Consider the following 121,896-nt stretch of genomic DNA (forward strand, 5'->3'; position numbering starts at 1 on the left):
TGGGACCTCACAGGCTTCTCAGCCAGCCACCCTGAAACCTGGTCCCATCCACCAGTGGGCCGGCATCAGCCCCAAGACACTGGATTATACAGTCAGCTGCGCTGGAACCTGGTCTTGCCCACTAGCGGGCCAGCAGCCACCACACAAGGCAGGGCCTGGCAGCCAACTGGGCCAGTGGCCAGTCCTGTCTACCAGCACACTCACAGTAGGTAGAGCCACCATAACAGAAGGGCCTATGCAGCCCCCATAGGGGTCACCCCTAGAGCGTATAGCTCTGGTGACTAGAGGGAAGAGTGCCCTTGGGCCCTATAAGATGTCTCCTACTAAGACCACTTCTCCAAGATCAGGAAATGTAACTGACCTACCTAATTCATAGAAGTAAACATAGAGAACCAGGCAAAATGAGGCAACAGAGGAATATTTTAGAAATGAAGGAAAAAGACAAAACCCTGGAAGAAGAACTAAGTGAAGTGGAGATAAAAAATCTACCCAGCAAAGAGTTCAAGGTAGTGATCATAAAAATATTCAATGAACTAAGAGACAAATGAACATAGTGAGAAGTTAAGCAAAGATTTAGAAAATATAAAGAAGAACTAAACAGCAATAAAGAATACAGTAACTGAGGTAAAAATACACTAGAAGTATCAACAGTAGACTAGGTGATACTGAGGAACAGATGAGCAAACTGGAAGACAGAGTAGTGGAAACCACCCAAGCTGAACAGAAAAGAAAAAAAAAAAGAATTTAAAAAAATGAAGGTAATTTAAGAGACCTCTGAGACAACATAAAGCATACTAGCATTCACATGGGGGTCCCAGAAGGAGAAAAAAGAAAGAAAGGGGCAGAGAACTTATTTGAAGAAATAATAGCTGAAAACTTCCTACCAGGGAAAGTAAACAGACATCTATGTCCAGGAAGAACAGAGAGTCCCAAACGAGATGAACCCAAAGAGGTCCACACCAAGACACATTAAAATTAAAATGGCAAAAATTAAAGATAAAGAATCTTTAAAACAGGAGAGAAAAGCAACTAACTATGTACAAGGGAACTCCCAAACACTATCCGTTGACTTTTCTGTAGAAACTTTGCAGGCCAGAAGGGAGTGGTATGATATACTCAAAGTGATGAAAGGAGAAAGCCTAAAACAGAATACTCTACCCAGCAAGGCTATCATTCAGATTTGAAGGGAAGATAAATAGTTTAACAGACAAGAAAAAGCTAAAAGTGTTCAGCACCACTAAATTGGCTTTACAAGAAATGTTAAAGGGACTTCTCTAAGAAGAAAAGACCCAACTAGAAGTATGAAAATTAAGAAAGGAAAAATCTCATTGGTAAAGACAAATATACAGTGAAGGTAGTAGATCTATCACTTATAAAGGTAGTAAAAATATTAAACAATAAAATAAGTACAATTATCTATACCTACAATAAGTTGTTAGGGATACACAAAACAATTAGATGTAAAATGTGATCTCAAAAACATTAAAAGTTTGAGTCAGGAGAAGTACAAATGCAGGGTTGTTAGGATGCATTCAGACTTAAGAGATCAACTTAAAATAATCATATATATTATAAAATTATAATTATATATGTATATTGCTATTTATAAATATCATAGTAACCAAAACCCAAAAATCTATAATAATCACACACAAAAAGGGAAAGGAATCCAAACATAACACTAAAGATAGTCATCAAATCAGAGGAAGAGAGCAAAAGAAGACAAAAAGAACAAAAAAGAACTACAAAAACAATCCCCAAACAATTAACAAAATGGCAATAAAAACATACATATCAATAATTACTTTAAATGTAAATGGACTAAATGCTGCAATAAAAAGACATAGAGTGGCTGAATGGATTAAAAAAAACAAGACCCTTATATATGCAGTCTACAAGAGACTCACTTTAAAGACACATACAGACTGAAGGTGAAGGGGATGGAAAAAGGTATTACATGCAAATGAAAATGAAAAGAAAGCTGGGGGGGAGTGTGGGTGTCAATACTTATATCAGGCAAATAAACAAGAGACAAAGAAGGACATTTCATAGTGATATAGGGTTCAATTAAAGAAGAAGATATAACAATTGTAAATATATATGCACCCAACATAGGAGCACCTAAAATACATAAAGCAAATATTAACAAACATAAAGGGAGATATTGACAACAACACAATAATACTAGGAGACTTTAACACCTCACTTAGACCAACAGACAGAAAATCATAAGGAAACACTGGCCTTAAATGACACATTAGATCGGATGGACTTTATACACATATAGAACATTCTATCCAAAAGCAGCAGAATACATATTCTTTTCAAATGCACATGGAACATTCTCCAGTATAGATCACTTGCTATCTCACGAAACAAGACTTGGTAAATTTAAGAAAATTGAAATCGTATCAAGTATATTTTCTGACTACAAAGCTATGAGACTAGAAATCAACTACAGGAAAAAAAAAAACTGCAAAAAACAGAAACAGGGGCTTCCCTGGTGGCGCAGTGGATAAGAATCTGCCTGCCAATGCAGGGAACACAGGTTCGATCCCTGGTCCAGGAAGATCCCACATGCCACGGAGCAACTAAGCCCGTGTGCCACAACTACTGAAGCCCGGGTGCCTAGAGCCCATGCTCCACGACAAGAGAAGCCACCGCAATGAGAAGCCTGTGCACCACAACAAAGAGTAGCCCCCACTCACTGCAACTAGAGAAAGCCCGTGCGCAGCAATGAAGACCCAATGCAGCCAAAAATAAATAAATAAAAAAAAATAAAAATAAAAAAAAACAGAAACAGGTTGAGGTTAGCCAATATGCTACTGAACGACCAATGGATCACTGAAGAAATAAAAGAGGAAATAAAAAGTATCTGGAGACAAATGAAAATGAAAATACAACAACCCAAAATCTATAGGATGCAGAAAAAGCATTTCTAAGAGGGAAGTTTATAGTGACACAGGCTTATCTCAGGAAACAAGAAAAATCTCAAATAAGCAGCCTAAAGAGCCTAAATAAAAATAAAAATAAAAAATATCAAGGAAAACTAAGAGCTAGTTCCTGAAAAGATAAACCAAATTGATAAACCTTTAGCAACACTCATCAAGAAAATTCAATAAAGTCAGAAATGAAAAATGAGAAGTTACAACTGACACAGAAATACAAAGTATCATAAGAAACTACTATGAACAATTATATCCCAATAAAATGGAAAACCTGGAAGAAAGGGATAAGTTCCTAGAAACATACATTCTCCCAAAACTGAATCAGAAGAAATCGAAAATATGAACAAACCAATTACCAATAATGAAGTCAAATCAGTAGTAAGAAAACTCCCAACAAACAAAATTCTAGGACCAGATAACTTCACTGGTGAATTCTACCAAGTATTTAAAGAGTTAATAACTATACTCTCAAACTCTTCTGAAAAATAGAAGAGGAAGGAGCACTTCAAAACTCATTTTTTGAGACCACCATCACCTTAATACCAAAACCGTACACCTCAAAAAAAAAAAAAAAGAAAATTACAGGCCAATATCTCTGAACATAGATGCAAAAATCCTCAACAAAATATTAGCAAATGAATTCAACAATACATTAAAAGGATCATACACCATGATCAAGTGGGATTTATCCCAGGGGTGCAAGGATGGTTCTACAAATCAATCAATGTGACACACCACATTAACAAATTAAAGAATAAAAATCATATGATCATCTCAACAGATACAGAAAATATTTTGACAAAATTCTACATCCATTTATGATGAAAACTTTCAACAGAGCCGGTGTAGAGGGCACATACCTCAAAATAATAAATGCCATATATACAACAAAACCACAGCTGACATCATATTTGATGATGAAAAGCTGAAAACATTTTCTCTAAGATCAGGAAGAGCACAAGAATGCCCTCTCATCCCTTTTATTCAACATAGTATTGAAAATCCTAGACACAGTAGTCAGACAAGAAAGAGAAATAAAAAGCATCTAATTTGGAAATGAAGAAGTAAAACTGTTACTGTTTGCAAATGACATGATAATATATATAGAAAATCATAAAGACACCATCAAAAAAGCTATTAGAACTAAAGGAATTCAATAAAGTTGCAGGATACAAAATTAGTATAAAGAAATCTGTTGTGTTTCTGTACACTAACAATGAACTATCAGAAAGAGAAATTAAGAAAATAATCCCATTTATAATCACATCAAAAAGAATAAAATACCTAGGAATAAATCTAGCCAAGTAGGTAAAAGACCTATACTTGGAAAGCTATACATGATAAAAGAATTGAAGATGACACAAACAAATGGAAAGATATACTGTGTTCATGGATTGGATTAATTAATATTGTTGAAATGACCATACTCTTCAAGGGAATCTACAGATTAAATGCAAGCCCTATGAAAATACCAATGGCTTTTTTTTCACAGAACTAGAACATATAATTGTAAAATTTGTATAGAAACACAAAAGACCCTGAATAGCCAAAACACTGAGGTGCATATATCTTTTCAAATTAGTGGGGTTTTTCTGGATATAGACGCAAGATTGGAATTGCTGGGTCATATAGTAGTTCTATTTTTAGTTTTTTGAGGAACCTGCATACTATTTTCCATAATGGCTGCACCAACTTACATTCCCACCAACAGTGAAACAGGGTTCCCTTTTCTCCACATCCTCACCAACATTTGTTATTTGTAGACTTTTTGATGATAGCCATTCTGACAGGTGTGAAGTGATACCTCATGGTGGTTTCAATTTGCATTTCTTTAATAATTAGTGATGTTGAGCATCTCTTCACGTGCCTGTTAGCCATCTGTATGTCTTCTTTGGAAAAATGTCTATTCAGGTCTTCTGCCCATTTTTTGACTGGGTTTTTGTTTGTTTGTTTTGATATTGAGTTGTATGAGCTGTTTACATATTTTGGATATTAACCCCTTGTCAGCCATATCATTTGCAAACGTTTTCTCCCATTCAGTAGGCTGTCTTTTCATTTTGTCAGTGGTTTCCTTTGCTGTGAAAAAGACTTTAAGTTTAATTAGGACCCATTTGTTTATTTTTGCTTCTGTTTCCTTTGCCTTAGGAGACAGATCCAAAAAAATATTGCTATGATTTATGTCAAAGAGTGTTCTGCCCATGTTTTCTTCTAGGAGTTTTATGGTTTATGGTCTTACATTATGTCTTCAATCCATTTTGAGTTTATTTGTGTATATGGTGTTAGAAAATGTTCTAATTTAATTCTTTTCCATCTGTCTGTCAAGTTTTCCCAGCACCACTTATTGAAGAGACTGGTGTATTCTTGCCTCCTTAGCTGTAGATTAATTGACCATAAGAGTGTGGATTTATTTCTGGGCTCTCTATTCTGGTCCTTTGATCTATGTGTCTGTTTTTGTGCCAGTAGTATGCTGTTTTGATTACAGTAGCTTTGTATTGTAGTCTGAAGTCAGGGAGTATGATGCCACCAGCTCTGTTTTTCTTTCTCAAGATTGTTTTGGCTATTCAAAGTCTTTTGTGTTTCCATACAAATTTTAAAATTATTTTTTCTAGTTTTGTGAAAAATACCATTGGTATTTTGATAGGGATTGTATTGAATCTGTAGATTGCCTTGGGTAGTGTGGTCATTTTGACAATATTAATTATTCCAATTCATGAACACAGTCTATCTTTCCATCTGTTTGTGGCATCTTCAGTTTCTTTCATCAGTGTCTTAATATTTTCCAAGTACAGGTTTTTACCTCCTTAGGTAGGTTTATTCCTAGGTATTTTATTCTTTTTGATATGATTGTAAGTGGGATTGTTTTCTTAAGTTCTCTTTCTGATAGTTTGTTGTAGTGTATAGAAATGCAGCAGATTTCTGTATATTAATTTTGTATTCTGCAACTTTACTGGCTTCATTGATGATCACTAGTAGTTTTTGGTGGCATCTTTAGGATTTTCTGTGTATAGTATCATATCATCTGCAAATAGTGACAATTTTACTTCTTCCTTTCCAATTTGTATGCTTTCTATTTCTTTTTCTTTTCTGATTGCTATGGCTAGGGCTTCCAATACTTTGTTGAATAAAAGTGGTGAGAGTGGGCATCCTTGCCTTACTCTTTTTTTTTTTTTTTTTTTGCGGTACGCAGGCCTCTCACTGTTGTGGCCTCTCCCGTTGCGGAGCACAGGCTCCGGACGCGCAGGCTCAGTGGCCATGGCTCATGGGCCCAGCCACTCCGCGGCATGTGGGATTTTCCCGGACCGGGGCATGAACCCATGTACCCTGCATTGGCAGGCGGACTCTCAACCACTGTGCCACCAGGGAAGCCCCCTTGTCTTATTCTTGATCTTCGAGGAAAAACTTTCAGCTTCTCACCATTGAGTTTGATGTTAGCTGTAGGTTTGTCTTACACGGCCTTTATCATGTGGCAGTACCTTTTCTCTATACCCACTTATTCAGAGTTTTTATCATAAATGGATGTTGAATTTTGTCAAAAGCTTTTTCTGCATCTATTAAGATGATTGTATAATTTTTATCCTACATTTTCACAATATGGTGTATCATATTGATTGATTTGCAAATGTTAAACCATCCTTGCATCTCATGAATAAATCCCACGTGATCTTAAGTGTATGATTCTTTTTTTTTTTGCGGTACGCGGGCCTCTCACTGTTGTGGCCTCTCCTGTTGCAGAGCACAGGCTCCAGACACGCAGGCTCGGTGGCCATGGCTCACGGGCCCAGCCGCTCCACGGCATGTGGGATCTTCCCGGACCAGGGCACGAACCTGTGTTCCCTGCATCGGCAGGTGGACTCTCAACCACTGCGCCACCAGGGAAGCCCTGTATGATCCTTTTAATGTACTGTTGAATTCGGTTTGATAATATTTTGCAGAGGATTTTTGGATCTATGTTCATGAGGGATATTGGCCTTTAATTTCTTTTTTCCTTGTGAGTACTGCTTTAGGTATCAGAGTGATGCTGGCCTTGTGAAATGAGTTTGGAAGTGTTCCCTCCTCTTCTATTTTTTGGAAGAGTTTGCGAAGGATTAGTATTAATTTTTCTTTGAGTGTTTAGTAGAATTCACCAGTGAAGCTATCTGATCCTGGTATTTTGTTTGTTGGATTATCTTACTTTTAAAATATTAACTCTACTTTGGGTTTCAGAATATAGTATGATGAACTGATGTGAACCTCCCTCTTGCTTTAAACAGTAGAGTAAAATGTTTTTTGAAAAGTTCAAATTCAATGACAAGCTCAAAATAAACAGATTTCCCCATGTGCCAGCAATGAAGAGGACTTCACACCACATTTGTGCCCAAGAAAGTCAGTGCCATGGTGGGCCAGGGACAGCAGACCTTGATACTGACCCCAACAGTTTATTGGCCACAGTGGGATAGGACACATGGCCTTCAGCCACGAGTGGTGGGGAGCTGGAATTGACACCTGCATAAACCTGGGTTCTGGAATGGCTGCGCCTCTGTGATTAGGTGCACACCGACCCTAGCATGGGAGTTTATCTCATCAGGACTCTGCGTGGAAAAAAAAAGACCTTCTTGAGAAGTTGAAACCCCAAACCTATTCCATGCAAGGATGTGGAACGCAAATTTACTCTTCCTGTTTGTTGCAGCAGTCGAGAGCCAATAAATTAAGAGGAAAACTAATCACAGGTGAAATACTTGGTTATTCGGCAGAGGGGAACTCAGACCTGCTCTGTGGGGACATTTCCACATTCCAGAGTTCACAGAACACATGTGTGAGGGCATACACACACACACACACACACGTATGTGCCCCCAGGAAAAATGAGCTCATGCAAAATTCATAGACCATTAGAGAATATCAGCAGACACAGCCACAAAAAAATTAGAGCCCCTGAGAATTTGAGATAGTTAAGCAACATGAGAAATGACCCTACAGAAAAAGAATAGTCAGACTTGGGCCTTCCCTGGTGGCGCAGTGGTTGAGAGTCCGCCTGCCGATGCAGGGGACACGGGTTCGTGCCCCGGTCTGGGAAGATCCCACATGCCACAGAGCGGCTGGGCCCGTGAGCCATGGCCGCTGAGCCTGCGCGTCCGGAGCCTGTGCTCCGCAACGGGAGAGGCCACAACAGTGAGAGGCCTGCGTACCGCAAAAAAAAAAAAAAAAGAATAGTCAGACTTGATGAAGTACATGAATCTCAGATTGAAGAAGCACCCCTAATGCTGAGTGAAACACATGTGCCCTTGAGGTATTTGTCAATTCAGGTTTTCATAATTTGAGTGTTCTTAAAGTGGAGCCCATCATGCACAAAGAGTGCCCTTTGGGAATGGTTTTGGGCAGCCCTGACCACAAAGACTCAGGCCACTGAAACTCCTTTTACCCTGAAGGATCCCTCATTGTACCCCCAGAGCCCCAAGCCTCGGTGGCCCTCTGGATGTCTTTTCTCCCTGGTCTGCGTAGGACATGGGATTAAAAGGTTGTAGGTTGATATAGGAAAGATTAGAATAGCTGAAAATGAGTGCTGGACAGAGGGACACAGTCAAGCTGACAAGACAGCAGCCTGAGTAGTACTGCACCGACCATGGGCCGATTGTGCTGATGGACCCCCATTAGGAGGAGCGGAAGGAGGTGTTCCCTGTCACCACAGCCGCGGATGTGCTGCCCGAGCCAGTCCACTGGGTTAGCAAAGGAAATCATGGAAACTGAGAAATGGAAAGTTGAGCATGTGCGCCAGCAGAAATCTCCTGCCAGTAACACTTTCTTTAAGAGGAGAGGATGTTTGCAAGGAGAGAGGACTCAGCACCGCACCGGCTCTGCAGCAGGTAATGAAGTGATTATGCAGCAGTTAGCTGGTTATTGGGTCTCTGAGACAATGTGATCTGCTAGTTGTTCTCCTATTCATCCTTCAAGACATGGCTGCAAAGTCCCCTCTTGGTGAAACCTCTCTACCTGTCTCCATCCCAGGCTCAGTTGTGCCCCTTCCTCAGTGTGCCTTTGGTTTATGTCCATATAGTGTCTGTCTAGGGACCCTAATGAAAGGGTCACAGTGGCTAAATCCTGGGGCTGTCACCTGGCATGTCTTTGGTCCCCAAGTCCAAGTGATGAGATGTCCAGACAAGCAAGGCCACCACACTCCACACAGTATTCGTCTCTGCCATACATGCAGGGACTGAGTTAACTGCCCTAACAGAAGTGAATTGCACGTATAGTCTTGATGCCAGTCAGGCAAATTGAATCAGTTTAGTAAGAAGAAACACAGTTCAGTGGGGAAAGATTAAACACATTTCCTGACATGGTGTAGACAAGAGTTAACTGACTAAGTTTTGCTCTTCATTAAAAAGTTTTGTCATCATTTATACTGTCATAATCATTTCTCTGCCTTTCCCAGCATTTCTTAAAAAAATTCTTTGTGGAAAAAAAAAAAATTCTTTGTGGGGCATTTTTAATACATTTTCTGGCCAACTCTGAAGGAAAGCCAATAATTTATGTTTTAATGTTTAAGTTTAGCTACATTATTATTTTTTGCACAGAAAATTTAAACATTTATTTTAGCCATTAAGTTAGCTATTGCTCCCTGAGGCTTTCTGTTGATGGTAGTGGAACAAGAGGGTTATAGTGTTTGAATAGAGAGAAATACAGTCTGCATGAAATAAGCCATTCTTTAGATAAATTCCCTGACTTATTAAAAGTGGTTGCTATTGTAAGCCTAATTTTTGAATTGGGAAAGGCATTAGAAGCATAATCTAGCATGATCCAGTGCCGAAATCAGAGGCAGGACAAGAAGTTCATAAAAAATCCATTTATAAGCTCAGCAAATCTCCTTTTCATAAGCAGCAACTTCTCTCCTGAATTAGTTCAGACTCTCAGCTCTGACTGCAGAGATGGTTCTGCTCTAGAAAGCTCCTACATGATTCCAGTTTATTAATGCCTTGGAGGGCATAGAACTGTATCTTTAAAGCAGCTCTTGGTCTAATTTTCCTGCCAGAAAGGAGGCTATAGAACTCCAGGAACTAAAATTGGAGGATGACAAGGCGGACATCTTTTCCTATCAAGCCACGTGTGCTGGGCTGAGGCATGTATTATGTGTCTTTCTATGCAGGATGAAATGATAGATACTCAATTTCTGTTTCTAGGAGGTTACACTACAAGAAAGGGCAGAGGACCAGAGGGGTCTACAGTGCACATAGTCACAGAATAAATGCTGTCTTGGGACAGAGATTTGGTCAATAAATAAAGGACTTTATATGTTTAGATGTTAAAAGGCTTGATTTGAAATAAGACAGGCATGATGTAAAATAGACTGGTTAACTAATTGTTTAAAGCAAGTGGTGAAATTGGGCCCGGCTCACAAATTGAGCCTCATGGGGCCATTTTGTTTGGATTTGGGGAAATACAGTGGCTCCCTATAAATGGTTCTCAAACCTAGATGATCTTCAGAGTCACTTTTAAAATACAAATTCTCAGGCCTGCCCTCGGATTTACTGAATTAGCAGTGGGAGGATGGGGCCTAGGAATCTTGAGTTTGGGAAATGCTGAACCTTGGAGAAAGAGTTCAGGCTTAGGGCCAGGCAAATCTGGTTTTGAATCTTCCCTGTGTGACCTTTAGCAATTTCCAGACTCTTCTGAACCTTAGAACCCCTAAGAAGAGTAACTTTGGGATGAATCAATGAGGAGTCTCAAAAGGTTGCCACAGAGACTGGACATTATTGGGCATTTGGTAATCTGTCCATTCGGGCTGCTATAACAAAAATACCAGAAACTAGCTGGCTTAAACAATAAACATTTATTTCCACAGTTCTGGAGCCTGGGAAGTTCAAGATTAAAGTATTGGCAGATTTGGTGTCTGGTGAGGGTTTGCTTCCTGGTTCATGGACAGCAGTCCTCTCAGTATAACCACACATGGCCATAGGGGCAAGGGAGCTCTCTGGGGTGCTTTTTATGAGGGCAGCAGTCTTATTCACGAGGGCTCCATCCTCATGACTTAATCACCTCCCAAATACCATCACATTGGGAATTAGGATCTTAACATGTGAATTTTGTGGGGACACAGATATTCAGTCTACCATAGGAATCGTGGGCTGCCCTCTCCTCCCTAACTCCAGCACCTCATGCCTTCTGGGATTCCTGTGAACATGATGATACCCACTTAAACCATAATCAGATGGCCACATAGCAGGTCAAGAAGCTGGCTGAATCAGAGAGGAAGTGTTTGACATCTGGTTAATTCTGATAACCTCAGGTTGAATTTGACTGAATGTGTGGCTGCCCAATCAAAGGCCAACATCAGCTAGAAGGAACCAGTTAAGCAGGCTGGCAGAGCCTCAGGGCTTCTGATTCACTGAGCCACATTGCTCCTCTTGGGTCCCCCAAGCATACAATAATCATGCTTCATGCCTGTAGGCCCTCGATATCTTTAAGGTTCATTTGATTCTCACCATAACAAGTGGAGGGTAGACAGCAACTGGCTGGCTTAGGATCTTCTTGAGGTACAGGCACCGAGGGAACTCAGAAAAAACATGGCCAGGCTTCCTGGATTGTCAATTTTATTCAAATCCTGGAGGAAGCAGTGTTGTTTTTTTTTAAATAAATTTATTTATTTATTTTTGGTTGCGTTGGGTCTTTGTTGCTGTGCACAGGCTTTCTCTAGTTGTAGTGAGCGAGGGCTGCTCTTTGTTGCTGTGCTCGGGCTTCTCATTGCAGTGGCTTCTCTTGTTGCGGAGCACGGGCTTTAGGTGTGCAGGCTCAGTAGTTGTGGCACGTGGGCTCTAGAGCGCAGACTCAGTAGTTGTGGCACACTGGCTTCGTTGCTTTGTGGCATGTGGGATCTTCCCGGACCAGGCATTGAACCCGTGTCCCCTGCATTGGCAGGCGGATTCTTAACCACTGGGCCACCAGGGAAGCCCAGCAGTGTTATATTTACAGTATCAATAGCTGGTGTTCTTTGAGTGTTTGCTTTGTGCCAGGCACTTTTATCCTAATAACAATTCTATGAGAAAACACTGTGTAGTAGGTACTAGTATCATCTTTGTTTTACAGATGAGGAAAAACTGAGAAACAGAGAGATTAAGTTGGGAGGGAGTAAGAGTATGAGAGAAGGCATTCCTGGCAGAGGGCACAACATGTGCAGCAGCCCTGAGGCCAAAAGGAGCACAGTGCATCTAAGGAAAAGAAAGGCCATTATAGCTAATGTACAGACAGCAAAAAAACAAGGGCCGCCAGCTCCTGCAGGTCTCATGGGCCACCGTGATTTTGTCTGTTCTCATAATAGCTTTGGGAAGTGATTGAGACTTTGTTTTTAATTTAGCTTTTATTATAGAATTTAAAAATATATGCAGAAGTAGAAAGAAAAAGATCACAGATCCCTACATACCATCACTCAGCTTCAGTAATTAACCCTTGAAATGTTTCAAGCAGGAAAGTGACATGATTATATTCAAACCAACCAACCTTCTGGCTACTGTGGAGAAGGAATTGAAGGGAACAAAGTGGACATGCAAATAATAGCTGGGAGGCCATCGCAGTGGTCCAGGAGAGAGAGTGTCATGGCGAGGTGAGGATAAACCAAAGGCGGTGGACAGATTCTGGAGAAATGGATATGTTGGGGTCACGGGTCAGCTTCCCCCAGAAGCAGACCCTGAGACGAGGATTTGAGTTCAAGTAGTTTATTTGAGGTCAGGAAATAACAGCAGGCAAGTGGGGAAGAGAGACAGGGAAGGAAGGAGGGAAGGCAGCCAGTGTCTTCTCAAACCAGCTACCCCTTGGGCAGGACCAGCTGCGCAATTTGCAGGGTTGGTACAAAATGAAAATGAAAATCCTTGTGCTTATAAATTATTGAGAAATTCAGAACGACAACAGCAGAGTATTCAGCCAAGCACAGGGCCCTTTAAGCAATGGGGCCCCACGCATCTGTACACATCGCAAGCCCATGTAGCCCATCCTGCCTTGGGCAAATGGAGCTTAATCCTGCAGGAAACTTGGTGAAATGAGATAAAACACGCATCTCAGCGGAATGAGGGAGCCATCAGTCACTGGTCAAAGGCTGCTCCTGGAGAATTCTAGCTTCCTGGCATTTCCAGACTGCCTTGCCTAGAATGGCTTCCCCTGACTTCTTTATGCAGCTCCTGGAGGTTGGAAGTATGCCAGTGCCACTGACGGACATGGGTCAGACAAGGATAATTCCAAGGGGACACAGGTGCCTTCTAGTTTTCTGGCTTATGTATTGGAAGGTCAGAGTGCCCTTCCTGGAGACAGGGAGCACTGGAATGGGAGTAGGTAGGGGAAGCACTGGAGTTTGGTTTGAATGTGTTGAGCTTGACTCATCCACGTGGAGATGTCAAGAAGGCAGTAGGAGTTTTGGCTCTTAGGCTCAGAGGAAATGTCTGGCTGCGGGTGGGGATGGAAGTACCAGGGAGGGAGAGCAGAGGGCTCTAGAACGCCAGGCACCCACTGCACAGCTGGGGCCAGGGCACAGGCCAGCACAGAGGGTGCTTAGTGACTAAAGCAGAAAGGTGCTCCCTCAGCGCTTGCTCCTCAGAACCCAGCCTCTAGACCAGGGCACTCAGGTGGACACCTGCCTCCAGGTTTATGTCATCTCTCTGGAGGGAAGCTGGAATCATCACCCTCCCCAGGCTACTGTAAATGGCTTCCTGTCCCAGCCTTAGCAGAAGCAGAGAGCAGATGGCCTAAAACCATCAGTGTCTGATGGTCCCGTGCGCATTCCCCCAGCCAGGGCAGAGGCACAAAGAGAGGGAGAGGGAAGTTCTAAAGTCACCTGCACAAACACTGAAGTAGTTTTCCCATCCTTATCTTCAGTTTCTGTTTCATGGGTTTTCTCTGTGCAAATAAAACCCTAAGTTTACCAGTGGATATTAAAACAATGAATTCCGCCCCCCCCAGCCCCCCCACCCCAACCCCCAACCCCCCCCTGCGCCCCCACCCCCCCAGCCTCCACCCCCCATGCCCCACCACCCCCGCCACCAGATGGAGACAGAAATGGCTGGAGTTTTACAGAATCCAATTACCAAGAGCAGTTGAAATGTACAAATTTTGGTCAGTGGGCATTCAGATGACATTGGTGTTCTTGCATATTTCAATGTCTATTTAAAGAAAGGGTTCCCAGGATCCATTAGTGTCGAGAGAGCCCCCGAAAGCCGCTTTATTTCTCATCATTAAAGTCAATCCAAGTTTCCCAACAAAGAGGAGGATAAATGAATCAGACCTGCCAGGCCCAGGCAGCCCTGGGCTCCTCAGCCTAGTAATTGCTCCCTTATTGTTCTTCCTCATTAAAACGATGGTCAGACAAGTCACATGGCACCTGCTGTTCTTGCTTTTAGAGAGAGACATCTTCCCAGGGGGCCCTGGAAACAGTGAGGGAGTCAGGACAGCAGCAGTGGCTGTGGGTCAGTCTTGCACTTTCATGGCCTTATTTCAGTTCTTCCTGGGCAGACTCTACTTTTCCCATGCTTATAAAAATGTACATATATGAAACCATCTCCTAGGTGTTGGTGTGGGCAGGTTACAGTGATCTGAAAAAAAGCCAGAGTATATATCTACATGAAAACATTTAGGTGGAATGTGTTCTATTTGTCATTGTGGAAAATTAAACATCTGGCCTGTTGATGAATTTTCTACTTTTTAATCCAGCTATTTTGGCATGACACAGTCACAGCTTGAGAGATTCTTATTTATTATAATTCCATGGCTGTTCTACTCAGGAGTGATACTCAAACCCTGAACATCAGGTCTGGCATGAATGCTGGCCCCAAACAGCCGGCACTGGTGTGTGCTGGCCTAAGCAGTCCTAGCTAGCCTTTTCATTCTGTGAGTGAAGCAAAGAGGAGGGCATGCTGAGGCAACACACTAGACGGTGTTTCCATTTGTCCTAGGATCTTGCTGCAAGCAGGAGGTGGAATGATGCTGGTGAAAAAACTGAGTGTTAGGTGACCCAGCGTCCCCTGGGAATTCAATTCCTAGGGCTGGTGCCAGCCTGGCTGCCCACTCCCAGGGCAGGCCTGCTGCCGCTGGCTGTCCTCCTGATACCAGAGCAGGAGAACACACATCCTAAGGACTTGGAATCTGAAGATGGATAATCTGTGATAGCAAAAATGACACTCTAAATTTGTTCCAAACACAAGGATGCTTCGTGATGGTGCTGGCACTGATTGTCTCACGCAGCTTCACGCTTCAAATGTTTTTCAGCCAAATAAAGAGGCCTAATAGCCATCAAACTCCTGTCCAGTGTAATTACCATAAATCATTATAAATGGGTGCTAATATTGCTAGAAACATAGATGCACAGCTATGGTCACGGGGAAATGAGGCCAAGAGATAGTTTCTCTGAGGGAATATGACATCACATCCCACTCTCGACACCCACCTGAACCCTTTTTCAGAAAGCAAAGGAAATCTCCCCAAAATGTCTTGTGATTGTCAAGGGCGCCATCACATGTGGGAAAGAACTGGAATGCAATACCATTCCAGGAGAAAAATCAGTGGAGACACCTCCCAGGAAGCAGTGTTTCAGCAGTTGTCACAAGGGAAAGCGCTGACATTTACAGAGCCCTGACACTGTTGCTAGGCCTCATTCTAGGGACTTTACACCAATTAACTACCTTATAAGTTAGGCTTGGAGGCAGCCGCTCCCAAGTTAGACTTTTCCTCTTTATTTATTTATTTTTAAAGTTTTTTTTTTTTTGATGTGGACCATCAAAAAGTCTGGGAAGTCCCAGACTTTTCCTCTTTAAATCCATTCGTTTCACAGCAATTATTGATACCTTCTAGGTGCCTTGGGGGAAACATGGAGGAGGCCAAGTTCCGTCCTTAATGGTGTGGTATATGCTGGTATGTCCTGCAGACTCAAGTTTGAAGACATTGGAGGGAGGGCCACTGGTAGGAGGGGACAGGAAGGAGGGGAAACACTTCTGGAAGAGAGTGGAATGGCCAAAGTGGTGGAGGAATGGTACCATGGCTTTCAACTGTGGTGTGTGACTTTACAGGCATTGTATAACTTTTTTTTAGGCCTCAGGTTCCACATCTGTAAAATGTATTCGTATTTAGCCTTGTAACAATGCTGCTAATGGATGTATGGTTGCAGCCCTAGGGAAGGCGGGTGGAGTAGTTGGGTGGGGTGGGATCAGCATTTGAGCAGAGACTTGAGGACAGGCAAGGATCTCCTTGTTTTCACCCTCACCTCACCACCATGATGTGGATGTAAATTCCAGGTAAAAATGCTTTGAATTTTGCATTACTGTTCTCTTCTCTGTGGCCCCAAGCTGGATTTAGACCCAGACCCCCTGCCCTTCCCCAGCCTCTCTGGGGACCTGCCTGCCCAGCCTCCTTCCGGCCCACCCCCACCTTGTCCAGATGGGCTCCTATGGCCATTACTCCACTCAGTAAGGTTGCCAGATTTAGCAAATAAAATACAGGACATCAGTTAAATTCAAATTTCAGAGAAACAACAAAAACATTTTTTAGCTTAAGTATGTATGCACCCTGCCGTATTTGGGACATACTTATACCAAAAAAACAAAATGTGTTTTTTCATTTATTGTATATCTGAAATTAAAATTTAACTGGAACATCCTGTGTTTCATCTGACAAACTAAGTAATAACGCAGCCCCTGGGAGACCTCCCTCAGCACCCGCAGGCCCTCGGCCCAGGCCCTCCCCGTGACGCCTGATTCCGGGTTTATCTGGAATTCATTGATCCAGGCTTCAGAAATGGCCTGAGCGCCCCCCGTGAAGACAGCCCTGTGCCAGACTCTCCGGGGGTGAGGTGACCTGGCAAGGTGTGCCCCGGAGAACCCCCGGTCCCGGTTCCATAGCAGAGCAACACTGTTACAAGGAAGGTTCCAGAAGCAGGGGGTCTCGGAGGGGGACTCAGAGGGAGGGCTGCACCAGGTGGCCGGGAGAGCGAGGGGGGAGCGAGGGCCCAGCGACGCCGCGGGGGTCCCAGCCTCCCGAGCTCGTCGGGGTAACGCAAACACGGCCGGTCCCCGACGCTGGCCACCAGAGGGCGGACTGGCTTGTGAAATGATTTTCCTCCACCACCAGGAGGAAGACAACCCGCGTTTCCCGCAGGTTGGAGGTTCTCTTTCTTTGCTCTGAAACTAAATCAAAGAGGAGAGAAAACCGTGGGCACATCCCCTCCTCTGTGACAGCGAGGGTCTTTCTGAAAGCCCCGTGAGAGCTAGGAGGTCAAAGGTGTGTCTCGAGCACCGAGCACCGAGTGGGAGGCCTGCTCAGACGGTGGGCAGGGAGTATGGGGGGAGGGGGGAGGGAGGAAAGATGAAGGCGGGGTGGAGGAGAGGGGGAGCGCCATCCTTGCTGGCCCGGGACCTGCAGGACCCACATGGTGACCTCAGTGCGTCCAGCCCAGAGCTTGCCACACAAAAGACCCGACGAAATACTGGTTGAGAGAATGAATGGCCCCCAGGAAGGGAAGCACTGAGAGACTTTTCCTTCCAGACATTCAGGGTACTGATGGTTGGTCTAAAGGGAAATCTGGGAAGGAGAAGGGGTAGGAGGGCACAGGAAGGAAGGGAAACACTTCAGGAAGAGAGGGGGTTGGTGCAAGCGGTGGAGGAATACCACAGCTTTCACACTTAGAGAGATCGTGTAACCTCCTTTTTAGGAACTTCCTACCTTGTAACAGTGTTGCTCTGCTACGGAACCGGAACTGGGGGGTTCTCCTGCCAAGTCATCTCACCCCGAGAGAGTCTGGCACAGGACTCTCTTCACGGGGCTGGTGGGGGAGGGGGGCAGGGGGCGGGGGACGGACGCTCAGGCCATTTCTGAAGCCTGGATCAATGAATTCCAGATAAACCAGGAACCAGGAGTCCCTGGGAGGGCCTGGGCCGTGGGCCTGCGGGTGCTGAGGGAGGTCTCCCAGGGGCTGCGTATTAGGTTGCCAGACGAAATACAGGACAGCCTAGTTAAATTTGAATTTCAGTGATCAAAAGAGAAAACAGATGTGATCATGTGACAGTGCTTTGTAAACTGTCAGGTGTGTGCAAAAATGAGGAGCTGCCAAAGAAGATGTACAGATTGCCAACAAACACAGGAAAGAATTCTCAACATCATTAATCACTAGAGAAATGCAAATCAAAACTACAATGAGATATCATCTCACACCGGTCAGAATGGCCATCATCAAAAAATCTAGAAACAATAAATGCTGGAGAGGGTGTGGAGAAAAGGGAAGCCTCTTGCACTGTTGGTGGGAATGTAAATTGATACAGCCACTATGGAGAACAGTATGGAGGTTCCTCAAAAAACTAAAAATAGAATTACCATATGACCCAGCAATCCCACTACTGGGCATATACCCTGAGAAAACCATGATTCAAAAAGTCATGCAGGGGCTTCCCTGGTGGCACAGTGGTTGAGAGGGAAAAGATATGGTAACATATGTATATGTACAACTGATTCACTTTGTTATAAAGCAGAAACTAACACACCATTGTAAAGCAATTATACTCCAATAAAGATGTTAAAAAAAAGAAAGAAATGAGGAGCTGTTGTCAGTGTCATTGTTACTCTCTCCTCCCCCTAAAAAGTCAGGAGAGAGAATTTGTATTGAATCAAAGGAAAAGGAAGGGAGGGAAGGAGGGAGAGGAGAGAAGACAGGAGACACACTCTGGGTGTGGTCAGCATTTCCTCTTCCCTCCTGTCCCCTTGCTAAACATTCTAGGGACCCAGGGCTTTAATTTTCTTATTTCAGGTGAAAAGATTCATTCATTATACAGCAAGCATTTACTGAGCCCATGTTTCCGCCCTCAAAGGAGGGAAACTTCTAGTGGGGCACCACCTGTACCCCACACAATTCCCTCGAGGGTCTGCATCACCTTGGTTTACAAAGCACTTTTACAGGAAGTTTCTCGTTTGTCCTCTAGGCAGCCGAGGGATGGGATTGATTTTTCTCCATTTTAGAGACAGGAGGCAAGGTCCAGAGACCCCAAGCATTGCTCCAGGTGACCACAGAGAGTGGTCAGACTAACAGCCTCTTTTCAGACTAAAACTGTATAAATGTAGTGATTTGATAAACATATCAGGAGAAAGTGGTCTTGTCTGTGGAATAAATGAGAGAACTGTGGAAAACTGAAGAGGCTCTGTGCCTCCGGCCCACGGGAGGCTGAGCTACTGCTCCCCTTGCTTGTCTGTTTTTGAGGTAATCATGGTGGCTTCCACAACTGTGGGCCCTTTGTGCTCTGCCACTCTGCCAAGCCTCCCACACAGATGATCACTTAATCCCCACAGCAGCAGCACAGGCAAGTGCTCAGGGAGGTTGAGACACCTCCCCAGGGCCACACAGCTGGGGGGGTGAGGGCTCTGAGTGCAGGTCTCTCTGACTCTTGCTCAGCCTGTGAACAGTGCTCAGTGCCTGTGGGTGTTCACGGTGTTTGTGGAAAGGCCGACGGGTTCTTACCCTGCCGGGTCCTGACTGGTTCTCTCTGGGCAGCCCTCCCAAGTGCGAGGCAGCTCAGTGTGTACTGACCTGGCAGAATGCCCACGAGGCCTTGAGTGAGTGCAAAAGGAAGTCGTGGAACTCTGCAGACCAGTGCACTAAGAACAAAATGTGTGGGCTCATATTTTTGTTTATATGAGGGATAACTCTGAGAGGATACTAGCCACCATCTCCAGTGGTCACCTGCAGGGAGTGGAATTGGAGTAGGGGAGGTTAGGGAGAACGTCTGACATTACTCTTTGATATTGGCTGCTGTGTGAGTTTCTTGTAACAAGCCTTATCCTTTAAAAACCTTGGAAATGTAATGTTCGTAACAGTAAAAATGTAGAAACAACACAAATGCCCCCCACCAACCCTGTAGGTCTTCCCAGTCCACCTAGTCAGGCTGCCCTCCCAGCCCAGCCTGGGATGGGGTTGGAGGCTGAGGCACATCCAAGAATGAGAATCAGTCCAGAGTTGAGTCAAAGGAAAGAGAGTTGTGCGTCCGTGTCAGGGCCCCCCGTGGCTGCTGTGTGAGTGCATGCACACATGTACCAGCCATGTTACCTTCCTGCCCGACACACACAGCCTCCAATCTGGCCACTGCTCAGGGCTGGGGGTGCCCAGGTAGTCTCTGCCCCAGGCCCCGTCCCCAAGGACCCTCACTGCCAAGGCCTGACTTGCCTGACTTGCCCCTCTGCCTCACCCTGCTGACAGGAATGGGCTAGGAAGGGGACTCAGGATCGTTTGCGTCCTGGAAGTTCAAGGCCCTGGGCAGCCAGCAGTGGTCCTGGGCTTCTTCTCATTCCTTTTCTCAAGGGAAGAAAGTCTTCCTCCAGGCCCCCTTCACAGGCCTCCCTGTCTCTGGAGTAGCTGGGAAGTGTGAGCTTTGTAGGATCCCACTCTGGTGGGAAGCGTGCTGATATGTGTGGACACGTGTGCGTATAAAACTCTGGGGATGTTGTTCACGGTGGTTATCTCTGGGTGGGGGATTGTGGGTGGGCCTCACTTGCTTGTTTCCTCACATTTGTGGTTCGTATTTGTTTAATTTGTTTTTTTTAAAGTTTGTCCACAGCCCCTGAGATAAAATCATCAAGAGAGGAAGCAAGAGAAGGAAAGTAGGAGAGATACACGAAAGGCAAGAAGGAGGAAAGGAGAAGAAGCAAAGAAGAGAGGATAAAGTACAGGGAGATAGAGAGGGTCCAGGGGAGCAGAGGTGAAGGAGGAAGAGGCAAAGGGCAGAGAGATGGAGGTGAGCCCTGCGGGGCCTGGACTGAGGCCTTTGTGTGACCGCCAGGGTGGTAGCAGCTGGTGTCCTCAGAGCCCGCAGCGAGGCGGGCCCAGATTGGCCTCGCCACTGCTCACAGGCTGCCACCAGATGGCACCGCAGTCCCCCCCTCCAGGCCAGCCTCCCAGACCCTCTTCAGCCCCAGCACCTCTGCTGGTGATGGAGGTGAGAGATGCCACAGGTGGCCAGAGCCCAGTCTCCAGGCCGAGCAGCTGGGTGTTAGGAGACGATCCTCTAGGGTCTCTCGCACTTTTGCACCTTTTGTGAACAGAGGCACTGACTGCCTTTATTCCAGATGACCATTTCTAGGATGTTTGAATAGCAAACAACCTTAGAAGTGAGTGATAGTGCGGGTTTCCCTGGTGGCGAAGTGGTTGAGAGTCCACCTGCCAATGCAGGGGACACGGGTTCGTGCCCTGGTCCGGGAGGATCCCACATGCCGCCGCGGAGCGGCTGAGCCCGTGAGCCATGGCCGCTGAGCCTGCGCGTCCGGAGCCTGTGCTCTGCAACGGGAGAGGCCACAACAGTGAAAGGCCCACGTACGGCAAGTGAGTGATAGCGTTTCCTTCTGGAGTAAAGATGTGCCCATTGCACATTATAGAATGTTCTGTTCCCCTAAGTTCCAGGTTCCTCTTTTGGAGGTTTACATTGCAAAATACACACAACTTTCTATTGTATACTAGAGTCTTTGTTCTCAGAAACACAGGAAAGCTGTGTTGCCTAGTGGTGAGGAGGTCAGACTCTGAGCATAAGCTCAAATCCCAGCACTGCTGTGTAGCGTGTTCCATAGGCATGTGACCTGCAGAATGTGACCTGAGAGTAGTAGACACTCAGAGGAGACAGTGGGAAGAAAAATATTTGGCAATTTCTATTTTCAATGAACACAAGAATACCTTATGAACCAGCAGTTTTACTCCGAGGTAGATACCCAACAGGAATACATCCATATGTGTGCTGAAAACATCTACTAGGATGTCCAAAGAAGTGGAAACTACCCAAATGTTCATCAACAGTAGGGCAAGATGCCAGGAGGCTGATTTCTCTTTTTCTGTTTGTTTGTGATTGGCAGTGCAACCCCCCTCTTCCCCCGCCCCATTTTCAGTAAAGACTCTTCCACATAAATGTCTCCCGGGAGCCTCTAGGGAGGGCTGCGTTGCATGCTGAGATCAGCACTGAGTAGACACCACAGCAGCCACGGGGGTGAGACACAGGTGACCTGGAGACACCAGCAGGGGCTGGAGGTGGCCCTGAGCACAGCCATCCCCAGGGAGTCACAGAAATCTGGGGGAAAAACGTTGGATTTCCTGTTCACAAGGGATGGAGGTCCCAGCCAATTTAATTTAAATTTCAAAGAAGAGCATGACTGCAGCTGGCATCTGGGCTACACACACAGCAACTGTGAGAGATGGGGAGGAAGGCTCTGCACGCCCCATTTCACAGAATAAATTAGCCCCGGAGAGATTCAGAAACTTGTCCACGATCACACAGTGGGTTGGTACTGAGAGATTTCAACCACCTTGGCTAAGAACACCTGGAGAGGATTTGTGCCCTAAAAATACAGTTCCTGTCACCTGGCACCCCAGGCTGCCCCAGCTCTTGCCCTTTCCAAGGCTGGAAAAGTTCACTCAAGTCTTCCTCTTCATCTGTGAGCTGCCTACATGCTTCTGGTAAACTACCTTCTTTGGCCTAAATCCCTTAGCTTGCCGTGACTTACCCAATTAACAGATGGATATGAGGCCGGCCCTGTGCCCAGCTTCAGCCTGGCCCTGGGCATGCAGACCCAACCGCTGTCCTGGAGGAGCTCCTTGTCAGGAGGGAAGCCTCAGCTGAGATGCCCGAATGACCATCACCCTCAGGGAGCTGGTATGGAAGCAGTAGGGGCTGGGGGAGGAGGAAAAGTTCCCTCATTTTCAGTGACGGGACTCAGATCTATAAATAGTCATCAGAAATAGAGCAGAGAAAGAGAAGTCATTCGTGGGCTTACATCTAATTCAGAGGTGTCCTTTTTCTTCCTTCTGAGATAAGCTATTTGATTCTTTTCAAACTGAAAAAATCAAAAACCATCTTGAATTAAGATTAATCAAAAACCAAAGAATCTATTCAGCCCCCTCAAGGCCTCTTGGGACAGAGAGCCACATCTTCGGAGGCCCTCATCTGGGGGCGTGCACAGGCGGATGGCTGCTGGGTATGGAAGAGGGCCAGTGAGTACCGGGCCCCTTCCCCGCTTCTCCCTCCAATAACGCACCCCAAACTAATCAGCACCAGCAGCCAGAGGGGAGAGATTCATTAGCAGATCTGGTTTTGCATAATTTAGTAGTTGGCATTAGCACATTAAGTCTGCTTGGCTTCCCTCATTGTAATGGCCATTAGAGGAAACGTGAGGAAAACACAGGCTCATAGTCCCAGCAGTTTTCTGGAGATGATAATTAATAACAACAGCAATAAAGTGCTAATAAGACTTTGCAGTTCTCTTTTCTCACTTTTTCTTGCATGTTCCTCCCAACTGTAGCAAAGAATTATCGTCCATTTGAAACCGAGATGGGGGTGGGGTGGGGTGCAGCTAGGGAGGGAGCCCTTCCTCTCTGCTGCCTTGGCATGTTCATGGGCCAGTGAGTGACCTTAGGAGGACCAGGGCTCAGGCAGGACCAATAGCTGAGGCCCTGCTCCATCCACAGCCTTCTCAGTGGGAACGTCAGTCCTCACTTGGCTAAAGCAAATCCTATTAACAATAGCAACGATAATAAAGCTAATATTTGTGGATTACTTCCAGGCACCAAACGATTTACTTATGCACTCTCTCATCAATAACTCACAGCCACCCATGGAGTGGTAACCAACAACAGCATCAATTCACTGGTGAGGAAATTGTCTGACAGATGTGCAACAGACACCAACTGGATTGGCTTCCAGGCCCTCAGTGAGTCTCCTTCTCTGGGAATGATCTGGACACACAGTTGGTCAATGGCTCTGACTTTGTCATGTTGCCCTGCCCCTTTGGCAAACCTGACTGGGCTAGGAATGGGCTACTGACACAAGCTTGGCCAATCAAAGCCCCTCTCTGGGACTTGACAGGCTGGAAGTAAGGCAAGGGAGCAGTCCCCCTCTGGTGATGGCTGGAGCCATGGCAGCCCTATTCTTCCCATGTGGAGGGAGTCAAGAAGGCAGATGACAGGTAGTGACAGGGCAGGGAGGGGTGAGCAGCACCCTGTGGTATTTGAGTCCTTTATTCTAGTTGTCCCTGAGGAACATGGGTGGTGAGAAGGCCCAGTATCCTCCTGATAACCCCCCTTTTCTGGAGCTGGTTGGATTCAGGTTTCTCTCTCTTGAAACCACAAGTCCTAAGCTTGCCCAGGGTCCCCCAGGAAGCATGTGTGTGGCAGGGAATGAAGTCACGTTCCCTCTGCACCAGAGTGTCCAGTGCGTCCTGGGCCTCTCCTCTCAGGACATGTCTAGGGGGATGGGGACAGCCCAGGCAGGCCACTAGTTCTTGGTGTCCCCTGGCAGTGGGGCCTGTGGGTCCCTTGCCTGTAGAGGAGCCCCAGGGAAGGGCTAGTGAGCTGAGGCTGAGTCCTCGGCTGAAACCCCAAATCACTGCACGAGGGTGGCACAGGGCTCATTCACACCACCCCCATGCTTGGGCAGCTGGTAGAGCTAGCCTTTTGGGGCTTTGAGATTTTCAGAGAGAGGAAGCCACGGCCATCTTGGAATGAGGGGTGCGGGAGGTGAAGTTGTCCATGAAGCAGCCTCTGTCTGGTCCTTGCTCTGGGCCCAGCCTGTGTTGCCTCTGAAAGCCCCTGGGGGCTCTCACTCCACCAATCAGCCTGGAGTGTCCTCTGCCTTCCCCTGCGCACTCCTGGGCCTCCCTGAATGAATCCAGCAGGTGCTTTTCAGGCTCTCTCCTCCCCATCCCCCAAGCCCCTTGTGAAAAGAAGGCCCTGGGCTCCTGCTGGGCTGAAGGATCCCCTTTCTGGCCTCCTGAGTGGGCAGCCCAGGGGTGTGGGAGTTGCACTTAGACTGCTCAAACCTTGGCTCTAACACCTGCTGGTCTTGTGCCCTGTAGGGCTGTCCTTTGACCTCTCCATGCCTCAGGTGTCTTAATTTGCAACAAAAAAAGGGCAATGACAAAGTAAGTACCTGCCTTAAGGAATGAGTGTTAGGACTCAAAAACAGTACAAATAAAGTGCATTTACAAGTAAAGCCAGTGAATTCAATCAATGCTGATTAGTAAAGATGGGGAAACTGAGGTAAAGAGAGGGAAAGCAATTTGCCCAAGGTCGCACTGCAGCCAGGACAGGCTGGGACCAGAAGCCAGGCGCCTCTGACCAGCAGTTACCTCCTGGAAAGACCCAGAGACAGTGCACTCACCTCCCACACCCGGAGCCCTGCCATGCCCCTGAGAAATGGAATATTGCCTGCCATATCAGTAAACAAAGGATGTCACAGTCATCAGCGATAGTAGCCGCCACAATCACAATGGTGAGCTGGTGAACCCTGAGGAAACTCAGGGTGTGAAAACACAGGATACCAGCCCCAGATAGCCGAGGTGCATATCAAAGGAATGATTTCAGTGAGCCCAGACTTGCATCTTCCCAGACACAGAAAAGCGCTAAATTCCTTAACTTGAGATGTCTGGTTTTCTTTAATTAACAGTAATCCTTTGTTCCTACTACCTGCCCTTTGCTGCAAAACTTCTATGAATCCTAGCTGCCCACCTCGCCTCCTGGGAGGAGTTCTCTCATGATCACTTGAGATGCTGCCTCCCGGGCTTGAAGTCCTCAGTATGTCCCCCGAATAAAACATAACTCTCAACTTTTAGGTTGTGCATATATTTTTTTAGTCAACACCCCCAACCGAGGTGTTATATTTGTCAACTGCCATGGGAAGATAATGACACTGGGAAGGGGGTGATGTGCTTCTGAGGGTTAGAGTTTATAAAGTGATTGAATCTATCCTGGTGAGTCAGACAGAGATTGGTGATTTATTGGCATTTCAGAAAAAGCTGTCAGCGCACCCCAGTCAGCAGCTCCCTCACAGGCACAGCACCAGGAGGCTCCCACCTACATCCCCCGGTGGTGGGCCGTGAGCAGCAGCCTCAGGCGCCCAGCAAATGCCGGTCACCTTGCTGCCCAGAGGCGACCGAGGGCTCCCCGAATTCCATGCTGAGGGCGTTGTGGTATGCACTCCACCCCTCCCTTCCCCACCAACATCCGCTGAGTGTGCGTGTGCAAGCCGACTTCGGTGAGTGGGGCAGGATGGGGGTTTGGAGCAGAGGACGATTTATTGCAAGGGCCCTGCAAGGAGGCAGCTGGCTCATGCCCTAAAAAGCCCCGAGCTCCCTGAAGGGTTGTGGCAAAGTATTTTTAAAAGCCAGGTGTGGGAGGGGTGTTGCAGGGTATGTGATCAGCTCATGCACAAGTCTGTGATTGGCTGTTGGTTAGGGAACAGGGTAGTGTCATCGGGGTTAACATTATCAGTCCTTAAGCTCCAGGAGGCCTGGGGCTATGTGCTCATGGTCATCAAATAGTTAACATCTTCCATTTGGTGAGGGGGTTTCACACCTGTAAAACAACTCAGGAAATATGCATCAAATACTACTATCTAGTTACTTCAGAGAGGAGCTAAAGCAGAGGACATGGGGGAAGGCCTGTCCCGGGGAAGGCCTGTCCCGGGGAAGGCCCCACACGGTCCTGCTCTGTTACACTGGCACACTAGGAGGCCAGGGCAGGGCCACGGGGGACACTTGGAGGAGGGCCAACATCTTCATGGTTCACAAAGCACTATTAGGTCCCATGTGTCACTGACCCACACCTGCCAAGTGGGCAGAACAAGTATCACTACTCCCCCCAATTTACAGGTATGAAAACCAAGGCCTGGAGGAGATGCGATGACTTTCCTAAGCTCACACAGCTGAGTAATGGCAGGGCCTTGACTGGGGCCCCTACAAGCCCATATGGCACTGAAGCTGAAGCCAGCCTCTGTACCCTGACACCAAATTAATTCTCAGAGACGGAGTTTTGGGTGAAGCATAAAAGAATAACTTAATTGCTTTGCCAGGCAAAGGGGGCCACAGCACAGTAATGCTCTTAAAACTGTGTGTCTCAGACTTCCCTGGTGGTCCAGTGGTTAAAACTCCACACTCCCAAGGCCAGTGGGCTGGGTTCGATCCCTGATCAGGGAACTAGATTCCGCACGCCACAACGAAGATCCCACATGCCACAACTAGGACCCAGCGCAGCCAAATAAATAAATAATTAATTAAAAATAAAACAAAACCTGACAAAACTGTGTGTCCCTACTTGGAGGGTGTAGTGAGAGGTTTCATAGTAATGGTTCAAAGAGGGCGTGATCAGCTCGTGGACATTCTTCTGACTCGGTGGTGGTGAGTGGGAGTCCACATCATCAACCTTCTTATTCCAGCCGGTCTGGGGTCAACGTGCGTGTGGGCAGCATACCCTTAACTTCTCCCACCTGGTACAGGTTTCAGTATCTTCAAAACAGCTCAAAGATATTGTTAAGTGTATTCCTTGAGGTGGAACCAGGACCCTGCCCCAAAGATGCACTACTGTTTCGTTTGACTGTCCCTCCCTTGTCTCGGCAGCCCCTCCCTTCCCTGATTAGCAACTGTTTGAACCTGCTCATAGGAGCCCAGGGAAGGTCCTGGAGGCTGAATGAAGCCTATTTCCTGCAATCAAGAAATGGGAGACACAGAAAGGCTTTTGTGCCCAGGAGCCCCACAGGGCCCTGCTCTGTATCAACACCTCTGGGTGAACTCAGTCCTGTAGGCACACAGCTGGCAGCAGAACTCCATCTACCAGTTATCTTGGTGTACAAGTCATACAACTGTACTCACAGCCCTGGCTGGACTGGAACCATGGTCTCTGAACTCCAAAACCCCAGTTCCTTCCACCCCTAGAGCAGCCCAGGAACAATGAAGGGGCAGTAGGGAGGGTCAGAACATCACGATAAGCATGAAGGTGAATGTGGTTTGAGAAGTTTGATCCTCTGCCCTCTGGTCCTGGGGGTGCCTGGTTAGCTCTGGAGGAGGTGCTGTCAGGTACACACTGAGCACTGCCCTGAGGAGGAAACACTTCTCAGCTGTTTGCCCACCCTGACTGCCCAGCCAATGTCCAGAGCTTGGTGGAGACCTTTTTATGCTGTTTACTAAAACAAACAAACTCTAAAACACTCCCATCTCCTGTGTCACAAGCCACAGATGGCCCCAGAAGATGGCTGTCCATGGAATGTGGTAATGTCTTGAGGAACGGGTCCTGCATCCCACCCCCTCCTACTTTCTAGAGCTGGCAGGGGTGAGGAAGTGTCCCCCAGTGAGGAGGACAGGACCCCCTCCTCCACTGCATGAAGCTCACTGGCCCCATCCCTGCGGCTTGACTCCTTTGTTGCAAAACTTCTATAAATGTTAGCGGGAGCTTGGGCCAGGCATGGCTGGGAGAGGAAAGAATGAATATACAGCCAAAGAGATGTCCATCATGGTGAGCAAGGCTCAGCTCTCAAGGCCAGTAAATTAGGGTTAATCTTGCAGTAACTCTTCCGTTACCTGTGTGTCAATCTGTCCCTCTGTAACAGAGAAGAACAAAATCTGACTCCATGTCGGATCTGTTTCTTTTACTTTAACCTTAGCTCTCCATTACTTTTTGTTACTATAATCACTAAAAGGATGTTGTCTATAGCTATTGGCATATATAATGGCCTCCCTTGGGGAACCCTGCCTCTCTGCCTAAATGTTAAAGTGCCTTTGTTCAGCTCACAGGGAAGCATTCTGAACCTGCCCAACTGTGAACGGCTGCAAGAGGAAAAGAAATTAACACATCCCCTCCCCAAGGTTGGCCAAACCAGGAGATGTTTTGCAGGACTTATGGCCTTTTTACTTTACTTCCTCACCTCCTCACCCTCTCTGCTCTATAAAAGAAACTAGTATCAAGACCCCGATAAGATGGTACTCTAGGACATCTTCTCAGACACTTGGCTTTACGAATGAAGTTGCTATTTCTTGCCTCAACACCTCATCTCCCGATTTACTGGCCTGTTGAGTGGCGAGCAGAGGGAGTGAGCTTGGACTCAGTCACACCTCATCTATCTAAAACCAAATACCCACTTTGGGTAGAGAAAGTGCATGCAGATACTGGGGGAGAGGCTGAATCCGTAAGGCAGTTCTTAGTCTGCACTTGGTCAGTATCTTCAAGCCCACGGGACTCAGGGAAGCCAACCCACACCTCCAAAGACATGGAAGACTGAGGCAGAATCATACATCCATTGATGAATTGCCAGTGAGAATTCTAACTGCTGGGCAGAGGTTTGTGTGGCCTGACCAGTGCCTTCCCTCCTGCTGGCCAGTCATGTGGCAGGCCTGGTTATCAGAAGGGGTCTTGGTGTAACCAAGCAGGACCCTATGGTGCCTTCCTGGGACAGGCCTTCCCCCATATCCTCTGCTTTAGCTCCTCTCTGAAGTACCTAGATAATAGTATTTGATGTGCATTTCCTGAGCTGTTTTGCAGATGTGAAAACACCCCACCAAATGCAAGGTATTAACTACTTGATAACCATGAGCACATAATCCCAGGCCTCCTGGAGCCTAAGGACCGAAAATGTTAATTGCTGTGACACCGGCTTGTTACCTCACCATCAGCCAATCAGAGAACTGTGCATGAGCTGATCACATGCCCTGCGACCGCCCCCCCACCCCACCTTCACCTGGCTTTTTAAAATGCTTTGCCGAAATGCTTCGAGGAGCTCAGGGCATTTTAGGGCATGAGCCACCTCGTCTCCTTGCACGGCCTTGCAATAAACCTTTCTCTGCTCTAAACTCTGACATTTTGGTTTGTTTGGCCTCACTGTGCGTCAGGCACAAGAACTTGCGTTTACAATGGTGGGCGCACAGCGATGATTTGTGCATTGGGAAATGGTGGTCTGAGGCAACTTCCATTCCTAATGTGGCCCTGTTTTCCTCCAAAAGGCATTTCTTTCTTTGATCAACTGAAATGGGGCCACCATTTCCCTTGGGCACTGCTCAGGAGGGCCTGGTCTGTCTGTTGGTGATTCCCCTTTCCTATGCTTTCAGAGCTGGCCAAGCCCTGTGATAGAGACAGTCTGTCTTTAGACGGGTTATTAGTACTTGTAACCAGGCTATGGTTGGTCTTGTGGACTGAGGGTCCATCTATCTCTCTAGGGTGACAATGCATAGTTCTGCTTTGCTCTGAGCTAATTTCATAGTTTTAAGTCTCAGAAAGTGACCTTCCTCCTTGCTTTCAGGTCTTTAGGGGCACCCTACTTCACCCACCGTGCACCCCCCTGCCCCACTTGGCGTAGAAATGAATAGCACGCAGTCCCTGCCTTCCTGTAGTTGGAAGGGAATGGGGAGCACACTTGTGACGGATGGGGTCTCTCCCTACTCCCTCCCTGTGCACAGCAGGCATATTGCTTGCTTGCAGGGATGTGGGCAGCCAGCTGAAGCCGTGACTGGGCCTGGTGGGGGAGACTCGGGCCATGCTGCTGGGAGAGAGGTGAGGCCACAGCTATGGCATCCTGGGGTGTGGGGGCCTTTGGCTGGCCTTCCCTTTGGGAGCCCCACACCCCTCCTTGATGTCCCTGTCTCAGGCTGCCCTCCTTAGGCAACATGAAGTCCTGGGATCAGGTGGTGTCGAAACAGGAGGGAAGGGGGCAGGGCACAACTTTTGAAAGAATGACGTAGCCCGAGGACATGGCATAAACTAATTAGAACCAAATGGGTCCAATATGCCGGATAACTTCTACTAGACCTTGAGCCTCAGTATATGCTCACATCAGAAGGCTAAATGACACACCCACAGGTGCCATGACAGTTCCCAGGCCCACCATAAGGATCAAAAAGTGGGTGGTGGCCCAATTCCTGGGAATCCCCGCCCCTTCCCAAAATAGCTGGAATACTCCTCCCACTCATTAGCCTGTGAAATTACCCACCCCTATAAAAATTGACAACGCCATACCCTGGTGCCTTCTCACCTTCTGAGATAGCCCACACTCTGTCTGTGGAGTGTGTTTCTCTCTAAATAAATCCACTTCTTACCTATCACTTTGTCTCTCACTGAATTCTTTCTGCGATGAGACATCAAGAACCTGAGCTTCATTAAGTCCTGAAACCAGGTGTGTGATCTCGGTTAAAAGACCGTGGGTTCAAGTCCCGATCTGAGTTGCACGGTTTCATCTCTGCCTCTGTCTGTCTGTCTGTCTTTAACTCCCCCCCTCCGTAACCCCGGCCATGGGAGCACAGCTCTCCCTTCCTTCCAGAAAGTAAGAGCCTGCAAAGGGCTCTGGGAATATCACTGTTTATGCCACACTGGGTTTGGCTTGAGCTCAGAGAAGGCTCCACTTTATTCTTTTAATTAACTGACATCTCTGCCTCCTGATGAGTTCTTATCAAGAAAATTGCTCTCAATCATTTATAGCTGTTTTCCTTTTCAAGGAGTGCCTGATTCCCAGAATGCTGCCCTAATTGTATTGCAGCTGCTGAGAAGTGATGATGGCAGGGGCTGGTGTGTATACCTGCATGCGTGTGTGTGCATGTGTGTGCGTGCGTGTGTGCTTGCATGAGTGCATACATGCATGTGTGTGTGTGTGCGTCTTTGCTGACTGGGGTCCCAGGACTGGGAGTAGGGAGCTCTTGGTGACTCCTTCTGGGCCAGGCACAAGGCAGAGGTGGGCCCTTCCTGTACCCTCACTCCACCTCAGCCTCGGTGCTGGGTCTGAAGTGGTGCCTGAGAGACCTGGCTGCCCTCCTGAGCCACATCAGCTGAGTCTTTGAGCTCAGGCCTGCCTGTCACTGAACGGAGGGCGAGTTGGGCAGGGGTGGCAGAAGCAGACTGGTTGTGTGAACTTCTCTGAGAGTTGCCTTAATCTGGGCAGGGCAAGGAATGTTGTATTTGTGTGTTCGGTAAGAGGAGAGGTCAAGGGGCATTACCTGAAGTCACACAGAAAGGTGAGAACACAGTCAGGGTGGGAACACAGGCTCTGCCCCCCGTGCTGGCCTTGCTGCCCTCCTCCCTCATTCCCGCTCTGATGCGCCCTGCTGGGAGCACAGGTGTGACAGAGCACATCCACTTCTATAAGTACCTGAAGAAGGACAGGGAGCTGTGAAAACAGGAGAGGGGAGAGTGAGCATTGGCGACTCGGTGAGAGACCCATGTCTCAAGACTGAGTGCCTATTTTTTTTTTTTTTTCTTCTGTACGCGGGCCTCTCGCTGTTGTGGTCTCTCCCGTTGCGGAGCACAGGCTCCGGACGCGCAGGCTCAGCGGCCATGGCTCACGGGCCCAGCCGCTCCGCGGCATGTGGGATCTTCCCGGACCGGGGCACAAACCCGTGTCCCCTGCATTGGCAGGTGGACTCTCAACCACTGCGCCACCAGGGAAGCCCCGGAGTGCCTATTGATCAGCTAATATGCGTTCCACAAAGTATAGATACCCACCTACGATGAATTATAGCCCAACATGATTACCTGGAAGTCATCAAGTAGAGCACCCACACGAAAGCGTTCAGAGAGCTCAGAGCCCAGGGTCTGCAAGACAGGTGGTCTGGTCCCTCCACCAGACATCACCTCCACACGACAAGGATACTGTGTTAGATGGAAAGGGACCTAAGGAACGTAACTACCAGATGCAATTTGTGATCCAGGATTGGACACTGATTGGATGAAGTGGCTGATCAGTTGGGAAATCTTGATGTTTGGGTATTACACAACATGAAATTTATTAAAATGGAAGGGAGACTATTGGCTGAACAAAGGAGGCTGGGAAACTCTGTATCAGACAAATCCAAATTGAAGGACATTCCACAAAACAACTGACTGGGCCAGTCAAAGTGTTAATATCCTAAAGGACAAAAGAAAAGCAGGGGAAATGTTACCATTTGAAGGACACTTAAGAGACACGACAGCTTAGTGTAACAAGTGACCCTTGATTAGATCCAGGATTTGAAGGGCACTACAAGTCCATCTCCGGAAGATCAGGAGGCGTGCCTCGCAGACCCCCTAAGCCTAAGACTAACCCTAACCCCTCATGCTGCCCAGCCATAGAGAGTGGCCAGCAGCCAGTGCCTTCAGATCTGCTCCACTGAGAGAGCTGCCTCACCCCAGGTCAGGCCCTTCCCAGGGCAGCCCCGTGCAGTGACTGACCCAGGAGGGGCTGTGGAGCCGTGTTGGCTTCATACAGGATACTCTGATGGGCAATTCTCCTTCCAGAGCTTCCCCACTCGGTAGACCAAGACTTTGCCAGGCCTGTGTGGTTCCACTTCTTCCTCTGCCCAATCCTGCTTCCACCTGCTCCCTTTTACAGGCGTAGATGCCTGATAAGCATCTTGCACCCCAAACTCCATGTCGATATGTGTTGGCTTCCAAAGAACACAACCTGCGACAATAACTATAAAGGTCAGTATTGGGCGATTAGGGAACTATGGTCTGTATATTAGTTAATAGCATTGTATCAGCGTTAAATTTTTTGAGTGTGGTGGTTGTATGGTGGTGGTATAGGTTACTGTCCTTGTTCTTAGGAGAAACGCTGAGGAATTTGGGGGAAAGGGCCATTCTATGTGCAGCATACCCCACATGCTTAACATGTATTTATAAATCTATATTGCTATATTATCTATATAGATATCTGGATAGAGATATATACATATCTATATCTAGATAGAGATATATAGAAATTTATATATTGGGGACAGAGGGAGACAGAGACAAAACAAATGTGGCAAAATGGTACCAACTTACGATTCTAGGGAAAATGTTTACGGATGCTCATTATACTAGTGCTTCAAGTTACTGTAGGTTTAAAAATTTTCAAAATAAACGTTGAGAGAAGAAAACCCAATGTGCAATATGACTTCATTTTGGTAACAACAATACATGTACAGATTTGTACATGGAAAAAATCTGGAAGGCTATATACTAAGGAGCTAGAGTGGTATTCTCTGAGTGGTTGGAAATGTGTTCTTTTCATTTTTGCTTGTCAGGATTTTTTCATTTTCTAAAACTCACATGTTTTGCTTCTGTAATAAAAGATTATTAAAACAATGCATAAAGGCCTATGGTAGAGGTAAAGGTGGGCCTCCCCCTGGTCCAGGAGGGCAGTGGTCTGGAGAAGGGGGCTAACTCCTCCACACGCCACCCCCAGCAAGTGAGATTAAAATCTCAATAGTGTCCCTTCCTCCATTGGCTGTTTCAGCCTCAGGCTGAAATGATATTGGCTTGAGAAATGAGATCATTTGTTGGGAGATGACCACTGGGTACCAGATGGGGCTGGCCTACTTGTGGATGTGCTGGCCTGGTTGCAGGTTCAGGGCAGCCAGAGTCTGTCTCTGGCCACTAGCCACATGCTATTTTCATTTTCCAGCGCTGTGTTGGCATGGGGGAAACTTATGAGTATTACTCTGAGTTACATCTCAGATTGAAATTTCCATTCCTCTTGAGTGTCATTGTGCAAATATCAGTTCTGATATTTTTGTAACCTTTTAAAAAAAAACACTTGGGCTTCCCTGGTGGCGCGGTGGTTGGGAGTTCGCCTGCTGATGCACGGGACACGGGTTCGTGCCCCGGTCTGGGAAGATCCCACATGCCGCGGAGCGTCTGGACCCGTGAGCCATGGTCGCTGAGCCTGCGCGTCCGGAGCCTGTGTTCCGCAACGGGAGAGGCCACAATGGTGAGAGGCCCACGTACTGCAAAAAAAAAAAAAAAAAAAAAGCTTTTTCCCTGTCGTCACATTGCTTTTGGTCTGAACAAGTTTTCTCAGCAATACAAGTTTACAGGGAAGATTACATTTAAATGCTTCCCGTGGAAGACTTAACACTTCCTCAGAACCCCCCTCCTTGTGGCCCAAGGCTCTCCTGGAGGGCTCAGGTGAGCATGGAGGTAGCACCACACTTAAGGGAAGGACTCGGGGAGAGCCTAGGGCTGGGTCTCTCTTCTAGGGAGCCAGGAGGATGCAGGATCAACATCCTCATAAAGAGAAAAGACTGGGCCCTGAGGGGAGAGGGGCGGAAAGAAACAGGAGACAAATTGGCTAATGGAAGTTAAAACCAGGCCAGGGGAAGAGAGGGAGGTGGATGAACGTCTAAGCAGAGTTCACGTGCCAGGGTGGCCCCTCGAGTTCCACCTTCTCAGTCTGGGCATCTCACCCCTTTCTTTGACCCAGTGCTCCTTGAGGGCTGGCCGGCTCGGGTGAAGCCTGGCATAGTCAAGATACTGTCTATTTTGGTGGCCCAGCTCTGGGAACAATCATCTATCAACAAACGTTTACCACCCCCTTCTTGTTTGCTAGGTGCTGGATGAAGCTTTCTTTGACAGCTCATCTGACCCTTCTCTAACACCTTGAGGCACCACCAAGCAAAGCGCGAGACTATCATCCCCCAGGAAGCTTCTCTTGTTCCGCAGGGGTCATACTCACCTCTCCAGCTGGCTTGGGACATCCTGGATGATAGGCCTGAATGTGTCTGTTTCACATTCAAGTGAATGTAATGAGGACAGCCCCTGGGGCTGGGGTTATGGGATCCTGGGCACTGGGTTGGGTCTGGCTGGGAGGGTGTTTGCACAGAGCAGCAAGCGCTCCCACGACCCAAAGTGCAAGACAGGTAGGTCACCTGGATGCCATCCAGGTCCTGCAGCTCAGCAGGTCATCCAAACAGAGAAAGAGAGTTGTATCTATTAGGGTTCTCTGGTTACAAGCGAGAGAAACTGACTTCGGTGAACTTAAGCAAACACTTAACTGAAGGAAAAGTGGAAGAAGCAATCTTTGGGGCAGATGGGAATCAGCACAGCTCTGGGGATGTGACATCAGAAACAGTGAGGTGTCCCCACCAGGAAGCATGTGCTTCATCTGTCCTCAGTCCTTCTAACACTCTGCTCAGGGGGGACAGGCCCCATCAAGACTGCATGCAGTGGGCAAAGGGTGGTTCCCCAGAGGAAAGGGTGCAGATAGAGGGAAGGCGGTGTCCACGGATGTTTGCACTCTCAGCCTCAGCTCAGCTGAGTGGGAGCCTCTCCTGCACCGGCTGGGCTGTCTCACCTGGTCCCTGTCAGCCCTTCCTTCAACAGCAGCTGGTTATCTTTTCCCCGTGCCTTGGAGTCTATGCCTGGAACTTTTTGGTTTCCTGGGCCGCCCTGACCTGGTTCCTCTTTGTTTGGCATTTTGCATCCATGGGTCCAGGCTTCTCACCTAACTTAGTTCCAGAAACTGGTCCCTTTGCTTGCCTGGGAGGGGAGATCAGACAAGGATCTCAGGAAATCTGAGCTGTCAGCAGCCATAGATATGATCGAGAACTCAGAGGCCCAGAGCGGGGGGGAAAAGAAAGGTTGTTAGGGGTGGGGAGTGAGGTAAGAGCAGATTCACAACTATAGCCCAGGTTTCTCTGTTTTCTGTACAAGGTATTTTTGTTTTTAATTATAGAAGTAATATACATGCATGAAATGAAATCTAGAAAATATATGAAAGTAAAAAGCACTCACCCCAATAACCCACCCATTTATAGTTTAAACCTCTTTTGACATCTAGTTCACCTGGGGAGGCAATACGGAAAACTGATTGAGAGAATGGGCTCTGGAACTCTTGCATGGCCAGTTAGGAGCTGTGTGACTTTTGAATGTTGATTAACCTCTCTAAGCTTCAGTTATATCACCTGTAAAATAGAGGTGTTGTGAAGAAAAGGCAGAGCAAAATTTATAACACAGTAAGTACTTAATAAATCTTAGTAAGTGCTCAATAAATATTAAAGTTTGTTAATATCTTATGCCCTTTCCATGCTGCCATCTGTCTGTCCCAACTCTTCTCCTGAATTCCTTAGGCAACTTCTCATCTCAATTCTGGGCTTCTGGGATACCATCCATTTATCTTGGGAATAATTTTTTTACCCACTGCATGCCCTAAAAAGTAAATCAAACATCTAGGACGTTATATTGAGCAATTTGGGTGGGAAGTGTGGGGAGCATAAAAGACAAAACGCACGTAGGAGCAGATAGAGTGCCATGTTGGACCACAGCCACTCAGCTGTGTCTGCTCTCCTCTCCCAGTAATAGCACCCTCACCCCCTTTTCCTTTGGGAAAGACTTCTCCTACTCTGGGTGATTTAAATGGGGCTGTCCATCAAAGCCAAGGGGGAGGGAAGTGACCCAGGCCTAGCCCATCATCATATGCCGACCCAGTGGCCTCAGGAAGTGGTATGGTAATCAGCCCATGTGATTTCTCCCTTGAATATTTTTGATCTTTGGAACAAAGATGCTTGGAGAATGTAAGCATGTACTTGCCATGTGCAAGAAGCCTGCCTGCAGGGAGAGAGAATGAGTTCAACACTGAGAAGCAGATGTGTGCAGAGATGAACCTGGAAGTGTCAGGTCCCAAGTTACAGCCTCTGAAGCCCTGGTTCCTGCAGAACTTCTGTATTATGTGAGTTTTCCCAGTATTCTTCCCATGTGAGCCACATAAATTTCCAGTTTTCACTTAACTGAATTGTATTAGGCTGTTGTTTCCAAGTCAGAGTTCTGACTAATACAAACGCTTTGTTTGTAAAGGTGGGAAGGTGGTTGTGTGATCATTCATAACTTTGTCCACTCTGACTCTGATGAGAAGACACATTCTCCCCAAGTGGGTAGCATTCCCATCATACTGACCAAGATCACGGGAACCCCAGTCTTTTGGGGTTAGGGCTCATCGATTTCCTATTCAAAGCTCTCTGGAGATATACTTGGTCATACTGGTTGCTGATGTGATCTGCAGCATTCACTCCATCGAGCAGAATTTGAGTCTCTCAAGTCTTCAGAGTTATTTGAAGAAATACAGAATTCTCTTCTATTTTCTTTGGCGCTTGTTCTATTCCCTTTCATCTCCAGCTCAGCACTATGAAAAGGTGTGATGTTGTGCAATCCTGGACTCTGGATGTATATGAAAGTATACAGACATATTCTGAGCAATCAGGATTAATAATGTGGCACCCACACTCTACTCCCTTCATCATCATATAATTTTTTAAAAAAACGTGCCCAGATCGGTGAAACCTTCCAGGGAGGCCCATGCAGTCCTCTCTGCCTGGTGGGGTGCAAGAAGAGAGCTGCTCACGGTTACTCAGACACACAACAGGCTCCCAGTTTATTGTCAGCTTCATGAGTGCCCCTGCAATCTGAGTCTTCCCTTTGTTTGGGAAGTCTGCCCACTTTCTCATCAGGTTGTCTCTCTCCTCCTTCTGAAAAGTGCCCAGAACACTTCAGGAGGTCTTCTGGCTTAATTCCTTTCAGTGACAGTAAATCCAGCATTTGTTGTTTCTTACATGTGCCCTTTTATTTCTTTGAGTTCTCAGTATAGTACTTGGGGACAAGAACAGTGTATGCTGAGATTTCCTTTAAGAACATCATAGAAAAAACAAGGAATAAGGGGCTCAAGGGCAGTTTAAAGATGCTGGGGCATGTCTAGCATTTCATCATCAAGTTGAGGAAATAGAACTGGAAGGAATATACTTTGTGGTGTGTACTTTCTAGGATAGAAGGACTGAGAGAGGGGTGACCAATTTAAGGTTTTTAGTTTCACAAAATTCATAAGAAGAAATAAAAGAGGATTTTTTTCGCTACTATTTCATTTACCTTTGCTCTAATCTTCATTATTAACTTCTTTCTGCTACCTTTGGGTTTAGTTTGTTCTTCTTTTTCTAGCTTCTTGAGGTATAAAGTTAGATAGTTGATTTGAGATCTTTTTTATTTTTTGCGGTATGCGGGCCTCTCACTGTTGTGGCCCCTTCCACTGCGGAGCAGAGGCTCCGGACGCGCAGGCTCAGCGGCCATGGCTCACGGGCCCAGCCGCTCTGCGGCATGTGGGATCTTCCCGGACCGGGGCATGAACCCGTGTCCCCTGCATCAGCAGGCAGACTCTCAACCACTGTGCCACCAGGGAAGCCCTGAGATCTTTTTTAATGTAAGCTTTTATGGCTATAAGCTTCCCTCTTAGCACCACTTCTGCTGCATCCCATAAGTTTTGGTAGGTTATATTCTCATTTTCATTTGTCTCAAGATATTTTATAATTTATCCTGTGATTTCTTCTTTGACCCATTGGTTGTTTAACAGTGTATTATTTAATTTGCCTATTTCTGTGGATTTTCCAGTTTTCCTTCAGCTATTTATTTTTAGTTTCATTCTATTGCAGTTGGAAAAGATTGTTTGTATGACCTCAATCTTCTTAAATTTGTTAAGAATTGTTTTGTGGCCTAGCATGTGGTCTATCCTGGAGAAAGTTCTGTGTGCACTTGAGGAGATGTGTATCTGCTCTTGTTGGAGACAGAGGCTCCTTCCTCGACTAAACTTTACTCAGTCTCCTCTAAGATCTCTAGACCCTGACCTTGGCATCTGTACTTTTTGGGCCTGCATCACCCAGTTATAGCAAGAATCACTACCAGCTAGTTTGGAGAGAATTCCTCCATCCTTGATATCTGATCACCCTCAATCTCTGATCAAATTCCTCACATCCCCACCATTCCCCAGGCAATGTCCGATTACCTTGCCCTGCCTTCACCAAGAATACTGTTTAAGTCTGTTGACTAGGACTTCCCCTTACCCTTGATGTTTCCTTTTAGTAATTTTTCATCCACTGAACCCCAACCTGCTCCTTGGTTATAAATCTCCACTATTCCATGCTGTATTTGGAGTTGAGCCCAGTTCTACACTGAAGTCTCTTTTCCTCTATTGCAATAGTCCCTGAATAAAATGTGTGTTTACTGCTTTAACAATTGTCAGACTCTGTTTCTTTAACATTGGGCAGAGGATTTTTTTAATATTCACATAAATAAACAATAATGTGCAGGTGCTCACACAGACTTTTGACTCGATTTGTTGGCATTTGCAAATGTAAATGATGCTGTGACAACTTTACCACAGATGAGTCATTAGTCATATTTAAACAAAAAAGTAACCAAGACTTCCAACTGATGCTCTGCTGGGCCTCTCTGGAGCTCCATAGGGTCAGCAGAGGTGGTGGACCCCACCAGAATGCAATGATAAAGTGATAAAGAGAAAAATCTTAAAAGCAGTCAGAAAAAGAGGCTTATTATATAACAGAAACAATGAATGACCACAGACTTCTGTCTGAAACAATGCAAGCCAGAAGACAATAATAATCCATCTTTAAAATGCTAAAAGACAAGGAAAATCTGTCAACTTAGAATTATTACATAGCCAGCAAACATGTTTTCCAAAAATACTTTTTTTAGACAAACAAATGCCATAAGACCTGTAGTACAAATGGCACAGGAAATTCTTCAGGCAGAAGGAAAATGATATCAGACATTTGGATCTTTAAAAAGGAAGAAAGAGTGCAGGAAATAGTAAATATGTGGGTAAATATAAGAGATTTCCCTTCACTGAAAAATTTTTATTTATTTATTTATTTATTTGTGGTATGCGGGCCTCTCACTGTTGTGGCCTCTCCCGTTGCAGAGCACAGGCTCCGGACGCTCACACTCAGCATTCATGGCTCACGGACCCAGCCGCTCCGTCCCGGCCCGGGGCACGAACCCATATCCCCTGCATCGGCAGGCGGACTCTCAACCACTGCACCACCAGGGAAGCCCTGAAAAATTTTTAAAAGGTAATTGATTTCAGGCTTCCCTGGTGGCGCAGTGGTTGAGAGTCCGCCTGCCGATGCAGGGCACACGGGTTCGTCCCCTGGTCCGGGAAGATCCCACATGCCGTGGAGCGGCTGGGCCCGTGAGCCATGGCTGCTGAGCCTGCGCGTCCGGAGCCTGTGCTCCGCAACGGGAGAGGCCACAACAGTGAGAGGCCCGCATACCGCAAAAAAAAAAAAAAAAGAAAAAGATAATTGATTTCTTAAAGTGAAAGTGATAACAATGTATTGTGGACTTTATGGCCTAAGTAGAGTTAAAATGTATAACAATAATAGTAGACAAGATGAAACCTACTGGTGTAAGGTTCTGACATTACATCTGAAGTGAAATAAAATTATTTGAAGATAGACTGTATAAGTTAAGGATGTATATTGAAAACCTTAGAGCAAACCACTTAAAAAAGAAGCAAAGCTGTCATAGTTAATAAGCCATTAAGTCAAGATAAAAATGGAATGATGGGGGAAAAAAGCCTAATACAAAAAAGTCAGGAAAAGAGAAAAGTAATAAAGAGCATATGGGACAGATGGACCACACAGGAAAAACTAGCAAGATGGTAAATTGAAACCTAATTTAAAAATAATTATATTAAATGTAAATGGTCTACATTGTCAGGGTTATAATGTACAGGTCTATCATGGTTATGCTGTCAGGCACAAACTGGGTAGTTTTATAATGATTCAACAAGAAGACAATCTTAAATGAGTATGCTTACAACAGAACTTCAAACTACATGAATGGAGAAATAGATAAGTCTAAAGTTATAGTTTGAGATTTCAAAACACTTGTCTTAATAATTGACTGAAAAGCAACAGATATGTAAAAGATTTAAATAATGTAATGAAGATTATAACCATTTAATGATATTTGTTTAGAATATTACACATATATGTATAAAATCTGCCTATTTTTCTGATTGTTTTTAAGATTTAAAATACTACACGCAACTTCAGAACATATATTCTTTTAAATATCACATGAAATGTTTACCAAGAGAGACCATATGCTGGGTCATAAAATGAGTTTTAATAAATTAAAATGACAGAGATCATATAGGATGTGTTTTTTAACCACAAAAGAATTAAATTAGAAATCAGTAATAGAAACATTGCTAATAACAGAAAAGTCTAAAGCCAATGATAAATCTTCCACCTTAAGAAGCTAGAAAGAACAATAAACCCAAATTAAGTAGAAAGAAGAAAACAAAACGACAGAAGTAGAAATCAATAAAATTTTTTAAATGGACAAATAATAGAGAAAATCAAATAAACCAAAGGCTGGGCCTTGGTAAAGATCAGTAAAGTTGTAAATTTCAGCTGGACTGATTTTAAAAAAAGGAGAAAAGATGCAGATTACTATTATCAAAAATGAAGGCAGAGATATCACAGCAGATTCTACATATATTTAAAGAATAATAAGAAAATATTATGTCAATAAAATCAACAACCTAGGGCTTCCCTGGTGGTGCAGTGGTTAAGAATCCACCTGCCAACGCAGGGGACACGGGTTCGATCCCTGGTCCAGGAAGATCCCACATGCCGCGGAGCAACTGAGCCTGTGTGCCACAACTACTGAGCCCATGCACCTAGAGCCCGTGTTCTGCAACAAGAGAAGCCACCACAATGAGAAGCCTGTGCACCACAACGAAGAGTAGCCCCCATTCGCCACAACTAGAGAAAGCCATGCACAGCAACGAAGACCCAATGCAGCCAAAAATTTAAAAATTAATTAATTAATTAAATTTTTAAAAAATCAACAACCTAAATGAAGTGCCCAAATTCCTTGCATTCCAGAATGGACTCAAGAAGAAACAGAAAACTAAACAGCCTTATCTCAATTTAAAAAAATAAATTTCCCATTAAAAATCTTCAGACAAATAAGATATCAGGCTTAGATGGCTCCACTGGTGAATTTTATCAAACATTTAAGGATGAAATACCAATTCTATGCAAAATTAGAAAATGCAGGAGAAAGTAAATTACCTCCCAACTCATATCATGAGGCTTACAAACAAATATTCCTGATAAATGTAGATGCAAAAAATTCTTAGCAAGTATTAGAAATTAAATCTAGCAGTATATACAAAGTGTAATACATTGCAACCAAGTAAATTTATCCCAGGGATGCAAGGTTGATTTAACATTTGAAAAATCAGTCAATGTCATTTATCATATAAAAAAGAGGAAAACTATATGATTACCTCAATAGATGCTGAGAGAGTACTGGATAAAATTCAACACCTGTACAAAATAAAATCTCTTAGCAAACTAGGTATAACAGGGAATTTCCTCAACTTGATAAAAAGCATCTATGAAAAATGTGTACCTAAATAATACTAAATGGTGAAAGACTAAATGCTTTCTCCCCTGAGATGAAAAACAATAAAATAACAATTAAAAAAAACAATAAAAGGATATCCACTCTCACCATTGCTATTTAACATCATACTGACAGTCCTAGCCAGTGTAACAAGGCAAGAAAAAGAAATAAAATGCATACATAATGTACAACTGCTTTTATTCATAGATGTTATGTTTGCATATATAAAAAATCTAGAGGAATCTATAAAATGCCACTAGAATAAGTAAGTTTAGAAAGTTTGTGTATAAAGTTAATGCACAAAAATCAACTGCATTTACTTAGTTGAGGCAGCCAGGCTCCTTAGTTGTGGCTTGCTGGCTCCTTAGTTGTGGCAGGAGGGCTCCTTAGTTGCAGCATGTATGTGGGATCTAGTTCCCTGACCAGGGATTGAACCTGCACCCCCTGCATTGGGAGTGCAGAGTCTTAACCACTGTGCCACCAGGGAAGTCCCTCTTTATTTTGAATTGAAGCACAGTGGATTTACAATATTAGTTTCATGTGTACAACATAGTGATTCAAAATTTTTATAGATTATACTCCATTTAAAGTTATTATAAAATATTGGCTATATTCCCTATACTGTACAATATATTCTTGTAGCTTATTTATTTTATACATAGTAGCTTGTACCTCTTAATCCCCTACCCCTATTATGCCCCTCCCTCATCCCTCTTCCCACAGGTAACCACTAGTTTGCTCTCTATATCTGTGGGTCTTGTTTCTGTTTTGTTATATTCAGTTTTTATTTATTTATTTATTTTTGGCTGCATTGGGTCTTCGTTGCTGTGCATGGGTTTTCTCTAATTGTGGCACTCTGGGGCTACTCTTCATTGGGGTGCATGGGCTTCTCATTGTGATGGCTTCTCTTGTTGCGGAGCATGGGCTCTAGATGTGCAGGCTTCAGTAGTTGTGACGCATGGGCTCAGTAGTTGTGGAGCATGGGCTTAGTTGTTCCGTGGCACGTGGGATCTTCCCAGACCAGGGATCAAACCCGTGTCCCCTGCATTGGCAGGTGGATTCCTAACCACTGCGCCACTAGGGAAGTCCCTATTCAGTAGCTTTATTTTTTAGATTCCACATATAAGTGATAGCACAGAGTATTTGTCTTTCTCTATATGACTTATTTCACCAATCATAATACCTTCCAGGTCCATCCGTGTCATTGCAAATGGCAAAATTTCATTCTTTTTTATGGCTGAGTAGTTGAAGTATTTCTTTAAAATAGAATTCAACAGCTTTTGGTTGGTGTTTTTTTTGGAAACCCCTTTTTTTAAATTAATTTATTTATTTTTGGTTGTGTTGGGTCTTCGTTGCTGTGCAAGGGCTTTCTCTAGTTGTGGCGAGCGGGAGCTACTCTTCATCGCGGTGCACGGGCCTCTCACTATCGCGGCCTCTCTTGTTGCGGAGCACGGACTCCAGACGCGCAGGCTCAGTAGTTGTGGCGCACGGGCTTAGTTGCTCCGCGGCATGTGGGATCTTCCCAGACCAGGGCTCGAACCCGTGTCCCCTGCATTGGCAGGCAGATTCTCAACCACTGCGCCACCAGGGAAGCCCTTTGGGAACCCTTTAATCGCGTTATAGCAGTGGTTCTTACCTGGGCTGATTCTGACCCCTCCCTCCAGGGGACATTTGGCCATATCTGGAGACACTTTTGGCTGTCACAAATGGGGGTGGTGCTACTGGAGTATAGGTCAGGGACACTGCTAAACATCCTACAATACACAAAGTGGTCTCCCTGTAACGAAGTATCATGCGGCCCGAAATGTTAACAGTGCTGAGCTCGAGAAATCCCATTCTCTAGGATAAGAAAATTCATTTTTTCAAAATTAGATTTTCTCACTCTCCCCTCTAATTAAAAGGAAATGGAACTCCATTTTGTAAGTCATAAGAAGCAGAAATGATGTTATCACATGGTGATGCCAGTCACAATGCTTCTGATGTCCATAATTATTTTCAGAAAGTAAAAGTGCTTGATAACATCTTCAGGAAAAACACAAACTTCATATATAGGTAGTATAATTAACATTGTAAAGTATTAAAAATGAACTTACCTTTGGTTCACTGATAAAGTTCCCCGAACATAGCGACTACCATGGGCTGCTTTTGACTGGAGTTTCTTTATGAGATTGAAGTTTCCACCAAATTGTTAATTGCTTTCAGTTTCCCCATCTCCAAGAAAGGCAAAAAAGGTACCTGAGAAAGAAGCTGTTTCTGTTCTTGTTTTCTTGCTACTGGCACATTAGTATTCGACAGTGGTACTGTACTAAATTCTGGGGCTGCTACTGAAATGTCATTAAATTCCAACTTTACACATCTGGCATGCCGCCAAATGCAGCTCAGTGTGTTAAAGTGTGGATTATGGCCCCAAAAAATCAATGCTCTAGAATTCTGCGTTTATGTAAACCTACAATTAAAAAGTGGGCAATCACTTTCTTTGCTTATCTGATGCGGGGAAGAGAAGCGAGTTGTTTTTCTAGGGTGGAGAGGTGAAAGTGTCAGCTTAAAACAGAAGCATTCCCTGGCACATTCTTTAAGACATAGCTTTTGATAGACAGTTTCTCTGTACACCTCTCAGCCTAGCACTGACCTGCACTGGTCAGGGAAGGTCCCTCATTTTCACAGACAAACTTTGGGAGTTTCTTCAGAGAACCTGGTTTGGTGTTGTAGAATTTCCTTAAGAAATGTGTGAACATTTGTGAGTAATGGGAAAACAAAACAAAACACTGGATCCTCATGAAAGAAGGTAGCGATAGCACGAGAGGACAGTTTTTGGACAGTGCATGTGTGGGTATGCTTATTTTAAATGACAGAGAGGTTATCCACAAGGCTCCTAGTGGAAAGGCAGGCACTTCTCCCAATCCCGCAGGAAAACAACGTAAAGCTTCAAGCAGTATAGTCACTGCCTGCCATCTAGCAATTAAAAATGGCAGGATGGGAAGACTAGAGATTCATTCGGCGCCTCTCTTGCAGAGATCAGGGTATTAAGGTGGAGCTGCCAAAGCAACAGGTACTATCCTACTTCTAGAGGCTAAGGTTTGACGCATTCATATTAGAAAGGGATTTAGGACACAGTTCTACCCACAGGGCAAAACAATGTCAGCAATAGCAGCTTCAAATTCAAAGGAAATATTTATACACAGATACAATGAAAGATACAGTTTATCTTTGTAGCAGGTAGCTGTGGCTGTCAGTCAGCTGCTGAAAACAATTTCAGAAAAAAAAACTGCAGAGTTGGTTTTTCGATCATTTTGACCAAAGCAGAGCAAAGCGAACCAAGGCAAAGCAAAGCAAAGCAAAAAAAAAAAAAAAAAAAAAAAAAAAGGAAAAAAGAGCATTCTCTTCCAGGAAATCTATTATTTTTCATCACAACAGAAAAATCTCTGTATTGAAATGTTTTGGCTACATTTCTCATTTTGGGGGTAGAGTGGTTCTGGACATGAAAGATTTGTATTTCTCAGTGCAGTCCCCTCAACCTTCTTTTTTTTGCGGGTGGGGGTGTGCTCTATTGCTTTCTTAATCAGCTTTCCCAAGGATCACCTTTTCAAGTGGAGTAATGATAGAGCTATAACTAGCTCTGCAGTCTAGGAAACTGAGTGTTAGTGTGATTGGAAATATGAAAGATTTTGACTGAATTATGGGAATACTATATAGAATTTGAATAGAATTTTATCCTTTATTCATTTTAAGATAATTTTATCTTACTCAAAGGAGACTTGATAAGTGATTTAAAAGGGGCACTATTAGAGAGTTAGGATTTAATTGTAATCTTATTTACATTTCAAATGCAGAATCAAATTTCAGTATCTTTTGCCATACTTGAGAGAGAACGGATTTAGTTAAGTGTCTTTATTTGTGGCTGGGGAGGCTAAAATAGCTGACAGGTACTCATGTAAGGGGAAGATTAGCTCTCCTCATTCCATGCTGCCAGGTTCAAGATGTGCCCACTGCACTGATAGTTCTGCAAACATATAACATCGTGTTAGATTCCATCAATACGTTTACCCCAGGAGTGAAACAGGGACATGCCACTGTCTTTTCTAGCTTCGTATTATCTATGGCTGCATAACAAATTACCCCTAAGTTTAGCAGCTTAATGCAACATATACTATCTTGGGTTTCTGAGTCAGTAATCTGGGTGTGGCTCAAGGTCCCTCACAAACTATAATCAAGGTGTTGTCTGTGGTCATCTCATGGCTCCAGTGGGGGGAGGAACCTCTTCCAGACCCAGTCACGTGTTGCTGGCAGGATTCAGTTCTTTGCAGGTGGTTGTACTGGGGGCCTCTGTGCTGTTGCCTGGAAACCCTGGTTTCTTGTCACATAGGCCTCTCCATAGGGCATCTCAGAACATGGCAACTGGCTTCCATCAGAGCAGGAAAGCACAAGAGTAATAGTGAGCCAGATAGGAGACAGAGTCTTTCTGTCACCTAGTCTCAGGAGAGACGTGTCCTTTTTGCCGTATTCTGTTCATTAGAAGCAGGTCACTAGGTCCAGCTCACATTCAAGGTCAGGGGATGATAGAGGATTGTGAATACTGGGAGGTAGGAATTGCTGGGAGCCATCTTGGAAGCCTCCTACCACTTATTTAAAGCGTTATTCTTTCTTTTTTTATATTAAAAACTAATGACTGAGAAAGTAAGGTTACCTTCAGACGCTGAATGTGACAGGCAGAGGCCACATATTTGAGTCAGTTGCAGCAAGTTACTTGTGCACATTTTCAGAGCTAAATTGTCTCCTGAGGCGTTACACGTAACAGACTGATAGTTACTCAAAGGTAGAGAAAACTCCCCTACGATTCACATGACTATTTTTGGGTTCAAAATTTGTGAATGCTTCTCTGAAACACCACTTAATACAAAGCTTAATACAAATCCTAGACAATGTCATCAATGGAAGAATAGAACAAGATTTGAAAAGCATGTTCAAAACCTAGATTTTTTGATGGAAATTCCTTCTAGCAATCAGCAGGTACTCAAAATGTTTCAATAAAGAAGGTACTGGCTCAAGTGGCCTGCTAGCACCAGATGTTACGGAGTATGACAAAGCTTGGAGGGTGAGACCACTTTTAGATAAAAGCTATTTCTTGATCCTAAATAACACAAAAAGTAAAATTGCTCTGTAACTATTTGCGGAGACAGACCAGTGGTAGCTACCTTTCTTTTCTTCTCCTTTTGCTCCTTGATCTGTGTGACTGAAAGACTCAAGAGTTTTTGGCTTTCTTTGCTTTCTCCTCAGGATACACCTTTCATGAGGTCTACCCACCCACCCTTATTAAGCTTGGCTGTGTACCTCAAAAGGACAACGTGTTCTGACAGCCCACTCTGTGGAAGATCTCAGGGCCACTTCAGTGACCAGAGGCAGCAGCCTGGATACTGCAGGCAACCTAAGACCATCTTGTTCTTTTTTTTTTTTTTTTAAGTTCCTCACTTGAAGATTTATTTGAAAACTTAAAATGGTGTAATAGCCTGAGGAAGCTTTTATTTTTTATCGTAACTATGATTATTTTAGTTTGGAAGTGATCAGATAGGAAATGCCAACTTTGCCTGGGAAGGAATTTAGGATTCTTTGCGACTTCTAGAGACTTTGGAAATTGAGGCAAGCAAGGAAATCAAAACACAAGTTTTATTCCCAGTTCAAGGGTCAAATTCTTTACTGTGATATATCAAATCGAGTATTAAGCATATGAGAAGTCTTATATGGTCTGGAAGTTCACCTCTAAAAGAAAAATCATTGCTTCAAAAGAATATACTCAAGACAGTACATACTAAACATGCACCCCAGTCATTAGCTTCCTGGGCTTTTGTAGTCATTAAACCAATCACAGAAATATATGGAAAAGTTGCTTTAAAAAAAGCAAATTCAGAATTACGAGTTTGTTATTAGTAGAGGTATATAAAACATGGACAACTGATTTTGCAGAAAGCTAAAAAAAAGATATCCAAGGTCAGCTTGTCATATTATTTAGCTCAGAACTCAAATCATTCTCCAAATTCAAGAGATATAGCACACACAAGTGTTTTAATTTCTAGAGTATAAGTTTTCCCCTTTAGATTTAAAAAAGATCACAAAAGCAAAACACTGAAAGCTCTTTCTGTCCAGTGTCAAGGATATAAATTGTTAACAAACGTTGTTTATTAAGAATTCACAGTAATTGTCTTGTAGAATTTGCAGGTGCCAAGAAATCGTGGCAACAAAATTGTAGAATAACAAAGTGTTACATAAGGAAAAAAAAAAGTAAAATATAATGCTTTGAAAGAAATTGTTGTAGAATAAATTACATTTTAAATCAGAATAACTGACAGCCTTACATGAAACATCTGGGCTGCTGTTTAGAGTGGCTTTTAAAACATATAGCCAGCTAAAGCAGGGAGAGAGCAGAAAGCAAGGAAAGGGCGCTGGACTAGCTCTGAGATGTGGGCACTGCATTCTCTTCTCTGTGCTTCAGTCTTCTCATTAATAAAGTTGGAGCAGATAATCTTTCTTGTATCTTCAAAAAAACCAAAATCTCAAGGTTCCTTCTGATCATGAACAATACAGCAGACACCATTTTGTAAGAGAGCATACTCTTCTCTGATTGAGAATTATTCCTGTAGTCACAACTAGGCTTTTCCTATCCTGTTCATCAGTTGACACACTCCTGAAACAAGGAAGCGTCCTCACCAGACAATAGCAGAACTATAAAAATGTTCAGGCATTTAGGAGGTTCTTTTAATGCCTAATAATCATATGAAAAGTGACAAAGACACTGACACAAGCTATTAACAAGTCAAAATAAAAGGAGTGTTTTTGATCTCTTTTGTGATTTGAAATGTGGAAAATCCTTTGCTTTTTGTTAAACCTTTGGGGTGAACATCTCCCCTCACAAAAGGTACATCATACTTTATTCCTACACACTTCAGATGTTGGGATTAGTAGGTTTCCTGAAATTTGAGGGCACTTGAGGATTAATACCTTGTGTTAAATTTGGGATCAATGGTGTCACAAATGACAGTGCTATACAAGTGCACCTAATGCTGCTTCTGAATTGAAGATATTCTCTCCTCCAGATTTGCCTTTTTTGTTCTATGTTTAACACTGGGTATTATATTCTCTGTGAAGGGTGTAATAACTTCCACAAGATGGCTAAATTTCTTCTTAAATTACTAAAATTTATGGCTTTCACATTAGTAAACAATTTGCAAAGTTTTCTCATTACCTCAAAGATGAAAGACTATATATACAGCAATTAGCATTATTCTGGAAATAATGCCTAAAATTTATTAGTTTCATTCTCTTCTCTTCATATCATATACTGCCAAATGTTTAACTAAGAAATAAATGAGATCTAATACCCACCTATAGTTCAATGAATAATAATAAGCCAGTCTCACAGGTGTAGAGAACTAACATATGGACACCAAAGTGGGAAAGTGGAGGGGGTGGTGGTGTGGTGTGATGAACTGGGAAATTGGGATTGACATGTATACACTGATGTGCATAAAATAGATAACTGATAAGAACCTGCTGTATAAAAAAATAAAATAAAATTCAAAATAGCATAAAATAATAAGCCAGTCTCAGGCTAGCTTAGCTATTGATCGTCTGGTTCTTTAGTTCCTAGCCTACACTGAGATGATGTGTCTTCACTGGGTTAAGATTTACCATTATGGCCTCTCTCTGTATTTTGCATTTTCTTTAAATTATGAGGAAATGTCGGTCAATATGAAGACCCTCCTTTCTTTAGTTTAAGAGAAAACTAGCCTCTTGCAGATAAGTTTGAGTTTTCTACCATGAAAAACAAAGATTTCATTTGTTTTAGCAGCAAGAAAATTTAGAATCAAATTTGTTGTCCAAGCTTTGCTGAGTTGCCTGAAATCATGTACTTCTGTGCTTTTTTAAATGTTAAATGTCTTCTTTAAAGGCTTTGTATTTTGTAGGCCTCTTCATACCCTTTTAAGAGACAGCAAGATACAAATTTCAAAAATAAAAATACAGGGGCTTCCTTGGTGGTGCAGTGGTTGAGGGTCCGCCTGCTGATGCAGGGGAAGCGGGTTCGTGCCCCGGTCCGGGAGGATTCCGCATGCCGCGGAGCGGCTGGGCCCGTGAGCCGTGGCCGCTGGGCCTGCGCATCCGGAGCCTGCGCTCCGCAGCGGGAGGGGCCACAACAGTGAGAGGCCCGTGTACCACTAAAAAAAAAAAAAAAAAAAAAATACAGTTACAAGTGACTAGTTAAGCATATTGTATTATTTTCTACTATAGATGTTAAAGACGATTTAATAGTTTTTTTTAATGGATATAATTTTACATAGAAAATATGATAATTTTCCTTTCATTAAGAATGAGATCACAGTTATTATTTTATTAAGGATTTACTAAATACTGTCTGGTGTGTTACCTACTAAAATGCCTTTTCAGCTACTGAAAGAATTTAGCTACCTAATCTGGCTCTGGTTCATTAGTTCATTGAACACTACATTCGTTAAGTCTTTTTACCTTCCCAAGTTATATTTTTAAAACAGGAAATTATGCTGACTTTAAAAAGACTTAAATCAAGACAATACTATTTGTAGGCTTTCCTATCTTCTGGATGGTATATACTTTTTTAAAAATAAAAAATGTGATATAATAAGCATTTTGAAGGAGTATTATACATGTATCATGTTTAAGGTCACAGTTTTCATTAATCTGAGAAAACATACAGATGTGATACTTTAAAAAAATCAGTGAAATCCAGTGAAACTTTAATTTCTCATTTCATTGAGAATTTAACTACAAAAAATATCAAAAATGAGAATTTATCTTTTAGTTATAATTCAATAAATGGATTCCTTTCTATATATATCTTAAGATCGAAAATCTCATTGCCATAAATAACATGATTGAAGAATCATGTAACAATGTATATTTTAATATCAGATTTGTGTGGTGATTTAGAACAATAAATATCACACAGTGAAAAATTTATCATAAACTAGATGCAATAACAAGAGGAAACAAATGCTTATGTACACATTACCAAGGTCTTTACAATAAATTATAGTGTACAGTTCCATCACAGCATATTTGTATACAAAGTCACTAACGCAAACATTGAAAGAAATCTGCCATGTAGCTCTTTAATCTTGATTTAATAAAGTTTGTACAGTATCAAATAATATCAAAAGTCTAAAAAAACACAATGAGTTTTTATATCATGTTTATAAATTATTGTTTATATACCATTAAAAAAAAATAAGGTCAAAAGTGCAGTTTAAAAAAAAGTGGAAATTGTTATTCTTGGTAAGAACTAGAAAAACGTACTGTCCCAAGTAAGAAGCAATCTAAAGGCTTATACAGTTTCTTAGGCATTTTCCTTTAACTCTCAAACAACCTTGGTTACCATATCCTACAAGATAAACCAATACAAAGGGAGTGAAATAATCTTTTTATAAAAATAATACAAAACACAGATCTAGTAATGAGAAACACTGGAAATAAATATAATGATAGGCCTCCCCCCAAATGCATTAAATGACTTTTTGCTCACAGGAATGAATGTGCTATCACTGAATGTAATAAAACTTGGGAAATTTCAAAGCATTTCTAAAAATTTTAATCTATGTCAAGTTTTTATGTATAACTGGCAATGGTGCATACATCCCAGGATTATGAAACTTTTTCGTATAACTAAGACAAAATATGACTTAAAGGTGCTAAATCATATCACAGAAAATAAAGACTAAGGATCCAGTAATTAAAAGGCAGCAGTATAGAAACTAGTCAAGAAGAAAGATGGACAAAACACAACTCTGTGTCTTAATTGGCACTTATCACAGTAACTAGTTATATTTTGACAAATTCTAGAACAAATGCCTATATTGAAATACGTGTGATACATGAACCACTTATATAAGAAACTGAAAGGGTAAAATTACTGGCTTATAAAACAAATTAAATTTAGAGAAAAGAAAAAAATAAAAGGAATGTGAAGAAAAATCTTACTTTTAAACTTATTGTGGGATCAAAACATTGACAGAGCTGTATCAATCAGGAGCGGTCTTCCTGCTGCTAAGACCCGCAGGCAGCTGAGCCTGGCGCAACACCACCCCTCATCTCTCCAAATGCTACTATGTAACTGGTGCTTTGTTTGTAGGACACTGAGCAATAGAGGCTTATTTTTTGTTTTTTACTGAATGGAATAAGTTCCCAGGTTGGGTTAACATATATAGACTGCCTGAGATAATAAAAACTTCACCATTACATTAGGTTAATGGGAAATGAAGATCTTCCTGGCTCTGACAGGAGAAAAGGGGTGGCTGCTGAAAACAGTATGGGTGCTCTGTAGGCTACATACGTACATACTTAATAATTAATGTCACCTTCAGTAGAAGATTAAAAATCGATGGATATGGATGCTTGTGCAGAATCTTCCCGCCCTCTGACATAAATTTCACAGGGAATCTCTTCCATTACTCTGTCTTCTAGGGCCTGTTCAGGGCACTCGTGTGCCTGCTTGAAAGTGTAGCTACTCTTTTTGAAGGTGCTATTAAATGTTTTCATTGGCTGCGGTTGTGCAAAATCATTTCGGAAGGGAAGTTCCATGGAACTGAGGTTGGTCCTGCTTTGTTTGATGCTGGGTGCCTGCGATCCACAGTGATGGTCGTGGATGCACCGCGACGCCGTGGAGGAGCACCGCGCCTTCTGGTAGCTGTCCAGTTCCTCCGACAGGTCGGCCAGGTCCGCAGACATCTCCTTGTCTCTCAGTGAAAACAGTTCATAATGAGGAGGATCAAACACTTCTTGGAATCCAGTTTTATTAAAAGCAGTTTTGCAAGCCATGACCTTTTTTCGAGGCTGTTTCACTTGTACTAAAATAGAAATAATGAGAAGGACCAAGACAATCCCTGACGTAATGCCAATAATTGTTCCGTGAGTTTTAGTGATTTGTTCAAACAGTCCTGCTTTTTTCTTTTCTGCAGAGAAGAGAAAGAAAAACGATGAGGCTTTTAAAATTTGTTCATGAGTCCTGTCACAAATTGGTAAAGTATTTTTAAGTAAAGCAGAACACTTCTGTATTTTTTTTCAAATACAACACAGAAAATGCAATTTAAAATTAGGTTTTAAAACAAAATAATCCCATTACGACTTCTGGTTAAACTAACCAATCATAACGCAGCTAGACAGACTACTAAAAAGGAAAAGGACTTGGTTCTTTACTCAGAAGGTACGTGAATACATAGATTGCAGATCAAAGTAATACATGAATACAGAAAACACCAAAACAAAATACCCTTGTTCTATCAAGTTTAGCTTTCTGTTCTATGGTAGTTTTGAGTATACCCATAGTATTTCTACTGATGGCCATAAGCAAGAGAATGATCTGACTAACCCACTCAGGTATGTTATCATGGTCTACTGTTTTTGAATGATTACCTGAAAATACTTTCTCTCAAGTACTTCAGATACCCATATCAGATTACATTAACTTTCCATAGTAAGATATTTATTGAACTCTTGGGAGAATAAAAGGGAGATAAACTTTAGTACTGAAACAGTGATTTGATAACCAGTTTGTAGACATTCAACTAGTATTACCACAAGCCATATTTATCTTCCAGGGAGTATATACTGGAAATATAGTGTAGGAAATTCATGGAATAAAAAAAGCAGTCCTTATAATGATTCTGTTTTTACATTGTAAGACTGAATCCATCAGTTGATTTTTATTAAATAGTATTTTCATTTAATTTAAAAAATAAGAATACTCTAGGTTACAATCTAAATTATTATGAGAATAAGGTATCTTTACAATAGAAATGACCAAGAAAATAAGGGCAGGAAATACCATGATTGACTTTTGAACAACTTTAAGGTAAAAAACATAGTCTATAAAAAAAATGCTTTTGGTGAGAATAAATATTTTTCTTCACTTTTACCACATCCCAGAAGTCTATGATCCATTAAGGAGAACATTTATTTTATATGTGTTTATTCCAGCCAAAGCAGTTATGCCAAGCACAGTTGTAGAAAAAGACATTTTAATTTTTTCTTAATGAAAGGCAATGGACACTCCTCTCTCAAAAAGGCTGGCCTTTGCCAATAGACTCACCTTTACAATGATTTTCATCCCAAGGGTATGCACAGTTTTGAACCCCATTACAGACTAAAGAATTATTGATGCACATGTTGCTATGGCAAAAGAAAGTGCTGCCTGTGCAGGGAGCTGTAGGAAAAAAGGAAACTTTGTTGCTAAGAACTGAAAGCATACAGATTACAACTCATCCTGATTTATTTTACATTTACTCTTATAAAGTCAATATCTTACCTCAAAGGCTTTTTTGTGAACACACTCTGTACTACACAAACAATAAGACAAAGGCCAATATTCTCTGTTGCTGACTCATGTAAACCTGAACTTAGTTTTGGCACCAAAAGACTGTTTTTAGTGTAATGACAATATGAATATACGGTCATCCCTTGGTATCTGAGGGGGCTTGGTTCCAGGACCCGCTGCAGACACCAAAACGTGCAGATGCTCATGTCCCATAGTAGGCCTCTCCATATCCAGTTCCTCATCTGTGGATTCAACCAACCATAGATCATGTAGTACTGTAGTATTTGCTACTGAAAAAAATCCATGTATAAGTGGACTTGCACAGTTCAAACCTCTGTTACTCAGGGGTCAACTGTATTTCCCATGGTTCTTATGAAACTAGTATATAGCCCGGTATATATATATATATATATATATTTTTTTTTTTTGGCTGTGTTGGGTCTTTGTTGCTGTGCATGGGCTTTATCTAGCTGTGGCGAGCGGGGGCTACTCTTCTTTGCGGTGTGCGGGCTTCTCATTTTGGTGGCTTCTCTTGTGGAGCACGGGCTCTAGGCGCTCAGGCTTCAGTAGCTGCGGCCTGTGGGCTCAGTAGTTGTGGCTTGCAGGCTATAGAGCGCAGGCTCAGTAGTTGTGGCGCACGGGCTTAGTTGCTCCATGGCATGTGGGATCTTCCCAGACCAGGGCTCGAACCCATGTCCCCTGTACTGGCAGGTGGATTCTCAACCACTGCGCCATAGCCTGGTACATTTTTTCAAAATGTTAAAAGAAAATGTTAGCAAAGACGTGGAGACACTGAACCCTTGTGCATTGCTGGTAGAAATGTAAAATGGTGCAGCTGCTGTGGTAAATAGTATGGCAGTTCCTCAAAAATTCATATAGGTTACCATAAGCTCCAGCAATTCTCCTTCTAGGTATATACTCTTAAGAATTGAAGGCAGAGACTCGAACAGATACTTGCTGTTCATAGCAGCATTATACACAAGAGCCAAAAGGTTAAAGCAACCCAAATGTCTGTTGATGGATGAATGGATTACCACAGACAAAAAGGAAAAAAAACACTCTTCGGAATTTCAAAAAAAATGTTTTAAACAGTAAAGATATATGGAATATATGCCATTGAATTTCGTATTTGATATAATTCTTAAAAAAAACCTTAATGGTCTCAAAGCTCATCATAAGGACAATAAGTATTAGTTACATAACATAAGCTGTTAGATTAAGGATAGAAAAGCCAAGGAAGACGTATGGTGATTTTTATTCAAGTACAAAATTAGCTAGTGTACCCACTTCTGTTGTGTCATATATATCACAAAATCATATTACACAAATGTGTGTACTTTAAAATAGAACAAGTGTCCTAGAGAACATATAACATTTTTGAATTCCTCATTTCTAAAAACTGGAGTTTTGTTTTTTGTTTATATATCATACCATAATTCTATTATATACTATATCATATTACATGCTGAATTCTTATTTTACCTATTTTATCCAGTTCACAAATGGGGATACAGGGAAGAGAAGCTATTTTCAAGACAGGGTGAGTGAAGTTATAAACAGCACTGTGGCTTCTAGGTATTCTGATTTTCTGAGTGAAACTATCATCAGCTCTTAACGTTTATCAACAGAACATTATATGACAGTACTTTGATGGCTCTTCATAGTTCCAAAAGTGGCAAAAAAGACAGGTTTTCTGCAGTGTTTCTTATTGATTGAACAGTGAGTGGAAAATACCCTTAGTTTTTTATCATAGAGTTCTTTTTTTTTTTTTTTCCGGTACGCGGGCCTCTCACTGTTGTGGCCTCTCCCGTTGCAGAGCACAGGCTCCGGATGCGCAGGCTCAGCGGCCATGGCTCACGCGCCCAGCTGCTCCGCGGCATGTGGGATCTTCCCGGACAGGGGCACGAACCCGTGTCCCCTGCATCGGCAGGCAGACTCTCAACCACTGCGCCACCAGGGAAGCCCCCATAGAGTTCTTTATAACTGTTCTCCACATTATTTAAAGCAATTAGAGAGCAGCACTGATATTGTCAGATTTCGTTTTGTAGAAATGTGAAGTATATTTAAAATTACAAATGTATTAAGCTTTACGGATTTTCAAAGGACAAGCATAGCTGTTTATAATGAGAATCAATGTATGAGTTATTGACATGGGTTGCTAATGACATGCTTCAATTCAAAACTATATAAAATGGCTGAATTATAAGTCTTTATAAATAAGGGACAAAGATAACAGCAAAAATACTGCTGTTATGAACTACTCTCTACTTAAAGCCTGAGGACTTTCTCCTTTCCCCTTTACTCACTATGGGTCATGGTGTGGGAGAGAAGAGGGGGTTAGGATTTTAGCTTCCCTCTACTTCTGATGAGATGTGTCAATGATGGTGAAAGATGGTTCTCTCCTTCAATTAGGTCTGCAGGGGACCCGTAGGGCAGTAAGTCACTGAAAATCACACTATGGATTTATTCTAACAAAAATATCTTCTGCTGCTTTCACAGTTCTAGTCCTGGAAATTACTTTCCTAAAACCATTCCCTTTCTTAAAGAGTGAGGTATATATTAGTATTCAGTGCTTGGAAAGAAGTCAAACATATCCTGGTTGCTATTCTATATCATTCATTTTAGCCAAGTTATACTATTTTAGTCACATCTGCAATCTACAATGAGTAGAAATGAAGTGAATCTCTCATGCAGAATTAGTCCATTTATATAAACCTCCTCAGAAATATTTTCATGGATGGATTAATAATAATTACAAATCATTAACATTTTAGAGAACAAAAGAGTTTAACAATTTGAATTAATGATAAGCATGTAAAAATGTACTGTTTGGAGCTCTCAAATGTGCTTATCAAATGGACATTCTTAAACTGGGACTTTTGTTTTATAAAAATTCACAAAATCCTTTATTTTGATCACACACTTTTTTTGGAGGGGAGGTTTTCTTTTTCTTCTTGGGTAATAAAGGCTATATTTAGGATATGGAGCTAAGTCTACTGCAGCCTTCAATTAGTCTGACCTTTAGTGACTAGTGTAAAGATATCACTTGAAGGAGGCTTGTCACCTGTTTACTTATCAGATTTGTATTAAAGAGAAATCATTAGTGTTTATAGAGAAAACAGCTAAAACACGTTAGAGAAGAATTTTACATATAAGTTTAGACCACTGCCAAAATAAATATAATGTGAGTTAAGAATGTGAACAAGTAGCCATATTTAAAAGTCTTTAAAAATAAACTGGTGGAATTAATTCTGCTGATAGTTTACTTAACCTAATATATCTGTGCAAAAAGTTAATGCAGCAGGACCAAGGCTGCTACCTTTAGAAGGGTCCGTGTGCAAGGCTGGCCCTTAGCTGGCATCTGGGAACTTGGCTTTCCTCTATTACCTGACTGATAAGGTGGTTCACGGTGCCTAGAGTTTGTGTTAACAATGTCATCTATGCCAAATACTTGCTTTCCTTCTGTGAATCTAGAATTTCGGTATATGCAAGGCAGACAGTGCCGATGTGAACAGCCCCCAATATAAAACCTTGGGTGCTGAATCTCTAAATGGGCTTTTCTGGGCAGAAACATTTTACATCTTACTGCATTTTCTGGTTGCTGGAGAAATGAACATACTCAGTGTGCCCCACTTGGGAAGGAGAGAGCATAATGAAGCCTGTGAAAGGACTTCTCCAGATTCAGACAATCTTTTTCCCTTACTGATCCTTTCACTGTAATAATCTTAGCTGTTAGGACGAATGTATGTTGGTCCTAGCAAATCACCTATCATGTGGATGGTGTTGGGGAGCCCTGAAACAATATCCAAAATGGTATCATTTTAACATGTAATCAATATAAAACATTATTAATGAGATATTTTACATTCTTTATTTCATACCAAGTCTTTGAAATCTGGGATCTATTTTTGTAATTATAGCACATTTCAATGTAGACTGGCTGCATTGTTAAGTGCTCACCAGCTACATGTGGCTGATGGACCCTGTACTGGGCAGCATGGGTAGTACAGATGTTGGGAGTAAATGTACTGAGGAAAAAAGTAAGAAGCCTAAAAGGCTTTCTTGCTAACTGCATCTTTGTATCAAGCGCTGATTTGAATTATTTGAAACAGTAAAACAGCCTTTGTAGGGTTGTTTTTTATTTTTCAAGTTTGAAAAGTTTTCAAAATAAAACAATTTTTAGAAACAAACTGAGGTTATATCTATAGATCGATAAAAAGCAACAGCACAGTCTACTTGTGGCAAATACCACTGCTGAACTCTTGACATTTCCCAATGCTCGAGGAATTCACTACACCCAAAATAACTCAACACTTTCTTTTATCCATTCAGTTTTCATTTTCCAAGTCAGTCGGGCCCCAGAAAGTGACTGTCACTTTGCATCCTTGTGGAGTCTGTCTCCACAACTCTTCTTTCTCCTCACTGTCACTTGTTTGGTTCAGACCTTCCTGGTTTCCCACCTCAATCATGGAAGTAACCTCCTAAGTAGCCTCCATGCCCCAATAAAAGTACAGCTCTGATTATATCATTTTGTAGTATAACATGCTTCAAAACTCCCCAATGCCTGTCTAAATAAAGCCTTTAGTTTAAAGGTCTTCAAATTCTAGCTTTAATCTACCTTTCCTAGTTCATTTCTCTCTGTTCTCCTTTCCACTACTTCTTGTGGGCCAAATTAACTCTGATTCTATACCTTTTTCATTATAGTACCTCTGCTGGAATAATAACCTCAATTAACATTTCTACCTTCTAAAATCTACCTACCCTCAAGGATAAACCCAAAGGACCTTCCTTCAAGGACTACTTGCTTCATAAACAATGCTGCCCACTAGAAGTAACTTTGATATTTAATAAGAAAGCACTTTGTTTTCTGTCTTAAATGGTCTTTGTCATAGTCAATCCTGTATTTACTTCATTTGCATATATGCCACCTCACTTAAGTGACTGTAAGATCCTTTAGGACAGGGACTGTATCATCCATTTTCGTATCTTCATAGCAAACACTTCATATTGTAAGAGTTAAATAAATGAATGGAAGGCAGGTAGGAAGACTGGTTGGCTAAAATTAACTTCATAACCCAACTGACCATCTGGCAATTCAAAAAGATCTTTAAAATTAAAGATAGAAGAGTTCAGCTACAGTAAAGACTGTATATGGTCACATACAACCACAATTTTAATATAGAATCCAAGGAATAATAATATAATACTTTGAAATTATAAGTAAAGGGTAAAATTAGTAATTTCCAAATTTCTCAAGAAAAATATCTGATAATATCTTACTGTTATATTGAAATATTTACTAACTTTGGATTTGCAAAAATCATATAGCTTATCATTATACCATACTCATCAGTCAGGACATAAAAGCTAAAACATTTGTCTCATGAGGACAATAGATATTATATACCACTTATTTTTTCAAATATATGTGATGGGAACATACACATGCAAGTGTATCCAGGAAGTCTGGGTGAGTCTTTAAATGGTAGTTTTCTTCATATAGGAGATGACTGTGAGGAAAGGAACCCATTAAACAGGCTAATCAGCCCTACCCAAATGTAGATTAAAGTTAAGGGCCATTCAAAACCAAGTCAAAAACATGATGGTGTAAAAGCAGTTTTTTGTCAAGCTAATGCAATATGATCTGCACTTACAATAAGCAAAATCAACAAAATAATTAGGAAATACTGACAAGTCACTTGTACTTTTATAGGAGAGACAAAAGCAGTGAACCATTTCGCCTTGTGAGGATTTGTTCACTTGAATTACCAAGGGTTTAAGGGAAGAATTCTAAAATCTGTTCTCAAAGTTTCTCCACCTATAAGCTGGGTCAGTGTGTCTACACATGAGCTACAACATCCTTTAATACTAAAAAGTTCCCACATGCTCATAAAACAGTAAAGATACCTTTAAAGACTTAGGCAATCAGAAAAAGACAAAATCCCCATTGTAACCACAAGGAAGATGTCTAAAGGATATGCACAGAAGGAAATCTAAATGTGTCACTACAAAAATCAACCAAGCACAAAAGAAGGCTGTGATGAAGGAAATAAGGGATAACAAAACTGTTAAGACATATAGAAATCAAACAGCAAAATTGCAGAAGTCCTTCCTTATTAGTAATTACTTTAAATGTAAATGGATTAAACTCTCCATTCAAAAGGCAGAGATTAGCAGAAAAGATTAAAAAAACCAAGATCCAACTATATGATATTTTATAAGAGATTCACTTTAGATCCAGAGACATAATTAAGTTGAAAGCAAAAGGATGGAGAAAGATATTCCATACATATAGTTACCAAAAGAGAGCTGGGCTGGTGATACAAATACAGGCATATGTTGGAGATATTGCTGGTTTGGCTACAGGCTACTACAATGAAGTGGGTATTCAAGTACTCACATGAATTTTTTGGTTTCCTAGTGCATATAAAAGTTACATTTACATTTTACTGTAGTCTGTTAAGTGCGCAAGTAGCATTATATCTAAAAAACACAATGTACATAACTTAATTAAAAAACACTTTATTGCTAAAAAATGCTAACCACCATCTGAGCAAGTCTTTTTGCAATAGTAACATCAAAGATCACTGATGACCATAACAAATGCAATAATAATGAAAATATTTGAAATATTGTGAGAATTATCAAAACATGACAGAGAGAAATAAAGTGAGCAAATGTTAGAAAAATGGTGCCAATAGACTTGTTCAACACAGGGTTGCCACAAACCTTCAATTTGTGAAAAATACAGTACCTATAAAACGCAATAAAGTGCCGTGCAATAAAACAAGGTATGCCTATTATCAGACAAAAACAGACTTTAAGTCAAAACTGTTACAAGTGACAAAGGACACTGTACATTGATAAAAGGGTCAATTCACCAAGATATAATAATTATAAATGTATATGGACCAAAAATCAGAGTCCCAAAATATAAGAAGCAAACATTGTTAGAATTTAAGGGAAAATTAGACAGTTCTATGATAACAGTTGGAGACATCAATACTCCACTTTCAATAATGAATAAAACCACACAGAAGATCAATAAGGATGGAATTCCCTGGCGGTCCAGTGGTTAGGACTCTGCACTCTCACTGCCAAGGGCCTGGGTTCAATCCCTGGTTGGGGAACTAAGATCCCACAAGCCAAGCAGGATGGCCAAAAAAAAAAAGGCCAGTAAGGAAATAAAGGACTTGAACAATACTATAAACCAATTGGACCTAACAGACATGTATAGAAAACCCCACCCAACAACAACAGAATATATTTTTCTCAAGTGCGCATTGAACATTCTCCAGGACAGACCATATGTTAGGCCAAAAAAAAAAAAAAAAAAGAAAATCTTAATTGTAAAAGATGGTCATAATACAAAATGTCTTTTCCAATAACAGTGAAATGAAACTAGAAATCAATAATAGAAGGAAAACTGGAAAATTCACAAATATGTGGAAAATAAACTACACACTCTTAACCAACCAATAGGTCAAAGAATATATCACAAGGGAAATTAGAAAACACCTAGAGACAAATGAAAATGAAAACACAACATACCAAAACTTACAGGAAGCAGCGAAAGCAGTGCTAAGAAGGAAATTTATAGCTATAAATGCCTACATTAAAAAAAGGAGACAAAAAAGGGAGAAAGACCTCAAATCAATAACTTAAAGAACTAGAAAAAGAAGAGCAAACTAAATTAAAAGTTCCATGCCTTTGTCAGAAGCATTAAAATAATAAAGATTAGAGCAGAGATAAATAAAACAGAGGAAAAAAGACACCAGAGAAAATAAAAACTACCAAACTTGGTTCTTTGAAAAGATCAACAAAATAGGCAGACTTTTAGATACAATGACTACGAAAAAGAGAAAAAAGAGATTAAAAAGACTCAAATTACTAAAATCAGACATGTAAGTTGAGACATTAGTGTACATTTTACACATATACAAAGGATTAGAAAAGAATACTAAGAACAATTTGTATACCAAAAAAAAAAGGCTAACCTAGATGAAACAGACAAATTCCTAGAAACACACAAACTACTGAAACTGAACAAAAAGAAAAAAATCTCAATAGATCTCTAACTAGCAAGGAGACTGAATCAGTAATCAAAAACCATTCAACAAAGAAAAGTCCTGGACCAGATGGCTTCTCTGGTGAATTCTACCAAACACATTAGAAAAATTAACACCAATCCTCAAACTCTTCCAAAAAGTTGGAGGAGAGATCACTTCTTACTCACTTATTGGCCAGCATTACTCTGATATCAAAGCCAGACAAAGATACTAGAAGAAAATAAAACTGTAGACCAATATCCCTTATGAATATCAATGCAAAAATATTCAACAAAATACTGGCACTGAATTCAGCAACATTTTAATATGATAACCAAGTGGGACATAAGGATGGTTCAACATACAAAAATCAATCAATGTAATACACTGCAATAACAGAATGAAGGGGAAAAATTCACATGATCATCTCAAGTGAATCAGAAAAAGCATTTGACAAAACTGAACACCATTTCATGATAAAAACACTCAATAAAGTAGGAATAGAAGAACACTTCTTCGACATGATAAAGGTTATATATGAAAACCCCACAGCTAGTATCATACTCAATGGTGAAAGGTTGAAAGCTTTCTCCCTAAGATTAGGAACAAGACAAAAATGTCCACTTTCACTTCTATTCAATATAGTGTACTAGAAGTGCTAGCCAGAACAATTAGGCAAGAAAAGGAAATAAAAGCATCCAAATTGGAAATTGGAATTGGAAATCCAAATGATAAAGTTATCTCCATTTGCAGATGATATGATCTTACAAGTAAAACCCTAAAAGACCACACACACACACACACACACACACACACACACAGATTCAGAGCACATAAACTAATTTAGCAAAGTTGTAGCATACAAAATCAACAAAAATTAGTTACATCTCTACACACTAACAAGGAACAAACGGAACATTTACAACACATTGAAAAGAAGAAAATTCTTAGGAATAAATTTAACCAGGGAGATATAAGATGTACGATGAAAAGTACAAAATGTTGCTAAAAGAAATTAAAGAAGACAAATAAGTGGGAAGATATCCTGGGTTCATGGATTGAAGACTTACTATTGTTAAGACGACAGTACTACTCAAAGCAATCCACAGATTCATTGTGATTCCCATCAAAATTCCAAAAGTATTTTTTGCAGAATAGAAAAACTTATTCTAAGATTCATGGAATCTCAAAGGACACTGAATAGTCAAAACAATCTTGAAAAAGAACAAATTTGGAAGACTCTTCCTAATTTCAAAACTTACTACAAAGCTACAGTAATCAAAACAGGTGGTACTGGCATTAGAACAGACAAATAGACCAACGGAATAGAGTAAAGAGCCCCTCAAATAAACCCTCACATATATACAGTCAATTGATTTTTGACAAGGATAACAAGACTATTAAAAGGGGAAAGAACAGTCTTTTCAAGAAATGGTCCTGGGAAAACTGTATATTCACATGCAAAAGAATGAAGCTGGGCCCTTATCTTATACCATATTTAAAAATTAACATGAAATGGATCAAAGTCCTAAATGTAAGAGTGAAAACTATAAAGCTTTTAAAAGAAAACAGAGAAAAGGAGTGACGTCAGCAAGATGATGGTGCAAGTTCTCCCTTTGTCTCTCCCCTTCAGTCTACAACCAGTAAAACAACCATAACTCAACTCTGCCCAATAGACCAGATGCTGGAGAATTGCAGACATCTGTATATCTAAAGGTGGGTGGACTGGAACACAAAGAGGAGGCAGCACTCAGGGAACAGCAGAGTCACTGCCTGTGATCTCTGCCACTTTGTTTCTATGGCTGAGCCTGCAACCCCAGAGAACCTGGTAGCGGCAGGGGAGGCGGCCATACAACACCCGCCTCCTGGCTGCAGTGGTACCTGCAGCCACAGGGAACCAACGTTACTGGGACCTGCAACCCCAGCTCCCTTCTTCCCCTCCCCCTACTCCCATGGTAGCAGAGCCTGCAACTCAGTAGACCCTGGACGTGCTGGAGGTGCCCGCAATCCCAGTGTCCCAGGTGGCGATGCCAACAGCAGCAAGGCACCAACAACCCTGGAGGCACAAGCGATGACAATAAAGAAGATGCCAACGAACAAACTGCCGATCCTCAAATGTATAACCGGAGGCAGCGCCAGTAAAAGAAACCAAAAACTTGTCTTATAGTGCCACCTACTGGAAAACTAAAGAAAGGCCTCAAATTACTAAACTGTTGAACCCTTAGAATCAAGTGGGGTGGGGGGCGGGGTCCAGTGGGTAAGGCTCTGCACTCCCAATGCAGGAGGCCTGGGTTTGATCCCTGGTCAGGGAGCTGGATCCTGCATGCACGCTGCAACTCGGAGTCCGCATGCCTCAACTAAGAAGTCCGCAAAAAAGCCTGCATGCCGCAACTAAAAGATCCCACATGCACCAACGAGGGTCCTGCGTGCTGCAACTAAGACCCGGTGCAGGCTAAATAAATAAATATTAAAAAAAAAAAAAAAAAGAATCAAGTGTGGGGGGGGAAGCTTTGTTACTTCAAATGTGCGATCAGAGGAACAACTCATCAAGCACAATGACGAATCACGGTAACACCATATCACAAAAAGAAAACGAAAGTCCTCCAGAAACCAAACTTAAAGTATCAAAATAATGTGATCTGACAGAGGATCCAAATTAGCCGTCACAAAGAAACTCAACCAGCTACAAGAAAACTCAGAAAGGCAGCTCAATGTACTCAGGAATAAACTAATGAACAGAGGTAATACTGTATCAAAGTGACTGAAACTCTAAAAAAAACCAAACAGAAATTCTGGAGTTGAAGAACTTAATAAATCAGATGAAGAAAGCACTGGAAAGACAGCAGACCATATGGAAGCTCGAAGATAGAAATCTAGAAATGAAACAGGTAGAAAAGGAGAGAATTAAGACCAAAAAATGAGGAAATTCTATGAGAACTATCTAACCCTATTAGGAAGGGCAACGTTAAGATAATGGGTATCCCAGAAGGAGAAGGAGTCAGAGAGTTTATTTAAATAATAGCTGAGAACTTTCCAAACCTGGAGAAGGAACTGTACATACAAGTCCATGAAGCTAAAAGAACATCTAATTACCTCAATACAGAAAGATCTTCTCCAAGACACATTGTATTAAAACTGTTGAAACTCAATGACAAAGAAAGAATTTTAAAGGCAGCCAAAGGGAAAAAAAGATGGTAACCTACAAAGGAACCCCCATTAAGCAAGCTATCAGCAGATTTCTCAGTAGAAACTCTACAGGCCAGGAGGGTGTTATGACCCACTCAAAATATTGAAAGACAAAAACTGTCAGTCAAGAATAGTCTTTCCAGCAAAATTATCATTCAGATATGAAGGAGAAATATAGGCTTTTCCCCAGACAAACAAAACCTAAGGGAGTTGATCAACTCTAGACATGCTTTACAAAAATGTTGAAAGGAACTCTTCTACCTGAAATGAAAAGGCAAAAGTATACAAAACTTTGAGTAAGGTGATAGACAGAATCAGAAAATTGCAACTCTGTATCAGAATAGGTTGTTAAATACTTGATCATAACATAAGGCTTAAAGGAAAAAAAACTGTAAAAATAACTATAGCTACTTCAATTTGGTAACAAACTCACAACATAAAAAGAAATAATTGGGACATCTAAAACACAAAAGGGGAGAAGGAAAAGGTCAGGACTCATATAGGCAAATGAAAACAAGATGTTATCAACAGAAAAAAAGAGTATTTTAACTATGTGATATTTTTATACAAACCTTATAGGAACAACAAAACATAAAAACAGAGGAAACTGAGAAAACATACTAGAAAATGACCAAACTAAAATAGCAGACAGAAACACAAGGAAAAAAACCACAACGGAGATACAGACCAACCAGAAAACAAAAAATAAAATGGCAGTACTATGTCCTGATTTATCAATAATCACCCTAAATGTAAATGGACTGAATTCACCAATCAAAAAGCAGAGTGGCTGGACGAATTAAAAAGCAAGACCCAACCATATGCTGCCTCCAGGAGACTCACTCAGCTTTAAAGACAAACATAGGCTCAAAGTGAAGGGATAGAAGATGATACTCCAAGCAAATGACAGCCATGGAAATCAGGTGTAGCCATACTCATATCAGATAAAACAGACTTCAAGCCAAAAAAGGTAACAAGAGACAAAGATGGACATTATATAATGATAAAGGGGACAATTCATCAAGAAGATGTAAGTTATTCATATATATGCTAACATAGGAGCACCAAATTATATAAAGCAATTAACAGACCTAAAGGGAGAAATTGACAGCAACACCATAATAGGGGATTTTAACACCCCACATACATCAAAGGATAGGTCATCCAGACAAAAAGTCAACAAGGAAAAGTACACTTAAATGAAAAGTTAGACCAGAAGGACTTGATAGATTTGTACAAAACATTCTATCCAAATGCATTCTTCTCAAGTGCACATGAAATATTTTCAAGGATAGACCATATGTTGGGACACAAACAAATCTCAGCAAATTTAAGAATGAAATCATATCAAGTATCTTTTCTGAGCACAACACTATGAAATTAGGTATCAACCAGAAGAAGAAAGCTGGAAAAATCATAAATTTGTGAAGAACAAATGCTACTGAACAAGAATTAGATCAGCAAAAAAATCAAAGGAAAAATTTAAAAATACCTGAAAATAAATGAAAATGAAAATACGACATACCAAATCTATAGGGATGCAGCAAAAGCAATACTAAGAGGGAAGGTTATAGTGATACAGGCCTGCCCTGAGAAACATGAAAATTCTCAAATAAATCTAAACTTACATCTAAAGGAACTAGAAAAAGAAGAATGACCAAAGCCCAAAGTCAGTAGAAGGAAAGAACTAATGAAGATCAAAGCAGAAATAAGTGAAACAGAGACCAAAAAGACAATAGAAAAGATCAATGAAACTAACAGCTTGTCCTTTGAAAAGATAAAATTGACAAACTGTTTGCTAGACTATGAAAAAAAGAGAGAAGGCTCTGATAAAAGGAGAAATAACAAGGATACCACAGAAATATAAAGGATTATAAGAGAATATTATGAATAGCTGTATGACAACAAATTGAACAACCTAGAAGAAATGGACAAATTCTTAGAATATCCAACCTTCCAAGACTGAACCATAAAGAAATAGAAAATTTTAATAGACTCATCTCCAGTAAAGTGGTTGAAACAGTAAACAAAAATTCCCCCAAAACAGAAGTCCAGGATGAGACGGCTTTACAATGTGAATTCTACCAATCATTCAAAGATTTAATACCTATCTCTCAATCTCTTCTAACAAATTAAAGAAGAGGGAATACTTCCTACTCATTCTACTAGGTCAGCATTACCCTGATATCAAAACCAGGCAAGGACACCACAAAAAAATTATAGGTTCATCTCTGATGAACACAGATGCAAAAATACTCAATAAAATATTAGCAAACCATACATTAAAAGGATCATATACCATGATCAAGTGGGATTTACCCTAGGGATGCATCCATAAATTAATGTGATACACCTCATGAACAAAATGAAGGATAAAAACCATGATTATCTCAATAGATGAAGAAGCATCTGACAAGATTTAATACCCATTTATGACAAAAAACTCTCAATAAAATAGGTATAGAAGGCATGTACTGAAAACATAATAAAGGCCATATATGACAAATGCACATCTAACATCATGCTCAATGATGAAAACTTAAAGCTATTCCTCTAATACCAGGAACAAGGCAAGGATGCCCAATCTCGCTACTCTTATTCAACATAGTATTGGAAGTCCTAGCCAGAGCAATTAGTCAAGAAAAAAAAATAAAAGGTATCCATATTGGAAAAGAAGAGGTAAAACTGTAACTATTTGTGGATGACATGATTTTATATATAGAATACTCCAAAAAATTCACTAGGGACTTCCCTGGTGGCACAGTGGTTAAGAATCCACCTGCCAATGCAGGGGACATGGGTTCGAGCCCTGGTTTGGGAAGATCCCACATGCCGTGGAGCAACTAAGCCCGTGCACCACAACTACTGAGCCTGCACTCTAGAGCCCACGAGCCACAACTACTGAGCCCACGCACCACAACTACTGAAACCCGCATGCCCTAGAGCCCATGCACTGCAACTACTGAGGCCCATGCACTCTAGAGCCCATAAGTCACAACTACTGAGCCCATATGCTCTAGGGCCCATGTGCCACAACTACTGAGCCCTCATGCTGCAACGACTGAAGCCTGTGTGCCTAGAGTCCATGCTCCGCAACAAGGGAAGCCACGGCAATAAGTCCATGCACCTCAACGAAGAGTAGTCCCTGCTCACCGCAACTAGAGAAAGCCCACATACAGCAACGAAGACCCAATGCAGCCAAACAAATAAATAAATAAAATTCAGGGACTTCCCTGGTGGCACAAGGGTTAAGACTCCACGCTCCCAAGCATGGGGCCTGGGTCGATTCCTGGTCAGGGAACTAGATCCCACATGCATGCTGCAACTAAGGAGCTGGCAAGCCACAACTAAGACCCAGTGCAACCAAATAAAAAATAAATATATTTTTAAAAATTCACCAAAAAACTTTTGGAAATAATAAATGAATATAGTGAAGTTGCAGGGTATAAAATTAATATTCAACCATCTGGTGCATTTCTATACACTAATAACAAACTAACAGAGCAGTTAAGAAAAGAATCCCATTTACAATCACAACAAAAAGAATATAATACTTAAGTGTAAACTTAACTAAGGAGGTGTAAGACCTCTACAGTGAAAACCATAAGACCTGTTGAAAGAAACTGAAGACACAAATAAATGGAAATATATTCTGTGCTCATGGACTGGAAGAATTAATATTGTTAAAATGTCCACATTACATAAAGCAAGCTACAGATTCAATGCAATCCCTATCAAATGCCCCAAGAACATTTTCACAGAAACAGAACAAAAAATTCTAAAATTTATATGGAAACACAGAAGACCCTGAATAGTCAAAGCTATGCTGAGAAAAAAGAACAAAGCTGGAGGTATCACACTCCCTGATTTCAAATTATATTACAAAGCTGTAGTATTCAAAATAGCATGTTATTTGTAGAAAACAGACACAGAGGTTAATGGAACAGAACTGAGAGCCCAAAAATAAACCCACACATATATGAACAAGTAATTTACAACAAAGAAGCAAAGAATACACAATGGAGAAAGAATAGTCTCTTCAATAAATGGCACTGGGAAAACTGGACAGCCACATGCAAAAGAATGAAACTAGACCACTACCTCACACCACACACACAAATCAACTCCAAATGGATTAAATACTTGAATGTAAGACCTGAAACCATAAAACTCCTTGATGAAAATAAGCAGTACACTCTTTCATCTTGGTCTTAGCAACATTTTTCTGGATATGTCTCCTCAGGCAAGGGAAATAAAAGCAAAAATATAAAGTGAGGGCTTCCCTGGTGGCGCAGTGGTTGAGAGTCCACCTACCGATGCAGGGGACACGGGTTCATGCCCCGGTCAGGGAGGATCCCACATGCCACGGAGCAGCTGGGCCCGTGAGCCATGGCTGCTGAGCCTGCGCGTCTGGAGCCTGTGCTCCGCGACGGGAGAGGCCACAGCAGTGAGAGGCCCGCGTACCTTAAAAAAAAAAAAAAAAATATATATATATATATATATATAAAAATATATATAAAGTGAGACTAAATCAAACTAAAAAGCTTTTGTACAGGAGAGAAAACCATCAACAACATGAAAATACAACTTACTGAATAGAAGATATTTGCAAATCATATATCCAAGAAGGGGTTAATATCCAAAATAATAGAAATAATTCATACAACTCAACAACAAAAAACAAACAACTGGATTAAAAAAATGGGCAGAGGTATTGAACAGACATTTTCCCAAAGAAGATATACAAATGGCCAACAAGCACATGAAAAAATGCTCAACATTACTAATTATTAGGGAAATGCAAATCAAGACAATGAGATATCACTCACACCAATCAGAATGGCTATTATCAAAAAGACAAGAGATAATAAATGTTAGAGAAGATGTGAAGAAAAGGGAACCCTCATACAGTGTTGGAAGAAATGTAAATTGTTGCAACCATTATGGAAAAAAGTATGGAGATTTGTCAAAAAATTAAGAACCAGAACTACCATATGATCCAGCTATTCCACTTCTGGGTATTTATCCAAAGAATAAGACTAATTTGAAAAGATTTATGCACCTGTGTTCATCACGTCATTATTTACAATAGCCAAGATATGGAAAGAACCTAAAGCCCTACTGATGGATGAATGGATAAAGAAGATGTGGCATATATATATATATTCAATTGAATACCACTCAACCATAAGAAAAGATGAAATCTTAACATTTGCAACAACATGGATAGACCTTGAGGGTATTACACTAAGTGAAATAAGTCAGAAGAATAAAGACAAATACCATATGATTTCACTCATATGTGGATTAAAAACAAAGAAACAAAGAAACACACAAAGAACAGATCAAACCAAACCAAACCAAAACCACAGATACAGAGAACAGAGTAGTTAATGGGGGGTAGGGAGGGCAAATGGGTAAAGGGGGTCAACTGTATGGTGACAGATGGAAACTAAACTTTGGTGGTGAGTATGCTGTAGGGTATACAGAAATCAAAATATTAACACTGTACACATGAAACATATGTTATAAATCAATAAAAAAAATTGTTACCAAATTAAAAAACATAGAGGAAAAGCTTCATAACGTTGTCTTTGGCAATGATTTCTGGATTATGACACTCAAAGCACAGACAAAAAAAGAAAAATAGACAAACTACATCAAACTTTTGTATCTCAAAGTACACAATCAAGACAGTGAAAAGATAATGCACAGAATGTGAAAAAAATACTTGCTAATCATGTATCTGATGAGAGATTAATAATCAGAATACATAAAGAACTTCTACAACTTAACAAAAAAACAACTACCAAGTCAAAAACTGAGTAAAGGACTAAATACAGGCATACCACACTTCCAGACCACCACAATAAAGCAAATATTGCAATAAAGCGAGTTATATTAAGTTTTTGGTTTCCCACTGCATATAAAAGTTACTTTTACACTATGCTGTATTATACTATGTAATAGCATTATGTCTAAGAAAACAATGTACATAAATTAGAAATATTTTATTGCTAAAAAATGCTAATCTGATCCTTTAGCAAGTCATAATCTTTTTGCAACAGTAACATCAAAGATCACTGATCACAGATCACCATAATAAACATAATGAAAAAGTTTGTAATGTTATGAGAATTACTAAAATGTAACACAGAAACACGAAGTGAGAAAATGCTGTTGAAAAAATGGCGTTGATAGACTTGCTCAACGCAGGGTACCCACAGACCTTCAACGTGTAGAAACTGTAGTATCTGTGAAGTGCAATAAAGTGCAATAAAATGATGTATGCCTGTAGACATTTCACCAAAGAAGGTATACAAGTGGCCAAGAAGCGTGAAAAGATGCTCAACATCACTCATCATTAGGGAAATACAAATTGGAATCACAATGAAAAAAAAATCACACTTTATAGCCATTAGGATGGTTATTATCAAAAAAACAAAAAATAAAGTTTTGGTGAGGATGGGGACCAACCCTGCTGCATTGCTGGAGGGAATGTAAAATGGCACAGCTGTGAAAACGGTTGGTGATCCTTAAAAATTTAAATATAGAATATCCATATGATCTAGCAATTCTACTTCTAGGCATAGTATATACAGCAAAGAACCGAAAGCAGAGACTCAAAGAGATAACTGTATACTAATGTTCATAGCAGCTTTATTCATAATAGCCTAAAAGTAGAAACAACTCAATTGTTCATCAACAGATGAAAGGATAAACAAAAATGTGGTATTATACGCATATGGAATATTATTCAGCCTTGAAAAGGACTGAAATTATTAGAAACGTTATGCTAAGTAAAATAAGTCAGAAACAAAAGGACAAATATTCCATTTATATGAGGTACCCAGAATAGGGAAATTCATGGAGATAGAAAGCAGACTAGAGGTTACCTGGGGGTGGGGGAATAGGGGCATGGGAATTATTATTTAATGGGTATGGAATTTCAATTTGGGATGTTACATAAGTTCCAGAGATGGATAGTAGTGATGGTTGTATGATGTTGTGAATGTACTTAGTGCCACTGAATTGTACACTTAAAAATGGCTGAGAGTGCATTTTATCATAATTTTAAAAAATATACAACCATTCTGTAAGGGTATTTGGCAAACTATGAAAGATTTACATCCTTTTACATCAGTAATCCCACTTCTAGGAATCTATCCAGAGGATATACCTCCAAGAATATGAAAATACATATGCATAACATTATTCATTGTAACAGTATGCTTGTAATTGCAAAATACTGTAAATAACCCATATGCCCATAAACTGAAAGACTGAATAAAGTATGTACATACAATGTACTACAGGGTTGGCCAAAAGGTTCATTTTTTTCTGTAAGATGGCTCTAGTAGCACTTAGTTGTCTTTAACTTCATTTGAAACAATTTTGTTAGATTGTGACAGCTGTCATATCAGTGTGCATTTAAAAAAAGACTTAACAAAATTGGTGAATTTTTGTGTAGCCATTTTAATATTGAAGATGAAAGAAAAAAAGCAACATTTTTGGCATATTATGCTTTATTATTTCAAGAAATGTAAAAACGCAACTGAAACGCAAAAAAAGATTTGTGCCAGTGTATGGAGAAGGTGCTGTGACTGATCAAACATGTCAAAAGCGGTTTGTGAAGTTTTGTGCTGGAGATTTCTCACTGGACGATGCTCCACAGTCGGTAGACCAGTTGTAGTGATCAAATTGAGAGATTAATTGAGAACAATCAATGTTATACAACGTGGGAGATAGCCAACATATTCAAAATATCTAAATCAAGCACTGAAAATCATTTGCACCAGCCTGGTTATATTAATTTCTCTGACATTTGGGTTCTACATAAGCTAAGCGAAAAAACCCTTCTTGACTGTATTTCCACATGTGATTCTGTACTTGAATGTAATGAAAACGTTCCGTTTTTAAAACGAATTGTGATGGGCGATGAAAAGTGGATACTGTACAATAATGTGGAACAGAAGAGATCGTGGGGCAAGAGAAATGAACCACTACCAACCACAGCAAAGGCTGGTCTTCATCCAAAGAGGGTGATGTTGAGTATATGGTAGGATTGGAAGGGAGTCCTCTATTATGAACTTCTTCCAGAAAACCAAACGATTAATTCCAACAAGTACTGCTCCCAATTAGAGCAAATGAAAGCAGCACTCGACGAAAAAGCATCCAGAATTAGTCAACAGAAAATGCATAATCTTCCATCATGATAATGCAAGGCCGCGTGTTTCTTTGATGACCAGGCAAAAACTGTTACAGCCTAGCTAGGAAGTTCTGATTCATCCACCGCATTCATCAGACATTGCACCTTCGGATTTCCATTTATTTAGGTCTTTACAAAATTCTCTTAATAGAAAAACTTTCAATTCCCTGGAAGACTGTAAAAGGCAGCAGGTACAGTTCTTTGCTCAAAAAGATAAAAATTTTGGGAAGATAGAATTATGAAGTTGCCTGAAAAATGGCAGAAGGTAGTGGAACAAAAGGATGAATATGTTGTTCAATAAAGTTCTTGGTGAAAATGAAAAATATGTCTTTTATTTTTACTTAAAAACCAAAGGCACTTTTTGGCCAACCCAATAACTATGGAGTTGTAAATAATAAAGATGATCTCTATGAACTGATATGGAGTGATTTCCAGGATATACTGTTAAGTGAAAGAAGCAAAGTGCAAAGAGTATAATATGCTTGTTATGTAAGAAAAAAGAAGCTATGAGAAAATACACATGTATCAGCTCTTTTGTGTAAAAAGAAATGCATGATGGATACACCAGGGACTAATGTGATTAGTTACCAGCAGAGAGTTGGTAGGAATGGAGTGCAAAGAATTGGGGGTGGGACTGGCACAGGAGAGGTGAGAAAGGTACAATATTTGAGTGTATCTTTTTGTAGAGCTCTCTTTGAATAATGGCAATATTCCAGGTACTCTGAAAATAAAAACAATTTAAAGTAACCATGATGAGGGTGGGGGGGACACAAAACAAAATATAAACAGTCACAACAGTCACAAATGAACCTAAGTGTACTACAGATGAACCACACGCAAAGGAGAGAGGAAGACAACTAACCTAAGTAAATGGAACACCATATTTTGACAGCATGGCTCAAGATAAAAAGAACTGCACACAAATAGTGTACTCTGTTAGGAAATTTCTAACAGGGATATGGGTTAGCAATCCTAAAATTACTTTATGTGTATCCTAGGATTGAACAAATAAATATACCATGGATAATTAGAGCCAGATTTCTCACTAGAAGAGAAGGAAAGGGCTTTTTGGAAACATGGTTGGTTCTAAGGCTTGGGCAAGGAAAACACAAGTTGAGCCTGGTTCAGCCTGCGGAACAGAAAGTAAGGAAGTGATTAAAAAAAATAATGGGCTTATTATCCAAAGCGTACAGGAGGCAACCTGAAGGAGCTCCCAATGGCCAAAGCTGGGACTCTGAGCAATAAAGTAACTTTTATTATAGAGTAACATATATATATTATATATAAAATAATAGAGTAAAATGAGCTCATACTGACACAAATAACTGAATAAATCAATGAAGGAAAAAGAACAGCTCTTCTTCACAGAATTATAATTAAGTGTAGAAGGAATGATGGAAACAGAAAACCACCATTAGGTAAATACTGCAGCAATAACTATTACAGGCAGAAATCATTAACAGATGCTAAAATTAGTGAGCAAAAGGATATTTGCATACTCTCAAAGAAACTTATTAATTAGAAAGGAAAAATTATTGTTTATAGCGGAGAAATGTGGCAGACAGTACCTTAAGGAAGTGATCCAAGTTAGTGTAAGGCAAACCACATTACGTACCCTACCTCACTGGTATGATGTACTGAGAAAGGTGGAATGTGATTTCTATGGTATTCTTGACAGAAATGCATAACCTCAATTGAATCCATGAGAGAACATCGGACAAACCTAAATCAATGGGCATTCTAAGTAGCTGGTCAGTGCTCTTCAAATGCATCCAGGTCATTAAAGACTGACGAAGTGTCACAAATGGAAGAGACTAAAGGAGACATGACAATTAAAGGCAATGTGGGATCTTGGATCAGAAAAGGACATTAATGGGAAAACTACTGATTTCTCAGTAAGATCTCTATATTGGTTAATAATATTCCATCAGTGTTAATATTCAGTTTTCCAACGGTTTTGTAAGATGTTAACATTAAGGGAATCTGAGTGAAGGGCACAGGAGAACTCTACTATTTTTACAACTTTCTATAAGCTTAAAATTACTTTAAAAGTTTAAAAAAAAAACCAGTCAATCTAAATCTCTGGGGAACATGGTTTGGTGGATTCACATCATTCACCAAGCTGAATTCATACTACTGATAATTATTTTTAATTTTGAAAATCTTGAGAGGTCTCTACTTTTTGCACTATCATATGTTTATATCTTTATAATAGGTAGTGTTTCAACTTATGCATTACCATGTCTTTTTTCACGCCTGACAGTCAGTTCCTTAAGAATACATACTAAGACCTAGTTACTTCTACATTCTGTGACTAGAAGTCTTTGTCTAAAGGAAATGCTCTGTAACTGTATTCTGAATAAATGATTAAGTAAAAGATCTCAATGCTATAGGAATTATTTACTTACGCTCCACAAAGGAAGTAAAGAGCATTCTGAACCTGCTAAGCCGACTACCTTCATCAGCCCACATCCGTATCACCCCAACTCCTGTTTTAAGCATTACATCGTTGGCCACAGTGCTGCAAAACTTGGCCTTCAGATTTTCAATAGAACTGCTCCCATCGTAGACTGCAACGAAATTTCTCTTGCATTCATTTGAGTGCTCCATCTGATAATCTAGGAACCTCAAATAAATCTGTAACATGAAAACAAAGAAAAAGTGCTTTTAAAAAGATACATTAAATTTTCTAGTTCTATTATCCAATCAATATGTAAGTTAAAACTGCATTGAGTTATAACATCTGACAGAAAAACAACAGCTAAAAGGATGATGCCTAAGTAGGTAAAAGAACTAAGACTAATGGTCTGTTTCTTTGGTTGTCTTAATAATGAAACCAAGCATTAAGGAACCTAGTTTGTGTTGTGTCTGTAAAGAGAAATTTTTTGCTCCATGACTATCTTACATGTTTTCCTTGTTATAAAAGCAAACTCGTGGTACTGAGAAACTGGGAAAATAAAAGAAACATAATTCTATTACTCTAACAATTATTGTGATAAACTTTTTTTTCTTCACATCTAATAAAAATTTATTTTATTTATTTTTGGCTGTGTTGGGTCTTCGTTGCTGCGCGCGCTTTCTCTAGTTGCGGCGAGCAGGGGCTACTCTCGTTGCAGGGCCCGTGCTTCTCATTGTGGTGGCTTCTCTTGCCGTGGAGCATGGGCTCTAGATGTGCGGGCTTCAGCAGTTGTGGTGCACGGGCTTAGTTGCTCCGCGGCATGTGGGATCTTCCCGCACCAGGGATCGAACCCATGTCCCCTGCATTGGCAGGTGGATTCTTAACCACTGCACCACCAGGGAAGTTGCTCTTCACATTTTCAAAACCTAAGTTTAATTGTAAGATACACACATCCTGCTTTTGCTGCAACACATCAAAACTTACCTATACTCTTCATAACTGTAATCGTTCCCATGTCTTGTCATTTATTTACCCACTATCTCACTGTTGCACATTTAAGTGGTTTTAAGATTTTACGCCATAAATTAACAATTTCTACACTTTCAGTCAGAGAGATTTAAACTGGAGTTTCAAAATACGCACTATTATAGTTTTCTATTTTGCTTAGTATCCCCCTTCCTCAAATTTTATAGGCAGCTTGCTACCTGGCACTAAGTTACTCTTAAAATGTGCCTGACCCATTCTTATTTGAAGAGTTCCATTGGATTGTAGGCTTAGAAAGACCTTCAGCATAATCTCCAAAAGAACAGAATGAAATAGGTATTATTCTTTATGGGCTGGAAGGAAATTAAGGCTCACAGGGATTAAGGAACTTGCCCAAGGTTACTTAGGGCGAGGATTTGAACCTAGGTTGCTCTGACTCTTAAACTGTACGTTCTTCCCATTCCCTGGGATGCCTTCTATGTGTGCAGGCACACACACACACATACTCTCTCATACACAGTTCACCTTTTGGCTCTACTTGTTCATAGGTAACTCTACAATTAAATACAATAATATTTTAGTGAATGAAGAATGAAGACTTCTTTGATTGCCTTTGGAGACATCTAGTGGGTATTCACCTGCTGGTTGCTATCCTGGAGGTAGTAGTATGATGCCACACCCATTCTTTATTTTAAAGGGCTTCATAAAACAAAAATGTCAGATATTTTTCCCCTTAAAATACCTTGAGGACATAAAACTAAGAACAAAAACTCAAAAATACAGCTCAGAGTTAAATTTTGACTAGTAACTTTGGCTTATTTGAAATGACCAATTAGCCACTTTCAAGAGACTGGTGGAAAATCACCAGTAATGGATTTCCATTTCAAAATTTCATAAAACCTCCAAAAATATATTTTAACACAGAAGCAATGTGTTTGCTTAAAATATATCATTTGTTTTCATTACTTTCTTCTTCATTCATATAACCAAAACATACTGCCCATGGTTCTCTGGCAGTATCACTACTACTGTAATTATTTGTCTTCTCCATTAGATTGTACGGTCTTCTAATGAGTGTATCACATGCTAATTCTATCCAGTACAATTCTTGCTGACAGCAATTAATGAAAAAGTGACTAGGTTTATAAAACCTAGTTTGGTAGAGCTAAATACCAAGAAAATAATCAGGAAGTCTGAAGTATTTACTTTTTTTTTTTTTTAACTGAAGAAACATGGTACTTGTATAAGGCCATAGTAAATGCTCTTTAAATATATAACTTTTAAAAGTCAAGGTTTTAAGGCAAGTCATATGACAAGAATGACATTCTTTTCTATTGTGAATACAGTTAAATACTGGTTAATAGTTTAATTCAACTGATCTTCAGAAAATATTTCTAACAATATGAGGCTGACAAATTGCAATGGGTGGAGGGGGACACAAACTACTCTACTCTCACCTAAATTACAGGAGACGAGATCTTTTAGTAAACATAAGCACTCTTGGCCTCTTACCCACTCCTATACCCTCCCCAGGGAAGTGGAGAGAGTCACTTGGATGGGGGGGAATTTGGTCCCTTTTTCCTTCCCTCTTTCCCTGGACCAGCGAGTACGAGAAACAGTGACCTGGGTAAGTGGGTCTCTTCTGCAGATGCACTTTCCCTGGATGGGACGGTTCAGTCTTGACTGAGGTAGGAGGTGGATCTAGTGGGTAGGGAATAAGCAAGTCTAGTTTGATTCTCTCACTAAGTTGCTTCCCCTAGCCTTTAGTGTAATAAAGGGGCTAGTCTGAATCTCCATGTTCTCAATTGGTTCGTAACTCTAGTGGGGAAAAAAACGCTTTTTACTAGAGCCCCCAAAGGCCCCAAAAGAAATGCAATGAAATCCTCAGAAAGCTGTTATTTTTATGGAAAGGCCACTGATAAAAATAGACTAAAACACTACTTACATCCTCAACACCAATGACTTCTTTTGTATATATAAGTGAATATTTCTTCAACATCACCCATGAAGTACTTTACCCCATTTTGAGTACTCAAGGGTTATGGTGGTCTTTCATATTTTTTCTTTTAAAGTACTCAAATAAAATCATCTGCTTACTTTCTTATTTAACACAATTTTAAAAATTTGACCCACTTTTTACAAAATAAATTTATTTATTTTTGGCTGCACTGGGTCTTCGTTGTGGCACGTGGGCATCCTCTAGTTGCAGTGAGAGGGGGCTACTCTTCGTTGCGGTGCGAGGGCTTCTCACTGCAGTGGCTTCTCTTGTTGCAGAGCACAGGCTCTAGGTGTGTGGGCTTCAGTAGTTGTGGCACACAGGCTCAGCAGTTGTGGCTCACGGGCCCTAGAGCATGCGGGCTCAGTAATTGTGGCTTGTGGGCTCTAGAGCGCAGGCTCAGTAGTCGTGGCACACGGGCTTAGTTGCTCTGTGGCACGTGGGATCTTCCCAGACCAGGGCTCGACCCATGTCCCCCGCACTGGCAGGCAGATTCTTAACCACTGCGCCACCAGGGAAGTCCCTTGATCCACTTTCCATGTCAACTGTGAACAGTACTTTTTATGTTAACTTTAAAAAATCGACTTACTTTTATTAATAAAGAGTAACATTCTCCACTATTCAACATTCTAGGTCACATTCCTAAAAAATTTACGAATATAGAATCATTTCTTCATTAAGTATTTCAAGAAAGAGCAAGATCTAAAGTATTAACTTCACTTAAGCATTTAAATACTTAACTATTAAATATGGTCAAAACCCCCCACCTCTGTACATTCATCCCTCAGTATCCATGGGGAACTGGTCCTAGACAGGACCTGATCTGGATACCAAAATCTGCAGATGCTCAAGTCCCATAGTCAGCCCTCTGTATTTGTGCTTCTGCATCTATAGATCCAACCAACTGCAGATTGTGTAGTACTATAATATTTATTGAAAAAAATCAGTATATAAGTGAACCTGTGCAGTTCAATTCTGTGTACAACTGACCCTTGAACAACGTGGGTTTGAACTGTGCAGGTCCACTTATATGGATTTTATTCAATAAATATATACTACAGTACTACACAGTCTGTAGTTGGTTGAATCTGAGGATGCGGAACCTCAGATACAGAGGGCTGACTATAAAGTTATACTCAGAATTTCAACTGCAAGCAGGTTGGTAGCCCTATCCCCTGTGTTGTTCAAGTGTCAACTGTACAGCCAAAGCCTTCTATGTTCCCATTATCTTTTCTACACATCCCATCCTAAGTATAATTTTTATAATTCCTAGGTACAGTTTTAGATTTTTAAATTTATGTATCTATAAAAATATATAGTATTTTTTGTATATTTTATTTACTTTTTTGTATATTTTAAAATCTTGGATCAACTGTAGAAATGAGTCACTATCCCTTTTCCTTTTGGACATTTAGCTTGCTTCCACTTTTTAAAATATTAAATACTGCTGTAAACATTCTTGTATTCTCGTTATGCTCTCATACGATGAGTATATGGGTATTTATCTAGAAGCAGGGTTGCTGTATTGTAGTACATAACAATTTTCAGCTTTACCAGAGCATACCAAATGACTTTCCAAGGTGGCTGTAGCAATTTATTCTTCCAAAGTAAGTTAAGAGAATTTCAGTTCCTCAATCCTTGCTGACACTTGGTCACAAGACATTCAGTCATGTCTCAAGTAATATATAATAAAATCCTCTGACAAATGCAGAGTCAAGTGACAGCCACCACAATCAAGAAGTTCCATCACCCCCCAAATTCCCTCCTGCTGCTCCTCAGCAGTCAAAATCCATCTTCAATCTTGTTTCCTGGCAACCAATGACCTTTCGCTGTCGTTCCACCTTTCCCATATAAATAAAATTTTTTTTTTTTTGGCTGTGCTGGGTCTTCATTGCTGTACATGGGCTTTTCTCTAGTTGCAGTGAGCAGGGGCTACTCTTCGCTGCGATGCGTGGGCTTCTCTTGTTGTGGGCCCCAGAGTTCACAGGCTTCAGTAGTTGTGGCGTGTGGGCTCAGTAGTGGCTCGTGGGCTCTAGAGCACAGGCTCAGTAGTTGTGGCACACAGGCTTAGTTGCCCTGCGGCATGTGGGATCTTCCCGGACCAGGGATCAAACCCATGTCCCCTGCATTGGCAGGCGGATTCTTAACCACTGGACCACCAGGGAAGTCCTAAGTAAAAATTTTATACAAATAAAATCACAGTATGCTGAGTCTGGATTCTTTGATTAGCACAATGCATTTGAGATTCTTCTATGCTACTGCATCACCAATAGTTCGTCTCTTTTTATTCCTGAATACATTTCACTACATAGATGTACCAAACTTTATTAACAACTGAGGAACACTTAAAACTGTTCCCAGTTTTTGTTCATTATGGATAAAGCTACCATAAACATTCACATTCATGTTCTTTGTGTGTAAACATATTTTTCCTTCTCCTGGGTACCCAGTCAGGAGACTGCTGAAAAACATGGTAACTTTATAGGAAACCATCAAGCTGTTTTCCAAAGTGGCTATATCATTTTGCATTCCTACCAGGAATGTTATTAGATTCCCAGTTGCTCTACATAGTTCCCAGCATCTGGTATTGTTTTTATTTTAATAGAGGTATAGAGCTATCCCATTGTGGTTTTAATTTGCAGTTTTGAAATGTCTAAATCTTCTTTGGTGAGCTGTCTGTTCCAACCTTCTGCCCATTTTTAAACTGGGTACTTTTCTTATGGTTGCGTTTTGAGTTCTGGGTTAAAGAAGTCTTTTGACAAATGATTTACAAATATTTTCTCTTAGTGCCTTTTTTTTTCACTCAACAATGTCCTTCACAGAGAAAAAGCTTTAATTTTAATGAAGTCCAATTTATAAGATTTTCTTTTATGGATTCTCCTTTGATGTCATACCTAAGAACTCTTTCCCTAACCCAGAGATTTTGCCTATGTTTTCTTCTAAAAGTTTTGCAATATACTTGTTTTTATATAAGATATTAAGATATAAGTATAGGTCAAATTTTTTTTTTTTTTTTTTGCAGTATGCAGGCCTCTCACCGCTGCGGCCTCTCCTGTTGCGGAGCACAGGCTCCGGATGCGCAGGCTCAGCGGCCACGGCTCACGGGCCCAGTTGCTCCATGGCATGTGGGATCCTCTCGGACTGGGGCATGAACCCGTGTCCCCTGCATCAGCAGATGGACTCTCAACCACTGCGCCACCAGGGAAGCCCCTGGGTGTTGAGTTTTTAACAGACTGAGATAATCATGTAGCTTTCCTTCTTAATTTATATAATGAATTACATTGATTTTTCAAATGTTGAATTGGCCTTGCATTCCTGGGATAAACCACACTTGGCTGTGATTATTTAAGTGTATTATACTTTTCATATATTGCTGGATTAGACTGGCTAATACTTGAAGGATTTTTGCATCTATTTTCTTATCAAAAATTTTTTTTGACGTGGACCATTTTTAAAGTCTTTATTGAATTTGTTACAATATTGCTTCTGCTTTATGTTTTGTTTTTTTGGCTGCAAGACACGTGGGATCTTAGCTCCGTGACCAGGGATCAAACCTGCACCCCATGCATTGGGAAGCAAAGTCTTAACCACTGGACCACCAGGGAAGTCCCCTGCAACTATTTTCTGGAATAACAATTATGATACCAATTCCAACATGTGGGTCTTTTTTGCCCCCCACACCACCAGTAATTCTCAAACATCAGCTGGGTGTCCTACAATTCAATTCAATTATGACACCATCTACCCAGAGACAGCATCCGATTCTGAAGGTCGAGGGCTCCCAGGGGACTGGCCTCCACTTCAGATGCCAAACACGAGTCCAGGTTGTCACATGATTCTGACTGACTGGCTATAAATCTGACGTTCCTAAGATCTCATTCTTGGGTTCCTTTAATTTGCTAGGTGGCTTACAGGACTCAGAAAACCAGTTTACTTACTAGATTATTTGTTACCCTGGTAAAAAGCCTCCATCTCTTGGGGATTTCCAGAAGTCACCTCATTAACATAAACTCACTTGTGGTTGAAAGGGGCTTGTTATGAATAACAAGACACCCATATCAACTTTATGGCTCTGAAACATTTTCAGAAACTGGGGACAAGAGACCAAATATTGTAACAATAGATGCTCTCATTGCTCTTATCACTCAGGAAATTCCAAGGGTTTTGCGAGCTCTGAGCCAGAAATGTGCATGAAGACCAAATATATATATATTTCTTATTACAGAGCAAAACCTCACAGGGGGAATACTGATCAGTAATTTCCTTATAATGTGTTCGGTGGTATCAGGGTGATGCTTGTCTTGAGTTTAGAAGTGTTCCTCCCCTTGTACTTCCTGGAAGAGATTGCAAAGAACTGGCATTATTTCCCCTTTAAATGTTTGTTGTAATTTGTCAGTGTATCCATTTAGGAGCTTTCTTTGTAAGAAGGTTTTTAACTATGAATTCAATTTATTTCATAAATATATGGCCATTCAGGTTACGTATTTCTTCTTAGATGTGTTTGGGCAGCTTGTGGTTTTTAAGGAATTTGTCCAGTTCGTTTGAGTCATCTGATTTTGGGGCACAGAAAAGTCCATTGTTTTATTGGAGGGTCTATAGCGAGGTCCTCTGTTTTATTCCTGATGTTGGTAAAATGGTTTATATTCATCCAGATATTTACCATTTCTGTACCCTTTCATGAAATTCCAAGATTCTTTCTAGTGCCATTTCTCTTTTATCTAAAGAACTTCCTTTAGCATTTCTTTTATAGCAGGTCTGCAGGCAATGAATTCTTTGTTTGTTTTCATTAGGGTATGTACTTACTTTGCCCTCATTCCTGAAAGGATATTTTTGCTGGATATAAAATTCTTAAGTTCAGGGCTTCCCTGGTGGTGCAGTGGTTGAGAGTCCGCCTGCCAATGCAGGGAACACGGGTTCGTGCCCCGGTCTGGGAAGATCCCACATGCCGCGGAGCGGCTGGGCCCGTGAGCCATGGCCGCTGGGCCTGCACGTCCGGAGCCTGTGCTCCGCCACGGGAGAGGCCACACAGTGAGAGGCCCGCGTACCGCAAAAAAAAAAAAAAAATTCTTAAGTTCACAGTTCCTTTTTTCAGCACTTAAAGGTTTTGATGCTTGGCTTTTATGATTTCTGAAGAGAAATCCATAGTCATTCAAATTGTTTCTTTATACAAAATACATCATTTTTCTGTGTCACAGCTCAAAGCTTTCAATCTTAGGTTTCAAGTAGCTTGATTTGATATGAATAGGCTTTGTTTTATGTTTGTTTTTATCCTGTTTGGTGTTTGCTATGCTTCTTGAATCTGTAAATTTGTCTTTCAGCAATTTTTTTGCAGTTATTTCTTCAAATTTTGTTTCTACAACAAACTTTTCTCTTTCTGGTACTTCAGTGACATAAATTTTAGGCCTTTAGAAACTGTTCCACAGGTCCCTGAGGCTTTAGTATAATTTGTTTTCAATCTTTTTTTCTCAGTACTTCAAATTAGGTAGTTTCTACTGAGTCACCTTCAAGTTTACTGACTTTCCTCTATAATCTCCACTCTCCTATTGGCCCATACAGTGAATATATTTTAGAAGTTTAAGATATATTTTTTCCATTCTAAAATTTTCACTTGGTTCATTTTTATAGTTTCTATTTCTCTGCTAAGATCTATCTTTTCAGGCTTCCCTGGTGGCGCAGTTGTTGAGTCCGCCTGCCGATGCAGGGGACACGGGTTCGTGCCCCGGTCCGGGAGGATCCCACATGCCGCGGAGCAGCTGAGCCTGTGAGCCATGGCTGCTGAGCCTGCGCGTCCGGAGCCTGTGCTCTGCAATGGGAGAGGCCACAGCAGTGAGAGGCCCGCATACCGCAAAAAGAAAAAGAAAAAAAAGATCTATCTTTTCACTCATTTCAGGAATGTTTATCTTTACCTTATGGAACATGGTTATATTGTTGCTTTAAAATCTACAGTTCATCTGAGTCCTGTTAGGGTTGGGATCTGCTGCTTTCTCCTTTCAGAATTAATCACATTTCCCTGGTTCTTTATATTGCCAGTAATTTTAAAATTATATCCTGCACATTTTGGATATAACACTGAAACTCTGGGTCCTCTTAAAAATCTGTGGACAATGCTGAGTTCTGTTGCTTGTTTTATCAGGCAACCTACCCAGAAACGTTCAGACTGCATGTACTGCCTCTTTTTGTGGGTGTGGGTTCCAGTGTTGGTTCAGTTTGAAGGCCTTTGCTGTGCTATGTAGACTTGCCCAGGACATGCCCTACTCAGGCACTTGGATAGTGTTTATAATGTAATTTGGTCCTCAACACCTTTGCCATGTTTCTGTGGGCCTGTTCCATGCATATGCAGCTCAGGAGGAAGCCAGAATTAGCACCTGTCTCTACCTCCCTGTTCTCCAAGACTTCTCATTCTCTGGGTAACACGGTTTCCTCTTCTCAGTTCCTCTGGTGGCCAGAAAGATAAGTTTTCCTCAGAGTTTTTAGTCTCTTAACCTGTTATGAGTCCTGAGTGACTAAGAACAAAGAGAAAAAAAAATAATGGGGATTCCCTCCGTACTCTCCAGACATCACCATATCCTTTTCCAAGTTCTCCTGGTTAAGGAGATGGGGTTTCAGTTGCTGCTGTAGCTGCTGTGACTGGTGCTGACCTTGGGCAGAGCTAGTAAAGGGGAAAAAACCAACCAGGGACGCCCCTCTGCCCTCAGTTTGTAAGGGCCCCTTTCTCAGTCTTCTGGCTAGAGCGCTTTCTTCTGTCTGTACCTGCTTTCAGTTCCACAAACCAGCCCAAAAGACAAAGGAGAAGGAAAAAAAACTGTGATTCTTACCCTTTTGGGGTGATTATTAAAGTTTTTACTTCCTTCCCAAACCCATCTTCTAATGGTTACTTTTCAGAATCCTTATGCAGTTGCTTTTTGTGTTCTATCCAGAGTTCTCAGTTATAATAAGTTAAGAGCAATAAGCTGTAGTGGGCTTACTCTATCTTGGCTGGTTCTGGAAGTCATTTATTTTAATGTAGTATAATTGATAAATCTTATCTTTATGGTTTACACTTTGTGTCTTTTTTTTTTTTTTTTTTTTTGCGGTACGCGGGCCTCTCACTGTTGTGGCCTCTCCCGTTGCGGAGCACAGGCTCCAGATGCGCAGGCTTACTGGCCATGGCTCATGGGCCCATCTGCTCCACGGCATGTGGGATCTTCCCGGACCGGGGCACGAACCCATGTCCCCTGCATCGGCAGGCGGACTCTCAACCACTGCGCCACCAGGGAAGCCCTGTGTCTTGTTTTTAATAAAACATTTCCTAACCAAAGGTTATATTTAGAACTATACTCCTGTATTTTCTTCTAAACGTTTTAGTTTTAACATTTAGGAATGAATTTTATGTCAAGTGCAAGACAGGGATCTCACATCAATAGTCAACTGTTGTAACATCAATTATCAAGTGTCTCCTTTTGATCTGGCATGTTATACATTATATACCAAGCTTCCATACGTGTGTAGTCCTACTTTTAGAAACCTTACTCAGTTTTATCAGTTTGCATACCCCAGTGATAAATGCATTCTGTCCAACTACCCCAACTTTATCTCGAAGGGTAAGTACTCCACTTTGTTTTTATTCAAAATTGTCGTGGTTCTTCTGGACCCTTTCCTCTTCTTTGTGAATTTTAGAATTAGCTTGCCAAGTTCCCCAGAAAGCCGTGCTGGGATCTGGACTGGAATTTTAAATTGATAGATTAATTAGGGAACAAAAAACATTTCCATCTTCCCATCCATGAAAATGGTGCATGTCTCTCTCTTCCCCCATTTCTGTAGGCCTTCTTTTGTGTATTTCAATATAATTTAAAAATTTACTTCCTGGTACCTTATGATTTGTTCTTTTCAGTTTTTTTTTTAAGTTTTACTTTCAAACTGCTTTTGGCTGTTGTACAGAAAACCAATTTATTTTTCTAGCTCATGAACATTTTTTCTTTCTCTCATCTTGTTGCATTGACCACCACCAATAAAATACTAGCAATAGACATAAGTCTAAAGAAAATGATTTTAAGGTTTCACCATCAACTATGACGTTTGCTTTAAGGATTTCAGTAGATATTCCTCATCATGCTGAAGATACATCCTATGTTGGAATTACATATGTGGTAAACTACATCATTTGATTTTCTCATATTAAACTGTCCAAAAATTTTTAAGATAAGCCCATCTTTGGTTATGATTTCTAAAAAATATTTGGTAGGTTTAGTTTGTTACTGTTTAGTCTTTTGGGTCTTTTTTTTTCCCTCCTTCATTTTATAATTCTCTGGCTTAAAATTCTCTCATCCTATTTATTTAGTTTTGATAAAACAGGCTGGGGAAAGTTCTTTCTTCTTCAGTTTTCTAAAACAGTTTATATAACATGTTCCTTGAGTATCTGGTAAAATCTAATTTGGCTAGTTTTTCTGTTAACATACTTTAAGTACAAAATCAATTTCATCAATTTGGTAAGAGTTTATTTAGGTTTTCTATTTCTTTGATTTAATTTTGATGAATTGTATATATATACACATACATTATATATTTCAGGAAATTGTCCACTTAGACTGTTTACAAATGTATTAACAAAGAAGTCTGAAGCACTTTGATTATGGAAAATTTCAAACATGCATAAGCAGAAAAAAGAGTATCATAAACCCATTTCCCATCCCCTAACTTTAGCTTTATCTATACCTCTCCCCACTTCTGCCTCTCATGTATTATTTTGAGACAAATTCCAGAGATATCATTTCACATGTAAATAGTTCCATATGTACTGTTAAAGACGACTTTAAAAAATAACCTCATATTATCACACCAAACAAATGAATAATTTCCTAATATAAAATACCAGTGTTCAGACTTCTAATTGTCTCTTAATGTTCCCACCCTTTTCTAGTTTGTTTGAGTCCAAACTCACTTACTCGACTTACATTTTTTAATCATTTGACTTACATTTTTTAATCTGTAGGGTCCCCTGCTGGTTTTCTTTTTCCCTTTGTAATTTATTTATTGAGGAAATGCTTTTTTTTTTCTTTTGTTCAGCAGGTCTTCTTCATAGTTTGTCTTATAATGGTTTCTAATCTCAGCTGTAGTTGATTTACCACCTTTTCCACTTCTAACATAATTTATGTCTTTTTTTTCTAGGTCAATCTTGCCAGAAGTATGTCCATTGTTATTATTATTTTTAAACAAAGGGCCAGCTTTAGCTTTTGTTGACTCTTTCTTTTTGTGAATTTTTTTTTTTTTTGTGGTACACGGGCCTCTCACTGTTGCAGCCTCTCCCGCTGCGGAGCACAGGCTCTGGATGCGCAGGCTCAGCGGCCATGGCTCATGGGCCCAGCTGCTCTGCAGCATGTGGGATCTTCCCAGCCTGGGGCACGAACCCACATCCCCCGCACCGGCAGGCAGACTCTCAACCACTGCGCCACCAGGGAAGCCCTCTTTTTGTGAATTTTTAAATTCACTTATTTCTGCTCTTTTATTACTGCCCGTTCTTTGGATTTTTTGGTCATTCTTTTAGCTTCTTGAGTTGAATTTTAGCCATTAAGTTTAAATCTTTTTCTTCTCCTAAAAGATGCATTTATGATCATAAATTCCCTAAAGTACTTTTAGGAGTATCCCACAAGTTTTGATATGTAGTATTTTCACTATTGCTAAGTTTTTTATAAATGTGTACAAATTTCCATCCTGATTTTTTTATGTGACCTATCAATTACAAGGTGGTATATTATTAAATTTCTAAACATATGGGTTTTTTAAAGTTGAAGTTTAGTTGATTTATAATGTTAATTTCTGCTGTAGAGCAAAGTGATTCAGTTATATGTGTGTGTGTGTATAGACATACACACACATTTAAAAATATTCTTTTCCAGTGGTTCTGAAGAACCTAGGGGCAGGACAGGAATAAAGACGCAGAAGTAGAGAATGGATGTGAGGACACGGGATGGGGGAGAGTAAGCTGGGATGAAGTGAGAGTGGCATGGACATATATACACTACCGAATGTAAAATAGCTAGTTAGTGGGAAGCGGATGCATAGCACGGGGAGATCACCTCGATGCTTTGTGTCCACCTAGAGGGGTGGGATAGGGAGGGTGGGAAGGAGATGCAAGAGGGAGGAGATATGGGGATATATGTATATGTATAGCTGATTCACTTTGTTATACAGCAGAAATTAACACACCATTGTAAAGCAATTATAGTCCAAAAAGATGTTAAAAACAAAAAGATAAAAAATAAAACGTTTAAAACGGTTTTAAATTGTAAAATAGTTAGAGATCAACAACAATGAAGACACTACATATCAAAACTCATGAAACATCTAAGGAAATACTTCGTAGCATACTGATAGCCCTAAGTACCTGTTAGAGAAAGAAGAACATCTGAAAATTAATTACCAAAGAATTCAATACAAGGAGCTGCAAAAAGAATCACAAGGTAAATCCAAAGAAAGCAGAAGAAATAAAAGCACAAATTGAGAAAATGGGAAGCAAAGAAACAAGAGTTGATTTTTTAAAAAAGCAGTTCTTGAAAACAAACCTCTGGCAAACTGATAAAAAAAAAGAGCAAAGGCCCAAATTTAAAATGGCAAATAGAATTGAGGTTTTAAAAACTGTAAAAGAATACCATGTAAAATATTATACCAATAAATGTGGAACCAGAAAGCATGAGCAATATTCTAGAAAAATAACTTTAAACTCAAAAAGAGATTGAAAATCTAAATAAACCTAAAATATTAAAATAAAGAAAACTATATTCTTTTCCATTATGGTTTATCTAAGGACATTGCATATAGTTCCCTGTGGTATAGAGTAGGACCTTATTGTTTATCCATTCTATATGTAATAGTTTGCATCTGTTAATCCCGAACTCCCAATCCATCCCTCCCCCACCCTACCTCCCCCTTGGCAACCACAAGTCTTTCTCTATGTCTGTGAGTGTGTTTCTGTTTCGTAGATAGGTTTATTGTGTCATATTTTAGATTCCACATAAAAGTGATACCATATGGTACTTGTCTTTTTCTGACTTACTTCCCTTAGTATGATAATCTCTAGTTCCATTCATGTTGCTGCAAATGGCATTATCCTATTCTTCTTTATGGCTGAGTAGTAGTCCATTGTACATATGTACCACATATTCTTTAACCATTCATCTGTCGACTGACATTTAGGTATTTCCATGTCTTCGCTATTGTAAATAGTGCTACTATGAACATAGGAATGCATGTATCTTTTCAGACTACAGCTTTGCCTGGGTATATGCCCAGGAGTGGGGCTGCTGGATCATATGGTAATTCTTAGTTTTTTGAGGAATCTCCATACTGTTCTCCATAGTGGCTGCACCAACTCACATTCCCACCAACAGTGTAGGAGAGTTCCATTTCCTCCACACCCTATTCAGCCTTTGTTATTTGTAGACTTTTTGTTGGCCATTCTGACCAGTGTGAGGTGGTACCTCATTGTAGTTTTGCTTGGCATTTCTCCAATAATTAGCAATGTTGAGCATCTTTTCATATGCCTATTGGCCATCTGTATTTTTTCTTTAGAGAAATGTCTATTTATGTGTTCTGCCCATTTTTCAATTGGGTTGCTTGTTTTTTTGTTGAGTTGTATGAGCTGTTCGTATGTTTTGGAAATTAAGCCCTTGTCAGTTGCTTCGTTTGCACAGATTTTCTTCTATTCTGTAGGTTGTCTTTTCATTTTGTTTATGGTTTCCTTTGCTGTGCAAAAGCTTGTAAGTTTGATTAGGTCCCATTTGTTTATTTTTGTTTTTATTTCTATTGCCTTGGGAGACTGACCTGAGAACACATTCATATGATTTATGTCACACAACGCTTTGCCTATGATGTCTTCTAGTAGTTTCATGGAGTCATGTCTTATGTTTAAGTCTTTAAGCCATTTTGAGCTTTTTTGTGTGTATGTATGGTGTGAGGGTGTGTTCTAACGTCACTGATTTACAAGCAGCTGCCCAACTTTCCTAGCAACATATGGGGTCTTAAAGTTATTGTTTGGTTGCTGGTTCCTAATTTAATTGCATTTTTGTCAGAGGATGCTCTGCATGATACTAAGCACTGGTATGTACGGCAGACTTCCTTTTTCCATTCAGTGTATGGATCAGTTTCCATAAATGTTTCAGGCATGCTTGTAGAGAATGAAAATTCTCTGGATGTTGCAAGTCAAGATATCATGTTCCATTAGGCAAACTGTGTTGTTTAAATCTTCTAAGCCTTGACATTTTTTTTTTTGCATGCTTGATTAATTACTGAGAGTCAAAAAAAATTACATGCTATAATTGTGGATTTGTCAGTTTTCCTCAGAAACTGTCAATTCATGTTTTGTACATTTTGAGGCTATATTAATACATAAAATTTAAAATATATCTTCCTTGTGAATTCGTGACGATCTTGATTTCAATTTTAATAGCTGTATCAGCTCTTTTAGTATCTATTTTATTCCTATTTGTGTATTTTCAAAATTTCCTTTAGTTAACCTGAAACAGGATTTACTTGGATTTTACATATAGCAGCTGGTCCAATTATTATTTTTGCCCCCAAATACCTTAATTTTGCCCTCATTTTTTTTTATCCACACGCTGTTTCCAGTTTTTATTTCAATTTTACCATTTGAAACATTTATTTTGGAATAAATTATGTTTTATGGCTGTATTAATGCTTTTCTGTGAGGGAACCGTAACTCCTCAAATTTTAACATAATTTTGTGATACATATCTGGATATATGTAAATGACCTTTTGAATGTTACACTGTCATTGTTGAAGCATTTTAATTGTTTTTTTTTTGAATTTTATTTTATTCATTTTATTTGAATTCATTTTTTTACACAGCACGTTCTTCTTAGTCATCCATTTTACACATATTAGTGTATATATGTCAATCCCAATTCCCAATTCATCACACCACCCCCTCCACCCCACTTTCCACCATTGGTGTCCATACTTTTGTTCTCTGCATCTGTGTCTCAATTTCTACCCTGCAAACCGGTTCATCTGTACCATTTTTATAGGTTCCACATATATGCGTTAATATATGATATTTGTTTTTCTCTCTTTGCCTTACTTCATTCTGTATGACAGTCTCTAGATCCATCCACATCTCTCCAAATGACCCAATTTCGTTCCTTTTTATGGCTGAGGAATATTCCATTGTATATATGTACCACAACTTCTTGATCCATTCGTCTGTCGATGGGCATTTAGGTTGCTTCCATAACCTGGCTATTGTAAATAGTGCTGCAATGAACATTAGGGTGCATGTGTGTTTTTGAATTATGGTTTTCTCTGGGTATATGCCCAGTAGTGGGATTGCTGGGTCATATGGTAATTCTATTTTTAGTTCTTTAAGGAGCCTCCAAACCGTTCTCCATAGTGGCTGTATGAATTTATATTCCCACCAACAGTGAAAGAGGGTTCCCTTTTCTCCACACCCTCTCCAGCATTTGTTGTCTGTAGATTTTCTGATGATGCCCATTCTAACTGGTGTGAGGTGATACCTCATTGTAGTTTTGATTTGCATTTCTCTAATAATTAGTGATGTTGAGCAGCTTTTCATGTGCTTCTTTGCCATCTGTATGTCTTCTTTGGAGAAATGTCTATTTAGGCCTTCTGCCCATTTTTTGATTGTCTTGTTTGTTTTTTTAATATTGAGCTTCATGAGCTGTTTACATATTTTGGAGATTAATCCTTTGTCCGTTGATTCATTTGCAAATATTTTCTCCCATTCTGAGGGTTGTCTTTTCGTCTTGTTTGTAGTTTCCTTTGCTGTGCAAAAGCTTTTAACTTTCATTAGGTTCCATATGTTTATTTTTGTTTTTATTTCCATTACTCTAAGAGGTGGGTCAAAAAAAGATCTTGCTGCGATTTACATCAGAGTGTTCTTCCTACATTTTCTTCTAAGAGCTTTATAGTTTCCAGCCTTACATTTAGTTCTCTAATCCATTTGAGTTTATTTTTGTGTATGGTGTTAGGGAGTGTTCTAATTTCATTCTTTTACATGTAGCTGTCCAGTATTCCCAGCACCACTTATTGAAGAGACTGTCTTTTCTCCACTGTATATCCTTGCATCCTTTGTCATAGATCAGATGACCACAGGTGTGTGGGTTTATCTCTGGGCTTTCTATCCTGATCCATTGATCTATATTTCTGTTTTTATGCCAGTACCATACTCTCTTGATTACTGTAGCTTTGTAGTATAGTCTGAAGTCAGGGAGTCTGATTCCTCCAGCTCATTTCTTTCCCTCAATACTGCTGTGGCTATTCGCGGTCTTTTGTGTCTCCATACATGTTTTAAGATTTTTTTGTTCTAGTTCTGTAAAACATGCCATTGGTAATTTGATAGGGATTGCACTGAATCTGCAGATTGTTTTGGGTAGTACAGTCATTTTCACAATATTGATTCTTCCAACCCAAGAACATGGTACACATCGCTCCATCTGTTTGTATCATCTTTAATTTCTTTCATCAGTGTATTATAGTTTTCTGCATACAGGTCTTTTGTCTCCCTAGGTAGGTTTACTCCTAGGTATTTTATTCTTTTTGTTGCAACGGTAAATGGGAGAATTTCTTTAATTTCTTTCAGATTTTTCATCATTAGTGTATAGGAATGCAAGATATTTCTGTGCATTAATTTTGTACCTTGTAGTTTCACCAAATTCACTGATTAGCTCTAGTACTTTTCTGGTGGCATCTTTAGGATTCTCTATGTATAGTATCATGTCATCTGCAAACAGTGACAGTTTTACTTCTCCAATTTGTATTCCTTTTATTTGTTTTTCTTCTCTGATTGCCACAGCTAGGACTTCCAAAACTATGTTGAATAACAGTGGCGAGAGTGGACATCCTTGTCTTGTTTGTGATCTTAGAGGAAATGCTTTCAGTTTTTCACCCTTGAGAATGAGGTTTGCTGTAGGTTTGTCATATATGGGCTTTATTATGTTGAGATAGGTTCCCTCTATGCCCACTTCCAGGAGAGTTTTTATCATAAATGGGTGTTGAATTTTGTCAAAAGCTTTTTCTGCATCTCTTGAGATGATCATATGGTTCTTATTCTTCAATTTGTTAATATGGTGTATCACACTGATTGATTTGTGTATAATGAAGAATCTTTGCATCCCTGGGATAAATCTCACTTGATCATTGCATATGATCCTTTTAATGTGTATGTTGGATTCTGTTTGCTAGTATTTTGTTGAGGATTTTTGCATCTATGTTCATCAGTGATATCGGCCTGTAGTTTTCTTTCTTTGTGACATCTTTGTCTGCTTTTGGTATCAGGGTGATGGTGGCCTCGTAGAATGAGTTTGGGAGTGTTCCTTCCTCTGCTATTTTTTGGATGAGTTTGAGAAGGATGGGTATTAGCTCTTCTCCAAATGTTTGATAGAATTCACCTGTGAAGCCATCTGGTCCTGGACTTTTGTTTGTTGGGAGATTTTTAATCACAGTTTTAATTTCATTACTTGTGATTGGACTGTTCATATTTTCTATTTCTTCCTGGTTCTGTCTTGGAAGGTTATACGTTTCTAAGCATTTTTCCATTTCTTCCAGGTTGTCCATTTTATTGGCATAGCGTTGCTTGTAGTAGTCTCTTAGGATGCTTTGTATTTTGATGGTGTCTGTTGTAACTTCTCCTTTTTCATTTCTAGTTTTATTGATTTGAGTCCTCTCCCTCTTTTTCTTGATGAGTCTGGCTAATGTTTTATCAATTTTGTTTATCTTCTCAAAGAACCAGCTTTTAGTTTTATTGACCTTTTAGTTTTATTGTTTTCCTTTTTTCTATTTCATTTATTTCTGCTCTGATCTTTATGATTTCTTTCCTTCTACTAACTTTGGGTTTTGTTTCTTCTTCTTTCTCTGGTTCCTTTAGGTGTAAGGTTAGATTTGAGATTTTTCTTGTTTCTTGAGATAGGCTTGTATTGCTATAAACTTCCCTCTTAGAACTGCTTGTGTTGCATCCCATAGGCTTTGGATCGTCATGTTTTCATTGTCATTTGTCTCTAGGTATTTTTTGATTTCCTCTTTGATTTCTTCAGTGATCTCTTGGTTATGTAGTAACGTATTGTTTAGCCTCCACGTGTTTGTGTTTTTAAAGTTTTTTTCCCCTGTAACTGATTTCTAATCTCAGTGTTGTGGTCAGAAAAGATGACTGATATGATTTCAACTTTCTTACATTTACTGAGGCTTGATTTGTGATGCAAGATGTGATCTTTCCTGGAGAATGTTCCATCTGAACTTGAGAAGAAAGTGTAATCTGCTGTTTTTGGACGGAAAGTCCTATAAATATCAAGTAAATCTATCTGGTCTATTGTGTCATTTAAAGCTTGGGTTTCCTTATTAATTTTCTGTTTCGATGATCTGTCCATTGGTGTAAGTGAGGTGTTAAAGTCCTTTAGTATTATTGTGTTACTGTCAATTTCCTGTTTTATAGTTGTTAGCATCTGCCTTATGCATTGTGGTGCTCCTATGTTGGGTGCATATATATTTATAATTTTTATATCTTCTTGGATTGATCCCTTCATCATTATGTAGTGTCCTTCCTTGTCTCTTGTAACATTCTTTATTTTTAGGTCTATTTTATCTGATATGAGTACTGCTACTCCAGCTTTCTTTTGATTTCCATTTCCATGGAGTATCTTTTTCCATCCACTCACTTTCAGTCTGTATGTGTCCCTTGGTCTGAAGTGGGTCTCTTGTAGACAGCATATATATGGGTCTTGTTTTTGTATCCATTCAGCGAGCCTGTGTCTTTTCGTTGGATCATTTAATCCATTCACGTTTAAGGTAATTATCGATATGTATGTTCCTATTACCATTTTCTTGTTATGGGTTTGTTTTTGTAGGTCCTTTTCTTCTCTTGTGTTTCCCATGTAGAGAAGTTCCTTTAGCATTTGTTTAAATGTTCCTTTAGCTGGTTTGGTGGTGCTGAATTCTCTTAGCTTTTGCTTGTCTGTAAAGCTTCTGATTTCTCCATCGAATCTGAATGAGATCCTTGCTGGGTAATCTTGGTTGTAGGTTCTTCCCTTTCATTGCTTTAAATATGTCATGCTACTCCCTTCTGGCTTGTAGAGTTTCTGCTGAGAAATCAGCTGTTAACCTTATGGGAGTTCTCTTGTATGTTATTTGTCATTTTTCCCTTGCTTTCAATAATTTTTCTTTGTCTTTAATTTTTGCCAATTTGATTACTATGTGTCTCGGCGTTTCTCCTTGGGTTTATCTTGCCTGGGACTCTCTGCATTTCGTGGACTTGGATGGCTATTTCCCTTCTCATGTTAGGGAAGTTTTCAACTATAATCTCTTCAAATACTTTATCGGGTCTTTTCTCTCTCTCTTCTCCTTCTTGGACCCCTATGATGTGAATGTTGTTGCATTTAATGTTGTCCCAGAGGTCTCTTAGGCTGTCTTCATTTTTTTCATTCTTTTTTCTTTATTTTCTCCTGCAGCAGTGAAGTCCACCATTCTGTCTTCCAGGTCACTTATCTGTTCTTCTGCCTCAGTTATTCTGGTATTGATTCCTTCTAGTGTATTTTTCATTTTAGTTATTGTACTGTTCATCTCTGTTGGTTTGTTCTTTAACTCTTCTAGGTGTTTTTTCTTTAATTCTTCTAGGTCTTTGTTAAACATTTATTGCATCTTCTCGATCTCTGCCTCCATTCTTTTTCCGAGGTCCTGGATCATCTTCACTACCATTATTCTGAATTCTTTTTCTGGGAGGTTGCCTATCTCCACTTCATTTAGTTGTTTTTCTGGGGTTTTATTTTGTTCCTTCATCTGGTACATAGCCCTCTGCCTTTTCGTCTTGTCTATCTTTCTGTGAATGTGGTTTTTGTTCCACAGGCTGCAGGATTGTAGTTCTTCTTGCTTCTGGTATCTGCCCTCTGGTGAATGAGGCTATCTAAGAGGCTTGTGAAAGTTTCCTGCTGGGAGGGACTGGTGGTGGGTAGAGCTCTCTGTTGCTCTGGTGGGCAGAGCTCAGTAAAACGTTAATCCACTTGTCTGCTGATGGTTCGGTCTGGGCTCCTTCCCTGTTGGTTGTTTTGCCTGAGGCGACCCAACACTGGAGCCTACCCAGGCTCCTTGGTGGGGCTAATGGTGGACTCTGGGAGGGCTTACGCCATGGAACACTTCCCAGAACTTCTGCTGCCAGTGTCCTTGTGTCACTGTGAGACACTGCTACCCCCCGTCTCTGCAGGAGACCCTCCAACACTAGCAGGTAGGTGTGGTTCAGTCTCTTATGGGGTCACTGCTCCTTCCCCTGGGTCCCGACGTGTACACTACTTTGTGTGTGCCCTCCAAGAGTGGCGTCTCTGTTTCCCCCAGTCCTGCTGAAGTCCTGCAATCAAATCGTGCTAGCCTTCAAAGTCTGATTCTCTAGGAATTCCTTCTCCCATTGCCAGACTCCCAGGTTAGGAAGCCTGACATGGGGCTCAGAACCTTCACTCCAGTGGGTGGACTTCTGAGGTGTAAGTGTTCTCCAGTTTCTGAGTCACCCACCCAGCAGTTATGGGATTTGATTTTATTGTGATTGCGCCCCTCGGACCATCTCAGTGCAGCTTCTCCTTTGTCTTTGGATGTGGGGTATCTTTTTTGGTGAGTTCCAGTGTCTTCCTGTTGATGACTGTTCAGCAGTTAGTTGTGATTCTGGTGCTCTCAAAAGAGGGAGTGACAGCACGTCCTTTTACTCCGCCATTTTGAACCTTTGCCCTCATTCTTGAAAGACAGATTAGTTGGACATGGAATTTTCAAATTTTAGATTGCCAGTTAATTTTTTTTCCTTAGCACTTTGAAAACATAATTCTATTGTCATTTCTTCCAAGTTTCTTAATAAATTGCCACTGTCTCCCATCCTCAAACTACTTTCTGGGTAATTTTCTCAAATCTGTCTTTCAATACTATAATTTTTACTTGAGTAAGTTCCATTTGGTTATTTTTAAAGCATACTTGATACTTTTCTTTCTCATTCTTTTGATTACTAATGTAGGATATTTAAGACTTCAGTTCTTGGGGATCTAAGAAACTTCTGCTGTTATGCCTGTTAACTCACTCATGGTGGGTTGTTCACCTATGTTTTCTAATTTTAGGTTGTAAGCTTACTTCAGCAGTGTTTTAGCTATAGCAATCCTGTAGCCTACATGGTTATTTTGTATTTATCTTTTCAGGTGCCTCAAAAGGTTTAATAAGCCCAGGACCATTTTGTTCATTTTGGGGCTAAGTGGTTCCTGGGCTGAGCATGGAATGTAAATTCACATCCCAAGCTGTAATAAAGATATAGGTATAAACGGTTAGGGGAGACCTCAGCCTCACCCGCATCTTAAAGACTGAGCCCAGGATAAGCTTCTTTTTTACCAATTTGCGCTAGTGGAAGAGTTTTTCTAATCTACCATTTCATGGCAATAATCTCCCTTTGAGGGTTCCAGCTTCATGTGGCAGTCCTCTCAAAGGCCACACGAACCCTAGGCCTTTTATTTGTCTCAGTGTGGGTGATGCCAAGCTCCTGCAATATCTACCCTTGAGTAGTCATAGGTTACTGAAATCAGCAAGGGGCATTTGTACCATCGATTTCAGTTTACTGCTCTGATTTATAGCTCTTTCATTCTAGTTCATAAGAATTATCTTCTTTTTTGGAGCTTATCTATGGTTTTAAAAGGATATCTGTTATATTTTATCCAATGTTTCTAAGTGTTTTGTAATAGGTAGGTTTTCAGGTTATCTCATCCATCATATTACCAGAAACTTTAAATTTGATTTTCTTAATTCTTTAAATTCTCCTACCCTCTTTCTTTTCTGTTTACATATATAAACAATAAATATAATTTTAACTGTTACTATTCCTAGAAGTACAAACTAAAAGCAAAAAGCAGAAGTAGTCAGCAACCAGTCTCAACCTGTCAGAGTTATTTAAAAACATCCTTCCCTGTGGTACTTTCCAATAAAAACTCTATATGATTAGCAGAGGACAGCATGGTAAGAACAGAACTAAGATGATACTTAACTTTAACGTCTATGGCCTATTTTACCTCCTCATAGAGGTGTTTATGAATCTATGATCACACTGATCAATACCTATACTCTCCAAATAGGAACACACAGATTTTAAGAATCTTAAAATAAGAATATTAATGTATGCGTGACATTCCTGAAGTTTATGTTGTAGTTTATTTAACTACAACAATGCTGAGATGCTAGGTGTTCAATAATGTGACTGAAATAAAATTTTTAAGAAGTTGTAACGTCAGTGTAAATAATAAGTATCTGCATGAACCAAAATAATACATTATACAAATCACATCTTATTATGTTCTTCTTAGAAGTGACTGCATACTTAATACTACCTTAGCTTTTGGAGTAGCTTTAATCGTCCAGATGCAATCAACTGCTTGGCCAGGTTTTGTTTTTTCCTCTTGTTCTACCTGACTAGAACGTATTATTCCGTCAGCTCCTGACAGCTCAAACTGGCAATCTAGAAAGAACAGATGAATGATGTTCAAAGGAAAATAAGACTGATCAAAGATGCCATGAGGAAAAAGAGGTAATATACTAAACCTGGGATGGGATTTAAAATACCTCCTAGGTAAGTAAAGTCTGGATCTGTAACAGAGAAAAGAAGAAAGTCATTGGCATTGAGGTAGTTTAGAGTTACTTTAAGGCTTAATATCTTACGTTATGTCTAATGCTATACTTAACAAAGCAAGAGAAAGCTTTCATTTGTGTAAACTACAGACCACTGGCTATTTATGAGCATATTGAGGTGCTCATTTATAGGATCGATATTGTAAAAATGATAACCTTTATACTTTTGATCCAATTATGAACTAAAAACTTATTTATGCTACCTGAAAACTCACAACTCTATGTCAACTGCAGTAGCTAGTCCATTGATGGATGAATGAGTAAACAAAATGTAGTATAAATAATACAATGGAATATTATCCAACCTTAAAAAGGAATGAAATTCTGATACACGCTACAACATGGATGTGTGTGGAAACATTATGCTAAGTAAAATAAGCCAGACAGTTAAGGACACTATATGATTCCCTTAACTGAGGTCCCTAGATTAGTCGAATTCAGAGACTGTTTTCACAGGGCTGTAGGGAGGGAGGGATAGGGAGTTAAGTGTTTAATGGGGACAGAGTTTCAGCTTGGGATGACAAAAAAAGTTCTGGAAATGCACGGTGTGATGGTTGCACAACATTGTAAGTGTACTTAATGCCACTGACTTGTACACTTAAAAGGTTTAAGATAGTGAATTTTATGTTACATATAATTTATCCCACCACAGTAGCAGCTAGTAAGTTGTTTTTTTCACAATGGCAGGAAAAAGAGAGATGACTAGATGATATATAGGATAGTCTGCCCTATGAAATAGTTCATAGAAAACTGACAACCAATAGTTTATATCAAAATAACTGATTTAATGAAGCTGGCCAGGTATTTGATTTTTATGAACTAAATCAATTAACTGAATTGATTGACACTTTAGTATCAAAAGACATTACAAAGTCCTATATAGAGTCATATTTTTGCAAATAAGTTTAGACTGCCTGAAAGAAAAAACAAACATCTTAATCATTTGAATAATGCTTTAATGCTTTTAAAAATATTAAAAAACAAAGCCAGGCAACTTTATATGTAAAGATTGTCTGAAGAAATGCAGTTCTTTTTCTTCTATTAGTTTTATGTATCATGAGAGCAACTTCATATGGCTTATGGTTAAAATATAAATTATAATAAAATGCTAAGGATTTCTATACTATATTACCTTATATTTGCATTTTATAGTACTTCAGAGTTTCTACAGACCTTATGTTTAATATTATGCTAATGACAATAACATCAAGAAGATCATGTACTATTCTGTTTTATAGATGAGGAAACTGAATCAGAGAGATTATGACTTTTTTAGACCATATAATGGCAACGTCAGGACTAGATTCTAATTCTCTAGACAGTTTTTCTTACTGTAACATTTTTCTTTCTTACTCTTTCTTGCCTTTATAGTGTGGGTGATGATACCACAATTTTACCACTAAAAGAAAAAAAAAGTCAAAATAAATAGACAATTCGTAAATAGCTAAATCATGGCTGTCTAGTTATTTAAAGTCATATAAAGTAAATTTTGTCTAGGTATTTGTAAATAGGGATGAAACTTACTAACGATGATGAGAAATTAGTATCTTCTAAATAAATGAAATTATCTGAGCTACTGGTGATATTTGTTGAGGGAGAGGCTCTTAATGGATTGCTACGTCCTGGAAGTAACTGGGATAATTCTGGAAATTTTAGTGCAATAATGACAATGTCCTAGAATTCTTTCCTACCTGTGAAGAAATTCTGATTCACCTGCCAGACAGTTGCTATGACTTTCTACTCTAATGCTGTTTAAATTTAGATTTCTCTTTGACATTTCTCTGCAAAATTGCTGAAGTGTCGTCACTCCCTTTTATTTAGGGAGGTTGGGTTTAGATTATTAAGTTAAAAAAGAACAGTCTCTGTGATGTATGCTAGATTAAGCTAAAAATTTTACTCTTACTTTTTTTCAACATGTACTTTGATAACCATGCAGAAAGTCAGTGGTTAAGATTCTGCGCTTCCACTGCAGGGGACACAGGTTCGATCCCTGGTTGGGAAGATCCCGCATGCCACATGGCGTGGCCAAAACAACAAAGAAAACAATTTTAACAAGAATTGAGCAACCAGTTACATACAATAAACTGTGAATTAAAATAGGTTTAAACAGGCTAATTAAAAATTCTGAGATCTTTTAGACTAGCAATTTTTTCATTCTGGTGGGTTGATATATATGTCTTCTATCTGAATTTTCAAATTAAGCTTTTTTAGACTCCTGTTTGTAATTTTTAAAATTTATTTTTATTGTAGTAAAACATATAACATAATATTTATCCTTTTACTCATTTTTAAGTGTACAATTCAGTGGCATTAAGTACATTCACAATGTTCTGCCACCACCAGCACAATCCATTTAAATAAAAACTAAAGACAAATTTTAATATGATCCAGCAATTGCACTCCATGGTACTTAGCCAAATGAGTTAAAAACTTGTCCACACAAATACCTGCATATGGATGTCTACAGCAGGTTTATCTGTGGTTGCTAAAACCTGGAAGCAGCCAAGATATCCTTCAACAGAATGGATAAACAAACTGTAGTACCTCCATACAACGAAATATTATTCTGCACTAAAAAGAAACAAGCTACCAAGCCATGAAAAAACATGGAGGAACGTTAAGTAAATATTATTAAGTGAAAGAAGCCAATCTGAAAAGCCTACATACTGTATGATTCCAACCCTATGACGTTCTGGAAAGGGCAAAACTATGGAGACGGTAAAAAGATCAGTGGTTGTCGGGGTTGGGATGGGAGGGATGAATAGGTGGAGCCCACAGGATTTTTAGAGCAGTGGGAATACTCTGTATAATACTGTAATGGCAGACATATGTCACTATACATTTGTCCAAACCCATAGAATGTACGACACTAAGAGTGAACCCTAGAGAACAGAGGTATGGATACCAAGGGGGGAGGGTGGTGGGATGAATTGGGAGATGGGGATTGACATATATACATTATTGATACTATGTGTAAAATAGATAACTAACGAGAGCCTGCTGTATAGTACAGGGAACTCTACTCAATGCTCTGTGGTGACCCAAATGGGAAGGAAATCCAAAAAGGAGAGGATATATGTATACGGATGGCTGAAAAAAAAAACCCCAAAAAAAGAGTGATGTAACCCTAATGTAAAATATGGACTTCGGTGATGATGTGTCAATGCAGGTTCATCAGTTGTAACAAATGTACCCCTAGTGCAGAATGTTCATTTTAGGTTTTGGAGGTAGCTGTGTGTGTGGGGGGGTGGTTAGGAGGTATATGGTAACTCTGCACTTTCTGCTCAGTTTTGCTGTGAGCCTAAAAACTGTTCTAAAAAAAAAAAAGAATAAATTTTACTTTTTGAAAATGTTATCGTTTTGACATTGAGAACATAAATACTTAAGTAACACTTAAAAATACCATTAACACATTTACTAACAGGGAAAAAAAAGGTGACTACATTGTTCAGGCAAAAAAGCTGGTAACCTAGCTGAAAGAATAGCATGATCTCTGTTATATAAAATAAACAAAATAAACAGATATAGAAAAACATCTGAAGGGATACACACCATATTGTTAATACCGGTTTTTTATTTATAGGGTGATAAGGTTATGGATATTTTCATTTGGATATGATTTAATTTTTTTAAGTTAGCAAATTTCTTGCACGAAAACATAAATAAAAGCAAAAAGATTATATAATTCTATAATCTTTACATAAATAAAAGCAAAAAGATTATATAATTTTATAATTATATAATTGTTACATTAAGTTACTTTTTCATCTTATTAAGTTTGTAAACTCTTGGAAGACAGGAGCAATAACTAGTGTATCTTTGTGCTGCCACATTAGGGATATGCATATCTTTACAGTAGACAGGCTTTGAGGACTATAAAGTGTTCCCACATAACCGTGTGGTAGGTAAGATAGAGTATGCTGATAGGTGGGCGTGCTCTCCCACCACCCAAATATATGTCCACATCCTAATCATCATAACCTATGAATACTACCTTATAAGATTAAAAAAAGTCAATATTACATTTTAAGGCAAAGGATGTGATTAAGCTAAGGATTCTGAGAAGACAGGGAATGTGAAGATGGAGGCAGACATTGGAGTGATGAGGCTACATGTCCAGGAATGCTGGGGCAGCCACAAGAAGCTGCAAGAGGCTAGGAATGGATTCTCCCCTGGAGTTCCCACAGGGAACATGACCCTGCTGGATTCTGGCCTCCAGAACTCTGAGAAAATAAAGTACTGTTGTCTTCAGCTGCCCAGTTTCTGGGAATTAGTTATGGTGGCCTCAGGAAGATATTCCCATCTTAGCAACAGCAACTCTTAGGCACAGCTCTGTGCTTAATAGTAAATTTTATAGCTAGTAGGTGGCAGAGAAAGGATTCACACCCAGATCTTTTGCCTCCAAGTGCAGAGCGCTATTCTTTCTATTGCTCAGTATTTTCTAGAGACTGTTTATTCAAATGAGTAATTGAATCATTCCAATGGAAAAAACCTGCCAAAATAATTTTTGGTATAGATCATGAAAATAAGACAATTTGTTGAATTATTTTTTAAATGTATTTATTTGTGATATCTTTGGCATTTGATATATGCTATAAAACATACAGAAATCTAAGAAATAATGAGACACCATCTATGATATACTTCAAAATTCAAGTGACATAGTTTTAGTTCTAATTTTTTGTTAAGTTTTTATTTATTCATGGACTGATTTCCCTTTGACCTTTCTAACTTCTTTAAAGCCTTGATTTGATTACCTTGACTGAATTATCTCTTTTCTAGCCTTAAGATTCTAAAACCAGAGTGAGACCTAGCCACTGAAATAATAACTTCTTTACCTGGAATAAACGAATATTTTGCTCGAAATCCTAGTCCTTCAAGTTCTTCATCAGAACTGAACTTAATCCACATGAATCTCCCTGTTGATCTAATTAATGGAGGGCTTTTCACACCACAGTAACGATCTACAAGTGGAGAGAAACCAAACGGCCCATCTCGAACTTCCAAGTTATCAAACCGACATTCAAATGATGGTTCTATATAATAATGTTCATCAAAGGTCAACTCTATTCTTTGACGTGGAGCAGCTAGAAAATAAGAGTAAGCAAATTAGGGCAACGCAAACAAGAAAAAGTAAAAATGGCCTGACACAAGTGAGAAAAGCACAACAACTGCTCTGTTACTGTTTCATAGATGAGGATCATAATGAGAACTGTTATATATAAAATTCATGATAAATGTTACATTGTATATTAATAATATAATCATAATGCTACTCCGTAGAACTATAGTAATCTTTCCCTTTGGCATAATGTTATTTATTAAATTGAATGTACTTAATTGATTAAAATTAGAGTTGAGAAGCTAATGCTTAGTTCATGAGATACAATGTACCATGATGAATAGAAAAACAGAAGAAATGAAAGAAACATATAATGTAACTATGGACATAAATTTGCAGAAAGGCTAATAAGAGATACCAGTAAGCTTAGGTTTCTTATCAGAGAAGTTTCTCATATATACTGATGCATCTAGTTAAATTATATTTTAGGAGATCCAAAATTCCTATAAAATTTCAACCATTATTTTTTTAATGTCAGTATTAAGAAATATTTATAATGACTACAGTTTAATTAAAATACATATTTAAATTTTGTTCAAACTGGTTTAACCAGGGCACTTAACCAATATATTTAGTTTTACAATAAGTAAAAATTCATCCAACGAAAGACAGAAATTGGTCAAATACCTTCCAAAATGTAGATACATTCCTTGTTTGGTGGATATGAGTCAGGATAATTTGGTGAAGCAAAATGACCTCCATTGCTGGTTCGAACCCAAATGCCACACTGGGTTGCAGGAATGTGCTTGATTCCAATATTTTGTCCATCTTAGGGAAACATGTAAAACATCACTTATAGTTCCCCCCACAGCTTCCCCAAACAACTGCCCACTCTGTTACACACATATATATATAATTTTTAAGAACCACTGACAAATTCAGCATAACAAATTGAATATAGAAGTGAAATGAAGGTGAAGATGGTATGCTGTGCTGGCTAGAAGCATTTGCTCTAGAGGACAAGTTTGCCATGTATAAGAACAGGGAAATAAAATGCGTAGATTTTACAAGGGCAAAACCATGTGGGAGAATCTGATAAATCAGTAAAACTCTATAAAATTCAATTCTGACATAAAAATAAAAGGACCCCAGGAATTTATCTCTGGTGTGGTACCTCTACATTTAGTTTAGGACGAAGTCAAATAAGATTCAAAGATTACCAAGGGATTTTATTTTAGTTAAAGGTTGTAGATTGAACACATGCATTTGGCTCTGCTCCTTCTTCAAAGTCCACTTAAACGACAGTAAACAATTTTTTTAACGGCGTAAACCCATAAGTACAAAGAGGTGGATGCAATAATAACAACTGGCAGCACTAGGTATCTCTGGCAGTGGGCGAGGAGGTGGTGAAGTTGGGCTTTTTAAAAACATGAGGCTTGGTTAAAAGTCTCTTTGGAATCAATTTGATTTCTAATACCCTCCCCTACTCCACAAATCTAAGTAGCTGCTGCTCTATCACCATATCAGAAAATGAGACTATTTCTTTGGAGAAGGTACACAGGGTTGCTGGACCAGGGGACACCAGGCACAGCTGAGGGTAAAAATACCAACCTGAAAACAGGGAGATGAGGTGAATGTTAACATGCTGAACCACACCTCCCGTCTCTTCCCCCACTCAACTTCCCAAAGGCCTCTTGATCAGATGTAGAGCCTCTAAGCAGGAAATGGAATCTTAATCTTTTCTGGGGAATCTAATAAGCCCAAAGAAAAAGACTCAAGGATGTGGACTTGGTCACTCACCAGGGAGGGTGGCAGTAAAGAAGCCCTGTCTACACTTGCAGACAGCTAACGAGCAGATCTGCATGCTCCTCTCATAACTATGAAAGGCATTCAAGGAGCACCAGACATTTGACGAAAGCCTCTAATATGAAAAACAGATTAAAAACAAACAAAAAAGCAACTCTGAGGATACAAAGATTATAGAATATTAAAAAAAAGCACTAAACAAAACGATCATTTAATCTCCTCAGAGAACAAGAGAGTACAGTTGACCCTTGAACAACATGGGATTGAACTGCGTGGGTGCGCTCACTACTTGGTCTGCAGTCAGCTGAATGTGAGGATGCGGAACTGCGAATACAGAGGCAGGTTTTGACTATGTGGGGATCAACACCACTCAGCCCTGCATCGTTCAAGGGTCAAATGTATATCGATAAGACAAGAACAAGGCATACTCTAAAAAACAGAATATTTAGAAAACAAATGAAAGCTTTTAAAAATAGAAGAAATGAAAAAAATATCATGTTTGGAGCAGAGGTCCATAAACTATGGCCCTGGACCAAATCTGGCCTGCTGCCTGTTATTGTAAATCAAGTTCACTGGACTATATCCATGCCCATTCATGTGCGTACTGTACTGTCTATGGCTGTTTTCACCCTACAACTACAGATCTGAATAGGTGCTCCTTCGACTACAAAGGTCTTCAAAACCTTAAATGATTACTATCTGGCCCTTTATAGAAAAAAGTTTTCCAATTCTTGGTTTAGCAGATAAAGTTGAGGAAGTCTCAGTGTAGACTACTGAGAAGAAAACAGTTAAAAGAGAAATGGAAAACAGAAAAGATTTTTTAAAAAAGTAACTTAATAATAAGAGTTCCTTGAAGACAGAAGAGAGAAAAATGGAGAAAAGGGAATTTTAAAAATTAAACAAGAAAAAAGGGAAAGAAAAATTTCCTACATCCAAAGACAAAATTTTCATATTGAAAAAGCCCAACGGGTGAATTGACGTAAACCCTGAAGAGATGTAACCAGAATTATAACAATACTGATGCGGGTGCTGTGGCACAAAGTTAAAAGAACACTTGTATGTGGTAGGTGGTGAAGAGGAGGTGCATGAAACAGATCAATTCTCATCCCGCATGGTGGGAAAATTATTTTCTACTACCTGAAACTGAAATAACCAAGAAGAGCTGTATGGTATGTTATTTAGAAGTATGCAGGAAAATACCAAAAGAATCAGCTATGAGTGGCTATCTCCATGGAGAAATGGGGTGATAGGCTGGGGGACTGATTTTTCCTAATTAACTTTATAGAATGCTTTGACTTTTGTCATGTGTATGTATAACTTTGATGAAAATAAAAATAAGTCAGGTTATTTAGGAAATGTACTAAACTCTGACATGAATATCTGGCTCAAAACTCACACTAGCTAATCCTCTTTCATAAACAAGGACAATTAGAACAGGTCCCCAGGGCTTTGAATAAGCTATTGATGGAAACGTTTCATTTGTCTACACTGGAAAAAGGGATTTTAATTTTTGCTTAGTGATAAAGCATGAATCTCATTTGATTTTTGGACATAATCCATAGTGTTCTAGGAGTCACTAGTTATGCCAATTTTTTAAATTTATCAATGCAAGACTTTATGTTAACAATTTACTCTGGCTAACTGCAGCTGAACCTAGCCGAACTGAGGCTGACAGGTTGATGGAAAGCCTCAGGTCACTGGAACACCCCAGAGGGATTATGGAAATAGTACTCAAAAGTTGAAATCCTTCCAAATAAGCCATCCCACTGTCCTGAACATGCAGTAAATTAGCACTGTAAGGTCTTTACCTTGGGTCTTTTGGGCCACAGCAATCCCTTCCACTACAAGTATTGTTATTAACAACACTAGAGAAATAAAAGAGAAGAGAAGTTAAAAAGTTGAATCTACATTAGATTTTACCAAGTTTATAAGAAAAATCAGGTGACAAAAAAAGATGAACTAAAACTCCCTATTTCTTACTAACATTCACTCTCAAGATTTTTAAGTGTTAAATGTTATGTTGAGTTACTATTTGACACTTAAGAGAACCCAAGAAAAAATGTAATTGGTATTATACTCATTTATACAAGCACTAATAGTACATTTTCAATTTATGATGGATTAAAAAACACATACTTTTTTTTAACAACAAACTAAGCTGACCCCAATTATCCCGTATTTATTTTACTGTCTCCTCAAAGACTTTACATGCATAATGGCTAGCTTTGCAATGTATTATGCCAGTAAAAGTTCAATTAGATTATTTGACTTGTGAGAACACTCATAATAAAGACAGAAGTAAGGGGGCAGCAGTTTCCTAGAAATCAATTTAAGACACTCTATAGCTGTGCGGTACAGCGCTGTGTCCTGCATTACGAAAGCTAGCATTATTTAGAAAATGGAGCTTCTCCCCACCCCCCGCCCCCAAGTTTAACATTTCTGATACCCAATGAACAATATATTGTTTTGTATATGTTTGTGTTTTGAAGATAACATGTTATTTTTAAGAATGATGCACTGATATCTTTTACTCTCCCTTTCAATGGAAACCACACTATCAGCCTCCTGTGTAAACTGGAGTTTTTATTATTCATTCGGTCAGCAAGCACATACAGAGTACCTACTGGATACCAGGCACTGAGGATACACAGATTGAGGCAGGGGAGAAATACAGCAAAACAGTTAAAAGAGAATGGACTTCAGGAGTTAGGTGGATCCAGGTTGGGGTTCAAGTTTTGCTCTGTACCAGCTGTGAGGCCTTTCCAACTCAGTTTACTTATTTGTAAAACGGGGATGTTGTGCTAATAACACCAATACCACAAGGTTGTTGCGAAGATTAAATGAGGTGATGCACACTGCACAAAGCCCTTTATATGTGCCAGACATTCTGCTAAATAAATGATAGATTTTAGGACAAACTGCCATCCTTAAGGAGTCAACCTATTGTCAAAGACAACCCACAATACATGGTGAAAGGAGTTTAACAGGGGTCATAACAGAAAGCACAATTGAAGCAGAAAAGGGAACCATTCATTCAGCTGGGGGTTAAGAGGAATAGAGGAAAGCTTTAGAAAAAAAAGGTATATTCTAGTGGGACTGGATAGAACTTCTACCCAGGAGAGGGAGAAAGAAACAGCTTAGACAAAAACATGGAGCCATGAGCACTTATCTATAGGCGATATTAGTGAAATTCTGAGTACAATAGTACAGTTAGCATGTGGAGGGGAAAGTGGTACATCACGTTAGAAATAGTAGGATGAGATCCAACTGTAAAAAGCCTTGAATACCATGCTAAAGAGTTTGGACCTTTGACTACAAGGAGAAATCACTGTGAGTTTTTAAACTAGAGAGTGACATTATCACATCTGTGTTTCAGACCACTAATCTTCATGGCTGTGTGGAGTCTAAATTTTTAAAAAGAGAGGTCATTTAGGAAGCAAAGATGATATGGTCTTGAAGCAGAGCAGTGGTAGTGTAAATGGGAAGGAGGAGATACTTATAACATGATTCAGATATAAAGTCAACTGCAATTGGTGACTTAAAGGATGTCTAGGGGTGAGGGAGATGGAGGCACTAAAGAGATTGCTAGTTAAGTGACTGGTAGATGGTCAAGCCATTGTTCACTCAGTAGCATGTACCCAGCATCTACTACCCAAAGTCACCAATATACAAAGAGTTCTTGTCATCTTACGCTGTTTACATCTTATAATCTAATCATACATCTTCATCTTTGGTTACCTGTATCCTTGTTGACCTTTGTTTCCTGTCTTCTCTCAACAACTTTAATTTCCCCTCCCTTTCTTTGGTTGCTAGCAGTGTTGAAGATCTCATGCTATGTAGGAACAATTCTTCCTTCAAACTCTTAACATCCTGGCACTGGATCAGAGTTAGAGGAATGGATTTTGAACCATTTTTAAAAAACAAAAAACCCAGAAGATTTCTGATCAAAAAGAAAAACTAGGGACTTCTCTGGTGGCGCAGTGGTTGGGAATCCACCTGCTAGTACAGGGGACACGGGTTCGAGCTCTGGTCCAGGAAGATCCCACATGACGTGGAGCAACTAAGCCCGTGTGCCACAACTACTGAGCCTGTGCTCTGGAGCCTGCGAGCCATAACTACTGAGCCTACGAGCCACAACTACTGAAGCCTGCACATCTAGAGCCCATGCTCCGCAACAAGAGAAGCCACAGCAATAAGAAGCCCACACACCGCAACAAAGAGTAGCCCCCGCCCATCACAACTAGAGAAAGCCTGCCCGCAGCAATGAAGACCCAACACGGCCAAAAATAAAGATAAATAAAATACATTAAAAAAAAAGAAAAGAAAAACTAGGGAATTCCCTGGCAGTCCAACGGTTAGGACTCTGTGCTTTCACTGCCAAGGGCCTGGGTTCAATCCCTGGTTGGGGAACTAAGATCCTGCAAGCCATGAGGCACAGCCAAAAAAAAAAAAAAGGCTTCCCTGGTGGCGCAGTGGTTGAGAGTCCGCCTGACAATGCAGGGGACACAGGTTCGTGCCCCGGTCCGGGAAGACCCCACGTGCCGCAGAGCGGCTAGGCCCGTGAGCCATGGCCGCTGAGTCTGCAAGTCCGGAGCCTGTGCTCAGCAACGGGAGAGGCCACAACAGTGAGAGGCCCGCGTACCGCAAAAACAACAACAAAAATCTAGGGTAACGTTAGATATTTGACAATTCAGCAAATATCACAACCATCTGTACCAATGTATCTTGATAGAGGACACTATTCCCCAACGCATATCATCCCAGTCAGGTGATACAGAACTGGTCAAAATTTTGTGATTATACCTTTCCTCCTGATTCACGGGCATAACAATTTACCAATTTTTAAATTTATAATTCACAGTATTTAAGCAAGTAATACAAAACCAGGCAGAAAGGGAAAGTAAGAAATCAACAAACTGAAACCAGGAGAGCAACAGTAAAACTACGGTAAAAAGATGAATTGTGCCTAGAAAATTATTCTACATAATGACTAATAAAAATTTGGCTTTGTAAAACACTTGATTTATGGAATTTACACAGAATATACAACTGAGGTAGAAAAAATCACATTAAAAATAAAATTACAAGACCAAATAACCCTATTAAATCTTCTCTACTTTATTTAGGGTGTTGCTCACAATTTCCCCCTGCCAAATGTTTAAAACAGCTATTCACAACTCTTATCAACCAAATGAACTGTTGCCACTGAATTAAAAAAAATGATATATAAATAAGGCAAATTTGCACAACAGTTAGGGACAGAAATATTTAGTGATAGCTATGGTGATATAGTGGTGACTATTAATCATTCTAAATTTGGTGTCATAAGAAACAGTTTTCGCTTAGTTGTATAACAGGATCTTTGTAAGCTGCTTCCTATAATCAGGCTGAGACAGTAAAACAAACTCTACTGATGCCAAACATTGGAATTATCTAGTACATGAAACAGTGCTGTCGTGCTCTGTTCTGTCCTTAATCCCAATCTATGTGCCACTTGTTCCCTTCTTTCTCTTACCAAAAGGGTCAATAATTTCTCAAATCCAGAGATACCTCACACTTTGAATTCAAAGACAACGTACCCAGGAAGGCACTAATTCTTTAAGGCAGAAATATATGCCAAAATAAAAATTCTAAACTCCACAACCACAGAGTTTGGTTATGCAGAGAACCGCCTGTGATCTGATGCTTGGAAAAAGGTACTGTCCACCACTTATGACCTCACCTCTGGTTCTGGAGTTTAATGTAGTGTAGTTTAATAACCAGTGTACAGATCTGACTTAAAAATGAAGGCTTAAATGATAAAGACAGGTGATAGTCAAGGTATTAAATACAAATCCTCCAAGGTACTCCTTTTAACCCTGAATCATGGTTATCAGAGTTCTCTACTGCAATCCTGTCCCCAGACCTTCCAGTTTAAGGCCGTACTCTCCAATCAACTAAAAATCAAGGTCAGGTTTATTCTTTCCACTGTTACTTAATAGTGGCAACTCTGGCCAATGCAATAAATACTGGAAAGGAGACAAAATTATTATTTATAGACAATGTTATTTTAAAACCTAGAAGTCCCAAGAGAATTACTTGGAAAATGATTACACCTATTAAAAGGAAGAGAGTAAGACCAAAATAAATTACACAAACAAGTAAGTAAATAAATTTAACACAATGGAGAATATGTTTTGGATAATAAAACAATGTAAAAGTAACATTTCTTCCCAGTAAGTCATACAATATTTAATGATGTTTTAATAAAAATCTTAGTGTGTTTTTTTGGTACTTAAAATGCTTCTGATGGTCATCTTAAATACTTTTTTATAGTGGCCAAGGAAAATATAAAAATAAAAGACTAAAATACATAAAAATAATATACTTACTATAAAGCTACAGTAATTATAAAATGTAGCCACGGTAGAGGAAGAAATAGATGATCTGTCAACAAACATTACTAGCGTCCACTGTATTTCAGGCAGTGAGTCAGTCCCTGGAACTACAATGAACCAAGAAGACATGGTCCTTATTCTCAAGGGGCCTTTAGATAAGAAAATGGAAGAGGAAAAGCTCAGAAACAGAATACATATCCCAGAATTTATTAAAATATATGTGATATTTGAAACACTTGGTGAGAAGACAGTTTTAATAAATGGTTCTGGGATAACTTGTTAATTATTTGGGAAAAAAAAGTAGGTCCCTACTTCAAGCTATCAATAAGTAGGAAAATAAATAGCAGATTGAAAAAAACATTATATTTATACTTTTGGGAGAACACCTTCATTTACAAAAGACAGGAACATAAATAAAAACTACAAACAGATGGGATAAAAGATTATGCCACCAGGAAAATGTGCCAAAAAAATGCAGAAATTCTGCCTTACTAATATTAAAAAGAATGTAGATTCTAGTGTTGGTCAGGATATAGGAAACTGACTTATTCTGCCACTGGATTGTAAACTGGCACAGCTTTTGGGAGGTTAATCTGGTAATGTATATCAAGGCTTAAAAATGTACAAATCCTACTCAGCAGTTCTTCCAGATCCGAGAAATGAATCATTGGGACAGTAGTTCTCAGACTTTAGTGTGCATCATATTCATCTGGAGGGCTTATTAAAATAGACTTGGTGGGGGGTTACTTCCAGAGATTTTGATCCAGTAGGTCTGGGGGTGGGGCTTGAAAACTTGCATTTTAACAAATTCCCTAGTGATGCTGAAGCTGTCGGCCCTGGCACAACACTTTGAAGACCACTACAACAGGAGAGTGACAGTACACTGAAAGAAACAGAAACAAGTTGCCTGTTTTCTCCTACACACGTGTAGGAGCACGTGTGGGCCAAGATGGATGGGGCGGGGCAGAGGGTGGGCACAAGGAGTTGATGAGTTGATTTTGGAAATGCTGGTGAATGCTCTACTACATATATGTATGTATATGTATTCTTATAATGTCCCTACAAATATCTCTTGTTTCTGAACATCTGCACTTGCCACGGACCTCCCTCTGCTTCTACAAAATAATGTTCACACTGCTAAAAATCTGCTTTTTCTAGGAACTCTCCCAAGGTTAATTTTATTAGATAGCATTCATACTTTTCACTTCTGTAACTCTCTATCTCTGTATGGTTTTGTTTCTTTCACTGATTTTGCACACTCCTATTATGTTAGCATAAGGTTTGGCATGAGTAATAAAAAACCCAAACTAGTAGTTTAAACAAGATAGAGTATATTTCTCTGACAAGTAAACAAACTGTGCAGGTAAGTAGTCAGGGCTAGAGTGGTGGCTATACCATTACTAGGGACCTAAGCTCCTTCTGTCTTATTGCTCAGTTGTGCGTGACTTTCATTTCCAGGCTCATCTTATGGTCCAATATAGATGCTAGAGTGCCAGGTTCCATATCTTCTTTACAGCTACCATGTCTGCATTACAGTCAGCAAGAATGAAGAAATGACACAGGGCATTCCTCCTTCCTTTAAAAACTTTTGCCCAGAATCCACAATGATATCAAAATAAAAATTTTAACTGAACAACAGATATACCACCACTTCCCCAAAGTTGAACCCACATCTAACTGGTCAGACTTATTTAGTCACATGGCTACACTTAATCCTAAGGAAAGCTGGAAAATCTAGTATTTATTTTGGGTGGTTGTGTGCTTAGTTAAAATTCAGAGAATCACTGAAAGGTAAAATGGATACTGGAAGAAAACTGGCTATTTCTGCCATAGTCCCCTATAGCCTACTCTGTCCCCGGCAGCCAGAGATCCTTTCAAAACATAAATCAGATCACATCACAGCCTTTCATAAAATCTTCCAACAGAGTCCCATTACATCTAGAATAAATCCATACTCCATATTCTGACTTCAGAGGTCCTATGTGGTGTGGCACCTGACCATCTATGGCTACACAGGTCTTCTTCCCATTACTTTAACACACCAAGCTAATTCTAGCCATAGGGACTAGTTATTCCTTCTGCCTAGACTCTCTGTGCATGGCTGGTTCCTTCCTGTTATTCAGGTCTTCTGAGGCCTCTCCGACTGCTAAAGAAGCTCTACATTTTCTTCTTCATCTTGTTTTATTATACAAATAATATTTTAATTATTACTTATATTACTTGCTATTTTCTTGCTTATTATCTGTCTTTTCCTACTAGAAAGAGGGACTTTTCTCTGAACCACTGATGCATCTCTAGCGACTAGAAGACTGGCTGGCCCATAATAGCACTCAACAAAAATTAGATGAATACATGAAGTGACTAAGCAAAATCCTGATTATACTTTCTTTGTAACTATAACATATAGTACAGAGCCCCACTAACAAATTAACAAGCACACATCTTGGTTAACAGCAGGCACAGAGATGACCCAGCTTATTTGAGCATAAATCAGGGGACAGAAAAAGAATTTTTTTTTCTTTTTCAGATATGCTACTACTCTTACTTTTCTCAAGCTGACTCAATTTACCTTTGTTAGTAATTAAATGTACCTCTTTCTCAGCCTTCCTATTTTTAGCATCTAAGCAGTAAACATAAGGTTTGGTAAACCTATCATGAGACTCCATAACTTAAGAACCGCCTAACTGGTCTCCCTGCTCCTATTTTCTATAATGAAAGCAAAATGGAGTTCAATTAGAGTCCATATACTACTTGAGGTAGTAGTAACTTGTTTTCCATTAGCTATGTTCCAAAGAACAGAGAAGTACCCTAACTTAATCAAACTCAATTTTACTTTGTAGTTAAGAAAGAAGATGGATCTTGGTGAACTTTGGGATCACTCCACCCTCCACGTGCTACTCACATTGCCAATCACTTATAAGAAAGAGTAACTGCAGAAGTGTTTTCTCTTTCCTGCAGAATGTGACAACCTTCTTGTTAGTCAATGCTCTTGAGATGGCCGTTTTGTATGCTCTAATTATACAGGAATCCTCAGACATACACAACAACTATCATCAGACTTTAACACGACCAGGTCACATTTTGAAGAGTATTTGATATCTTCTCACCCACTAAGGCTATAACTTCCAATACATTACTCTAGGCATATTTAAACCAACATGTTTTAATGTCATTTTGACTAGGACGAATTGAACTTTCAGATTAGTACACCCTGTAATTTTGTGAACAAAGATGCTAAAAAGTGTTAGTTCTTCGGGGGCCACTCTGATTAGTGACTGAGAGGGTGAGGGCCCTCAGCAATCAGAGCAACCTTGTTCTTATCTGTTCTTTGTTTAGTTTTTAAGTACCCACTCATAAGAGTTCCTCTGAGGGAGTTCTGTTAAGGAAAGTTTGGAAACCCACTGGATTAGATCACCTTTTAGGATTCCCCTTTCTAACTCAAACACCACAATAACTAGCATCTCAAAGGGCCCCAGGGACACATTAAAAAAAACCCCCAAACCAACAGGGACTTCCCTGGAGGTCCAGTGGTTAAGACTCCACGCTCCCAATGCAGGGGGCATGGGTTTGATTCCTGGTCGGGGAACCAAGATCCCGCATGCCACAGGCAAAAAAAAAAAAAAAAAAAAATTACTGTGCAGGATCATAAATTTTAAAATGACAGGAGATTGTGCTGAATGGGTAGTAACCAAGGGCAGAACTTGGATTATTTTTTATAATTTTAAATATGAACTTTACTTATAGTTTATCTTTTTTCTATCTTATTCCTAAAAGGACTGAAAATGGCTTTGATTTGAACTTGTTTTGTAATGCACATGTACGTGTATTACAGGGCTGCATGTTTTTCCTAAAAGGTGAGTTTGGTTTCAAAACACAGATAACTTTTCAACTGTCAGTATTAACATATTTTCTCCAAATGGGGGGAAAAAGTCAAAAAGTTAATTTTTCCCAAGGCTATGTTTAAAAACTTCCCTATTAAAGGGATAACTTCTCATTATGGTACTTATTTCTGTACGGTTTAATTTCTTGTAAGAGGCTTAAGGATGAAGGACAGGAGTTAATATTTGTCACAGTCTCAGATAAGATTTTTAAAATATAGTGCCAAGGGATAGTTATGCACTGTAACACCATAAATTTAACCACAGTTTATACAGATTTAAATGTAACTGCGTCTAATAGGATTCTCCTGAAGCAAGTGTGCAGAATGAATATGAACAGTGAAAAACGGGTTTATAAAACTAATGTAATATTTTCATGTGACTATGATACTTAACTTTGATAGAAGGCAAATCAAATTTTATAAGACCTGGAGTGATCATAAACAGTTAAAAGTGAATTATTCAGATTTAACAATATATGAAACGTTTAAAAGCCCAGCAGAGTTATCCTTTTGTTCTCACTGCTGGAAGTAAAACAAAGAATCAATGGCATCTTAAAGTTACCTTCTGCTTAAAATTTCACACAGTCATTATGGCTGATTTGTTTTAGTAGAAACTGACCATAATATTCCAAAGGCGGCTTTTGGTAGGTAATATCCATAATTATGTAAATGTTAAATAACTGCTTCTGATAAGAACCTCTTCAATGTTGAAACAATTTACACCTTACAGGATACTTAAGGGCTACTTTTTCATGCATTGGTGCACACAATGAATGGTAGCACTGGGAAAAGCCAATATTTTTTAAAAGGTAATTTTTAAAAATTAAAAATACCAATGTTTATATAGGTAACAAATGCATTTGGTTTAAAAAAAATCAAGTGATACAAATGGGTGTGCAGTGAAACAGAAGTCTTCCCTTTACTCTTGTTTCTCAGTCTCCCAGATCCCTTTCTCAGAATCAACTTTTGTTAATTTCTTGAATCTTTCCAGACCAATTCCCCATATTTATAAGCACATATACATAAACTTTAGAAGACTTAAAAATAGCTGGCTTTCTCTCTAGTAAGCCTAACAGTAACAAGTTAGCTTGAGCTTTTAAAAATACACCAGCATGTAAAAATAGTGTAGGTTGGGTAAAATTAAAAAAAGAAAAGCCAGATACTACATTGTTTTCACTGTAGCTCTGCCATCAACCACAGAATCCTTTCCTGAAAGGTGCAACAACTAAATGCTTCACCACGGTGGCCAGAGAGGGCAGTGTGTACCAACGACAAAGGCAAAGGCAGAAAAGCTGCAAAACCCTTCACCATTCCAGGAGTATCAGAGATTCCGTCCTATCCAGTTCAGTTTCAAGTTCTGCAGGTAAAGCTGTATAATAGATCTACGTGATTTCTCCCCAGAGGGGGCTACTCAGATGGAATGTCATTATTATTGAACACCCTAAGGCAAAGAGGACAACGAAGCAATTCAGATAAGGAGCACTATCAGAAACCCTACTATGCATAGAATTTATTTTGAAAAAGTAAAACAAAATCTTAATTTCCAAGGAATGGCGATATAAATTGAGAGTTACAGAAAGGAAAGACTACAGAAATTGATTTCAGAGATATAAAATTTTAATACAATGAGGAAATCATTAATAATTTATGGGGTGACTGCGAAACAATCACCAGATAGAAAGTCTTAGGTTACCTTAGCACAAACTGTACATATAAGTATACAGTGGGTAGTTAAATTGCTGAAATATCAATTATGAATTTAGGAATATCTGAACAGTAGATAATTTGTGCAATTAAAATTTAAAGCAAAATTATACAGAATTTTCCAGTAAAACAAATTTGAAAAGTGTTAATATGGAGTGGGAAAAAACCCAACATTTTTCACTGTACAAATATCAAGATACACTGAAAAGCGCTAATCAATGCCTTAACTCCTTACCCAATATTTAAAAAACGGGAATATTTCATAACATTACAAATACACAGCTATTCAGTTTTCAATCGAAGTCAGTAGCGGAAAAGGGAAGCCCTTTATTGGTGGTGGTGATTTTCCTCCGAGGACCGAAAACAGGATTTATTCATTCCGATTTTCAGAAACAACTTTCTATCACCATCTTGATTATCTATGTATATAAATTTTAATCTAAAATAACACCTCCTGGAAAATGCAAAGCAGCTGTAGTATGTTTTGGAGCTTTGTGTACTTGGCAAGCCGACTGTTTTAATTCCCGGTACAACAAATCATAAAGAACCAGATACCGGCGGCAGGGTATCCTGAGGTCCCGGGAAGCGCCAAGGCACAGCCCCGAGAAGCGGCGCCCGCAGTGGTGCCGCAGCCTCCGCGGCCGCAGCAGGTGGGACCCGGCCGGCGGGGAGGCCGTTCCGCCGCACGCCACCGCGGGGCTTTTCAAGAACAGCTCCGCGACGCCTCAGCTGGGGTTTTCACTGTTTGCTCGGAATGACTTTGTTACTAATGCTGAAAAAGAGCGGCCTACGCTCCACTCACACAAACCCCACAACTTTGCAAAGCGATGTGCGGAATTTCGAGGAAGAGGCGCGAGGGCACAGCTCGGAGGGCCGGCCGAGCCGCCGCGTCCCGTTGAGCTCCCCGGTTCCCCCCGCCACGGCACGCAGAAGGCTGGGGAGAAGCGCTCGGGGAGCGAGTCGATCCCGGCGGGAGCGGGGGCTCCGCGATCCGCTCGCGCCAGACAAAGGGGCGCGTCGGACGCCCGGCGCCGGGCAGGGACACGAAGACGCCGGCTTCGCCCGCAGGGGGCGCCGTCCGCAGCTCTGGGCGCTTACCTTTGAGGACCGAGGAGAGCTGCTCCAGGGCCATGTTCTCGAGCTGCCCGGCTCTTCGCGAGGGGCCAAGGCGGCGACGAAGAGGCGGCGGCGGAAGCGCGGCGCTCACGGCTCAGCGCGGCGGCAGCCCCGCTCCGTCCCCATCGCCCGCCACCAGGTTGCTACCCGCAGGGTAGGACTCAGGTCCTGCGGCCCGCCATGCCCCAACCTCCAGGCGGGCTCTCGCGCTGCCCCAGTCCCCCGACGGGCGCCGCCTCCTGCTCCGCGGCGCTCCGTCCCATCGACCGCCTCGCTGCCGGGGAGCGCGGACGCAAGGGATCGGACCTCCGCGGGCCCGTCCGCCTGCAGCCGCGGCGCAGGCCCCGCTGAAGTGGCGGGCGCGGCGAGCCCACGCTCATTTAAGCAGAGAGCGCTAGCGCCGCGTGCCGGCCGCACCGCCGGCGCGCATGTGCCCGCCCCCCGCCCCCGCCCGCGTGCCCCTCGCAACCCTCCCGACCAATCGCCTGGCGAGCCCGCCCGCGGCCTCGCACCCTGGGTGGGCGGTGCTCCCCTCTGGCGACCGTTTTGTTGGGGGCGGGGCGAGAAGGTTCGGGGCGCCGCCCTCTCGCACCCCGAGAGGCCGGCGCAGAGGGAGAGCCCGGCCTGCGCCCCGCAGCCCCGGGCCGCGGGGTGGGCGGGTCCGAGCCCTCGAGGCCTGCCTCCTGAGGGAGGGCTGGGGCCCGCCGCCCACCCGGTTCGGCGGCCCTAGTCCGTCTGCCCACCTCCGTCCGCCCTCGCAGACGGAAGGGGGGTACCGATCCCATGGCCTCTTAAGACCTCAATTCAAGGTCAAAACTCTGCCCTGCTCAGCCCTTCTCTACTACCTGCCTCGGCAGGGGGCGCGGATCTGGGCGGGGCTCAGGGCAGAGCGGGTCTGTTTAGCGTCAAGGGAGTTAACCTGACCAACGGTAATGATTACTAAGATTTGCGGACCGCTTCCCAGATTGCCAGGCACAGCACCAAACATTTTCCATATCAATTCTGTAATCCTCGATTCACTTCCTGCGGGATAGGTACTGTTGGAGGATGGGAAAAAGGAGGCCAGGAAGGTTAAGTCATTTGTCCAGAGCCACACAGTGAAAGAGGGAGGCAGGGCTGTAAACCCAAGAAATCTGCCTCCAGAGACTGCCCTCTTTACCACCAAGCCATGCTGATGGGGTCACCTGACTCCGCTGATAGCAAATCTCCAAATTTGCAAACAACTGCGTGGTATTGTTTTATTTTCTCTATAGTGATTATCACGCTCTGAAATTACCTTGCCTATCTACTTGTTTATTTTTGTTCATCACCTGTATCTCATTTACCCCCACTATTAAAATATAAGTTGCTTGAGGGCAAGGAGGCTACATTCATATATCCCCTCAACACATACTTATTGAGCATTAATTATGTGCAGAAAACAGTGATGGGTGCTGGGGAAATATCCGTGATTGAGGCCCTATCATAACAGAATATTTATGCCTGTATCTGACACGTAGTAGGAACTCCATAC

General features: G+C 40.5%; 1 protein-coding gene across 3 annotated transcripts; it reads right to left on the bottom strand.

The window, feature by feature from the left end:
- Nucleotides 1-48,914: 48,914 nt before the first annotated feature.
- NETO2 (neuropilin and tolloid like 2) lies at nt 48,915-120,775 on the bottom strand. Of its 3 annotated transcripts, XM_030833061.2 has the most exons (10): nt 120,366-120,774; nt 109,115-109,171; nt 106,188-106,328; nt 105,277-105,525; nt 100,352-100,396; nt 100,141-100,268; nt 76,834-77,062; nt 54,758-54,871; nt 53,028-53,621; nt 48,915-50,855 (listed from the first exon to the last, which is right to left on the bottom strand). In XM_030833061.2, exons 1-9 carry the CDS (start codon nt 120,397-120,399, stop codon nt 53,041-53,043), a joined length of 1,578 nt encoding a protein of 525 aa, XP_030688921.1. In that variant the 5' UTR covers nt 120,400-120,774; the 3' UTR covers nt 48,915-50,855; nt 53,028-53,040. The 3 variants fall into 3 exon arrangements, with proteins under 3 accessions (XP_030688921.1, XP_060144695.1, XP_060144696.1); XM_060288712.1 differs by lacking the exon at nt 48,915-50,855 and having other exon boundaries at nt 50,864-53,621; nt 100,373-100,396; nt 120,366-120,775; XM_060288713.1 differs by lacking the exons at nt 48,915-50,855; nt 54,758-54,871 and having other exon boundaries at nt 50,864-53,621; nt 120,366-120,775.
- Between the last annotated feature and the right edge of the window lie 1,121 nt (nt 120,776-121,896).

Source organism: Globicephala melas, chromosome 19 (genome assembly GCF_963455315.2).
Source record: "Globicephala melas chromosome 19, mGloMel1.2, whole genome shotgun sequence".
NCBI classification, from domain to species: Eukaryota; Metazoa; Chordata; class Mammalia; order Artiodactyla; family Delphinidae; genus Globicephala; species Globicephala melas.

What these genes read in the sequence shown, in the direction of transcription:
- NETO2 (XM_030833061.2), bottom strand. Translation starts at nt 120,399, where the DNA reads ATGGCCCTGGAGCAGCTCTCCTCGGTCCTCAAAG. An exon ending in AAGCTACTCCAAAAGCTAAG is followed by an intron (nt 77,063 to 100,140) that starts GTAGTATTAAGT and finishes TTCATGTTACAG; the next exon opens with ATTTATTTGAGGTTCCTAGA. An exon ending in GGATGAAAATCATTGTAAAG is followed by an intron (nt 53,622 to 54,757) that starts GTGAGTCTATTG and finishes TCTTCTCTGCAG; the next exon opens with AAAAGAAAAAAGCAGGACTG.